This window comes from Scardinius erythrophthalmus, assembly GCF_964197995.2.
Source record: "Scardinius erythrophthalmus genome assembly, chromosome: 1".
Classification (NCBI taxonomy): Eukaryota; Metazoa; Chordata; class Actinopteri; order Cypriniformes; family Leuciscidae; genus Scardinius; species Scardinius erythrophthalmus.
Window position 1 is genome coordinate 4397106 of NC_138221.1, and position 144179 is coordinate 4541284.

The 144179-nt window shown below is 39.6% G+C and overlaps 4 protein-coding genes across 4 annotated transcripts in view; all 4 read right to left on the reverse strand.

The window, feature by feature from the left end:
* LOC308689889 (alpha-2-macroglobulin-like protein 1) overlaps positions 1-5553 on the reverse strand; it is a 9757-nt gene extending 4204 nt beyond the window's left edge. The window contains exons 1-16 of the mRNA XM_081363978.1: positions 5372-5553; positions 4647-4827; positions 4413-4569; positions 4243-4295; positions 4100-4120; positions 3838-4003; positions 3678-3762; positions 3490-3604; positions 3296-3416; positions 3080-3189; positions 2838-3005; positions 2521-2742; positions 2230-2442; positions 2001-2150; positions 1620-1769; positions 1456-1531 (exon numbers count right to left, since the gene is read on the reverse strand). Coding sequence (XP_081220104.1) covers positions 1456-1531; positions 1620-1769; positions 2001-2150; positions 2230-2442; positions 2521-2742; positions 2838-3005; positions 3080-3189; positions 3296-3416; positions 3490-3604; positions 3678-3762; positions 3838-4003; positions 4100-4120; positions 4243-4295; positions 4413-4569; positions 4647-4827; positions 5372-5451 — 2068 coding nt within the window. The 5' untranslated portion in view covers positions 5452-5553. The remainder of the gene's footprint in view (positions 1-1455; positions 1532-1619; positions 1770-2000; positions 2151-2229; positions 2443-2520; positions 2743-2837; positions 3006-3079; positions 3190-3295; positions 3417-3489; positions 3605-3677; positions 3763-3837; positions 4004-4099; positions 4121-4242; positions 4296-4412; positions 4570-4646; positions 4828-5371) is intronic.
* Positions 5554-15269: 9716 nt separating this feature from the next.
* On the reverse strand, positions 15270-38538 carry LOC308703174 (uncharacterized protein). Its single transcript, XM_081386496.1, has 3 exons — positions 38433-38538; positions 18147-18364; positions 15270-16774 (listed from the first exon to the last, which is right to left on the reverse strand). The coding sequence occupies exons 2-3, from the start codon at positions 18202-18204 to the stop codon at positions 15345-15347; spliced, it is 1488 nt and encodes a 495-aa protein (XP_081242622.1). The 5' UTR covers positions 18205-18364; positions 38433-38538; the 3' UTR covers positions 15270-15344.
* Positions 38539-51333: 12795 nt separating this feature from the next.
* Positions 51334-85808, reverse strand: LOC308701799 (uncharacterized protein). Its single transcript, XM_081384239.1, has 3 exons — positions 85467-85808; positions 55496-57335; positions 51334-53612 (listed from the first exon to the last, which is right to left on the reverse strand). Exons 2-3 carry the CDS (start codon positions 57328-57330, stop codon positions 53465-53467), a joined length of 1983 nt encoding a protein of 660 aa, XP_081240365.1. The 5' UTR covers positions 57331-57335; positions 85467-85808; the 3' UTR covers positions 51334-53464.
* Positions 85809-91246: 5438 nt separating this feature from the next.
* LOC308690380 (uncharacterized protein) lies at positions 91247-108877 on the reverse strand. Its single transcript, XM_081364781.1, has 4 exons — positions 108779-108877; positions 107375-107691; positions 93537-94428; positions 91247-92060 (listed from the first exon to the last, which is right to left on the reverse strand). The coding sequence occupies exons 2-4, from the start codon at positions 107430-107432 to the stop codon at positions 92030-92032; spliced, it is 981 nt and encodes a 326-aa protein (XP_081220907.1). The 5' UTR covers positions 107433-107691; positions 108779-108877; the 3' UTR covers positions 91247-92029.
* Positions 108878-144179: the final 35302 nt, after the last annotated feature.

The window sequence follows — 144179 nt, forward strand, 5'->3', positions numbered from 1 at the left end:
ACATTTTATATACACTTCTCAAATATACTTAGTTACATGTGTACTTGACTTATACTGAGAGAAAAGTATATTTGGCCTGTAGGCTACTTGTACTCAATCTTTTGATCGAGATTTACAAAAGTATAATTAAGCATCCTAGTTGTTTTAACTCTTGATCAAGTAGCCCATTAAATATAATTTTACATAGTTTTTCATTTACAGTCTTATGAAACTTGCATTGTTAGAAAATATTAATATAAAACATATATTTCTAATGCTGCGTATCTGATTTGTGTAGGCTAGTCCACTGGTAGTGTATAGGAATGAACTTCTTTACTCTTTCCCACCATTGACTGAATTCCAGTTGTCCATGTTTTCACTGTTATATGGTAGGGGGCACTATGACACATCTAGTACAGAATCTCCGGATCAAAACATAGAAGCTGAAACGAGTGATAGAAGATTGCTCACGCAAATGTAAGATAATGATCAAACATTAAACGGCGTGTAAATCAAAACTGCTTAATATTACCAAATGAAATGAAGCATAACCCATGAAAAGAAAGCAACTGAAGCTTTTGGGGTGTTGGACTCCAACTGTGTTTTGATCATCGTTCTGAACCTGATCAAGGCACAGTCTTTGGCAAAAATAAGATTCAACCGTTTAAAATGTTCCCTTTATGAAACTTACTGTAGCATATGGATTAGATTCATGATTCTTTCTGCAAACAATGAACACATTTCTAAAGACTCCTAAAGCTTCAACCTCCTGACTCAGATGCAAATCAGGGCCTAACGCCAGAAAGTCTGTGCCAGATTGCCCCGACACTTTTTATGGGCCCGCTGAGGGTCTCCAGAACAACAGACCTGTCCCCACGAGTCACTTAGGGAAAGCTTCAGAGAGATCATTATCGAGTCCTCCCCCCTTCTCTCTCAGCAAGCTAGGTGCTCCAAAAAACTTGCAGTATACAACTACTAAACTAGTAGCTTAGCACCGAAAGAGCAAAAATATAAAATTAGTAAACTACAAGTATGATGTTAAATTCACTTAAATAACTAGTATAAAACTACTAAACTAGTTTACCGAGTATACTTCAAAGTGTACTTTCATAAACTAAAAAATGGTTACATGTATTAAATTCGTAAACTACTAGTATACCCATAAATTCACTTGCAGTACAAATGAGAAACGCAATTGTGAACTATATGTACTAGTAGTAAACTTGTAAGTGTACTATTTTAATACCGCTTGGGACTAAATTGGCCCACTTTTAGAATATAAAAGTGTTTAAGTGTAAGAGTAGTAAACTAAGTGCACAAATTGACAGTATATGTACTACATAACGTATACTTAAATACACTTGGACATCACTCAAGTATACTTTTTCATAAGGTAATCCTCACATAACTGAATGCAAGTTCACCAAGTCATGCAGAATTTTTCACTGAAAGAACAGCCTCTCTGCATAGACCTACCATCTGGGAATCTGCGATACAGCGGGCACGGAGGGGCTTGTACAGCGAGATTTGTTGCGATCTTCATTCCCAGGCTCTGTCAGAGAGACAAGTCAAGACACAAGACAGATTTAAAGTCAATGACTCAGTTTGTGACCATGTAGTCACAAAATACAGTTTTCTACCTTGAAGGTTGTGTACACTTGATTTGTAGGAGAAGTGTAGGCAGGATCTATGTCAAAAGCTAGACGTGGTCGAAAACCTAGACACTCTGGTTCATCCTGAACGCTGTTTGGGTAACCTGATAGTGATCGCACCGGGAGCAAGTCAAACACCTGAAACCATGAAAAAAAGGTCACTTTTGAAAAAATGTTGAACAAAATTCATTACTGTTTGGAATGTTATGTCACAGAGTACATAAATGTATGTTAAGATGTACACTAAAACTGCTATAATCATAACAGAATAGGTTTGTTCAATTTCTCTCAGCATTACTCAAATTCTAAAGCTGAGCCTGAATGTCAGTAAAAGCCAACAAGAATTTTAAATCAACTGCACAAGGATACCATTTTCGCACTCAGACGTCTTCCTGGCTCCAAGATCCAGATGCTCTGATCTACAGCACTGATGCCACACAGAGATCCTGCTTGAGCAGAGACAGTCAGAACATTTCCCTCAGCAGGAACGGCCGTAGCAGGAGAGAACTGTAGAGACACCTGGAACAAGGACCAACACGCTTTAGGACACGTCATCATACCCCACTTAAAGCCAAAAAAGTGCTAATGCACATCATACTTTGTTTCGGAGACACATTTCGGTTTCAAACGACGCACTACCAACAACAAGATTCTCACTGGGCAGAACGCAGTAGACCAGAATCTGCACTACTGGAGCCATATCGACACTGACAGACAGCTGGAAAGACACAGAGCCGCTCGTGACTGTATTAGAAGCCCTCGCTTTGACCGTCTGAAATCCATGGAGGACGATCAATCCTCTGGACAAGACCTGACAAACACAAAACAAGTGGGTGCATAAACAGTCGAGAGCAATGATTATAAAAAAAACAACCTGATATCCACTCACCATATAGATGATGTCAACGCTGTAGTCACCAGTCTCTCCAAAAGAATACTTCACGGTCACTGGAAACGCAGCACCACATTTGAGTGGCTGCTCAAGCTTCACTATAGTCAGTTCACTAGATGGGTTGTTAGGAGAATCAGGTTGGAGAAGCCGAACAACCCTTGTATCTGTAGTGAAGTATGGCGATTTGTAACCATTGTCAACCGCTGGAGTAGCACTTGCCTGGGGAACAACAAATGGAATTGGTTTCTTGCGAGAGAAATTGAGATCTACAGAGATCGGAGTCTACACTTCACAAAACACAGAGCAAATCGTACCACCAGATTCAGAGCGGCTTTAGGAAGACTAGCAGCGCTGAGGGAGAATGAGGCCAGTCCTTTCTGGTTTGTGGTCAGATTCAGCAGCAGTTTGTTGGGCCAGCTGTTATCCAGGAGATAAACCGCTTTGTTTGCGATTGGAGTTCCATCAAAACGAGACACTGAGATCTTTTGGGAATGATCAAGGTTAGGAAAGGGAACCAATGTGAAGGCTTCTGCAACAAGGAGTTAATTATACTTGCCTTCCCATTAATCATTGATCCAGGTTCAAAATATTCTGGGATGTCCAAAAATATAACTCTGCCGACTTCAAATGTAATGGACACTGTTGCAGATTTTGACATGACTACATCTGGGGGGTGGAGAGATACAATATAAAAAAATAAAAAATAAAAAAAAGAGAACTGCAAACAAACTTTAAAGCAAGTACCATTGGTTCAGATCAGCCAAAAGCTCACCTGTTCCCACCTCAGTGACATTCACATTTACAAGAAAAGTATCTTGCATATTATTTTCAAATTCAGTGTTGAAAAACACTGATGTATCAATGCTAAGGGAGGCACAGCCTGTGGCATTCATCTGGTAACAGAACAAAGAGTCACATTAAAGTCAAGCACAAGAAAAACCCTCCACTGTAAGGCAGGAGTCAAACCTTTGCAGTTTTAGTCAGGCAACGACGGGTCACATCAGGAACCACAACGAATGGAAAAGGATCACGGCACACTTCCACCAAGGCTAGACCGGTTACAGGTTGGCCATATGTGTATCTGGGAAACATCACAAGGGACAAAATTAAGAACTGACCAACTCCAAGACAAGATATCTGTACGTTTCACTCACTTGGCACAAGCCTCGACTTTCAGTCCCACATCTGCAACGCTGTACGTCTGTGGTGCGTTTACAGTCACGTCAAACTTGGGCAAAACTAAACCAGAAATAAAAACGCTGTAAGACCTCAGATCTGTCACTGAACTGTTGCACATCATTCACAATAACTTACCATATTTTTTCACTTCAAAAACATGGGAGATCATTTGGTCGCCAATAAAAGCCTTTAGTGTGTACATCCCCATCTGAGCCTCTGGGTTTAACTTGTGAGAAAGCTGCAATATCCACTCCGTTGAGGAAACGTTTGTCCACTGACCAATGCGGTTATTATTATTGTCCTATTAAAACAATGAACAGCTTATAAAACGGCAAACAAAGTGTACAGAAAGTGGCAGTGGCTCCATTCAAAGACTCGGACCAGAACAAATTCTCACCTCCACAACCACCAGATTGTACTGAAAGACAAAGACAGGAATATTAAGCATTTAAAATAGACACTATTGCAGCAATCATTGAAGAGAACTGCAAAACTGTGCACGTACAATAAATTAGCAATTTGTTCATGGCCAGACCTTACCATCTGATCAAGTGGCACAAATTTGGCATCCATGGTGACAACTCTGAAATTCACTGCAAAGACAGATAAACTCATATTATTTGCATAATGCACTTGTAGACAATCAGAACTTGTAGCGTACTGGACTATCTACACCTCTAATATTAAACCAAGGGACAATCACAGCTCACCTGTTTGTCCTGGATTGTAGATGGGTTTGTCTGTCTGGATGAAGGTCAAAGGCAGGTAACGTCTGAACATGACTTTTCTCTCTTCAGTCGCTTTGAAGACCTTCCCTTGAACATCTACCTTCAGCATCTGCACAGATTCTCCATCTACTTGAGGAGCCTGTGGGAGAAGCTCAGTTAACTCAAAAAAAAAAAAAAAAAAAAAAAAAAAAAAAAAAAAGTCTCATGACAACAGACCTGGAAACTAAAGCATTGATGAAATGGCTTTGAAGAAACTTGCTGCACAAGTCGAGTTATCCTTTTGTCATCAAGCAGAGAAACTGTCATTGTGAGACTCTCTTGGGGTTTCAGAAGACTTAAACACAATTTGGCATCAGATCCAGTTTCAATCACTGCAGGGAAAGTCACCATGAATAACCTGTATAAACATCATGAAGTTTAGGTTCAGAGACCAAAGGGAATCAGGTCAAAACATTTACATGTTGGTTGAACATCCACAGAAAGTGGCTGCCACAGGGTTGCCAGGTCTGTGCATCAAAAATAAGCCAAAGTGGTTCTCCATCAGAGAGTGGGTTGAAGTACCAAACGTTAAAAAAACAAAAAAAACAAAAACAAAAAAAAAACACACACACGGGAAACCCTCTGATTTAACAACAATGTGCCATGGTCCCAAAATAAGAGCACAATACAGCCATTTTTGTACAGCAATATATTTGAGGAACACTAACTCCAACAGCACACAAACTCCATTCAACAGGGACTTATATAAAAAAAACAAGTGTTAATGAATAGTTTGGTTGGTCCCATTCATCATTTGAACACTATATGGGAACGAGTACAACATGATTAATGAACCTAAACATTTAATGCTTTGGTGCTTCATTTTGCCATCTTTACAACTGCATCATTCAGCATAGATTAGACATTAGGCCACTTTTCACTTCAAAGCCCATAGTACTTACGGCCTTTTCTGTCCATCAACAGCAAAGAGGAAAAGGGCTAAAATGAGCCCTTTCCAAACACATATCTCCCTCACAGCCATGAAGAGCAATCATCCAAGTCTAGACAGAAATCAAGAGTCTCTTTAAAAAAACCCTGCAGCACTTCTGTTAAGATCCACACTGCGCTACAACTTAACCCTAAATCAGCTGCACTGTTGCCAGCGTTATTTATGATTCATAACAGCTTGATTTAGCTCTCACAGGCAATCTGGACATCTTTAGGGCGGAGCCACAGTAATTAATCACAGGGTTGCCAACTCTAGGCTTGTTTGAAATTGGCAAATTCTGCACAGCTAAGATTTTTGATAGCACTGTGTGGAAAAATGTAGTCATATGCTTTTCAAAAAAAAACCCAAGTGGTTTTATTTATTTTAAAGCTTAAGCTTGAGTAAGCAAACTGTACTTTTTATGTAATAAATAGAACCTTATTGTAAAGTGTTACTGATTAGTTAAACACCGATTCAGACATCTCCTGAGTTGGAAAGATTAGTTGTTTTAACCATTCATTAAAATGAATCGGTTCAAAGGAGTCATTAGTTCGCGAATTGAACATGTCATGCGCGATGCGTGAGTTTACATTAGACTCACACGGTAGCCAGGCGTCTCATCCAATGGTGAGCTCAGTTGACGCTGTGTGCTTCAAGATTCTGACGCAAGTGCTAAGATTCCGATTGGCCAAGAGAAAAAGTGCTAAGATTCCGATTGGCCCAGAGAAATGTCAATTATAAGAATTATCCAATAATGTTTTGCGATACATGAGTAACATCAGAGAATGTCTAATAAGGCGAGAAGTTTCACTCTCAGTACACTTCCGGCTTCTGAACTGGTTGCAGTTCCTCTCTGATTGTGAGGTGCAATGAGCAGAAACTGCTCTTTGTAAATAATTGGAATCTTTTCCGTGCTGATGGCTTACACCCAAGCAGATTCGGAGCAGATCTTCTGTCGGATAACATCTCCAAAATGTTAAATACCTTTTGACTACTAACCAAAAGTCCAAATCATAGTCTCTGCTGCACCAATTTAACTGATATAAATACTAGTGTAGAATATTGCATAGAAACCGTGTCTATTCCTCGTTTAGTGAGATCAAATAATAAATCCACTGCAGGATCTAGGAAAAATCTAATTGTTATTAAAACAGAAAATGTTGCTATTAGTAAACAAAAACAATTTCTAAAGCTAGGTCTTCTAAACATTAGATCACTCACACCTAAGGCAGTTATTGTAAATGAAATAGTCACAGATAATAGCTTCGATGTACTTTGCCTTACTGAAACCTGGCTTAAACCAAATGATTATTTCGGTCTAAATGAGTCTGCTCCTCCTGGATACTCCTATAAGCATGAGCCCCGTCTGTACTAAATGTTACGCTCTTAGATGTTAGAAAAACATCCCTATTATCTCTAGCCTTGGCTACCGTATATAGACCGCCTGGGCCTTACGCTGATTTCCTACAAGAGTTTGCAGATTTTCTCTCAGACCTATTAGTCAATGTCGATAAAGCATTAATTGTTGGAGATTTTAACATACAAGTAGATAATCCAAATGATGCGTTAGGGGCTGCGTTTACAGATTTATTAAATTCATTTGGGATCAAGCAAAACGTCACCGGACCAACTCATCGTCTTAATCATACACTCGATTTAATTATATCACATGGAACCAATCCAACCGATATAGATATTATACCGCAAAGTGATGAAGTCACTGACCATTACATGGTAACTTGCATATTGCGTACTGCTGTAATATGTCATGCGGCGCCGCGTTATCAACCAGGCAGAACAAAGCTTCCATCCACCATAGATAATTTCTCGAATTGCTTATCTGATTTGTCTCAGCTGCTGCCTGAACCCAAACAAACAGATGAACAAGAAGAACTAACTAGCACTATGAGCACCATTCTCTCTAGAACATTGGATGTTGTTGCACCTATTAGATTAAAAAAGGTCAGAGAGAAAATTAAAGCACCGTGGTACAACAATACTACGCATGTTCTAATGAGAGAAACCCGTAATTTAGAGCGTAAATGGAAACAAACTAATTTAGAGGTCTTTAGAATCGCGTGGAAAGACAGTATGTCACGTTATAAAAAGGCCCTAAAAGCGGCCAGGGCTGAGCACCTCCGCAAACTAATAGAAAATAACCAAAATAATCCAAGGTTTTTATTTAACACCGTGGCTAGACTAACAAATAAACAGACGTCACCCGAACAAAATATCCCGTTACAGTTTAGTAGTAATGATTTCATGAACTTCTTCACTGAGAAAATCGAAAACATCAGAACCACAATTGTAAATGTTCAATCTTCAATCGCGCCTTATAATTTAGCCTCAATTATCACCCCTCAAGAACAATTACAGTGCTTTAGAACTATAGAACAAAAAGAGTTAAATAAACTTATCACTTCATCTAAAACAACAACATGTTTACTAGATTCTATACCAACTAAACTATTGAAAGAAGTGTTACCTATAGTGGAGGAGCCTCTCCTCAATATTATTAACTCATCTTTATCTTTAGGTTATGTTCCAAGAACATTTAAACTGGCAGTTATAAAACCTCTCATTAAGAAACCACAATTAGATCCACATAATCTAGCAAATTATAGACCCATTTCAAATCTACCTTTTATGTCTAAAATACTAGAAAAAGTTGTGTCCGCTCAACTAGGCTCTTTCTTGCAAGAAAATGACATCTATGAAAAGTTTCAGTCTGGTTTCAGGCCGCACCATAGCACTGAAACTGCGCTCGTTAAAATCACAAATGATTTACTTTTAGCTTCTGACCAAGGCTGTATCTCAATATTAGTTTTACTTGATCTTAGTGCTGCGTTTGATACTATAGATCATACAATACTCTTAGATCGACTACAAAATTATACTGGTGTTCAAGGACAAGCATTAAGCTGGTTTAGATCGTATTTATCTGACCGCTACCATTTTGTTTATTTAAATGGAGAAAAATCGATCATAACTCCAGTAAACTATGGAGTGCCGCAGGGATCTGTGTTAGGCCCTCTGTTATTCTCAATATATATGCTGCCACTTGGAAATATTATAAGGAAACATGGAATTAGTTTCCATTGTTATGCTGATGACACTCAAATCTATATTTCATCACGGCCAGATGAAAACGCTAAATTATCCAAATTGACAGAGTGTGTTAAAGATATAAAAGATTGGATGACGCGTAATTTTCTTTTATTAAATTCAGACAAGACAGAGGTACTAATCATCGGTTCAAAAAACCGCACACAAAACCTCTCACAATATAACTTTAACATAGCAGGATGTCCTGTTACTTCATCCTCTACAGTAAAAGACCTGGGTGTTATATTAGACTGCAACCTGTCTTTTGAAAATCATATTTCATATGTTACAAGAACAGCCTTTTTCCACCTTAGAAACATTGCTAAGCTACGTAATATGCTATCAGTTTCTGATGCAGAAAAGTTAGTTCATGCATTCATGACCTCGAGACTAGATTACTGTAATGCTTTGTTGGCCGGTTGTCCTGCGTCCTCATTAAACAAGCTACAGTTAGTCCAAAATGCCGCCGCAAGAGTTCTAACTAGATCAAGAAAATATGATCATATAACACCAATTTTATCATCCCTACCTTGGTTACCTATAAAGTTCCGTATTAATTACAAGGTATTGCTACTGACTTATAAAGCCCTAAACGGCTTAGCTCCAGTCTATTTAACCGATCTTCTATCACCCTATAATCCATCGCGCTCTTTAAGATCACTAAATTCGAGGCTTTTGGTCATACCTAGGATATCCAGATCCACCAAAGGAGGGAGAGCATTTTCACATTTAGCTCCAAAACTCTGGAATAGCCTTCCTGATACTGTTCGTTGCTCAGACTCGCTCTCCCAGTTTAAAACTAGATTAAAGACGCATCTCTTCAGCCAGGCATTCATATAATTCTTTTAATCTGACAGGTAAATCTGACCTCTAGTTCATAAACGCCAGAGGAGAACTGGACCCCGACTGAGCCTGGGTTCTCCCAAGGTTTTTTTTTTTTCTCCATTAGGTCACCTGATGGAGTTTTTTGGTTCCTTGCCACTGTTGCCTTTGGCTTGCTCAGTTGGGGATATTTGGGGATATTTAATTTAATTAATCAATCAACGATACTATTGATCAGCATTACCAAACGTGGACGTTCCACTAGAAACAAACATTGATGTATTGTTTTAATTTATTACTGTGAAGCTGCTTTGATACAATCTATGTTGTGAAAAGCGCTATATAAATAAACTTGACTTGACTTGACTTGACTTGACTATGCATGCAAAAGCATGGGAAGCGATTCCGGGCGTGTCAGAATGGGTGCTGAATACTGTTAAGCAGGGCTATTCACTACGGTTCGCTCGCCGGCCCCCGTGCTTTCGAGCACGGACCGAGACGAGAGTGAATCTGGAAGTTGCACACCTACTTCGAGCAGAAATAGCAAAGCTGCTGTGCAAGGGGGCGATAGAACCGGTACATCCTTCTCTGAGCAAGTCAGGCTTTTACAGTCGTTACTTCCTCGTACCCAAGAAGGATGGAGCTCTCAGACCTATCTTAGATCTGAGATATTTGAACAAAGCTCTCATGAGACGGCCATTCAAAATGCTCACAACCAGACAAATCCTCGCGCAAATTCACCCGAGGGACTGGTTTAGATTCAGATTATACTCCGTCACAGGCCATTCTCGAGATTCGCCTTCGACGGTCAGGTATTTCAATACACCGTCCTGCCATTCGGCCTGTCTTTAGCACCCCGTACATTCACAAAGTGCATGGACGCGGCCCTCCCTCCCCTGAGAAGTCAGGGTACCAAATCTTGGACTATTTGGACGATTGGCTGATTTTGGCACAGTCAGAGAGAGAACTCAAATCTTACAGAACAGTGCTTCTCAGCCATCTGGAAAGCCTGGGTCTCACGGTCAACTGGACCAAGAGCTCACTGGAGCTCCAAGAGCTCACAAAAGAGTCAACCTCTTTTCTGGGAATAGAGCTGGACTCTGTGGTTATGACGGCCTGCTTGTCGACACAGCGCACGCGTTGTGTTCGGCACCTGGCGGCGTCTTTCCAGCGTTGTTCCTCTGAAAAGATTTCAGAGAATGCTGGGCTATATGGCGACAGCTGCAGCAGTGCTCGGGCTGGGTCTACTGCGTACTGTCTATGAACGAGTGCCTCACCGAGCCTGGGCTGCCGGCGGCTCGCGAATCAGAGTGACTCAGAACTGCATTTCAGCTCTGCAGCCCTGGATAGCAGCTGAATGGTACCAGTTGGGAGTGACAATGGGAGTTGTCTCGTACCAAAGGCTGATCTCGACGGACGCCTCTAACCTCGGTTGGGGCACTCTTTTCGAGGGCAGACCGGCTTATGGCCTCTGGTCAGACCGGGAGAAAAGCCTTCACATAAACTGTCTAGAGATGATAGTGGTCGAGAATGCCCTGAAGCACTTCCTCCCACACCTGCGGGGCCACCACGTACTGGTTCGCACGGACAACATGTCCGTGGTGTCCTACGTTAATCACCAGGGCGGTGTCAGATCCAGGAACCTCTGCAAACTGACAGAACGCCTTCTCGTGTGGGCCCATCACTCGTTGCGCTCGCTGAGAGCCTCGCATATACCGGGCCACAGGAAAGTCGGCCCAGACAGACTGTCCAGGGACAACATTCCCCCGGGAAAATGGTCCACAAGAGGATCAGGGAAACGCGCCACTCAGTGCTCCTCATAGCCCCGTGATGGGAGAACCAAACCTGGTTCCCAGAGCTGGTGAGGCTGTTGCACGTAGCCCCATGGCCGATCCCGGTGAGGAGAGATCTTCTCTCTCAAGCCGGTGGATCAATTTGGCATCACCATCCAGAGCGCTGGTCTCTGCATGCGTGGATAATCAACGGATACCCGTTGCTTTGCCAAAAGGGGTCGTGAACACGATCACACAGTCTAGAGCTCCTTCTACAAGAAGACTCTACGCGTCTAAATGGTCAGTGTTCTCCAAATGGTGCGCTACAAAGAGCCTGGATCCACGCACGTGTGGGGTTTCGTGGGTGCTTTCCTTTCTTCAAGAGCTGTTGGACAAGGGCAGGTCCCCTTCCACGCTCAAAGTTTATTTTGCGGCTATTACAGCGTTCGCTGACCCGACGCGCAGCCGTGCGATAGGAAGGAACGAGCTCATCATCCGCTTCCTTAGAGGAGCCAGGAGGATGAATACCCCGCGGCCCCCTTTTTGGGATCTTATTTGGTTTCTATTTGGGATCTTTCTTTGGTCCTGGAGGCCCTAACAATCAAACAGCCATTCTTTTTTAAATCTCCACATTCTTGTGCAAGGTTGCTCAGAATGATGGGCCCTGATAAGCTCCTAATAGGGCCATTAGGGAGGGTCTTTGTCTTTCTAAGGTGCGAAAACATACATAGTAATGAGGTGATCACTCCTCTCCGCATAAAGCTTTTTGACACAAAACACGTCGTAACATTTTTAAATCAATATATTGTCTTATCTGAATGAGCAGTCAGGGTGATTTTCACATAGTTTTAGAGCAAACATTCTAGGCTACGTGATACAATTTTCAAAAGTCTTGTGAAGAAATAATCAGTAGGGGTTTCATGACCTTATTTCAGTGACAATTTTTTTTTGTATTTTCACAAACCACGCATAAACGTCATTATCTCAAAACTACAAACTTTTACACACATGCTGCTGATATATTATTGTAGCAGAGTTTGTGCTGAATACAGTGTAATCAGACTTAAGCCATGAAAATGTCACAAGTAACAGAAATAAGCACAAATGTCAGAGCATGTCAGAACACCTCCAGGGCCCAGAAAACACCTCAGACCCCAGAGGGTTAAATACGATCTGGAGTTTGAGCCTTCTGACACCCCAAAGCGAAACGCGCACGTGACTGGAGAGACAGTGAGGCTTTGTTTGTCATCGATCACGTGACTCTAGTAAACCAATACACACCCCGATACGGGGCTTCACTAGAAATTGTTTCGCTTGTGTGATACGCGCATCAGTGTCATATGTAACATCACTACTGTCACTCTGTTAACTGATTTCTTTGTTTGCCAGACATGAGCCATGTGGGAAGATTGTTTGTCTGAACTGTTTTAAAGCCTGTTCAGTTTAAGTGATTATAAGTGTATTATTAGTATAAGTGATTAGTAAATTTATATTTCCTTTGTTGATTTGTAGAATTGTTCAACTTGTGTTAGTTGACCATTGTCATTATTTTTTTGTTATTCCTTTCTATAGCACACATACAATGCATTGAACCAAAGTCAAACTTCATGATAAAATAAAATAAAACCATTGTTGTTGCAACAAACCTTGCCTTCTCCTTTCGTCATTCATCACTCCATATCATCTGACGTCTTCTGACCGAGACTCTGTTTGCTCACCAAACCCTCACTCCACCTGAACCATTCCCATTACCCTACAGTTTCTTCAGTCTGTATGGAGGAGTGGGCCAAAATCCCGTCTGCAGTGTGTGCAAATCTGGTCAAGAACTACAGGAAACGTATGATCTCTATAATTGCAAACAAAGGTTTCTGTCCCAAATATTAAGTTCTGCTTTTCTGATGTATCAAATACTTATGTCATGCAACTCACAATTGAAGAGTACCTATGATAAAAATTACAGACTTCTACATGCTTTGTAACCTGCAAAATTGGCAGTGTACCAAATACTTGTTCTCCCCACTGTATATAGAAAATAAATATTTGTGTGTGCAGTAAAGTGGCTAAAAAGATGAAATCTGTATCGGCAGGTCAAACTCAATGAAAACTTGGAATCGGCCTAGAAAATTGTAATCAGTGCATCTCTATAATCTTTCTGATTGGCTGGTATCAAACATTATCACATAATCTGGGGCCTGTTTCAGAAAGGAGGTTCAACCAACTCTGAGTTAAAACCTGAACTCTGAGTTGACTTACCCTGAGATGGGAAACTGCATGTTTCTCACCAGTACGAACATTATTACTGTAATTTTACAGTATTAGAACATTAATACTGTAATTTAATTAAAGGGATTACTCTGAATTCTTCTGTAATTTAAAGTAAAATCTGATGTAATTGCATTAGACTATAGAACAATTCTGTAGCCTATATTTAACATACATTTTTAGAAGGTATATTTTTAATGTAACCTTCTCCCTCTACACACTTCACGTCAATTCAAGAATAATTCATGCAATTGTATATTGTTTATTTGAAAGCATTAAAAGTGCAGTTTCTTGTCTCTCCTTGTATTGTTCAAGTGGTCGAGGTTGACATGGGATTTAGTAAATAGTAATAAGTAGACCAATGCTTTCTAAAGATAGCCATTATTACATTAATCTAATTACACTGTTGAAGATGTCATTTGTAGTTAGTAATACAAGTAACTTACCCAACTGTTATAATATCAGAGGTGAAACTGGAAGAACAGTGTGTTATTCAACCTAATTTTAATTTTCATGTAGGGGCAATCCTGCTGGCATTAAAAGAACATGGCAGCAGCTGAAAATTAAATATAAAAACATAATTCAATCAAGTAAGGCTTGAGCATATCATGGGTGTAGGTTACCTGACTTTACATTTGACATAACTAAATAGCATCTAGTGCAGCAGCATTTCCGGCTGAGGGAATTCCTGGAGGGACTTCAGAGCCAGTCACTCCCGAAGATCCAAGGGCCTCATAAAATGTAAGAGGTTTACATAGGTGTTCTTTTTTTATATAGGCTATTTTTGATATTTTAATTTATTTTACTTTGGGTTGGGTTTTTTGTTGGTCCCAACAGATTCTGGTGGTAATATCTGTCTTTTGGAGCCTCCTGTCCCAACAGAACCCCAGGCAGTTGTAAGTAACCTACTCAATACACCAGAAATTATGACAAATAGTGTTATAAAGTGTACTCAACCAAATGCTCATCTTCACATGACAATGAGGATAAAGAGTTTCTGCTGCCACAGAGAGGCCTATCTGTAGGCCTCTAAAGAAGTAATGTTAATATTATGTGTCTACACATCAAACAATCTACACATTCAGATTTCTTCACATTTTTATGTGGAGTAGCCTATCTAAGTTTAAATCTAAGTATAACCCCCTCCCCCTCCTAATGTTAGAACTACATTATGCAACTCTAATCTACTACTGTATTTTCAGTTGCCAGTTAAGGAGTTATATAGACTTCATCTTATTTAAAAAAAAAAAATAGAAAAAACAGCAGTAAAAATAGCAATATTTCATTTATTAATAAAAGATTAATTTTATTAATAAAAATGTACTGAAAGAATGAATGAGGTGTTCTAACACCGCTTCCTCTTTAAAAAAGGGGAGGAGACCGAAAGAAACTCTGGGTTTACCGAATAAAACCTGCTCCTGACCAGGTTAGGTTCACAGAGTAAGTTACCATGGTAACTGACTCTGAGTATGTGTTACCTCTCTTTCAGAAACGGGCTTGACTTACTCTGCTTTCTCAGGTTTGACATACCTCCCATTCTGAAACAGAAAACTCAGAGTTTCCCTCATTTCAGGGTTAACATACTTCTTTCTGAAACAGGCCCCAGATGTTCACCTAGATGTTTTAGTTATTTCTACATTTGCCGTATAGTATTGTCGATGGGTTCAATAACACATCCTGCAAAAGGGGGGCCTTGGCCAGAACCTAGTGGTATTTGGGGGGCCTTGTCATTTGGAAAGTTTGGGAACCCTTGCTTTAAGATATTTTAACCGCGCTTATTTCCGTCATTGGTATAAGTTGTAGTGGGTGTCATAGACAAGAAATTTACAGTTTTCGACCATCTTGCTGACAACGTTTCTTTAGTCATTCGGCAGTCTTGCGGCTGAACCCCTGCAGAAAATCCAACTATAAACAACTACAAAATGGATTTTAATGGTGACTGAATGCGGTTCAAATAAGCTGTTGTCACACAGAGTTGGTAAAGGATCACTTGTAAGGTTTTTCTCCAGTGTGGATCCTCTCATGTCTTTTCAGATGTGCTGACAGACTGAATCTCTTGTCACAGTGTGAACACTTGTAAGGTTTTTCTCCAGTGTGAATTCTCTGGTGCCGTTTTAAACAGTCCGCTGTAGTAAAAGTCTTCTCACACTCAAAGCACATGTACTCTCTCACACCAGTGTGAGTTTTCTCATGTCTATGTAAATTGTGCAGCAGTGAAAAACTCTTTCCACACACAGAACATGAATGTGGCTTCTCCTTCGTATGAACTGCCTGGTGTTTCTTCAGATTTGATGCACAAAGAAATGTTTGGCCACATTGATTACATGTGAACGGCTTCTCTCCGGTGTGGATCCTCATGTGTTCTTTAAGGTGTGATGATCGACTGAAACTCTTCCCGCACTTATCACATGAGAACGGCTTCTCTCCAGTGTGGATCTTCATGTGAACATCAAGAGAATGTTTGTATGCGAAATTGTTTCCACATTGATGGCATACATGCGGCTTCTCTCCAGTGTGAACTCTCATGTGTAGCTTCAGGTGACTTTTAAAAGTAAAACTCTTTCCACACTGATCACATGTGTGCGGCTTCTCTCCAGTGTGGATCATCTCATGTGTTTTCAGATTTGTTGAGTGACTGAATCTCTTGTCACAGTGTGAACACTTGTAAGGTTTTTCTCCAGTGTGAATTCTCTGGTGCTGTTTTAAATTGTACGCTGTAGTAAAAGTCTTCTCACACTCAAAGCACATGTACTCTCTCACTCCAGTGTGAGTTTTCTCATGTCCATGTAAATATTTCAGCAGTGAAAAACTCTTTCCACACACACAACATGAATGCGGCTTCTCCTTCGTATGAACTGCCAGGTGTGTCTTCAGGGCTGATGCACAGAGAAATGTTTTGCTACATTGATCACATGTGAACGTCTTATCTCCGGTGTGGATCCTCATGTGAACAATAAGGGATGATGATTGACTGAAACTCTTCCCGCACTGATCACATGAGAACGGCTTCTCTCCAGTGTGGATCCTCATGTGTCGATTACGATTTGTTATGTGTGTGAAATGCTTTCCACATTGATCACATGAGAATGGCTTCTCTTTAGTGTGGATCCTCATGTGAATCTCAAGACTTTGTTTGCTTGAGAAACTGTTTCCACACTGAGTGCAGGTGAAAGATTTCTTGGCTCTTCTTTTCTTTAAAAATGTCTTTTTAGTCTTTGAGGGACTTTGAGGTTGGACATGATGTTCCTCCTCCACTTCACTCAGTTCTTCACTCTCCTCCTTCACTTCTCTCAGTTCTTCACTCTCCTCCTTCACTTCACTCAGTTCTTCTCTCTCCTCCTTCACTTCACTCAGTTCTTCACTCTCCTCCTTCACTTCACTCAGTTCTTCTCTCTCCTCCTTCACTTCCATCAGGTCTGACATGAAAGAAACAAATATTACATTTAATTTTCAGTACATCAAAATAATTCAAAGAGAGAAATATAAAGTGAATGGACATGAAAGTGAGCCCTGATGTAATAGTAGAAAGTAGACAACTGTTATAAATGATTGTGATAATTTGATGCCTTTTTATAAATGTAATTATTATGATAAAATTATCATTAAATTGATTATATGTCCTTGAAACTTTCCATGAATGAGGTCAATTTATCTTCCAATTATAATTTTTAAAACATTATAGGCACGAATCCCATGTTTCTTTAGCAAGAACTATTAAATGTATTTGATCAATGACAATTATCTAACATGATATTAACATTAAAATATACAAAACTGCCATGTTTTGACACCAACTTTGAGATTGATATTTATTTTACTAAAAACCTTTTAATTATTAATGGCCGTTCACACTAGACTTTTCCTTAATAGACTTCCATTCATGCGCATGTGAAAGTGGGACACCAGAAACACAAGCTCAAGTGAATTACCCTGTGAGAAATAACAGAAGCGTTTAGCATTCAAGTGGAGTGGATTGTTTATTGTTTAAATTTGGAATGATTATTATTTGTTATACGTTATATATATATATATATATGTTTGTAAAAAAGCTGCCGCAGAATGTGACGTCATTTCATGGCCGTTGCAGTGTCTGTAGAAATATCACATGCTCAAAGTGTAGAGTGGCCGCGGCTTTAACTATTTTTAAATTAACATTTTTTTATTATCTTTATCTGTGTCCTACATGTTTCTCTCAACCCTGTTACTCCTGACATGATTGTCCTCCTTTTAAAAACAGAGCATTTCTTAAAACTGTGACACCCAGGAAGTGAAATCATCTAGGCTCTTTCTACTGCATGATGGGAAGACAAGAAAATAATCTCAATCCATTGTCTCAGTTTTTACACAAACTGTAGCACTGATTGTATTCATCAACACTGTTATCAAAGTTACTGTAAGAAGAATCTCTATAACTATGAATAACTTGTATGATATTTGACAAATACAACTTTATCAGTAACTTGGTGTTTACTGACTATTCTTAAAAAAATGATAATTTTGTAAACTGTTGAAAATGACTAAAATTCTGGTAACGTTGTTGCAAATTGGAAACCAGATATAAAATAAATATAAAATAAAACAGTTAAAATAGTATTTAGCCTGATCTGATGTTGACAATCAATATAAAAATGTCTAAAATCTCCCTTTACTGTCCATTTGTTGAAGAAAACCCAGAACATTCTGTACCATTTCATAGTTTAACTGTTTATCTAAATGTGATGAAGTGCTTGAATGTTTCTAACATGAATGTTCTTCAGCATCATGAATGAATGAAGAATAAACACCAACCTCTTTGTTCTTCAGGATCTTCAGTGTGTTTCATTCTGCAGGGTTCTGGATCACTCATGTTCTCACTGTCCTCTTTAATAAACTCAGTCTTTGCAGATTTCAGCTCTTCCTGATGCTCTGATGCCCGTCTTCACTTGTAGCTGATAGGAATTTACAGCATTTATTGCTGAATTACTGTGGGAGGAGCTTCACTGATGATGTGATTGCAGTGGGAGGAGCTTCACCGATGATGTGCAGGAGTGGAAAAAAAGATATTTTGTGGAAAAAAAAAGATATTCTTATTAAATAACATTTGAAAAACCTGTATAAACGAAACACCAAATAACAATATTACCTATGCAAATTATTAACAATATACCGAATTAAAATACATAAATAGCCAAAGCTAAAGGCTAACATTTCTGTTCCCTTTTTCCGAGGGAACTCGCGCTGCATCGATGACGCTTTGGGAAAACCCCACGTGATTACGTCTGAAGCACATATGTCAACTAATCCAATGGAAATAATGAACGTCACGGACGGGTGACGTCATGACCAGGAAAGGATAAGCAGCACATCCGGTGCAACCGGCGCTATCTTTTGTGCCTCAGCAAAGCACTCTGTGTCAAAACTGTCTATTATATTTATTGTTTGTCTGTCACATCATTATCTAAAGTATGGCAAAACAGTTATTCAAGTCATGTGCTTCTCCTTGCCCTCGTTTTCTTACGGGTGGGGATACACACGATTTTTGTGTAATCTGTTTGGGAGTGGAGCATGCTATGTCAGCCTTTGAGGGAGCTGACTGTCAGTATTGTGAGCAGCTACGGCCCCGCATGCTCCGATCCCGCCTGTCATTATTTGATGAAAGTGGCCAGGCTCGCAAACCTCAGGGTGCAGGACCTGCTGCTGCAGAGGCAGCACGGAGATTGCATACCTGGGGTTCGCAAATGGATCTCTCGGCGGGGTTGGAGACCAGGTGCATACATATTCAGACATAAGGGGACTGAGAGAACATGGTTATGGGTTGATGCCCCGGGCTGAGCAGAAGCTCGTGAGCTATCTGTCTCCTGGTTAACCCTCTGGGGACCAAAAACGCGCCCGCGCGTTTTGCTCGTTTTTTTTTTTTAGCAATGAAAATAAACACAAAATGCTCTGTTAATTTTGATCTTTCATTTTTGTGTAATACATCAATCGATCCTGTTCAGTTTCTATTTTTTTTTTCTGTATACTCACAATAAAAATAAAGTGTTTTGCTTTTTGACAAATAAAGAAAAATTAAGATGATGCGATTTCTGCCTTCTCTCTGTCAGTAAACTCCCGTTTGAAACGCGTTCGAAAATGATCTATAACTCCGCGAAAATTCAGTCAAACAGGCAAACAGACCCATGGGCATAAAGCTTGAGATCCCATCTTTTAATTGAAGTAATTTATATAAAAAACAAATATTCTTAGTTTCTGTAATCTGTATACAAAGAGAGCGACTCCAGTCGAGCTCATTACGAGATGATTCACAGTAATTTGACCACTCCCCGGAGAGCGCGTGCTATTCAAACGCAAATTCTGAGAACCATTTCAGTCTGTGAAACGCCCACATCAGCTGTAAACAAAGCGCGTCGCGAGTGAGACATTATAGCCTTTATGGAGAAAAGTTTCCACAGTGCTGATGAGGAGAAATATCTCCTGATATGAGGAGCAGATCGCGCTGAGGAGTGAGGTAGGCTGTTTTCTTTTCTCAAGTGTGGAAAAACGTTATGGAATAACGTTAGTGTAGGCCTATGTAAACCGCAAAAAGATGAATCGCATTTCTATAATATGACTCGCCTTTCTGTGAGATGAATGAAGGGTACATATTTGTAAAGAGTGTTTAGCCTAAATATGAATCGCGTGTCTGTGTGTGAAAGAATAAACTGCTTTGCCATAGCCTACTGAGATGAGTAAAAATCGACTGGAATATGTTCAAATAAAATGTATTTGTATAAGCAACGTAAATTAACATTTATATGCCCTGATATTTCAATAAAACAACGTTAGTCAGGCGTTAGTCACACTATTTTTGTCAAAAATAAAGTCATAGACTAAGATGTTAGATGTTCCAATGTTGGCTATATTCAAACTAATGAATACATATGATAAAATGTAGGCCTATAATCTTTTTTTCTTTCTTTTTTTTTTTACAAAGAAAGAGTACACTTGAAATATTGTTGAAATTGTAATTATTGTTGTAATTGTAACATTTTTAATAAAATAGCAAAACATATTTACAAGATAGATGTAAGCGAAATGGTCAATATAAGTATTCTTCTAAATACATTGTCCTTGCATTGTGGCTCAGTCAGTGTCACACCTGAATGAATGGCTAATTATGCAGAGTCATTATGCAGAGTGGGTGGGACATCCCAGGTGTAAACTACTCCTTCACGCGCCCCTCGCATATTGGCTTTCCAAGCTAAACCTGTTTTACACCATTTAAATCAATGTATTCTTTTTTGTGAAAGATAAAGCAAGACTATTTTCACATAATTTTGAAGCCAGTACTCAAAGGAACAACATCAATTAAACAAAAGTCTTGTGGACACATATTTAATATGTGTTTTGTGGTCTTAATTCAGCCACTTTCATTTTTATTTTTTCCAATAACCACGCATAAACATTATTCTCTTAAAAATACAAACATCTACATACACGTTGCCCGCATATTTTGGTAGCCCTGTTTGTGCTATATAGAGTGATTTTACACCTTTGCCATTAACATGTTTGTAAATAACTGAAAAAAGCAAAAATTTCAAGGCATGTCAGAACATCTCAAGGGCTCCAAAAACACCTTGGTCCCCAGAGGGTTAAGCATCGTCCCTGAAGGCTCCCATGCTGCCCACTAAACCTTTAAAAACTACATCTAATTTACTGGGCAAAGCTTATACTGCAGCAGGTCAAGCCGGAGCCTGTCTTCACACTATGGCAGTGCTTCAGGCTTATCAGGCAGACCTGTTGGGGGATCTGGATAATAGTGAGGGAGTGGGTCCGACGAAATTCGAGAACTTTTTTTTCGGCTAAGAGCCGACACTCTTAGCCGAAGTCTTCTAAGCCAAAGCCGGATTTGAGGACCGTTCTTATGGCTAAGAAGGCTTCGGCTCAGAAGCGGTCCTGACGCCACGTGCTTTAGCCCCAACCGGGGTGGAGCGGTGTTCACCTCAGTATACGGTGCCCGTTCTATTTCGGGGACCTCAGGGGACTGTTCTGCCAACCCCGCCACCCTTGATGCCTCGGGGAGCAGCAGTCTCCAGCTTTTGGCTCAGGATCAACTCGACGCTGCATCAGACTCGCTCCCTCTGAGGGGGGTTCAAAAACAGTCAGTTCGATTGTTTCCTGCCAGTATGCTTCAGCTGTGCATACTCATATTCACCGAAATGCCTGTTACAGTAACACCAAAGCCCAGTCTCGAGAGACTGGTACCCTTAGTAGATTTTCTGACAGAATGGAAGTATCTGCTGAATAGATCTCCTTGGTTCCTGCTGATAATAGGGAATGGTTACAGAATCCAGTTTGGTTCTCCTCCACCTTGGTACAACGGGGTGCTACCCACGTTAGTACATCCCGAGCAGGCTCTGGTAATGGAGCAAGAAGTAGAGTCTCTATTAACAAATGGAGCAATAGAGCAGATGTACTCGCCCAATAGAGAATCAGGGTTTTACAGCAGCTACTTCATTGTTACGAAAAAGGCATCCCATTTTAGATCTTTGTCTGTTGAATCGCGCAGTCGAGAAACTCAAGTTCAAGAGGCTCACACTCAAATCAGATCTGAGGACTGGTTTGTCAAGATAGATCTAAAAGATGCTTACGTCCATGTCTCCATCCTCCTTCGACACAGGAAGTTCCTGAGGTTTTCTTTCGGGGGGAAAGAATACCAATACCGGTTGCTTTCGTTCAGAAGAGTGTGCTTTCTCCACTACAGAGAACCATTTTCCTTGGTGTGGTATGGGATTCAGTCATGATGCGAGCCACACTATTGCCTGTTCGTGTTGCTACTATCCTCACAGCCACAAAAGAGTTGAAGCTAGGCCAGTCACGCACTGTGAAACAGTTTGAGAGACTGTTGGGCCTACTGTACATGAGACCCTTGCAGTGGTGGCTCAGGACCAGAGGGTTCTCCCTGAGGGGAAACCCACTTCGTACGATCAAGATCACGTGGCACATGATGGCAGTCTTCAATGCTTTGAGACATTTCCTCCCAGACCTGAGAGGCCATCATGTGCTTGTCCGTTCAGACAACACATTGGTTGTCTCTTACATAAATCGTCAGGGGTGGCGGTCTGCATTTGCGTCCACTCTGCAAACTGGTGCACCAGATCCTCCTGAGGTCCTTAGGGAAAATACTCTCTCTAAGGGCAGTGTATCGGGGGCAAAATATAGGAGCAGACACCCTGTCGAGGCAGGGGCTGAGGCCAGAGGACTGGAGACTCCACCCCAAGGTGGTGGAGCAAATACGGGAATTTTACGACCATGCAGAAGTGGATTTGTTTCCGTCTCAATACACAACGCTCTGTCAACTATGGTTTTCCCTCACTCACCTGAGGGGGCATAACTCATAGCGATTGGTCTCTCAACTGAGGTTGTTGAGACCATCCTAAGCTCCAGAGCTCCAGCTACGAGGAAATTATATGCACTAAAGTGGAGAGTTTTTACTTCCTGGTGCCACCAGCATCAGCGGGATCCAGTTTACTGTTCTGTAAACACAGTACTTGAGTTTCTGCAAGATCGCTTTGCATCAGGTTTATGTCCTTCCACCTTAAAGGTCTACGTGGCGGCCATTGCGGCTTTCCACGCCCCGGAGGGTGGCACATTTTTGGGTCAAGACCCCCTGGTCATACGTTTCCTTCGTGGCACCTTGAGGTTGAGGCCAGCAACTCGCACTAGGGTGCTGGCTTGGGACCTGGCAATAGTTTTGGAAGGCCTGTCAGGGGACTCCATTCAAGCCCCTAGATTCACTCTCAGAAAAATTTCTGACTTTCAAGACCATCTTTCTTCTTGCTATTTCGTCCCTCAAAAGAGTCGGAGACCTTCAGACCTTCAGGCCCTTTCGGTTTCTCCCACCTGCCTTGAGTTTGCACCCAGGATTGTCAAGGCATTCTTATACCCTAAGCAGGGATACGTCCCTAAGGTGCTGACCAATATTCCGAGGCCTATTGTGCTGCAGGCTTTCTGTCCTCCTCAGTTTGCTTCTTCGGACCAGGAAAAACTGAATCTCTTGTGTCCAGTGTGAGCACTGGATACTTATGTCCACAGGGCTGGCCCATGGAGAAAATCAGATCAGTTGTTTGTCTGCTTTGGATCACCTAAGAAGGGTCTTCCAGCCTCCAAGCAGACAATCAGCAAGTGGATAGTTGAGGCTATCTCTCTTGCCTATGAGTCCTCTGGCCAGCCGTGCCCTTTGGTGGTCAGAGCTCATTCTACTAGGAGTATGGCGGCTTCTAAAGCCTTGTTATCAGGGGTTTCCCTTCAAGAGGTTTGTGATACGGTGGGTTGGTTCTCGCCGCTCACATTTGTGAGATTTTATAGCGTTGACCTGGACGCTGCCCCAGGGTCTCTGGTGCTTCTTACATAGATTGCCAACAGTTTTACATACAGGCAATTGTAAATTTGGCATATTGGGTATTCTTGTTCCCAAAGCGTCATTGACGCAGCGCGAGTTCCCTCGAAAGGGAACATCTCAGGTTACGACTGTAACCCTATTTCCCTGAGAAGGGAACGAGACGCTGCATCGCCCTGCCCTACTTCCTGCATCCCTATGATCGACTTTGCTTCGGCTCTCGAAACTAGCGCCGGTTGCACAGGATGTGCTTTTATCCTTTCCTGTTCATGATGTCACCCGCCTGTGAAGTTCGTTCTTTCCAATGAACTAGTTGACATACGTGCTTCAGTCGTAATTACGCAGGGGCGTTCCAAAAGCATCAACGCAGCGTCTCGTTCCCTTCTTAGGGAACTAGGGTTACAGTCGTAACCTGAGACATTTTCTTTGTAACAAAATACTGTTGAAAAACAAACAGAACCAAACTACAATGTGGAGATGATTCGAGCATTGGGGTGGGAATCTCTAGGCACCTCACAATTCGATTACGATTTAGAGGGCTACAATGCGATGATAAAACGGTTATCGATGCATCTTTTTTTTCCACTGTGTGACTTCTTGGTACTTTTAAAGCAAAGTATAATGATCCATAATGAATTTACTTCCAATATATTTTATTAATTAAACAAATGGAAGTGATTTGGTAATAAATATAGCGATAGAGTTTGTTTTTCTTTTTCCGAGTTGGGTGGAAGCTTTTAAGGTTGTCCTGGTTTCCACCTCAGCACTGTTTGATCTGACGTGTGGCCGAATTTGAATGCTTCCAATTAGATCTCGCTGCGATGTTATTAATTCTGCAGTGAATTCAAACGCTTTCTCACTGGATCTCCCAGCGCTGTGTAATAACAGTGTCGTGTGATTGAGAGCGGCCCATGAATAAACCTGTTTTGAGCTCAACTCAATCGAATAGCGCAAAAAAAAAAGATTAGTGCAGTTTCGTTTCACTTTCGTTTTGTCTGATGTTTCTCGTATGTAACAGAAGATTGTAATGCAGAGGGTGCCAGTCTGATTCCACATCTCAAGCGCAGGCATAACGCTTGCCACAAATAACCGGCAAAAGTAATGATTATGCATGAGACATTTTAATTGTTTATTAATAAACTAGTGATTTCTGTCAGTGTCGGCAGCAAACAAAGTTGGTGATGCTGACTCGCCATCCTCGCAGTACTTAGTGCACGCACCTATAGAGAAATGCACACTTCATACGAATTAGCCTACATAAGCAGAGAGTAGCCCAGTTCTTTTCGTTTTGAACTGTTTTGTTTAAAAGTTTAAAAAGCTGTTTAAAAGCTTTCTATATACATTTCTCAGGTCTGTGAGGCAAGTATAGCCTATACCAGTGGTTCTCAACTCCAGTCCTCGGGACCCGTTGCTCTGCACATTTTGTATGTCTCTCTTATCTGACACACTCAGTTCAGTTCATGGAGTCTCTCTTAACGAGCTGATTATCTGATTCAGGTGTGTTAAATAAGGGAGACATACAAAATGTGCAGAGCAGCGGGTCCCGAGGACTGGAGTTGAGAACCACTGGCCTATACGCTGAGTTTCTGTTCATTTACGAGGCGAGCTCCAGTTCACGCACCGGCGCCTCCGTGTCCTGATTATATTGTCTGCTATATTCTTCTTATTTATTAAACCCAGGCAATTGGTTGATGAAACATTTATTAAATTAAGATACAATTTATAAAAAAACGAAATTCACTTTAACGAAATGCTTTCTACAAATCAAAACTTAAGTGGTCAAAATCATGTCTGACCCACTCCATATGTCTCCCAATATATTGGGCATCTTATGATCCTATCTTACTCATCTTATACGGTTTCCGTTTTCATATAATCAACATGGATGAAATAAAAAAAATAACATTATGTTATTTAAACAAATATGAAATGTATGTTTAAGTTTTGTAGTAATACCCAGCGATCTTCAAATATTATTTTTGCTTAAAATTCCCCTCCCTAATATGTATTTCAATGCTTTACGGGCTTTAGTGTGTTGTTTCTTTGACAAAATTGCTTTAAAAAAAGCAAGTCAATAACGAAATGGACGTTTGAGCCTCGTTTATTATTATTATTATTATTTTTTTTTTTCAAAAACACCCCCTAACCGCCGCCGGTATTGGTCAATTTCCACCGTGGTGGTAAAAAACTGCCACTTTACAGCCCTAGATAGCACTGGATCTAGATGGGAAGAATAACTCTGAGTGTTGGAAGGGGTGTGTCGCGATTTTGCCTTCTCACACCGCGACACAGGTTCGTGGATCTTAGTGTTGCGATTTCAGTTTCATGTCGCATATCGCCACAGCCCTAATCAACACTCATTCAACAAGCCATTCAGAATCACCAGCAGATCAACTCACTTATAAGCGTGCGTCTGCGTGATGCTCAACCACAAAACATGTAGCGAGCGTGCCGGAGTTATTTTTGGGACCATTTTACACCTTTTTCATGACTATAAGTTTGTGTGTGCATTCGCAGCCTTTTGTTCTGTGCAAATGTGAGTTGTAATATTGTGTTTATTTTGTGTAGGCCTATCTATATCTGATTTATCTCATAAAGCAGTGTTTCCCAAACTTCTAACAGGCATGTACCCCCTGAGACATTATAGATCTTCCGGAGTACCCCCAACACCACCAATTGTTAACAATTTTTTTATTAATATTTATTTTTATCAATTTTGTCGAGAATAGTGAATAGAGTCATAAACATATGATACAAATCTAATCAAAAGTCAACATACGATACAAATAGGGCTGTGGCGGTGGCAGTTTTTTACCACCGCGGTAGTAATGGACCCAAATACCGGCGGTGTTGCGGTGGTCGGGGGGTTGTTTTGAAATAAATAAAAAAACAAAACAAAGAAACAACACAATAAAGCCTGTAAAGCATTGAAATAAATATCAGTAAATACTGGTAACTTGCATAATATAATAAAGTTGAATCTATTTCAAAATAAATAAATAAATAAAAACTTTCGTTAAATTTTCCACACAAAGACGCGTGATACAGCCTACCGCTCTGCATCAATCTATTTTCTGATATCTTCATGTTTTCTACTTGTAAAAGGTATGAAGAGCGAATTCTATCTTCCACAAGGGCATTTAGCCACTGATATGGCATTTTAGGCTATGTTTGCGCGCTGCCAGAGAAAGCCAAACTAAAATCACCCGCACGTGTGAAACGCGCTTTACAAATGAACTTGACGCGCCTTACCAATTATCATATGTCTAATAACAAGCACAAACTGTGTTAAAAAGAATTTGACATACAAGTAAAAATGTAGGCTATCTGTCCTAACACAGTAAAGAATACGAAAATAATCGACCTAAAAGCGAACAAAGGAAGAAACGTTTATAATCCCCTTTGGAAATGGGTGAGACGCGAGTGAAGATATGGGAAAAGAAACAAGAGATTCCATGCATGGGATGAGTCATGATTTTTGAATATTCGATTAGTTTATTTAATTATAGAATATCTAATGTTCTAATGTCTGTTGTGCGATCATTCTTTAAAATAAAATCTCCATGTTCTGGTGCTGATGCGGTGGTGACGAGTTCATGTAACCAGAGGGTGACGCTGCCAATAACGCACATAACAGCTGTCACAAAGAGCCGGCAAAAGTAATGAATGTGTCAAATATAGCAATGAGACATTTGAATAGTTTATTAATAAAGTGTTTGTTTTTTTGTGTCAGTGTTAGTTGTTGACGATGCTGACTCGTCATATTCGCAGTGAACGCGCCTATAGAGAGAAATGCGGATTACACGCATATGCTAGTCGGTTTATTTTCGTTTTGAATTGTTTTGTTTAAAAGTAGACGGTTCAAGCTCTCTATAAGAAATAACTAATGGAATATTTTTAAATTCGATAATAATCGGATGACCAGATTGCAAACCAGAATTCAAATCCGAAAAAGCTTAAGTTTATTGGCTCACGCACAACTCTCTCATTCGTCATGAATTCAAACTTTTCCATGGCTGCGATTTAACATTTAATTGCTAACCTATTATTTATTTTGTAAACAAAGCTTTGTGTGTCATAATATTAATGTAAAACAGCATTCTTTTTTTTTTTGGCAAACCACCATCAGTACTACTCAGCCACCGCGGTGGCGCTTTACAACCGCGTACCGCGGTGGTGCGGTTGTCAAGATTACCGGCAATTTGCGTACCCCCTGAAATCAGTCCACGTACCCCTGGGGGTACGCGTACCCCAGTTTGACAACCGTGGTCATAAAGGATGCATTTGGTTAAGAATTAATGTAGTAAAGTGTACGGTGATCCTTTTTAGTTTCAGTGTGCGCAGCTCAAACGGCAATGCACGACTAATAATGACTATTGGACTGTCATATTATTCACTTAGGTTCACTTGTGCATTCGCTTCATTTTGTGCAGATATAATTTGCAATATTATGTTTATTTGGTATATCTGATTAATCTCATATAGGATGCGTTTCTTTGAGCGTGAACTCTCCACTTTAGGACCGTCATATTACATTACATGAGAACACTATTTATTAAATCGTTGTGAATTCTTTGGGTTTAGTTGCCATTTTCAGCATGTTGTTCCAGGAAGAGGACGTCCACAACAGTCACATATTCTGACAAGCACGCATCTGAGGCGTTGGTGACACTTTTCATTAGTCATTATATTTGATTATTAAATAATGAATTTAATTAAATGATCAACCTCATCGAAACATTTTACAATCCTACTAGCCCTTTATTTAGATTAAAAACCCTCTCATTCATTTGGTGAGGAAGCGTTTTGTGTATTTGCTAAGGCTGAACGATTAATTGCATTTGCGATAATATCACGATATGACGAAATGCGAGTTTTTAACCACAAAGCTGCGATTACAGTCTGGTCACGTGGCACGCGAGAGTAAACCAGTCTGTATTACAGATGAAGCATCAACTTGGCACGCTACGCATATAGGCCTGGCTACAGGAAATAACAGTTTATGTTTAATTTATGTGATATTGTGATAATTTATGTGATATTATGTGATATATTATGCTCACACGTGAGCTGCCTAAATTTAAACAGCACATTACATGCCCCACCAGAGACAATAATATTTTGGACCATTGCTACACCACAACAAAGGATGCATATCGCTCCGTCGCCAGAGCAGCTCTAGGACTTTCCGATCACTGCCTGGTTCATCTTCTACCAACTTACAGGCAAAAACTTAAAACTGCTAAGCCAGTAATAAGGACTGTAAAGAGATGGACCAATGACACAGAGCAGGTCTTACAAGCCTGTTTTGAATGCACTGACTGGAGTGTTTTTGAAGCTGCTGCCAGCGATCTGGACGAGCTCACAGAGACTGTAACATCATACATCAGTTTCTGTGAGGATTTATGCATCCCTACCAGGACTTACTTATCATTCAACAATGATAAACCATGGTTCACACCAAAACTCAGACAGCTTCGTCAGGTCAAAGAAGATGCCTACAGGAGTGGGGATAGGATCTTGTTTAATCAGGCCAGGAACACATTGACAAAGGAGATTGAAGTGGCTAAGAAGAGCTATGCCAAAAAGCTGGAAAACCAGTTTTCCTCCAACGACCCTGCATCAGTGTGGAAAGGCCTGAAAGACATTACCAACTACAAGACACCATCCCCCAGCACCGACAGCAACAAGCATCTTGCGAACGAGCTGAATGTCTTTTACTGTAGATTTGAGACCCCCGATCAGACACCCCACACCCGCCCTGACCATCTCTCTACACAGCCATCAACACCTCCAGTCATCCCCCTCCCCTCCCCCCCTGCACTTCAGATCAGTGAGGATAATGTGCGTCAGATCTTCAGGAAACAGAAGAGAAGGAAAGCACCAGGCCCAGACGGTGTTTCACCAGCCTGTCTGAAAACCTGCGCTGACCAGCTGGCCTCTATCTTCTCTCTGATCTTCAACAGATCACTGGAGCAGTGCAAAGTCCCTTTCTGCTTTAAACGCTCCACCATCATCCCAATCCCGAAGAAACCAAAGATCACAGGACTCAATGACTACAGACCTGTTGCCTTAACATCTGTGGCCATGAAGTCATTCGAAAGACTGGTGTTAGCATATCTGAAGGACATCACTGGACCCTTGCTGGACCCCCTGCAGTTTGCCTACAGAGCAAACCGGTCTGTGGATGATGCGGTCAGTATGGGACTGCATTACACCCTGCAACATCTGGACAAACCAGGGACCTATGCAAGGATTCTGTTCGTGGACTTTAGTTCTGCCTTCAACACCATCGTCCCATCACTGCTCCAGACCAGACTTACCCAGCTCTCTGTCCCTAGCTCCGTCTGTCAATGGATCACCAGCTTTCTGACAGACAGACAACAGCTAGTCAGAATGGGCAAAATCACGTCTGACAGCCGCATCATCAGCACCGGTGCTCCACAGGGATGTGTTCTCTCACCACTGCTCTTCTCCCTGTACACAAATGACTGCACCTCTAAAGACCCCTCTGTCAAGCTCCTGAAGTTTGCGGACGACACTACTGTTATCGGACTCATCCGGAACGGCGAGGAGTCTGCGTACAGACAGGAGGTGGAGCAGCTGGCTCTTTGGTGCAGTTATAACAACCTGGAGCTGAACACGCTCAAAACAGTGGAGATTATCGTGGACTTCAGGAGAAACCCCCCTGCACTCCCTTCACTCACCATCATGGACAGCACTGTGACTGCAGTAGAGTCATTCAGGTTCCTGGGCACCACCATCTCTCAGGATCTGAAGTGGGACACTCACATAGACTCTATTGTTAAGAAAGGCCAACAGAGACTGTACTTCCTGCGTCAGCTGAGGAAATTCAACCTGCCACAGGAGCTGCTCGTACAGTTCTACTCAGCTGTCATCCAGTCCATCCTCTGCACTTCCATCACCGTCTGGTTCGGCTCTGCTACCATAACCGACCTCCGTAGACTACAGCGGATAGTTCGGACTGCTGAGAGAATCACTGGCACTACCCTTCCCACACTCAAAGAACTGTACTCATCCAGAGTGAGTAAAAGGGCTCGCAAAATCACTCTGGACCCGTCACACCCAGCACACTTTCTGTTTGAACTGTTACCGTCTGGTCGACGCTACAGAGCACCGAGCACAAAAACAACCAGACACAGGAAAAGTTTCTTTCCCCAGGCCATCTACCTCATGAACACTTAAATGTTCCCCTACTGTGGAACAAACATGTGCAATACTTCCCTCAGACATTTCATTATAGCACCTTATAACTTTACTTTATATATATTCATAATTTATAATCTTTTATTTTAATTTTTTTATTTATACCTATGTTACTTGTCACTTGTCTTGTCACTTTATATTGTATGTGTACTGGAAGCTACTGTCACCAAGACAAATTCCTTGTATGCGCAAGCATACTTGGCAATAAAGCTCTTTCTGATTCTGATTCTGATTCTGATTGTGTTATAGATTCTCTCCAACGATTCTGTATCGATTAAGATCATTTCAGATTTATGTCTGAGCTTAGTTTTAAACACAGATACGTGATGTTACTTTTGTAGTGCGCGGTCTCGCCCGCCGGTATTTTACTTACAAATGCTCTAAGAAGGCATCATATGTCTTGGAATGCAGTTGACTTATATATTAAAAATATGAAAATCACCGACAGAAGCTGCTTTCAATTTCAAATACTTGCGCGTGCTTTGCGAAGAGCGTTTGAGCATGCGGCTGTGAGTGACTCCGTCTACGTGGTTAAATGTACTTGCATCTCAAAATGCTTTTATGACGCAAAATTAATGAGACACAGTCAGTTATATCTTAAGTTATTAAACAGACAGGACAAACCACATCTTATAATTGCAAAAGAGATGAAAACATTGAAATAGCCTACTCTTAAATCCTGAAAGCACTCTGTTTATTGCTTCTAATATTTTTTTCCCCTCTTTGTTTTTTGTTTTGAACCTATATTTGTTAAAGGGGTCGTGACATGTGATTTTTTATTTTATTATTATGGTCCCCTAGGTGCATTTATAGTATTACTATAGTTTTTATAACAAAAAACTTTTAAAATGTATTGATTTATGACCTTTTCCCAACCTGTTTCTCAACCTCTGATTCAAACAGTCTGTTTTGGGTGTGTTTCCCCTTTAAGAGTTCAGTGTTAACGCCCACTCTTATGATTGGCACACGTCAGTGCCCAAGTATCAATTATCAACCCCCCCAGCCAGAACATTTGCGGATTTAGCGTAACTGTTTAGTAGAGGCTGATGCTCGAGAAGCGATGGCTTTTGCAATGATAAAACCTTATATGTTTGAGCCGGAATCAGACGAGGAATCAGAGGAAAATGAACCATCACCACAACAACGAAGACTGGATCAGCCCGTGTCCACATGGAAAGTGAAACTGTTTTGAATTAATAAAATTGTGACCCAAGACACTTGAAAACGGATTATTGTTGCATAATTATCCTATATAGCTTACTTTGCTAACAGTTTAACATTATATATCTAATTTCGATGAAATTATATATTTCATATTTGCCACATTTGTGATCGTGGACCACAAAACCAGTCTTATGGGTATTTTTTTTTAATTGAGATTTATACATAATCTGAAAGCTGAATACATAATCTTTCCATTGATGTTTGGTTTGTTAGAATAGGATAATATTTGGCTGAGATACAACTATTTGAAAATCTGGAATCTGAGGGTAGAGAAAAATCGAAATATTGAGAAAATCGCCTTTAAAGTTGTTCATTTCTATTGGCGATTGTACTGTAAATATATAAAACATTTATTTTTGTGAATGGATAAAGTGGTAAATTTACAAAATATCTTCATGGAACATGATTTTTACTTACTATCCTAATGATTTTTGGCATAAAAGAAAAATCTATAATTTTGACCCATAGGCTACAATGTTTTGTTGGCTATTGCCACAAATATACCCGTGCAACATAAGACTGGTTTTGTGATCCAGGGTCACATTTGAAGATGCAGCATTGGTAAGTCAACATTTTTAATTTTCTATCACATGTAGGCCTACTAGAAATGCAACATATTTTCAAGATTCTATTATACAAATGTGTTTATATTAACCAGTGATAAAAAGTAATATCGTAAATACCCTTAAAATGACTATTCAGTCTTGTGCTGAAAAAAAGGTGTCATATCAAATACATTTATGTTTGCTTTAAACATTCACAGGTGCACTTGTGGCAATTGTGGTGCAATGCCCACTGAGCAAGAACATAAATGCTGCATGGAGACTCCTGAAGTATGTGCACATAATAAAAGACAAATAATAAGAGTTATGTTTATCTGCATGTTTGAGTATTACATGTCATACATGTTGTACTACAATTGTAAACTCAATAGCCTTGTCAATAGGTTGTCAGAAGAATTAACCAGGCACCAGTACCACCTACCTGTATGATTCATCACCCGGGACTTGAACCTGTTTGCCTAAATTTGTATTCTTTACAGAATGCAAATAACATTTACAGGGCAGACTACGGTCCGTTAAGACTCACACCAGTAAGAAAACCGACATACACAATTGTTTTATGTTAATATGGATTACAAATTTTTATTTTAACCAAATGTATATTCAAATAACAATAGTTTTGACATATATATATATATATACACACATGTTTAGCAATGGCCTCCTCAAATGAAGGTCTGTCATACTGTGTGCATAGACTGTCAGGCACTGTAATTTTATGCAGCTCCTCCATGTAGGGAAAAGGATCTGGCAGAACCTTTTCGAAAAGCAGTGTCATCAGTTCGTAGACGTAGCCTGGAATTTTTTTTTTGACAATACTGTAAATTAAGGTCTATACACTGTCTGTATTGTATTTTTTTTTTTTTTTTTTTGTAAATTACTAATTAAAACATCTATTCAAACTTACAGTACGTTGGGTTTGATGTCACTGGTTTTGTGGTGTAAAATCCTTTTTTAGCCTTGGGGAACAAAAGTCTGTACATTGGCTTTCCAGATGATGTAGTAGCCTTTGGACGGTTTGCATTTTCATTGAAATGCATGCCAGCCAAATACAACCTAAAACAGAAAAAAAAAAAAAAATGTAGTTACAAAAAAGTCGGAGTGACAAAGTGTTATTATTTATTCAAGAAAATATTAAATAATAAGACATGACAAAGCATTCGAAATTTTATAACTGCTTTTAAAATTATTTTATAGCTTATGCTAGGCTTCCTCTATTACATACAATTATGAAATAATAGTACTTTATGGTTCATTAAATGTCAAGAAGATGATTCTATACAACTTTACATTGCATACCTGCACAGCATTCCAATAAAAGGAAATACCACACTTTTGGGGGCAAAGCGTAAAATAACACTGTGAAAGGCCTCCAAGGATGAGGTCTGGAAGTGAGGGCTGAGCTTTGCTACATCTTTGAGGACTCTGTTGTTAGTCAGCACCTTTTCGACTCTGTAAACTGGTTTTGAACCTGGAATAGTAGTATGTATTAATTTGTGTGTACGATAATGAAAACAGTATTAGCACTGTGGGACACAGATGAACAACAGTCAGCCACTTTGATCGGTAATAATATGAAATATTATGCACTCGCCAGGTTTGAAGTGTTTACTGCTGCCCTTTGACACTCGATCTGAATGTTCACATTGTGGGAATAATGGATCATCATGGATGTGAACATCCTGAATGTGATTGATGAGGGACTTCCACTTGGCTACCTTCTCCGGTCCTGAATTAGAGGATGCTGCAGTCCAATAGAGATGGTTCCTTATGCTGTGCTGCCACTTTTTCACTATTGAACAGTCCTTGTCTCTGGCAATTTGCTCTAACTTCTTTGACAACCCTAATCAATTGTAATACCAAAAAGAAATATAGTTTATGTAATTTAAAAAAAACTACCTATTTATTAGCATGAGATGTTTTTATTTTCAGAATCTGTAATAAGTACAGTTATAACCACAAGACAACAAAATTCAAACGTACCTTTCTCCAAATGCCAGACATCATAGTACTGTGTGACGTTTCGTTCTTTCAGAAACTTTTGAATCTGGGGATGTCGGTCTGTCACAATGCAGTCTAGCCTTACACCACATTCCTCCAGCCATTCCAGGCTTCGCTTTAAGCCTTCTTTCTCCATGTGGTAGCTACCACCGACCTCATTACTCTGTGAAAAAATAGTTATCAGGACAGTGAAAGTCAGTTATTTAAAGGGTTAGTTCACCCAAAAATTAAAATTCTGTCAGTAATTACTCACCCTCATGTTGTTCCAACCGCGTAAGACCTTCGTTCATCTTCGGAACACATATTAAGATATTTTTGATGAAATCTGAGCCATGTTTCACTCCTCCATAGGCTTCCAGTGTGACCGAAACTTGCTGGCCCAGAAAAGTTATTAAAGAGATCGTTAATATAGTCCAAGTGACTCCAGTGGCTCAATCTTAAGTATATCAAGCGACGAGAATACTTTCTGTGCGCAAAAACAAATAAAAATAACGACTTTATTCCACTTTTCATTTCCTTCTCTCTGGGCCTCTAGTTGGTTCGCGTAGTCTTTTTGCGCACAATGCGTAGCGCGTCTGTGTTACACGTCACCACGTAGGCTCACTATTGGCCGACGCCGGTCATGTGTGTGTTGCGTGATGACGTGCAACACAGACGCGCAGCGCAAAAACACTACGAGGCCCAGAGAGAAGGAAATGAAAAGTGGAATAAAGTCGTTATTTTTGTTTGTTTTTGCGCACAAAAAGTATTCTCGTCGCATGATAAACTTAATGTAGTGCCACTGTAGTTACTTGGACTATTTTAACGATGTTTTAATAACTATTCTGGGCCGGTGAGTTTCGGTCACACTGGAAGCCTATGGAGGAGTCAAAATTCTGTCAGATTTCATCAAAAATATCTTAATTTGTGTTCCGAAGATGAACGAAAGACTTACATGGTTGGAACAACATGAGGGTGAGTAATTACTGACAGAATTTTCATCTTTGGGTGAACTAACCCTTTAATTCCTTTAAAACAATAATCATATGAAGCTCCTGAGAAGTACAGGGCAGCAGACAGCTGGAGGTTACCAACAGGGGTACTGCCAACACAGGGTTGGCTCTTCCACTGTCTGAAGTACTCACAATGTGGGCAAAGTTGATCAATGGCCGAAAAAGTCCCATTGCTACGAGGCCGAATATTGCAGGCTCTTGAACATACTGGACAGGTCTCAAACAGTTCAAGTAGACAGTTTTCAAACACAATATATTTGGTGTCTTCATGAGAGGCTTTGGATGTGTACATGCTATCACAAGAAAAAATTAATAACAAAATTAATGTAATTTGTGTGTGTGTTTTTTTTTTTCAACATAATCAATTTTATGAGTCAATAAAACATACAGTTCACATAAATCTATGCTAAACTTAACATGATTAAGACAAAAACTTACGAATGCTTTGATGGTTCAGTCACACTGGTGACAGACTGAGCAGGGTCATATGTAGTGTCACAGACTTCTTCAAAAGACACACTTTCTTCAACCTCCAATTCAAAGCGACGCCTTTTGGCAGGCCTTTCATCTTTTAAAGGAGTTGAAGTAAAAGGCTGTGAAGTAGTCCAGGGTATGGCGACATCACCACTTGAAAGATTTGAGGACGGCTCTGTTTGTGTTTCTATAACGTTAGAAAATACAATGTGAAGTTTTATTATATCAATTGTAATTGCATTTTTATAAAAATATGGATGGAAAAATATGGACAATAAAGCTTTTAAGCTTCTTAAAAATGGAATTAGGATGACACAAGTTAGGATTTTATAAATAATACCTTTGCTACGATACTTGGGTCTCATGGTTCGAAACGACAGCTGTGTGCCCACAGATGTAACGTTATGAGTGGGTTGGTCAGTTTGACAGCCAACATCTTTTGTAATGGGGCCTGAACATGACGGTCTCTGAAAACAATATGCAAGTAAACTAAGTAAAAACACTGTGATTATTCGTAATGAATGAAATTGCCTTTTAAAAAGTAGTTTAAAGTTTTAAATACATTACTTACAGTTTGCGTCGTCGTTGCAGTTGAGCCCAGAATAGTCGGCACGGCCTTATCTTTGAGCAACAGTTTTCTGGCAAAGCCAGCATCATATTGGGATTTGTTTTCAAAACAGTCATCCTTAAAATGTATAGAACAAACGCTTAAATTAACACTCGAGTGACTGGGACGTCCGCAAAAAATAAAGTCCATCCATTTTTCCCTGACGTCTGGATCTTTCGGCAGCGAATTCAAAGATGTTGTTTGTCCACAGCCAGGAACAGCACATCTGCGTGGCATTGTAATTTTCCTGTACACAGACCCACTCGCTGCACGTCGCCTGAACACACTTGAGACACGCGGCGCGACAACGACACGATCTGCGTTGTTGTCTTTACGCTGGAAGCGTAGTTGTCTACGCTGGAGGCGGTCATATGCAAACGACTGCTACGTCACTTCGTACCGTGACGTCACTTCATACCATGGATCCAGAACGAGCTGTATTTAGAGCTTGATTAAATAAATGGTTCGTTTATAATGGAGAGGACGTCTTAAGCTATGAAACTTGCAGGACGTTTTAATGGTACAAAGACCTGTTATATACCAAAAGATCAAGGCAAATTTGGTTTCTCATGTCACAACCCCTTTAAAATTATTAACATGTAATTGTATTAATTTAGTTTTTTAATGTGTAATTATTATAAGTAGGCCTACTTATAATTATGTAATTACATATTTTAAGTTTTATTAATAAGATCAATAAAAGAACAAAATGTAATCGGCTCATGAGGTGCCTAAAGATTCCCTTCCCTATTTTACAATGATTTATTGCTTGTTTTGGTTGAATAATAGAAAAGATAAAGAGCTTTAAAAAAAATCTCATATTAAATCGCAATCGCTATATTGGTAAAACTAAATCGCAATTAGATTATTTTCCAAAATTGTTCAGCCCTAGTATTTGCACAACCTGTCATGCTATTGGCCATATGCCACTGCAGCAGACTCATATTGCTAACGATTAATCAATTAATTGATCGTTAATTTAAACGACGATCGATCAATGGGAATTTGTGAAAATTGACATCCCTAAATGATCTTCATCTTCATCAACCACTACAGATAAATAATCTAAAATCTAATCTTATCTAATCTTAAAATTTAGTTTGATATTATTATTCAGTAATCACTATAAGTTAGATCATTATAATAACATTTTATATGTGCAGAAACTGAAAATTATTATAAAACTTTTGAAAATAAAGAGCACCACAGAGCAGTATTGTTCCAAGAGTAAAACGCTATTCTTATAAGTAGGCTATGCTATTGGTTTAATGTCTCACGCGGCTCATTATAGGCTGTAAAGTATGTAAAAGTAAAGTAAAATAATGTAAAGCATTTAGTAGATCTGTTCCAGTATGACACTTGAGATCGATATGCATTCATTCCCTTCACAGATCTTAATCTTTGACTTTTGACTTGAGACAATCACACAAACGAACACAAACTCGCTCAGGTCTGAATGAACTCAACATATTCTCCTCATGCTCGCTGCTGCTGCACTAAATGTTTATTTCAGAAGGAAGACGCCAGAAAAGACGCACAAGTATCGCTGTGATCGATGAAAACAATACAGAACCTGTCGCTTAATCAAACTGTATAAAGTGTGTGTGATGGTTGAGTAAATATGAGAAATACCGTGAACTGCTCTCCTCGCCTCACAAGACTGGACGCTGAAAAACACAATGAAGGATGAGACGGCGCGAGCCTGCAGCTACAGTCCCGCACGCGATATTTTTTTCCCAGGATGGTAGGGGAAGACTCATTAATATTCATTAGGGAAGTCATCACTGATTGGTCTGATGACCTACCCCTAACCCCGCCCCTAAACCTACTACTTTATAGCTCATCGATACACAAACATATGAATAGTCCATTTAATATTTGTAAAGATAGTTTGTAACAAAATTTGAACCGTATGTTTTTTCGCCTTTTTCCCCCGAAAATATTTTGATAGCTAAGGTTAGCCTTTAACCTTGGATTTTTTGTAGACAATTAAGCCATTGTAAAAATTTGATTAAAATTGGTTGACATTAAAGTAGACCAATTAAATACATTAAGTGTGTTTATATCAAAGAATGTCATCATTAATTATTTAATCAGATTTACCATTTGACCTTTTTTTATTACCGGACCTTTTCTCCTGAAACTATACATTGAATTAATTAATGCCGGAGTAATTATTTTACTTTATATAATTTTTGTAGACTACTTAAATCAGTTCTCATGAAACGTAAGTATTAAAATGAATCAATATTAATTTAACTGTGATATGAAGTTGTTGCCAGCCATTTACAACTCATACAATTGCCTAATAATCAAATTTACTATGCCTTCATGTATTAACCAGTCTATGTGAGATGCAGGCATTATCCTGGCAGGAGGCTGAGGAGGTGTTCCTCCGTGGCCCTACTTATCACCCTAGGTATGCTTGTAATTTGCAAAAAAAAATATATATATATATATATTTTTTTGCTATATTTTGACAATGGCATTCATCTTTTATTTGAGTGAAGTCGAGGAATTTGACAGAGTGATTGCAAAAAGAATGAAAAAAGCAACATTCGCCTACCAGAAAGTAATTATTTTACCTTATGCATTTACATTACATTTTACAATTATTCATTTAGCAGACGCTTTTATCCAAAGTGACTTATAAATTAGTTTTTTTTTTTTATGCAATTGAAGACAAAAGTAAAGTCACTAACACAATTCTGTTTACAGCAAGATGATGTTTAGGTGATTGTTAAATAAAGTACAGAATTGTTTATTATTGGTGTTTTGTCTATTCTTATTTGGGTTTTGCTTTGCATTCAAAATATAAAAAAAAAAACAGGTTTTGTAATGTTAGCATGGTATAATGTTAATTAGACCATTATAGGTTGAACTGAAAGAAAAACTGGAATTTTAATTAAAAAAAAAACATTGTAGCAATATAATATCACATAATATTTTTCAGAAGATAGTTCAATCTGTAATTGTATCCCTTCCATCAGTAATTTTCTTTCAATTACACCCACGCTCAAAAAATAACTACTGGGTAATTTGTTAGTCAGAGAACAGAATGAGTTTTTTTGACACATGCATTAAGCAGGGAACGCAAATATTTATTTGGATAACTTTGAATAAAACGAGACCGTAATATTGCGTCCTATTGTTTTCAATGGCATTTGGATATGGGTGTTATACGATCTTCTGAACAGCAGGAGGCGCTGTCTCGAAAAACGAGGGGTCTGAGAATGCAGGACTCTGGGTGCGGGACTGTAGCTGCAGAGTCTGCAGGTGGCCTCCAACGCAGGAGCGAACGGGACACCCCCGCGGCCAATCAGGGCCAGGCAGATTCAGCTTTAATAGTAGCCTTCAATTATTAGTATTTTAGAACTGAAGTGACTCCAGTTACTCCAGTTGATTATGGGGTTAGAATTTTTGCATTATTCCAGATAAATAGATTAATACTCACAAATAAATGTAAAGAGATTAACCAAAATGTATCAAATTCACAAATAAATAGATTAAGATCCGCAAATAAATGTAAGGAGATTCACAGAAAAATATCAAATTCACAAAAATGAGATTTGCAAATAAAAAAATATTTACAAATGTTTTATTATTGTATAAACACAACTCTGGCTGGCATTTATTTGTGAACCACGTTCTGCGCATTTGTGAATCCCCTCACGCATTTGTGGATTTTGAAAGGCTATATATATAGGCTGTCGGTTGTTAATTTATCATAGTTAGCTCTCATGATAGACAGGTTATGTCATTTTTCAGGATTATTACTTAATACTTAATACTTAATTAATACTTATTTTAATTTCAGCTTTTTTAATTTGATCCTCTAGTTTTTGTAATTCCTTATTATGTTGTTTGTATAACTAGTAATGTCTCCTCTTACGTACACTTCCCATCTAATACTTGCCGTAGTTTCATTCGTATTTAGATAAAAAATTTTATCAATAAAATTCTCCACAAATTCAATAAACGCTGGGTCTTGTAACAAAGTTTGCAACCTCCATCTGGAACAATGCTGAAATCTACCCAAATGTATCTCCATAGATACTTACTGACAGAAAGTTATAAGGCTTACCTATAGGCCTACTTTTAAATTTGCTTACATTATATTTTAATAGTTAAGTTATAGTATAGCAGTGGTCTCCAACCTGGTGCCAACATTATTACACAGAGCTGCACGATCCACTGAGAAGCATTTAAATTACTCGACGTGAGTTTCATGATGACCCACATGTTTGTGGTCCACAGCGCAACCCAGACAATTACGAGGCAGCTCTTGGACACCTACAAGCAGAAGGCATCAGAGACGTCAAAGGAATTAAGGTAAATTCTGTTTTCAATAACTTGGAATCCTTTCATGTATGTCAGCCGGGTCTTCCACCTTGCTTGGGCCATGACTTATTTGAGGGTATCGTATCCTATGATGTTGCACTCTTCTTGAAGTATTTCATAAAAACAAAGAAATGGTTTACATACTCAATTTTAAATCGGCGAATCAAACAATTCAAATATAAAGGATCTGATGCCCTCACTAAGCCATGCAGTGTCAACCCCGTTGCATGCAAACTCTCTGGTCAGGCTGTGCCTGGAAAATTTGAATTTTTTGAGGTTGTTGCCTGTGCTGATTGGTGATAAGGTGCAAGATCCAGATGATGATGTGTGGCAGTTAACGCTACAGCTTAAAGATGTTGTGGATTTGGTCTGTGCTCAGAAGATTTCCGTGCCACAGGTAGCTTATCTTGAAATCACAACCCAAGACTATTTGGATTCAAGAAAGGGCTTGTTTCCTGAGAATCACCTAAGGCCAAAACATCATTACTTGCGGCATTATCCCGCACTAATTCTACAATTTGGCCCACTTATCAGACTATGGACAATGCGGTTTGAAAGCAAGCATGCCTATTTCAAAAGGTGCGCAAGGCATTTGAAAAACATGTCTTAGTTTATCTGAAAGACATCAAATGTTTCAGGCATATCTATCGGCTGGACTAGGATGCAGTCAGTTGTTACATGTGAAAAACAGTTGTTCTTTTGTCCCCAGCCTTTACAGTGATGCAATTAGGCATGCTGTTACTGATTTTGGCTTTTCTGAAAATGACACATGTGTCTCCACAGACATCCAGTGTAAGGGCACATCATATAAGAAGGGAGATTTCCTCATTACAAAAAATGATGAGTCCATGGAGTTTGGAGAGCTTGTTGTCATTTTAATCCAACATAATGCAACTGTTTATTTTGTGTTGGACATGCACACATCTGAGTATCACAATGAATATCACATGTACTCTGTAACAAAACTGACTGCACAGTTGCTGTACCTTAACATCACTAATTTGGTAGATTTTTATCCCTTAAAGTCGTACATCATCAATGAGCACTGTGTCATTCCATTAAAGCATAGTATATTGTCACAGTGAACTTCCACACACACTGTACTGTAGATAAAATGTCTATCTACAGCAGGGGTCGACAAATAACTATGGCCGCGGGCCAATATTTTTTTTAGCCAGTAGGTGGCGGGCCAGCTACACGTAGCTACACAAATTAAACCGCTTAAAATAGGCTACACTCTGTATTCACCGCTTTATGTTCCGCAAAATTTAGATCTCACTTCCAGAATCTCGCATTAAAATGTCTCTAACGGAAAGAGAGAGATTAAGTAGCCTATAACAATTATAAATGCTATACAAATATTGTGTTCGTGTCAATATAAATATTAGGCTATTTTAACATTGTACTGTCAGCAGAGAAAAAATGTCACAGAAAAAAAATAATGAAATATAAATAACAAATAAATAACAAATCACTCAAGCAACATAAATAAAAACCATATTGCCCTACTGACAAATGAAGAAGGCTATTTTCTGCCAAACTATTTCAAACATCCTTGCAAAAAAAAAAAGAATGTTGTTGACTGACAATGGTTTCAGTACCAAACAGCTCCTCAGATCTAGGTGTAGCTTACAGGTGGTCTGAATGAAGTGCGGATGCGCTGTCAAAACATGTCGGGAGTGGGCTATTGTCAGTCAGACGACCGCCCGCTGACCGCTACTTATAGCCTACTTTAAAATAGAGTCCTGCACGGGTTCGGGTAGCCGACGGGTAACCCGCAAATTTTGCTCAAACGGGTGAAAAATATCCAACTGTGTCGGATACGGATGCGGGTCAGGTCGGACACGGGTCTAAACACGGGTTTAAAACAATCACATTCAAACGTAAAAATATATGCATATTTTTAGAAACACATCTACAAAAATATGCCTGTATTTTAAGTTGATAAAATAATTTAAAATCCACATCAGTTTATTTGTGCCCACGCGCCACGCCTTCCCAGGATCTATAACGTTACCTACTTTCAGTTTTAAAAATTCCTCATAACCGCGCGCGCGATCTGCTTGCACTGCAGTCGTCGAGATGGATGCTGAGGAGTTGAAGAAAAGAATAGCTAGTGGAGATTGTAAAGTTGTCGACAATAGTCGTCAAAAATCAAGTCAAGTGTGTGGAAGAAATTTGGAGTTATCTGAAGAAAACAATATTGTGAAAGGCTTTGCTGCATTTTCGTGTTGGATAGCCGCAAATGTGGAACTTCATCGCAGGAAGCACGCAGATAACCGTGGTAAGTTAACAAAGCAGTTCTATCGAACAGTATTTTTCAAATTTAACACTGTTAAGTACTATGTGTGGTGTACAGCGGCGCGTGTTTGAACCCAAAATATATTATTCAGAAGTAAACTGTCAGAATGTTTATTTTTAAACCACAACCAAAAAAACAATATTGTCAGATGTAGGCACGCGGCCACGGCTTTTCTCAAGTATTGGAAGAGTTTTGTGCAGCAGCATAGTGCAAATATTTTTTATCAGGTAATACACATTATTTATCAGTGTGATATACCCGAATAATTGATCTGTTTAAAATGATTGGTATATCTGCTAGGTGTTAAATTAAAATTCAACATTAAAATTCGTCTAAACCTGTTATTTTTTTCTATTTTTGATCTGAACGCACAATCAGAAAATCGGAAAACGAGTCGTTATTCGTTTTTTAATTTTAGTTCAGGAAAAAAATAATGGAAAAACAAGTTGTTTTTATTTATTTTTATTTTTGGTTTAAAACAAACAAACAAAAAAAAAACGATTGAACGAATGATATGCCGTAAACCTATTTGAACCTAACCTAACCTATTTTATAACCTATTTGTAAACCGTTATTGTAAAATAAAAATAGGCTGATTAAAAAAAAAAAAAAAAAAAAAAAAAAAAACGGACTTCCAAAATAATCCGGCGGGCCAAAAAATATTGCAAGTTTTGGCCCGCGGGCCGCCTATTGCCGACCCCTGATCTACAGCATGCTATCAGACACACTGCGTCAACAGTAAGCCATGACTTGTTATAGGTATAATGGCAGGTACTTATGTGTATAGTTTATAGGTGAACATGTATATAGTTAATATGCTTGCTAGAAATGTGAGCTAAATGTATGATTGTTTTTTTTTTCTTTTCCCTATCATGCAGAAATGCCTTTTCTACACGATTCCATCCGTGAGGTCCTGCCTGACCTATCTGATGTGGCAAAAGACATGTTAGTGGAAACACTGTTAGCACAGGGGGTAGAGACATTCTCTGACTTGCAGTATCTAACAGAGGCAGATTTATTGTCAGTGCTAAGACCCATTCAAGCACGGAAAGCTGTGGCTGCATGGAAGGTAAAATGTAAGTATGATGCAGCCAGCCATAAAAGGAAATAACATTGATCTGAAATGTGTATGTCCCTAATAATCTTTTGTGTATTTGTGTGTATTTTAAAGGCCAGGATACTACCCAGGATAGCAACAGTTCATTCCGCATCCAGGAAGGTGCTTCATCTCTTCCCTCAGTCTCACCAGGACCTTCTTCATCCTCTCGGTCTCTCTCACCAATATCAACCTCTTCCAGTGCCTCTCGCAGCCCAGATGTTGACTGGGCAGATACTTTTGACATTCCATGGAAGAAGTTTCCAGAAGAATTGATCCAGTCCTTAGAGAGAGGGAAGCATCCAAGTCCACAGAAGAGGAGGGAGATGGTGAGGATTGTGGTACGCGAAATGATGCAGAAGTCATCAGACATAAGTAAAAGGCACTGCACTATTGTGGCCAAAAAACTAGTGGCTACATATCCCAAATCACTGCAGGATGTAATTGAAGGGGACATAATTGGGTCAGGGTACCATTCCCTCGTAAACCAGCTCCAAAATAGAATTGAAAATGCAAAACGCTCCACAATACCAAAAAGCAGAAAAAGAAAACTGCATGTAGAGTCTGACACGGATGAAATGCCTGCTGAAAAAAGAGCTCCAATCCAGGAGACCTATGGTTGCATCAAATGGGAAATGAAGTTCATGCCCCTTGGGGAGACTGCAGAGAGCTAACAGCAGAGCAGAGACGAACTGAAAAGCCTGTCTAAACAAAATGCCCCAAACCAGGATGTGGTTAAACAGCTCACCAGGTCAACATTCCAGTGTGTTATATGCTGGTTACTGTAAAATGTTACTCAGTAAAAGCAATTACTGTTTTGTTGTATATTTTACGGAATTGTTCTGGTAACCCCAGCTGCCAGTTTTTTTCCGTAAAAACTACGGGATTTTTTTTTTTACAGTGTGTGATTTAAGCTTGTTAAAAGACGGATGAAACAACGCTGATATTCTCAACATATTGATGCAAAAACAGACGAAACATTGTTCCAAGAACAAACCAGTTAGAAGACATTTCACACCACAAACTTTTTGGCAGAAATGTGCCTGTATATATTCATATTAAAAATGCTGTTATATTAATATAGTCATGTATAAATGTAATGCAGTAATGTTTTTGTTTAGAAGTTACGGCAGTTTATTTATTTATTTTTTGCATTTATATTTATACTAAATGTTTGGGCTACTGTTTTCGAAAAAACATACAATAGGTTTATAGAAAATCAACAACCAAATTTTTTTTTTACAAACGCTTGTAAGTCTGACCCAGAATATCAAGATATTTTATTATTTTGCATATAATGGTGAAAAGTAAAAAAGCACCACCATGTTATATGTATAACAAATAATTAAGTATAACAAACAAAAATCCCTTCTAGATTATTTTAACCCGTGAGGTAGCCCTCACACACAAAAAGGTTGTAGACCCCTGGTATAGTTTGTGTAATTTGGGGTTTCTGTAGCCAGTGACACTTCATCATTTGTATTTTATGGCATTGTACTTTTTATTTTTTTTATTTGAAGCATCATTGGTTTTGAGATGTTACTTGCTGTGAATAGGACAATAGGACAATGCTTGTCTGATAGGCTACAGTATTGTGGCATAGTATCGGAACATCCTGGCTAGTGTCTGTCGCACACGGCTAGAGGCGAATGGCCGGATGATGAGCCTATTTGGGAGAAAGTCCAGGGCTGATTTTCAACCCCAAGTCCGTCCCTGCATATGTGTTTGGCATCGAATGTATTACTTTGTATTACGTGGCACAATCGTAATTAATTTGTGCATTGTGTTTTGTTTTATGTAGAACTGATTTACTCTCTATGCATTGGATCCCTTATTTCCACGTTTTGTTTCCTCATTGTGCAGACCGCCCAGCCAAAACTGTCTGACTAGTCAAAGTTCAGAGGTGATATTAAATAGTCATTAAAATACAATAAAATAATCAGTGTTGGGTGTAATGCAATACTAACTTAATTAATTACTTTTTGTTCTAAAAGTAAAATAAGGAATTACTCTTAAAAAATTGGTACAGTAATCCTATTACACTGTTGAAGATGCAATTAGTAGCTTTTTAGTAGAATAAAGTATAAGTTATGAGAATACAGTCTTCTGTAGAAGTATTTTTATTTCAGTGTTTTTCTTTTGTAAGGAAATGCGCTAGTCGAACATGGATCTAAACAAAAATAGTAGTTTTCTACTTTTATCTGGGGTTTCAACAAAAGGAAATTCTACAGGTGCTAATCTACCAACATGCCTTTACTATTTGTCTGAATCTGCGTGGCCCTGATTGGCTGCGGGGGTGTCCCGTACGCGCATGGCGTGTGCTTTGGAGGCCGATGACGTCACCGCTCGCTCGCCCCGTCTCTTCCGTCTAGAGGTCTGCACTCCCGCGGGACCCGACGCAAAACAGTGTGGTGCGGGACAAATTTTGAAAGGTCATTGCGGGAGCGGGCGGGATGATGAAGGTGCATTTGCGGGTTGATACGCCGCACTCCCGCAAATTAAATATGGGTGTAAAGTAAAATATATAAATGATTAAAGTAGCATCCATAATTTGTAGTAGTGAGGGAGATTCAGTTTGGCAGCAATAAAAACGTTTTAAGCAGCCTAAACTTGTGGATGTTGTCGTTTGGGGTAGGGCGGAGCCTAATCTCACGCACACTTGTTTAGAGACAATTCCTTTCCGCTGCTCCGTGTTCGAATTCGAAAGCTTCAAGTTGAAAATAGACAGCATGGACGAGGAACAGAGCACCTCTAGTGCTTCAGATATAGGCCTAAGCGCTTCAGATGTAAGCACTTCTCTAAAGAAAGGGCACATTTACTACTACTACTACTACAAAAAAAAAAATCAAAAAAATCATGAAACCTCAAATCAGACATTCGGCAGTCTTTTTCGGTTGTGCGTGATGGAGAGGGGATCATTTAAATGCAAAAGAAGAAAAGAGGGGGATGCCTATGCTCACCAAGTTTTTCCACTGATATTTTTGGCTGCTCTTGACCGATTCAACCAGTCTTTTGTCCTTTTGTGCAGCCAGAGAAAAGTCCTTACATGACGAGTCACAGTTCACAGATATTTAAGTGTTCATTGTTCATTGTGATTAGATGATGACAGGTGTCGGTGATCATTCTCAAGTGTCGTGATCAGCACTGCTGCTCTTGTATCAGTCAGTGGTTAGATCAGCGTATAGTCAAAAAACGGGACAAGGGACGTCCCGGCTAATTCGGGACAGTTGGCAACCTTAGTATAAAGACAGTAGAGCTGCACGATTAATCTTTAAAGGATCTCGATTCAAACACCCACGCGATTTTATTCCTAAATGACACCGGAACATTCGAATCTGGTTGTGCTGTCGTTGAGAGAGCAGTTGTCAATACAAATGAAACGTCCAGAAAAAAAAAGGCTTTTAACTACAGTTATTGGCCGTGTGTGGTGTGTGCTTGCTGGTATGTATCGGCGACGACACAGCCGATTTAAAAGGGTTAATAATGATGTCACGGGGTGACGATTAAGTGGAACTGCCACGCTCTATACTTGTTTCCAGGGGGAGCAAGTTCGATGTAACACCGGAACGGGTCCGGGTCTTCCGGTGTAAACAGTCTGACGGAGCTCGCTGATTAGGAAACCGAGTGACAGCTGGGCGATGAGCAGAGATTGAGCCACGAGGGGGATTATAAAAGGATCCGGTTGATGGGCAGAAAGGTAGTCCTTTTGAAAAGTTCTTTTGTTGAGTTTGGCAGCGAAGTCTAAGTTTTGTGCTGGAGTTTTGGGGTAAGAAGACTTTTGGGCGGACGCAGACTGGAGGAAATCTGTTGTTGTCGATTCACTGATTACATCGGGCAGTACACGAGAGGGCAGAACGATAAAGAACGGAGAGGACTGTGAGTAAAGAAGGAAGAGCTGGAACGCAGTGATATGATTGAACTGTGCGAATTCAACGAACAGACAAGTGTTATCTGCCAGTCCTATTAGGAGGTTATGCCTGTAGCGCTCGCCACCTGCTAGTATGTGGTGAAACTGCCCCGGCGTCCGGTGAGTTCTATTCTGAAACTTTTCAATGCCAGTTGTGTTTCCATAGTCAACCGTCTACACAGCTTGGATGTACAGTTTGCCAGTGGGGCGGAGAGAGTCGGCTGGGACCACGACAGGAGACCCTATTCACTGTGAGTTGATGTGAGTTGCAGTGCCTAATGTGAAGTGAACACGTGTGATCATTTGAAGTGACTGAATTGTGCACTGGTGTGGAAACTGAAGTTTATGTCTGCCTGTTCTCCAGTCGTCTACTCGTGGGTTCTGAAGGCCAAACTGAAATTAACTAACTGTTGTGTGTTGAGCATACGCTGTGCAGGAATGCAGCTCGAACTCATCTGAGTGGAAGAGGATTTATGAGAGATCTATGAATGCTGTTGACGATTGAAACCTGTATTCACTTCTGTGGTTCTGTGAACATAGAGAAACTGCCCTCTATCATCGAATACTGCCATCACTGCTCTGTGGTAAGAAGATCCAGTTGCTGATTGTTAAATCTTCTATTCACCATGATTGTTCTGTGAACATAGAGAAACTGCCCTCTGCTATTGAATGCTGTTGTCGCTGTCCTGTGGAGAGAAGGCTCAGCGGTTGATGATTGAAATCTGCATCCACTTCTGTGGTTCTGTGAACATAGAGAGACTGCCCTCTGTCATCGAATATTGCCATCGCTGCTCTGTGGTAAGAAGATTCAGTTGCTGAATGTCAAGTCTTCTATCCACCATGATTGTTCTGTGAACATAGAGAAATTGTTCCTCTGCCATCGAATGCTGTTGCTGCTGTCCTGTGGAGAGAAGACACAGCTGATGCCGATTGAAATCTGTATTCACCTCTGTGGTTCTGTGAACATAAAGAAACTGCCCTCTACTATTGAATACTGCCATCGCTGCTCTGGGGTAAGAAGATTCTGTTGTTGAATGCCAAGCTTTCTATTTGCCATGATCGTTCTGTGAACACAGAGAAACCACCCCCCTGCTATCGAATACTGCCATCGCTGCTCTGAGGATTGCCCTGTTAGTGGAAGTGGCCAACACCGTTCTGTGGGGAAGAGAGCGACTGTTGTTGCGACTCGACGGTTGTGGAGGGGGAGCTGCCCCCAGCTAGTGAGTGTGTCCCGTGGAGGGAACGTGAGTTCCTCGGTGGTCATCTGCGACGAAGTGCTGGAGCGCGGCTGACGCTTCCCCTGCCCGATCCTCCCCTCTATCCCAAAGAGAGGCGACACTCAAATAATTAATGCTGTCCTGTGATACGAGTAATCCCCTTCCTTTGCTGTCAATTTCACGTGCACGTGCTCCAGTACTGACCTCCAGCCGAAGAGGAGTTGCTGTGCAAACCCCTGCCAGTGTCCTGAGCCATTACTTGCCTCCAGCTGAAGAGGAGTTGTTGTGCAAATCCCTGCTAGAGCCTGAGCCATTACTTACCTCCAGCCGAGGAGGAGTTGCTGTACAAATCCCTGCCAGTGCTTGAGCCATTACTTACCTCCAGCCGAAGAGGAGTTGCTGTGCAAACCCCTGCCAGTGTCCGAGCCATTACTTACCCCCAGCCGAAGAGGAGTTGCTGTGCGAAACCCCTACCAGTACCCGCCCCATTACTTACGTCCGGCTGAAGAGGAACCACTGTGCGAAACCCCATCAGTGCTTGCTCCATCGTTTACCTCTGGTCGAGAGGAACTGTTGGGTGAACTACCCACGCGACTGGCTGGATTTAAGTGGAGATTGGACTTGTTTTTAACTAAATAAAATATGTTTTTGATCCATATCTTGTCTGGTCTGTCGTGTCTCTGGGTACCTCCTCGAGGTGGTACGTTGTGAAGGGGAGGGAAGTCCACCCCGACCTGTGACAATAACATCAAATGCATTAATACGATGATAATTCACTACATTCAAATGCTGATATTTGTTTTGTTAAATGAATCACTGTATGTAAATGGAAGAATCGGTATTAGTTTGCTGCAGCAGGTGCACAACAAATGTTCATACGACATGGAAATACTGTATTACGACGTTTCATACTGCTGGTGGGAGGGGCCACGTCTCGTGCTTTGCGGCTCATGTGCGTCAACGGTAGATGAAAGAAATTGACTAGGTATACTGTTCACAACAACAAAACATCTATAAACATCAATATAATCACACACACACAAAAACAAGGATTACACGCCGCTTCTCTGCATTCCAGCTGCTCTCTTTCTGCCGGTTGTGTAAAGCTGTGCTGAGATAGAGACCGAAATCATTTCAGTTTGTTTTATAAAAACTGTGTTTTAAAGTTCATAGTGATTGTTCTGACTCCATGAAGCCTCATGGTGTGAATGAACTTCAAACTGACTAGAACAAACTCTTTGAAATGTATATATGATACTGGATATAAAACTGTTAATAATGTAGACAGACAGCAATCTCATTCAATGTCAGTCATGTGTGCAGTGAAATATCATTTATTAGTGTAGTGAGATAAGGGAGTGTCAACGTTTCCGTTTCCGTACGTAATCTACATTGTTAAAAGCGCTATATAAATGAAGATAACTTGACTTGACTTGATTTATGGTCATAAATATTATTAATATTGAGTTTTTGGTCACATCCTTCCTATATTACGGGGCACCAGCCAAGGAATTTCACCTTGGCAATAAAGAGCAATCATGGAAGAATGTTGAAAGAATGAGAATTATATAAATTAAAGGAAGTTCATCATCTGATCAATCTGAAGGATTTAGTGAGATTCTGGCGAGCTTGTAGAATCTCTGATTATCAACACAAGAATGACACAGTTTGCAATAATATGAATTTATTAACAAAGAGATATACAAGAGTAAAATATCACACTTACTAAATACTACAAAGGAAAATGACTAAACTACTTAGAAAATGTAATCAATAATCAAACAGATACTACAAACAATTACACAAATGGATGTGTACAACTAATGTTAGGTAGGTGAGCAATGGATTGGATGAAGAAATTGAAGTCAATTGTGGTCTTTCTAGATGCTGGTATGAAATAGTATATAAGCATTTACTATGAATACAGATAATGTGTCTTATGTATCTATCTGTATATGCAGACACTAGATACAGTCTCTACTGTTTGAGCTTGTTGCTATATTAGATTGTTTTTTTGTAGAGCGTTGGCGCTTGCAACGCCAAGGTCATGGGTTTGATTTCCCATGTATGTAAATGTAAATGTGTGCCTTGAAATCCAATGTATGGATAAAAGCATCTGCCAAATGCGTAAATGTAAATGTAGCAACAACCTAATGCCCCGGCCTTTGGGAAGAGGTTTGGTTAGCTTATATTTATTTTCCACGTGGTCGGGTGATCAGTCCGGCAATGGGCTACGTCTTCCACTGGTGTCTTTCCATTCGCAGTGGGGGTAAACTGGATTCCTTTCCACCAGTTGCAGAGCCGCACTGAGTGCTGGAGGTTCGCTGCTGGTCCTTGTGTAATCCGGAAAACTGTAGGTCAGGCGGTGGTCGATCTGCAGGATCCTTTGCAGGCTAGAGGTTACAAAGCCAAGAGTCGTGCAGCTCAGGTGTTGAATTCTGAAGTCCTCAACAGAAGCGGTTGAGCTGCTTGAAGGTCCATGCCGGTGAAGGTTTACTTGCAAGAGTATTCTTGGTTGTGCTGTTGTTCCTTCCCTCTTTAGGTCAGAAACTCTACTACTGTAGTGGTGTGATTGGGTCGTTGCATTCCAAGTGTTCCAATCCCAAAATACACAGTTAAATGAACAAGTGTCTTTAGAACCTGGGAAATTTTCTTTCCAAACCTTTCTCAAAGTTCTTGGGACAGCATTCTGAACTTGTAGAGTCCAAACTTGATGTAAATTGGTTGAGGTATCACCCAGATGTCCATTTCTGTGTTAGTTGGTGAGATTACATTGGCTGTTATTCCAGGTGCAGTTTCCACTGTGAGCACACAGTTCCCTGGATGAATAAGGAGATATGTAGGACATGTTCTTTACAGTTTCCTGTCCCTTTTTGTGGTTCTAAAGATTTGTCTTTTTCTCAGGGTTCTTTGTTCCTACCATGTTCTAGCCAGTTTGGGGGCCCTGGGCAGTCCATGGTCGTTCACACCTCAAGAATGGAGTTGAGCTGAAAACCCATGAACAATGGGCAACCGGTGATTAGATTAGCGATCAACGGCAGTCCTGATTACCGTAGTCCTTTAGTTGTCTTTGAGAGTCCTATCACATCCTTCTGTCTTCTTAAATCACAGTAAGACAAAGAGACTCCTGTTGTGAAGTATGGACCTCTGGTGCCATCATGTCTGCTGTTCACTACATTAGGCATTTAAAAGCTCTATTGACAAAGTTAAAACATGGAAAGCTCAAAAAGCAAACTATTTCATGGCTTTCAGAACTAAAATTTATCCTGATTCAAGCAGAATGAGCATAAAATAAAATGATTGATAAAATGAGTAATGAGTTTAATCGATCATTACTTAAAGCAAATGCAAAAATTAAGTAAAAGTGAAAGCGAATGAGACAGATCTCTCTCTTTAATGACTTCTAAGAGCCAAATCATCTCAAGAGAACAAAAGTGTCCAGTTTCAGAGCTACTGTACATACAATTTTATGTTGTATTTGCATGGAAGAGTAGAAGTGGAAGATAAACTAGAAGTTCTGATGAAAAACAATGAAGAACGAGTTAAAAATTAATATCAGATTAATTTCTCTCTCAAAAGTGTTATGTCCTTTTCTGGTGGTCTTTCAGTTCATCTGCTGTAGTAACAGACTTCCAGCACTGAAACACACACTGCCGTGTCTTTTCTGCTGTAATATTACGAATGAATCTTCTTCTTTGTGTGGATTGTCATGTTGGTATTTCTTCAGGACAAATGCCCAATGAAACTTTACCGCACTGATCACAGTTAAATGGTCTTTCTTCAGAATGAGAAGATGTGATTTCAGAGAGAAATCCTGAGCCGTTTCTTCCCAGTGTGAACTCTCATGTGAATCTTCAGACTTGATTTACATGTGAAGGATTTTTTACACTGAGGGCAGGAGACAGATTTATTGGCTTCTGTTTTCCTTTCTTGTTCACGTCCATCACGTCTAAAAGAAACATTAAATCATGTGAGATTTCAAATGAGAGACAACATGAAATGAAAAGTGAAGCTCAACTTTGCTGCCTTTTTGCTGCCTGCAAAAAGGCAGCAAAACAAACAAACCAACCAGGGCTGAAACAACTAATTGTACGTACATCGCACGACTGATCTTACATTGATAAATGAGGCAATCTTCATTTACACTGAACACAATTATAAACGCAACACTTTTGTTTTTGCCACACATTTTTCATGAGCTGAACTCAAAGATCTAAGACTTTTTCTATACACAAACGGCATATTTCTCAAATATTGTTCACAAATCTGTGTTAGTGAGCACTTCTCCTTTGCTGAGATAATCCATCCACCTCACGGGTGTGACATATCAAGATGCTGATTAAACGGCATTATTATTGCACAGGTGTGCCTTAGGCTGGCCAAAATAAAAGGCCACTCAAAAATGTGCAGTTTTATCACACAGCACAATGCCACGGATGTCGCAAGTTTTGTGGGAGCGTGCAATTGGCATGCTGACTGGAGGAATGTCCACCAGAGCTGTTGACCGTGAATTGAATATTCATTTCTCTACCGTAAGCCGTCTCCAAAGGCATTTCAGAGAATTTGGTAGTACATCCAACCGGCCTCACAACCACAGACCATGTGTAACATTGTTTTTACTGTACAGGGCAGATGGCGTACAGCGTGTATGGCGTCATGTGGGTGAGCAGTTTGCTGATGTCAATGTTGTGTGGATCGAGTGGCCCATGGTGGCGATGGGGTTATGGTATGCGTAGGGGTATGTTATGGACAACGAACACAGGTGCCTTTATTGATGCACAGAGATACTGTGACAAGATCCTGGGGCCCATTGTTGTGCCATTCATCCACGACCATCAACTCATGTTGCAGCGTGATAATGCACAGCCCCATTCTGCAAGGATCTGTACACAATTCCTGGAAGCTGAAAACATCCCAGTTCTTGCATGGCCAGCATACTCACCGGACATGTCACCCATTGAGCATGTTTGGGATGCTCTGGATCGGCGTATATGACAGCGTGTTCCAGGTCCTGCCAATATCCAGAAACTTCACACAGCCATTGAAGAGGAGCGGACCAACATTCCACAGGCCACAATCAACAACCTGATCAACTCTATGCGAAGGAGATGTGTTGCACTTTGAGAGGCAAATGGTGCTTACAGATACTGACTGGTTTTCAGACCCCCCGGACTAAAACTGCACATTTTAGAGTGGCCTTTTAAAACGTAAGTCTTTGATCTTTTTTGATAGATCTTTCAGCTCATGAAAAATGGGGGCAAAAACAAAAAGTGTAATTTTGTTCAGTGTAAATCTCATGCCTGGTGTTCTCATAATGATAACACAATATCAGACCAGATGTGAGATTTAAACATAGCCACTGCTCACGTCCATATTGATAAATAAATGCCAATTTAAACCGTGAGCCCAATTTTCTGTAGTACGCTTGTTTTGTAAATGAGGGCCACTGTGTGAAAACATCTACCAAACGTTTCAATTTATAGTAGTAAATACAATTTCCATGGACTAAATGCACATGAAAAATAAAGCCTAACCCTTAAAGTAACACTATGGAACTTTTCCCCTGCGGTCGCCCTACAGGTTGGAAGCGGTATTGTCTCATTAGAACCTCAGAAACGCGACCCGATCTGGCAATCTTAGATGCGTGGTTATAGCAGATAAAGGACCACAAAGCAGAGGCATAAGTGCCTTACACCCTATTACGACTTGATGAACCACTGAAACGATTTTGGAAACCTTTAATGGTGAAACTGCTGCAGGAAAAGCACACAAGCCAAACTAACTTCAAGATTCCAGGTTTTGTTTCTCAGCACATAAAGATAAACTACTCACCGTGATCTCACACTGTGTTGATGTGGTTTCTCCATTGCATGGATATTCATGTGTCGCTTCAGGTGAGTTTTAATAGAGAAACTATTTCCGCACTGATCACACGTGTGCAAATTCTCTCTGCTATGGATCCTCTCATGTGTTTTCAGATTTGATGAGTGACTGAATCTCTTGTCACAGTGTGAACACTTGTGAGGTTTTTCTCCAGTGTGGATCCTCTCATGTGTTTTCAGAGATGATGACAGACTGAATCTCTTGTCACAGTGTGAACACTTGTAAGGTTTTTCTCCAGTGTGGTTCATCTCATGTGTTTTCAGATTTGCTGACAGACTGAATCTCTTGTCACAGTGTGAACACTTGTAAGGTTTTTCTCCAGTGTGGATCCTCTCATGTGTCTTCAGAGATGATGACACACTGAATCTCTTGTCACAGTGTGAACACTTGTAAGGTTTTTCTCCAGTGTGAATCCTCTCATGTTTTTTTAGATGTGCTGACCGACTGAATCTCTTGTCACAGTGTGAACACATGTAAGGTTTTTCTCCAGTGTGGATCATCTCATGTGTTTTCAGATGTGCTGACCGACTGAATCTCTTGTCACAGTGTGAACACTTGTAAGGTTTTTCTCCAGTGTGGATCATCTCATGTTTTTTTAGATGTGCTGACCGATTGAATCTCTTGTCACAGTGTGAACACTTGTAAGGTTTTTCTCCAGTGTGGATCATCTCATGTGATCTCAGATTTGATGATCGACTGAATCTCTTGTCACAGTGTAAACACTTGTAAGGTTTTTCTCCAGTGTGGATCATCTCATGTTTTTTTAGATGTGCTGACCGACTGAATCTCTTGTCACAGTGTAAACACTTGTAAGGTTTTTCTCCAGTGTGGATCATCTCATGTGATCTCAGATTTGATGATCGACTGAATCTCTTGTCACAGTGTGAACACATGTAAGGTTTTTCTCCAGTGTGAATTCTCTGGTGCAGTTTTAAACAGTTCGCTGTAGTGAATGTCTTCTCACACTCAAAGCACATGTACTCTCTCACACCAGTGTGTATTTTCTCATGTTTATGTAAAGTGTCCCACCGTGAAAAACTCTTTCCACACACAGAACATGAATACGGCTTCTCCTTCGTATGAACTGTCAGGTGTGTCTTCAGGTCTGATGCATGACGAAAAGTGTTGCCGCATTGATCACATGAGAACGGCTTCTCTCCGGTGTGGATCCTCATGTGAACATCAAGACTATGTTTTCGTGGGAAACTCTTTCCGCATTGATCACATGTGAACGGCTTTTCTCCTGTGTGGATTTTTATGTGTTCTTTAAGGTATGAAGATCGAATGAAACTCTTCCCGCATTGATCACATGTGAACGTCTTCTCTCCGGTGTGGATCATCATGTGAACATTAAGGTGTGATGATTGACTAAAACTATTCCCACATTGATTGCATACATGTGGCTTCTCTCCTGTATGAACTCTCATGTGTTGCTTAAGGTTTGATGATTGACTAAAACTATTCCCACATTGATTGCATACATGTGGCTTCTCTCCTGTATGAACTCTCATGTGAATCTTAAGATATGTTTTGTCTGAGAATCTCTTTTCACACTGTTCACACATGAACGGCTTCTCTCCGGTGTGGATCCTCATGTGAATCTCAAGACGTATTTTGGTTGTGAAACTCTTCCCACACTGAGTGCAGGTGAAAGATTTCTTGGCTTGTCTTTTCTTTAAACATTTATTTTTAGTCTTTGAGCGACTATAAGGTTTTTCTCCAGGTTTGACATGATGTTCCTCCTTCACTTCACTCAGTTCTTCACTCTCCTCGATCTCTTCCATCGGGTCTAATATCAAAGAGAAAAAAATATTTCATTTTCAGTACATCAAAACAATTCCAAGAGATGTATGTGAGTATATAAGTGAAAGGACAAAACAGTGAACCATGATGTACCAAAGTAAACAACTTCTATAAATATTACAATCATTTTTATGCCTTTTTATAAATTATACGTCCCTGAAAATGTACATGAATGAGGTACATTGATCTTCAATTATTATTTTTAAAACATTATATACAAATACCATATTTCAGTAGTGAGATATATTAAATATATTTGGCCGACAATTATCTAATGTAATATTAATACATTAAAAAAATATACAACAGTGTAATAATTTTGACACCAATATTTAGATTGATATTTAATTCATTAAACTGAAAACGTAATTATGGGCCGGTTACAATAAACGTTTCCTTCCACTGACGTACATTCAAACGCATGTGAATGTGGGACACCGGAAACACAAGATCAAGTGAATTTCGCTGTGAAAAAAAAACTAATTTTTGCTGTAAAGTGCAGTAGATTGTATATTTTTGGAATAATTATTTTTTGTCATATATGTTTTTAATAAAAGACACCGCAGAGTGTGACCTAATTTCACGACCGTTGCAGTGTGTGCAACATGCTCAAAGTGTAGACTGACCGCGGCTTTTACTGGTTTTAAACTAACAGTTCTCTTACGAGAGGTTCTCTTGTACTGCGTAATAGCTTACGCTAGGGGAAAACTCCTTTTCCACGAGATATTGAAGCCAAAAAATTTATCCTTAATTTTGTATTAAATGTAAAACGCGTTGCAGCAGCATACAGAAATGGGCGAGACGGCTCGCGTGCCCTTTGGTAACTGCAGCAGCCAATCGAGAGAGCCCTCTCATGACATCAGACCAATGAGGGCGCTTCGCGCCCACTGCATCATGTCCCGCCGAATTGGCGGGCCCTTGGGCATAAATATAGGCTCGAAAGGCTGGTTTAGCTGATTTTTCATCTCTTCAAGCGAAGCTCACGCATCGCTGGATCCCGAGAGAAAGAAGCCGCGCCATCTAATAAGCCTTCTGCAGGACGAGCCTTTGCACCTGAAGCCGCTGGTCGACAACTCGCCGCCTTCAGTCGCCGTTCCTGCTAACGCTTTCCGGCGTTATATCCTTTTCTCTGCTACTGTGTTTTGTGCAGTGTTGGGGAAGCTACTCTGAAACTGTAGTTTGACAAGCTACAAGCTACTTGTAAGTTAAAGTAGTTAAACTACAGTCAAGCTGCTCTTTTGGAAAAGTAGTTAGCTACACTACAAGTTACTATCAAAAAGTAGCTAGCTACATTGAAACTACTTTTGATTTTTTTGAACAACGTATATTATAAATAACTGAATAAGTGTCTGAGGAATGTTTTAAGTAAAATATTTAGTGTTTAAAACAAAATTGTACATTTATTAGTAAAATTAGTAAATTGCTTGGAAGGGAGACCCACCGTCGACAGCAAAAATGTAATAAAAAAAAATGTAATTAAATATAATGCATTTTTTATCATAATAACAAATGTGTTTAATGATATATGTAAAAAATATAATAAATATGTAATATAGTAGGCCTACACATAATTAGCAAAATAACGTTACTCTCTCTCTAGCTCTTTTTTCCAGCCAAAATAACGTGCTATATAGCATATCATGGTCATTAAATGGCTTTCCTGAGGTAAATGTTATGTGACATAATTGTTCTCCAGCAGTAATATTCACCTTTGAGCGGTTGAAAAACAACAAAAGTAGGAAACTGTTGCAGTCGCCGGCTGGATCTCTTCAGTTAGTCAGTGGAAGCCGCTCGAGTTCTGCCACCCGGAAGTATCTCGGTGATGCGTGATTAAACAACAGGTGGCGGTAATGGCAAAAAATTAGTTTGTAATCTAACAAGAAGAAGAATATCCTTGCATCGCGCTGATTCGCGCAGGCTCGACAAAACGCAATGTAGCTTTTGCTCGCGCTACACCGCTACTTGCTGCAAAAAGTAGTTAGCTACTGGAAAAGCTACACTGTTTAAAAAGCAACTGAGCTACTGCCAAGCTACTGAAAAATGTAGTTAAGTTAGTAGCGTCGCTACTTGTAGTTAACTACTCCCCAACACTGGTTTTGTGTGTGTATGTTCGCCACAGCGACACACACTCTCATTGCACTATAAGAGCCGGGCTTTTTCAAGACACCCCTTTTCCTGGTGAGGATCACACAGCTCTCGCGCTAATGCCTATGGTGACTCTGAGGACTCGCCTGGCATCCTTTCTCCGAGACTTCATCTCCGCCCACCGCGGTACTGCGCCGTAAAAAGCGCTGTGCTTTGTACAACCCGCATTGTACAACCCGCTCGCCTGCACCCAAACACCGTTTCTATGGTTCGTGTGCGTCGCTGGCGAAAGGAGAAAAGAGTGTTTTTAGTCCCGCAGAGGCCGGACCAACCTCCATTTCTCACACATTTCTCATTCCCCTCTGAAGTTCAGGCGACTGGAAATGTCAATATTGCAGTAAACGAGCCTGTTGTAATACACGCACGTCTGCAAACAAACGCTGGCACAAGGCATGTTGACGCTCTCCTATATGCGCACGCTAACTGAGAGTTTATGTGTTCCCCCCTGTGGCTCAGTGGCGGAATCTTAGGCTTTCGCATGAGAGACCCGTGTTCGAATCCCGGGTCTGCCAGCAGATAAAATTATGCTGTCAATGCTTTCGTTCTGTCAGTTCCCTTAAAAGGCGACTGCAAATGTGCATTTTGCAGCCAACGAGCGCGTTGTACAAACCGATCGCATGCACCCAAACACCGTTTCTATGGCAACTCAAAGTCTTCCTAGCCAGTCTAAGAAAACGATGGTGTTCAAGCCCCGCTGCGGCCGGACTTTCACCAATACTTCTCGCTTGTTCAGTTCCGGTTAATGCGACTGTTCCAGTGTATTTTGCAGTAAACAAGTCGGTAACACAGCCCGCTTGCCTGCACACAAACGCTGTTGTCATGGCGACCTAGATAAACGACGTTTCAGAATGCTCGCAACCAAGAAAATCCTCTCGCAAATTCGCCAAGGGGACTGGTTTATGTCAATAGATCTGAAAGACGCTTATTTCCAAATACAAATAGCGTCACGTCACAGGCAATTTTTGAAATTCGTCTCAGTCAATTGGGCGAAGAGTTCACTGTCTCTCAGTCAGACGATATCTTTTCTGGGTAGAGAGCTGGACTCGCTGTCTATGACAGCACACCTGTCGCCACAGCGCAGACTGAGTATTCAGCACATGACGAAAAATTTTCGCCATGGCGCTTTAGTCCCGCTCAAAAAGTTTCAAAAGATACTTGGTCTCATGGCTTCAGAATCTCCAGTGCTTCAGATGATGCTATTCTAGCCCCTCTTCCCGGATTCTCTGTGAGTCCCTCATGATTATGCACTATATGAGCCCCGGGCACCTGCCCTGGGGACGTTAGTGTTGAATCTCAGCATGCACAGCGTTTTACACTGTGTTCCCCTGGAGTAAGCTGTTACGCAGTACGAGAGAACCTCTCGTAAGAGAACATACTCGTTTACTAACGTAACCTCGGTTCTCTCTAGTGAGAGAACGAGTACTGCATAACTTGCCGTGCATGTATCACGCTCTGGTTCGCTTCGCCGATGAAAAACCAGCTAAACCAGCCTTTTGAGCCTATATTTATAGCCCAAGGGCCCGCCAATTCGGCGGGACATGACGCAGTGGGCGCGAAGCGCCCTTATTGGTCTGACATCATGAGAGGGCTCTCTCGATAGGCTGCTGCAGTTGCCGCAGGGCAGCCAATGGGCACGCGAGCCGTCTCGCCCATGTCTGCATGCTGCTGCAACGCGTTTTACATTAATACAAAATTAAGGATAATTTTTTGGCTTCAATATCTTGTGGAAAAGGAGTTCTCCCCTAGCTAAAGCTATTAAGCAGTACTCGTTCCCTCTCTAGAGAGAACCGAGGTTACGTTAGTAACAGAGTACGTTTTAAAAAAAATTGTTGTGGTTTTAGGCATTACAGGGATTTTCAAAACACATAAATAGGAAAGAACAAACGGAGGAAACACATCACAAGTCAAACATGCAAGCAAAACATGAAACTTCCATCTGAATCCCTTATTTGTTTTCCTTGGAAGTCTGTTCATATGCATATAAAAAAATAATAATAATAATAATAATGAATTAGTTATAGAATAGCAGCCACCCCAAAATTACCTCTACTCCTTCCAAGCTACATTTTGAATTCCCAAGGACAGCATGTGTTCCGCATCTACACCCAAGTATTTTAGAAAGAGGCCCTAGGTCCTGTAGAATTTAAAGGGTTTGCCTCTTAGTGCAGTGGAAAAGGCTTCATTAGGAATAAAGCCCTTAACAATATTTATCCACTGAACCACTGATGGGGTTATTTCAGTTATCCATTGAAACAAAATACTTTTGCGGGCACAAAATAATAATATTTGCAAGAGATGATCACCCTTAAAACCATGAGGGAGATCCTCTGTAAGTCCCAGTAAACAGATCTTAGGCCCTAATTATAAAGAACAGGAAAAGATTTTACCCACTTTTAGACAAAACCCCGCCCAGAAATACTGAACCTAAAAACATCCCCAGAAGTAGTGCATAAGGGTTCCCTCTGCGATCTTGCATTTATTGCATAGGCTGGATAAATTGGGGTTCATTTTGTGTCAAAACACAAAACAGAACCGAAGTGATATGTAATCTGTGCAGTATTTTAAACTGCATTTCCCAGGATAATGTTACTTGTAATGTAACATTACTTGTAATGTTACAAGTAATGTTACACATACCATTCCCCCGTCCGCTTTGTTTATTTCTACCCCAAGATTAGTTTCCCATAGTCTCCTAACTTTATCTGAATTATCTTTGTTCGAACTTGAGAGAATATTATAAAAAACGGCTAAGTATTGATCGAGAAGATGAGTTTATTAAGCTGTTCTTCTATTGTAGACAGACCAAGGCTGCCTGGATGGTCCTTTAGCTTTTTTTATACAAAGCTATGTATTTGGTTATATGTAAAAAGTGCTTCCTATCAATATTATACTTTAAAACAATCTGATCAAAGGTCATCAACTTATTGTTTTCCTTATTGTATTGTTATTGGTTTAATTTGTCGTACCTATCTCGCAATCCAATATATTATGAAGGGAAGCTTTAGGTGAAAAAATATAATCTATTCTACTGCTGGATTTGTGTACTCCAGAAAATAAAGTATATTCCCTCTGCCCAGGGTGTAAAGCCTGCCATGTATCTATTAAACCGATTTCTTGACACATCTCATCCAGGGTCGCAAGTAGGGCTGTGACGGTGGCAGTTTTTTACCACCGCAGTAGTAATGGACCCAAATACCGGCGGTGTTGCGGTGGTTGGGGGGGGGGGGTTGTTTTGAAATGAAAGAAACAACACACTAAAATGCCTGTAAAGCATTGAAATAAATATCAGTAAATACTGGTAACTTACATAATATAATAAAGTATAAAGTATAAATAAACTTTTGTTTAATATTTCCACACAAAGGCGCGTGATAGCCTACCGCTCTGCGCTTTGAGAGGGATGTGGGACACGAGCAGGAAAGAGACCATCGATCTCTTTTCTGATATCTTCATGTTTTCTACTTGTAAAAGGTATGAAGAGCGAATTTTATCTTCTACAAGGGCAAGGCATTTAGGCTGTTTGCGCGCTGCCAGAGAAAGCCAAACTAAAATCACCCGCGCGTTTGAAACGCGCTTTACAAAATGAACTTGACGCGCCTTACCAATTATCATATGTCTAACAAGCACAAACTGTGTTAAAAAGAATTTGACGTACAAGTAAAAATGTAGGCTATCTGTCCTACAGTGTTTTTTCTACTTTACCACAGTCAAGTCAAGTCAAGTCAACTTTATTTATATAGCGCCTTTCACAATACAGATTGTATCAAAGCAGCTTCACAGTATTAAATAAAATAGTACATCAGTGTTTGTTTCTGGTGTAAAACATCCACGTTTGGTAATGCAGATCAATAGCACTGTTGAATCGATTAATCAATTTAAGTATCCCCAACTGAGCAAGCCAAAGGCAACAGTGGCAAGGAACCGAAAAACTCCATCAGGTGACCTAATGGAGAAAAAAAAAAACCTTGGGAGAACCCAGGCTCAGTCGGGGGCCAGTTCTCCTCTGGCGTTTATGAAGTAGAGACCGGATTTAACTGTAAGATTAAAATATTATATGAATGCCTGGCTGAAGAGATGCGTCTTTAATCTAGTTTTAAACTGGGAGAGGGAATCTGAGCAACGAACAGTATCAGGAAGGCTATTCCAGAGTTTTGGAGCTAAATGTGAAAATGATCTCCCTCCTTTGGTGGATCTGGATATCCTAGGTATGACCAAAAGCCTCGAATTTAGTGATCTTAAAGAGCGCGATGGATTATAGGGCGATAGAAGATCCGTTAAATAAACTTGAGCCAGTAGCAATACCTTGTAATTAATACGGAACTTTATAGGTAACCAATGTAGTGATGATAAAATTGGTGTTATATGGTCAAACTTTCTTGATCTAGTAAGAACTCTAGCGGCGGCATTTTGGACTAACTGTAGCTTGTTTATTGAGGATGCAGGACAACCAGCTAATAAAGCATTACAGTAATCTAGTCTCGAGGTCATAAATGCATGAACTAACTTTTCTGCATCAGAAACTGATAGCATGTTACATAACTTAGCAATATTTCTAAGGTGAAAAAAGGCTGTTTTTGTAACATATGAAATATGATTTTCAAAAGACAAGTTACAATCTAATATAACACCCAGGTCTTTTACTGTAGAGGATAAAGTAACAGGACACCCTACTATGTTAAAGTTGTATTGTGAAAGGTTTTGCGGGTGGTTTTTTGAACCAATAAGTATTACCTCTGTCTTATCTGGATTTAATAAAAGAAAATTGTTCGTCATCCAATCTTTTATATCTTTAACACACTCTGTCAATTTGGATAATTTAGCGTTTTCATCCGATCGTGATGAAATATATAGTTGAGTGTCATCAGCATAACAATGGAAACTAATTCCATGTTTCCTTATAATATTTCCAAGTGGCAGCATATATATTGAGAATAATAGAGGGCCTAACACAGATCCTTGCGGCACTCCATAGTTTACTGGAGTTATGAACGATTTTTCTCCGTTTAAATAGACAAAATGGTAGCAGTCAGATAGGTATGATCTGAACCAGCTTAATGCTTGTCCTTGAACACCGGTATAGTTTTGTAGTCGATCTAAGAGTATTGTGTGATCTATAGTATCGAACGCAGCACTAAGATCAAGTAAAACTAGTATTGAGATACAGCCTTGGTCAGAAGCTAAGAGTAAATAATTTGTGATTTTAACAAGCGCAGTTTCAGTGCTATGATGCGGCCTGAACCCAGACTGAAACTTTTCATAGGTGTCATTTTCTTGCAAGAAAGAGCCCAGTTGGGCAGACACAACTTTTTCTAATATTTTGGACATAAAAGGAAGATTTAAGAATGGGTCTATAATTTGCTAGGTTATTTGGGTCTAATTGTGGTTTCTTAATGAGAGGTTTTATAACTGCCAATTTAAATGTTCTTGGAACATGACCTAAAGATAAAGACGAGTTAATAATATTGAGGAGAGGCTCTTCCACTATAGGTAACACTTCTTTCAATAGTTTAGTTGGTATGGGATCTAATAAACATGTTGTTGTTTTAGAGGAAATGATAAGTTTATTACTCTAAGTTTATAACTCTTTTTGTTCTATAGTTGTAAAGCACTGTAATTGTTCTTGCGGGGTGATAATCGAGGCTGAATTATAAGGCGCGATTGAAGATTGAACGTTTACAAATGTGGATCTGATGTTTTCTATTTTCTCAGTGAAAAAATTAATGAAATCATTACTACTAAACTGTAACGGAATATTTTGTTCAGGTGACGCTTGTTTATTTGTTAGTCTAGCCACGGTGTTAAATAAGAACCTAGGATTGTTTTGGTTATTAGGGCCCAAGCCCTGAAAGGGCGAAGGCCCTATTGTTTTCGTAAGGATTATTAGGGCCCAAGCCCTGAAAGGGCGAAGGCCCTATTGTTTTCGTAAGGATTTTTTTTTTTTCTTCATTATTTTTTTTTTTGCCTTTTTGCCACTTTTGGGGCCCTTAACATGCTCAAAAACTCTTGAAATTTTGCACACACGTCAGAACCTGCGGCCATCAGGGCCGGGCTGAAGCAGGTACCGGGGCGTGGCAGGGGGGATCGACAGCGCCCCCTGGAATGGGGTCCGAAAACTTGGTCCATAAATCAAACACGCTTGCATGTAATAATATGAAACTCAGTACACATATAGATCTCATCGGGCCGAACAACTTTCGTGCTCTAAGTTTTACAAAAGCCCAACAGGAAGTCGGTTATTATACGTTGTTTGGAAAACGCATACAATGGAATGTGAAATACTCCTCCTAGGGATTTCATCCGATCGCCACCAAACTCGGTGAGAATAAAGTCAAGACATTGAGGATCAATTCTTGCGAACAGATTTTTGATATCTCGAACGGTTTGGCCGTGGCGAGGAAACGAATTTATGGCGAATAATGGGACACAGGAAGTGTGTTATAACTTCTGCAGACTGATCTTGATGAAACTTCAGCAGTGTATTCGGTGTAAGAGGCCGATCACATGGATGTGACTATTGTGAGTCAAAGTTATAGCGCCACCAACTGGCAGCAGGAAGTGTGTCACTTTCAAAATGCTTTGAAGTCACCCTCTTACTTTTACCCGATTTGCTTCAAACTTTATGTGTATAATGTAAACACACGGCAGATGTAGACCTGTGAAAGGATTATTGATATCTTAGATACTGTTGCCGTGGCAACGCATCAAATTTCAATATTCTTTTCGGATGCGTTTGAGACTCTTAGCATGCTTGAAATTGGATGAAACTCGACAGACACATAACACTTATTAGCCAGTAGACATGTGAAAAGTTTCAGAAACGGGCGTGGCAGGGGGGCTCAACAGCGCCCTCTTGAACAGGGTCTGAAAACTTGGTCCATATGTCAAACACGCTTGCATGAATTAATATGAAACTCGGTACACATATAGATATCATCGGGCCGAACAACTTTCCCTCTGTCAAGTTTCACGCCAGCCCAACAGGAAGTCGGCTATTATGGGTTGTTTGGAAAACGCTTGCTGTGGAATGTGATGTACTCCTCCTAGAGAATTCATTCAATCACCTCCAAACTCAGTCAGCATGAAGTCAAGACATTGAGAATGCTAAATTGCGGACGGATTTTTGATATCTCGAACGGTTTGGCCGTGGCGAGGAAACAAATTTATGGCGAGAAAAGAGAGGAGACGAAGTGTTATAACTTCTGCATACATTAACTGATCTTGATGAAACTTTAGCAGTATGTTCGTGGTAAGAGGCCGATCAGATGGATGTAACTATTGTGAGTCAAAGTTATAGCGCCACCAACTGGCAGCAGGAAGTATGTCACTTTCAACATGCGTTTGACAAAAGTGGGTGGGTTAGTTTTACCAACAGTTACAAAAATCAGTATATATATTGGTCTCACCGAGCCGGACAACTTTCTAATTTACAGTTATTAGCTCAGAGCAAAAGGAAGTCAGATATTTTGGTTTGAATGTGGATTTTTTGGATATTTCAGAGTTTTTAGCTACTCTTCCTAACTGGTGTATTTTATTCACACCAAACTTTTTCAAAATGATAAAGATACATTAAAGATGCTAAATTGTGAACGGATCTTAAACATCTCAAACGGTTTTGCTATAGTGAGGGACTAAAGTAAAGTAACACTTAAACCCTCATCTTCTAAAAATGTAATTAAACACCATTTATTTCTATATAAAAGTATAAAAATATCAACTAAACCCATTTTATTCTTTTTTTTTCAATTTAATAAATATTTATAAGTTTAAAAATAGTAATTGTACTATTTAGGCCCATAAAAGTCAAGTCATACATAGGGCTATACTGCCCTCTTGTGTTCAAAATCAGGTAGGCCTATTGTATCTACATAAAAATATAATAGGTTTGTGACGGTGAGAATATTTTACCACCGGTTAATCGACGTGTGACACCGCTGGGGGCTTTTGAATCGCCAACTTAAAAACGAAAGTAAAATATGTTCATCCACACTGACATTGATAGTGGCTGAGCGGGCGTTTCAAATGAATTCCTATGGAAGTAGGAATTACCTGAAAAACGTTCACTCTGTTCTGCTCGTTCCTCGCCGTGGATGCGCACCATTATGAATGCCCGTGCAGCCATGAGCATTTTAGTTTAATTTTAAAATTAGCGCCTTTCGGGGGTTGATTGCTTGAAATTATTTTACAAAAGCACAATGTTGTGTTTTATTGCAACTGTACACAAATATAAGTTAACACTTTGCAGTTTGAATGTCGTCCTGTATAATGACGGAGTATGTTTTTATGTGTCCACTGTTCAATTGCGCCCACACCACACACACACACCCACCCACACACACATATCTTTGTGGGGACTCTCCATAGATTTAATGATTTTTATACTGTACAAACTGTATATTTTATCTCCTTACACTAACCCTACCCCTAAACCTACCCATCACTGAAAACTTTCTGCATTTTTACATTTCCAAAAAAAACTCATTCTGTATGATTTATAAGCTTGTTTACCCATGGGGACCTCTATTTAGTCCCCATGAGTCTGTGTGCATTCAGGTTGAAGTCCCCACCGGGATAGAAAAACATGAACACACATACACACATACACACACACACACACAAACACACATTCCAGCATTGCAATCTTGACATCGCAGCCTGTTCATTATAGCCTTCAGATAGCAGGCAGACGTCGATTCAACGTTGATTCTTAGTTGTAAAGGTTAGTATCAATCATCAATCAAATTTCAACGTTGGATCAATCTTTAATATTTATTACGTTGAAAATAAAACATTGATTCAATGTTGAAATGCGGTTGAATGGCGTGTCTGACGTTGATTCAACGTTAATTCGATGAGCAAAGTGATGTTGTTTCAATGTCAGGAGAGACGTCGTTTCCATGTTGGTTCAATGTCAGTTTGCTATCTGGGTTAACCCTCTGGGGTCTGAGCTGTTTTTGGGGCCCTTGAGATGTTCTGACATGCCCTGACATTTGTGCTTTTTTCAGTTGCTTATAAACATATTAATGGCAAAGGTGTAAATTCACTCTATAAAGCACAAACAGGGCTACCATAATATGTGAGCCACGTGTATGTACATGTTTTCATTTTTGAGAGAATAATGTTTATGCATGGTTATTGAAAAAACTAAAAACTAAAATTTCTGAAATAAGGCCACAAAACACATAGTAAATATGTTTCAATAAGACTTTTGAATAATGGATGTCCTCGCCTAGTGTTTTTTCTTCAAAATTATGTGAAAATAGTCTTGCTTTATCGTTCACATAAAACCATACATTGATTTAAATTGATGTAAAACAGGTTTTGCTTGGAAAGCCAATATGCGAGGAGGCGTGAACGAGGAGTGGTTTACAACAATGTCCCACCCACTCTGCATAATGACTGCATAATTAGCCATTCATTCAGGTGTGACACTGACTGAGCCACAATGCAAGGACAATTTAGAAGAAGACTATTGACCATTTAAGATTTTGCTTACATCTATCTTGTAAATATGTTTTGCCATTTTATTAAAAAGGTTACAATTACAACAATATTACAATTTCAACAATATTTCAAGTGTACTCTTTCTTTGTAAAAAAAAAAAATGATTATAGGCCTACATTTTATCTATGTATTCATTACTTTCATATTTCGCCTGGCTGTAACGTTGTTTTCATGAAATATTAGGGCATATTGTTAATTTGCAGTTTAATACGTTGCTTATACAAATAGCCTACATTTTATTTCAACATATTTCAGTCGATTTTTACTCATCTCAGTATAGCAATACAGCTTGCTGAAACATCATCATTCATTCACACACGCGATTTAAATTTAAACTGTCTTTGCCAGCTGTGGTAAACAGCGCGCATCTCTGCCGTTCATTCATTCATAAACAGAAACCCACGTGAAGAAATTCACGTGATAAGGAAAAAACTTACTAGTATTCCTCAGCTCGCTCCTCGATATACCCGCACTTCTGGGGGACATTTTCCATTATTATTCCTCACAGCTGCAAGACGGTGTAAACAAGTAATGATCTGAATAAACTTGTGTTTTTTCTCGAGCTGATATGGGGGCGTTCACAGGATTGCACGGATTGCCTCAGCCATTTGCGTTTGAATAGCGCGCGCTCTCCGTGGGCGGAGTCACATTACATCTGAATCAGATGTAATTAGCTCGACTGGAATCGCTCTCTTTTAATACAGATTTTACAAGATGAGAATATTTGTTTTTTATATAAATTACTTCATTAAAAAGAAGAGAATTCAAGCTTCATGCCTGTGTGACTGTATGCCTGTTTGACTGAGTATTCGCTGAGTTATTGTTCATTTTCGGACGCGTTTCAGAATGGTCTACACTGGCAGAGAGAAGGCAGAACTCGCTTCGTGTTTATTTTTCTTTATTTGGCAAAAAGCACAGCACTTTGTTTTTATTGTGAGTATACACAAAAATAATACACATTTAACAGAATCGATTGATGTATGAAACTTGCTTTGTAAAATCAAAGTCAAAAGAGTATTTCGGGTCTCAATTCAACTCATAAGGAAAAAAGCGAGCAGATCACGCCGGCGTGATCTCCGACCTCTGAGGGTTAATAAAATAAAATAATAAAATAGTTAACCTAACATATAAAAATTACACTGCTCTAAATAGTCAGTAGTACAATTCGTACATTCACAGTAAGCACCGCTCCACTGTGATGTTTCAAGCACATTTTTGCGCGTGTGAAGAGGATGATTTTTTCTGTCGATATTGGAACACGAGTGAAGAACAAAGCCTATAATAAAGAATAGTTTAGCATCCAAATACATCGCAAATGCTGAAACATTTTAATTCTAATGAGAGGGTTACGTGAGCCCAACAGTGCTTACTTTCGTTTTAATTTTTACATTAAATTTAAAAGATTTGTTGTGGGATATTTTGAGTGTATCATAAAATCAGAATAAGGTAATAAGGTTTCTGTCTTATATATATATATATATATATATATAGCTGCGAGCAGCGATGAAGGGCCAAAGCCGGTGGCACCGCCACCCCGGTGCCTTTAGGTAACTAAAGGCACCAGGGTGGCGGTGCCACCGGCTTGGGCCCGTATATTTTTCTATTAGTTTGCGGAGGTGCTCAGCCCTGGCCGCTTTTAGGGCCTTTTTATAGCGTGACGTACTGTCTTTCCAAGCGATTCTAAAAACCTCTAAATTAGTTTGTTTCCATTTACGCTCTAAATTACGGGTTTCTCTCTTTAGAACACGAGTAGTATTGTTGTGCCATGGTGCTTTAATTTTCTCTCTGACCTTTTTTAGTCTCATAGGTGCAACAATATCCAATTTTCCAGAGAGAATGGTGCTCATAGTGCTGGTTAGTTCGTCTAGTTCATCTGTTTGTTTAGGTTTAGGCAGCAGCTGAGAAAGATCCGATAAGCAATTTGAAAAATTATCTATGGTGGATGGAAGGATTGTTCTGCCTAATCGATAACGCGGCGCAGCATGATATATTACCGGGATACGTAATATGCAAGTTACCATGTAATGGTCAGTTACATCATCACTTTGCGGAATGATATCTATATCGGTTGGATCGGTTCCATGTGATATAATTAAATCGAGTGTATGATTAAAACGATGAGTTGGTCCGGTAACGTTTTGCTTAACCCCAAAGGAGTTTAATAAGTCTATAAACGCAGCCCCTAACGTATCATTTTGATTATCTACGTGTATGTTAAAATCTCCAACAATTAATATTTTATCGACATTGACCAATAGATCTGAGAGAAAATTTGCAAATTCTTTTAGGAAATCAGCGTAAGGCCCTGGTGGTCTATATACGGTAGCCAAGGCTAAAGATAATAGGGATGTTTTTCTATCATCTAAGAGCGTAACATTTAGTACAAGTACTTCAAATGAAATAAACTTATAACCCGTTTTATGAGTAACATTGAGAATATCTCTATAGATAGTTGCAATACCGCCGCCACGACCAATCAGACGGGGCTCGTGCTTATAGGAGTATCCTGATGGAGTGGACTCATTTAGACCGAAATAATCATTTGGTTTAAGCCAGGTTTCAGTAAGACAAAGTACATCGAAGCTATTATCTTTGACTATTTCATTAACAATAACTGCCTTAGGTGTGAGTGATCTAATGTTTAGAAGACCTAGCTTTAAAAATTGTTTTTGTTTACTAATAGCAACATTTTCTGTTTTAATAACAATTAGATTTTTCCTAGATCCTGCAGTAGATTTATTATTTGATCGCACTAAACGAGGAATAGACACAGTTTCTATGCAATGTTCTACACTAGTATTTATATCAGTTAATTTGGTGCAGCAGAAACTATGATTTGGACTTTTGGTTACTAGTCAAAAGGTATTTAACATTTTGGAGATGTTATCTGACAGAAGATCCGATCCGAATCTGTTTGGGTGTAAGCCATCAGCACGGTAAAGCCTAGGACGCTCCCAAAACAGATTCCAATTATTTACAAAGAGCAGTTTCTGCTCATTGCACCATGACATTAACCATTCATTTAGCGCGAATTAGTACCGTATCGATCAGATTCCTGAAGTCTTTCTACAGAACTTCCGTCTGGCGCAGCCTGATGTCGTTCACTCCCACGTGCAATACCAAAGTTCCGACGCGCTCGTTATAGTTCAGAATCTCGGGAACGCGAGAAAAGTAAAGAATACGAAAATAATCGACCTAAAATCGAACAAAGGAAGAAACGTTTATAACGCGTCTTTGGGTGAGATGCGATATGGGAAAAGAAAAAATACATTCCATGCAGGGTTGAGTCACGATTTTTGAATATTCGATTAGTTGATTTAATTATAGAATATCTAATGTTCTAATGCCTGTTGTGCGATCATTCTCTAAAATAAAATCTCCATGTTCTGGTGCTGATGCAGTGGTGACGCTGCCAATAACGCACATAACAGCTGTCACAAAGAACCGGAAAAAGTAATGATTATGAACGTGTTAAATATAGCAAGGAGACATTTGAATTGTTTATTAATAAAGTTTTTTTTGTGTGCGTGTGTTTGTGTGTGTGTGTCAGTGTCGGGCTGCAAAGATGAAGTTGACGATGCTCACTCTTCGCAGTGAACACGCCTAGAGAGAAATGCACACTTCATACGGAATACATAAGCATATGCTAGTCGGTTTATTTTCGTTTTGAATTGTTTTGTTTAAAAGTAGATAATTCAAGCTTTCTATAAGGAATAACTAATGGAATATTTTTAAATTCGCTAATAATCGGGTGACCAGATCGCAAACAACAATTCAAAGCCGACAAAGCTTAAGTTTATGGGCTCACGTAGGCTACAACTCTCTCATTCGTCATGAATTCAAACTTTTCCATGGCTGCGATATAACATTTAATTGCTAACCTATTATTTATTTTGTAAACAAAGCTTTGTGTGTCATAATATTAATGTAAAACATGCATTCATATACAAATTTTTTTTTAGACGAACCACCGCCGGAACTACTCAGCCACCGTGGTGGCGCTTTACAACCGCGGAGATGCGGTTGTCAAGTTTACCGGCACAGCCCTAGGCGCAAGCCCTGCTAGATCGCTTGACCTTTGACGAGACAGATTTATCGAAATCAGGTGAAAGAACACAATTAAAATCACCAGCAATAATGCTGTGCTCGCATTGTAATTCTACAAATTTACAAAAGATTTGTGTAATAAAATCATTAGATTGAATGGGGGGTACGTATACATTCATTAAAGGAATAGTTTCTCCACTCAACTCCCCATTAAGCAGCACATATCGACCTGCAGTATCAGCCTGAACACTTACAATTGAGAGAGGAAGATGTTTGTGAATAAGAATAGCCACACCCCTGCTTTTAATGGTAAAGGATGAGTAAAACGCTTGCCCCACACAGTCACGCTTTAACTTGGTGTGTTCATTTGCCAGTTTTCCTTGTGTATAAAGTACCTTTAAATTAGCCAGTATTATGGTGAAAAGCCAAGAACATAACGCAATCTGATGAAGGTTAAAGGAGGCTGAATTGAGAAAAAAATGAAAATCAATAAATGGATAGGTAAAGACAAAAAACTAAATCAAATTACCCTGAATGCCAAAAAAACAAAACACCCCCCCCCCCCCCCCCCCCGAACTATTTACACTCTTCAAGACTTAAACAATTATGTCCATCAAAAGGTGGAGCCTGGCGCCGGTCGGTTTCATATACGAGATCCACAGGTACACAGACCCATGCTCTACAGAAACTTTACAGGACCGGTAAAAACAACAGATGGTCTAGACAAGTGTTAAAAGATACACAAGTAACATACAGGTTGTGTAGTCAGAGATGTTCAAAAGAACCGCAACTGCGGTGAGCCCCAACGTAACCGTTAACCCTTTAAAGTTATACAAAACATATTTAGTCAGCCTTTGTAGCCTACAATAAAATAAAAATAAATCCTTGACACCGCCCCCATCGCCAGTATGAAAGTCTTGTAGAACAAGAAATAATCACCTTGCTGTCCACGTAATATCAATTGAGACGATTTGAAATATAAAGCAATAAAGAACACAAATAATCAACCCCAACCACCTGTCACAAAAGTGGACGCTTCAAAGGGTCTGTAAATATCCATACCTTGTTTCCACAGACAGTCAAACTTGCTTAGGAGCAAAACTTTTAGATCCCATTTGAAAATGTTGATGCGGTTTTAAAGTCATTCAACCGCATCGGGACGGGATGCGTCAGGCCGGTGGACAGGAGTAGGGGCAGGCAGTTTAGACAGGAAATCCTCCACTTCACCCGGTTGTTTAAAAAACTTAGCTCCATCATACTGCACTCTAAGGACCGCCGGGTAAATCATCCCGATTGTAGCAGGAAGGGTTATAACCCCTCCTACTTGTTATGATTTGGCCAATGGCCTGGCATCTGGTGCGTATAAGAGCATGGGTTACCGGTGCCTTAGTGTGCGTCACTATCCGGGGCCGTGACGTTACCCAGGTGCCCTGCTGCGTTTTGTTGGAGTGCAGTGTCAGGTGTTGCTCGTAAAAAGATCGCTGAAGCTGCTTATTCACTGTCAGTGCTGTTTGCCAGTCTGTGTGCTTTCTGGAGAGTTTAGTATGGACATTTGAGACAGGTAAGGGAGGCATTTGTATGCGACTGTGTCTTGTAAATGAAGTTTTGCTCTGGCTGAGCGGGTAATCTGACTAATCTCTGTTTAACGTAGTGTAAGACCTATCTGCGCTTTCTGCCAACGAGTTTGTCGGAGACATTTGACTCCATCTACCGCATAGTTTGGGGATAGTAATCCCGGGACCGCATGTTTTGTGAGTATACTGCTCGAGCGTGAAGCCAAGGGAGAGGGAATCGCGGTGTAACACCTTTTTGTTTTGTTTTTAGGCACGCGATAAGGACAGTAGCGGCGTCCTGCATGAGAATTATCTGCCCGTTGCTTCATCATAAACTGCCGTTTGCTCTGCTCCTCATCGGCTGCTGTTCTGTTTTATCTGTTCTGTTTTTTTACCTGTTTTTGTGTTTTGTTTTGTGTTCCGATTCGAGTGAACTGACTCGAGTGACTCGTCTCGAGCGAATCGTCTTGAGAGAACTGTGTCGAGTGAATCGTCTTGAGAGAACTGTCTCGAGTGAATCGTCTTGAGAGAACTGTCTCGAGTGAATCGTCTTGAGTCTCGAGGGGACTGTTCCAGTGAACTGTTTTCAGTAAATTCTGTTCTCAGTGATATGTTTTGAGTTTTTCCTGTTTATTTCTTTAATTGATTTATCTTTTTGAATTTGTATGTTTATTTTGGTTTGATTATTGTATTAGTGAATTATCATTTTGTTCTTTTTGCATATCACTGTTTGATGTCTTTTTCTTTTGTTTGTTGGCAGGGCCTGGGCACCCGGGGGCAGACGAGTGACCATTTAGGTGGTGACGTCCTCACTGCACTCTAAGGACCGTCGGGTAAATCATCCCAAAGCCCACTCCCTTCTCGCGGAGACGTTTTTTAACTGCACTGAATGCCTGTCTTTTCTTGATGATTGCAGCTGAAAAATCCTCGTAGATGGATATGGTATGTTGCTTGTACAGCAGCTTTCCAGCAGACCAAGCAGCCTGTAGGATTTAGACTTTATCCTGATAGTTGTGGAGCTTTACTATTGTGGCGCGGGGTCTCTCTCCTGAGATAGGTTGGTGCATAGAAATCCAATGCGCGCATTCTATTTTAATCTGGCCATGCTTAACGTCGATATTCAGCAAATTGGGCAGCCATGATTTGAGAAACAGAACGGGGTTGGTGCCTTCCTCGCCCTCGGGTAGGCCGATTATTCGGATGTTGCATCTCCTGCTTCTGTTTTCCAAGTCATCTATTTTGTCAAGAGCTGCTTCAAGGGACGCCTTCATCTTGACCAGATCTGCGTTGTCTCTGGCAACGGTGTCTTCCATAGTTGATATGCGTGCTTCAGCTCCAGCGACGCAATCTTCAACCTCAGTAACATGCGCCGTCACCACGGAGAGCTTCTCCATCAATGGAGAACATTTTGTTTTCGAGTGCTATGTCCACTCCTGCGAGTACTTCCGAAGTGATACGCTTAGCTAGCGCGTCCATTTTGCCAACGTTTAGTGATACGTCCACCATTTCAGGTGTATGCGCGGGAGTCGGTATTTTCGATTGTTTTCGTCTTCTGAGCGTATAATTTAGATTCAATCTTTTCTCTGACATACCTTGCATCAGCAACGCCCAGAATTCCACCAACTGAGGAAGGCTTATAAGGCTGAAAAGGTTACAATTAAAGGGCTTCACAGCAGCTCAGCAGAAACACAACTACTCCACCATCTTGCGTCAGGTGACTCAACTAACAGTTTTTATTAGCATTATCTGTGTCCAACATTTTTCACTCAACCCTGTTAACTTCTGGACTGATTTTCCTCTAAACAATTTATTAATTGTGACACCCAGGAAGTGACATCATCTGGGAAAGTGTTGCCAGATTGGGCCGTTTTGGACAAACATTCAAGGCGGTAATCCAGCACCCGAAAAGCGTACCTTCTATGCTGGCATCCATTGCTAACCAAGCCTTCACCTGCTGTTAGCATTCCATCGACTCCCATTCATTTTGGCGTCACTTTGACAGCGAATAACTTTACATCTGAGGTGTTTAAAGACTCCATTTGTCCATTGTTTATTTCTAAAGAAACATGACAATGTATAAAAGGCTCCATTACCTTGTATCTTACGTTATGGCCCTGTAGAAGCAGTTTTTGTAAAAGTAGGCTAACGATTGCGTCATAACCACTCGACTCTCTGTCGCACAGTAGAGAGATTACCGTATGGACACGAGGAGAATCTTGCAGGCAATCGGATGGGACGTGGAGGCAAGAATTACAAAATAATAAATCAGAATACTTGCTCTTAGCTCCTACTCAGCAAGATCCGGAAGGGAATGATTCAGATTTCTCTTGGCACAGCTAATAGAAGACAGCTCACGTCACATCTACATCAAGCTTAGTTTGAGGCTGCACAGTACACTCAACCATCAGGAAGTCAGTGCTTCTAATTTAGGGATGGGGCGATTACCGGTTTCACTATAAACCACGATAAAATGTACTGACGGTTAGTAATATCGTTTAAAATGTAATTATCATTAAAACCGTGTTTGATTATCGCAATTTTAATAACTCACTATTAATCCTGTTCAGCCAGCAAAAATGTCTGATGCAGGCGCAGCGCGCAATGATGGGTTTTTTTTTATTCAAGAAGAATGGCGTAAGTCAGTGACCGTGCTCGGGAGATTTTTCAGCCTTTTAAGAGAACCAATTCTGAGGTGTGGTCATATTTTGGCTTTAACAAAAGTCCTGAGGGAAACTTAATTGAGGATGGTCACCCTGTCTGCAGAACATGCACAAGAAAAAGTCGCTGCAATAGAAACACTTCAAAACTGCTGAGTCGTCTTGTGTGACCATTACCCACTGTTGTATAGCAAACGCAAGGCAAGTTAACTTTGACCTCAGTACCAAAACTATGTCTGGGAACTGGGTTGTTTTAAGTTGAACTATTATATAACTCACTTGAAATAAACGTGAAGCTTCCACAAAGAAAAGTTGGCAGCAAGTGGCTTTGAGCCAAAGATGAACGAACAAGTTCAAACAAGACTATTAAGAGTGACATTTAATGGATAATAATGTATATTCATTATACACTTATTACACCGATTTTTTTTTCTTTTTCTACCACATAATTACGGGGACATTGAATTGAGATTAATGTTTTAAATCTTAACTTACCAGTTTATAAATCCATGTACAGCGTACAAAACAATCGTCCAGACAAGATGAGCACAACAATATTATCAAACTTTTAAACAATAAATCAACTCTGATTTAATTTTCAATACAATTAAAAATGGAAATGCTAGACGGCAAGTTGTATTTGAATGAAACGAGAGAGCGCGTCCGTTGTGATACATGGATGTGCACAGTGTTATAATGCGTTGCTATTGGCGACGGTCATTATAGGCTAAGGACGGAAATGCCACAGAATAGAATCTTTCTTTAAAAATCTTTCTTCAAATATAAAACTTGTTGAAATGTCTTCAGTGTGAGCATCAACTCTTTTTGAACACTTTCATCTCGTTTTAACAAAACCGTGATAATATTGATAATCACAATAACTTTGGTCACTATAATTGTGATATAAAATTTTCATACCGTCCCATCCCTATTCTAATTGACTTCACTTTTCTCCGTTGAAGTCTATGGGGTTGATGTGTCCATTTCTTTTACCGTCTATGCAAAAATTTGGCGGGTGGACAAAATTTGGTCAGTTCGGCAGTTTTTATGTTATAGTCTAATTGTTTAATAAACACAACTCTAGCGTGCATGTATTCCATAAAATCAATCAGTAAACATGACACTGTACTGGACTCAATGAATTCACATTCAATCCGGTCAATTTTACCATTGAGCTAAAATTTGCCCAATTGAAGTCAACAGGGTGCAAATTTTAAAAAGAGGATAACACGGTGTAGAAACTACTGTACACTTGTTTTGGGACTGTAGCTATACCAAAATGTTTTGGAAGAACTTTTGCAGGTATATTATTGATTTTGTGTACCCTCATTTTTCCTTATTTTGGAAACATGTTATATTGGATTTATTAATATGGAGAAGAACGTTGAGAAATAATTTTACTTTATAAATCTTTTACTTCTCCTAACAAAATTTCATATTCATAAATGTAAATTTTCCAATCATAAGCCATTATTCAAAGTTTTTCTCAACGAATTCCATCAATACCTTCAAACACTTTCTGTTTCAGAGAAGAACAAAGCAAGGAAAACATTGTCTTGTTGTACTCTCTTTAAAATCCCCCTTTAAATTTTGTCACATTGTACTTTCCTAACATGCTCTAATTGATTGTATCTCCTTATTTATTTGCTTATCTTATCTTTTCTTGTATTATTATCATTATTATTATTGTAATTTTTGTCTGTTTCTCTTATTTATTTTTTATCTTCTTATTTTTTATTATTCTTCTCTCCTCTGGTGTATGTTTCGTTTCGTGTTTTCATATTGAGAATTCATTATTTGTTGACTTTTGTTTCTATATATCTAATAAAAAAAAAGAAAAAAAAAAAGGATAACACGGTGTAGGCAACACTGATTTTTGTCGCTGTTCTCCGTATAGACAGCACTCCAAATGTACAAAAAATGAGCTCAATGTTAAAATTGACCGGAGTTCTCCTTTAAACTATTTAAAAAAAAAAAAATGTTTTACTGTAATGGCGTGAAACTGAAAATACAATTACATAAACTAATAAGTTATATACGTAACCGGTACAGAAAGTGTACTGTTAAATGTATGTATTGTTTATTATAATTCACACAAAATGTTTTATTTTCAAATGCTTGATATACCTGCCTGAAAAATGTGTGATTTCCCCTTTAATTGATGTGATGTCATGATCCATCTTAATTTCCTGTTTTGTCTCCTCTTCTTCCCTTTTTGCAAGGTTAATGCACTGGAGAGAGGGCAAGGTTTGGGCTCCTGATAATCTTTTTTAATCTTAATTTTAATTGTTGCTTCTATGTCTATATTTTCACTCTAATTTACAGTATGTATATAATATTATGTTACCTATCTGTGTGGTTATTTTTGTCATTTCATCCTGTTTAAGGTATATTTTTGCATGTGGGCCTAAATGTGGAAATGAGAGCACATGTGATTAAATGTACATTACATTTGTTTTATAGAGAGATCGTTAAGGGCGATTCACTCAGAGGCTGCTTTTATTTGTTTTAAATAACAGATCAAATCCAGTGAAACTGCCGCCTGTTGTCCCGTGTCTGTCTCCACAACGCTACACAACGCAGACAAGTTTTCTAACTGGTGTCGCTGGCCGCGCATCACGCAGGGCATTGCGAGCCACCGGTTACATATACACATATACATGTAAACACAATTGCTTTAACAAGAAATAACTTTATCAAGAACAATATCACGTGCAAACATAAAAAAGCATGCTGTACCAAACAATATCAAACATCAATTATCAATATACAAAAATACATTCAACTGTGGAAAAAGAATGGCCCCATAAACAACTCCAAACTAAGATGTCCTTGAATTAATAAGCCAACAACATGTGCAACCTCATGGTGTCTCTGACTCACAGGCTGATTCAGTCTGAATATAATGACATCACTGTCACATTGCCCAATCTTCCTGCTATACCCTAAAACTGGCAGGGCCAGGACACTCCTGCCTGGCATCTTTAAGATACCACACTCTAATAAGGATTTAGCTTGGGGACATTAAAAAGATCAATTCTGAGATAGGTTTGTAGTAAATCTTTGGCAGACCTTCTTTGACGATTTTCACTTCAGCTTTTCATATCTTCCCATCTTTGCTTGGAACAGCTTTCACTATTACACCCATTAGCCGTTTGTTCCTTCTAACTTTTTTTTCTTTAAGAAGGACGACATACCCCTCTTTGATGTTGGGTTCGTTGCGTGGCCATTTCTGACGACATTGAAGAGTACACAGACACTCCTTACGCCATTGAAGTCATGCCCTACTGGTCTGAGACAACATCCCATCCAAAATGTGACGTGCTACCCCAATCATACGCTTTGGGATTAAAGATCCAAGTGCATCTCTAGACTTGTAAGAACTTTTGCACACCATCCTCCTCAGGAGAACTTATCCCCATTTCTTTATATACGCCAATGAAATTGGTTCTGCAATCTGAACGTAGTTGCTTGGCTGTACCACGCAATGAAAATAAGCGTCTCAATGCATTAATGAAGTTTGAAGAACTAATTTCCTCTACCACTTCTATATGGACTGCCCTTATACATAAGTAAACAATACTGTCCATCTCTTACTGTTTACATGACCTCCACGTGTACACCTTGCTGACACTTCCCATGGACCAAACATGTCCAGTCCAACATAAGAGAAAGGAGGGTCTACATGAAGTCATGCTGGCAGAGCACACATTTTTTTCACATCAACCAGCACAATCTCCATCTTCTGGTGAATGAGCGAAACAGCAAGCAATATGGGTAAGGTGAGCTACAGCCTTGACTACAAACTTCCCTCTGATAAAACGCTCCCATCGATTTGAGCTCAGGCAATTCTCAGACACACATGGACACCTAAGGTGTTTTCATTGTATTTAGGGAGCTGCAAATAGCTAAGTTTGAGGCTATCCATATGCAAACGGCAGCTGTTACGAACATAGGTCAAAGGATTAAATAATGCCGACGTTGTTCCGTGATTCCGTGATATTTGTGGGAGTTTTATTCAGGGACCACCTGGCTGAGGTTTGGACGTGTGCTCATAAAAGAAGCGACGCGGTGGCAACACGCATGCGATGCAGCACGCTCGTTTGTCCAGAGGGGTATTGCACAAAAGCAAGATAAGGGATTAAGCTGGGATTTTCCAGTTATCCTGGCTGAATTTAGCCCTGACTCGGTTGCATGAAGGGAGGCTAAATTAATCTACATTAAGTTACTATGGAGATTTACACTTTGCAGCTAGCCTGCTCCGGAGCAGGCTAACAACCAGGCTAAGATTAATCCTAGTGATTTATCGGCTAGTTCCTCCCTAAATCCTACTAGATATTAATGTGTTTTAGTCACTTCATGGTCCTGCATTAAAATACTAGATATACTGTCATTCATCCAAGTATGCGTACTGTTATTTTAGTTATTATTGAAAACTGCTGTTCATTTCAATGTCAGAGGTTTGATGAATATTATTCGAGATTTAAAGCATTTATTGTCATACACCCAGTGAGGAAAGCAGATTTTCCTGAGCAATTATTACTTTACTGTCCACAATGAATGCCAACACAGTGCAAAAGAACTATACAATACAATATGAGAAATAGAATATAGACTGTATATCTATATGCAAGTATAGAGTAGAAATGTACTGTTGAATGAGAAAAAATATCAATATATAATATTTTATTGCAGTTGATGAGATACAGTGCTATGCATAAGTTTAGACACCCATGCTAAAAAGAGGAATAAAAAAATCATCTTTTGGAAATTGAACTTAATGCCTTAATTAAAAAAATTAGGAAAAATCCAACCTTTAAGGACACCAATTTTCTTTGTGAATGAATAATGTATCGTAAATAAAAAAAAATTCTTCCTTAAAATACAGGGTTTATAAGTCTGGACACCCCTATGTTAAATTCCCATAGAGGCAGGCAGATTTTTATTTTTAAAGGCCATTACTTCATGGATCCACCTATACTATGCATAAAGTTCCCTTGGCCTTTGGAATTAAAATAGCCCCACATCATCACATAGCCTTCACCATACCTAGAGATTGGCATGGTTTTATTCCAGTTAGCCTAATAGCTAGTTTGATTTGCATTGAGAGATGATCTTATGGAAAGTACCCCATGCCAATCTCTAGGTATGGTGAAGGCTATGTGATGATGTGGGGCTATTAGATGGATAAAAATAGAGCAAATTATCTGATTATAGATCAAATCAATTATAAACAAAACCTACATACAAATTGATAAGAGTAAAAAGATTATTGACATAAAAGAAACTAAATAGATCAAATAGATGCACATAGTGGGTAGGTGTTTGCAATTATTCTACATGTTAAATGCATGTCCACTGGTCACATTTAAGGCAAAGTATACAATTATTTTTGAAAATGACAAGTAGGGCCTAACTCCTTGAATTGTAATTATGAGGGTTTCAGTGGAGCACTGGTTATTTGGACTACTTATGCATTCAATCGGTCCGCTATTGTTTGTCAAGCATTCTCTCTTTGCTTTATTACAGCAGCTGTGTTGACTTTTTTACATAGTATATGTTTCACTTCTTCATACGTTTCCATAAGAAGCTGTTGCTCATTAGGCGAAAGTATGCCGCACGGGTTTTGTCCATTTTTGCATCGGTGATTCTGTGATCGATTTCGTGATCTTTTTAAGAATGCCGTGAACGCGCATTTATCCAAACTATATACACCCGGCTTGACATATCCGCGCGTTCTCATCCTGGCTCAGCAAACGTGCAACGGATTAAGCCAGGATGCACTGATTAAACTAGGTCAAGCCGCGACTGTTCTGTTATCCTGGCTTTCTTAATTCTACTTTTGTGCAATACCCCTCAGGCGCTCCTATTTTCAGAATGCCGCAAGCGCACGCAGGTCATGTGACAAAAAACAACGGACCTTTCCATGACAACATCAAAAGCTCGGCCGAACAGCTGGTCATAGCTGGACAGGGCGGGTTTTTATTTCTCATCTCCATAAATATATGTAGTCGTAAAGGGCTAGAAATAAATTAATCCTTACTTCCTCGTCATCATGGAGAGCGCAGTTCATGGTTGCATAGCAACGACAGACGCCAGTATGTGAACAGTCCCTAATTCATAATAAACTGAGAATCTATTTGGTTTAAAATCGTTTTTGTTTTGTTTAAAATGGAGGAAAAGCCATTTTCTTAGGAAAGCCATTTGCTCTACAAGAGATTAAGTTAAGTGCACAAAAATTTAGGCCTAAGCATTAAATGACTAGGTTGTAAATAGTTGGTTACTTTTAAAATTAAGTATTGTACAGTTTGCACTTTATTATGCTGCTTGCTTGTTGCTACTGTGTGCAATAGTGTAATTATTTTATTTATGCTTAAATATTTATTTTTGGTATTTGAATTATGCTTAAATATTTGTTTTCAGTATTTTCAGCACTGAACTTTTTTTTTTACTTGTTCTACCTCATGTTTTCAATATTTGTCAAATATTGTTTTTTTAAGTTAAATAAATGTTCCTTTTTTAAATTGAGACTTGTAACATTTGTTATCATCGTGTCATTTTTATGATGTAAATTGAGTGAGCAAAAGCAGTATCGGCTCCAAATATCGCCCAAGAAAATCGGCAGCCCTTATCGGTCATTTTTGTACAAGCTAATATGATTCTTTAGGGTCTAAATTAAAAGTTTGTTATATACTTTAATTAAAAATTGTCATTAGTATTGTAAGAAAACACTTATTTTACCTGGTCAAAAACAGCTCAACACACCGTTTCAGTGCATGTGTCTTTAAATGATAATGAGCTTTGCTCACCCCGCCCCTCTGTTCTGTGCGTACACCGCTTGTAACACAATAACCATAACGCGTTGTTCATTATAAACGTGGGATTATGAATTATATTGTGAACGTCATACATAGAAAACATGCCGTAATGTACCCTGAGTGTAAACAGCCGCATTCATCGTGAAGCGTGCTAGCGATTTGCAAAGATTAAAAGATAATATTAATATTAATATAAAGGTTAATAAAACGTTACACACACTTCTTCTTCTGGAGGTGCAGCAGGAACACGAATAGTTTGTACGCATCCTTTTTTCAGGAGCAGCTTCTTAGCAAAACCAGCTTTATACTGACCTCGTTTGTAAAGCAGTCTGGTGTGTGAAATGACTCGCGCAAACATGAAAGCATTGACGTTGATCGTGGGGAATATTCCCTTCGAAAACAAACTCAGCCACTCCGTCTTCAGCGGTTCGGATTTAGGAACATCAAAATGTTATTATACCCAAGAACAGAACACCACAATCGCTTAGACGCCATTCTGCTCATAGACAGTGCTCCAGCGTATTAACAATGATTGACAGCTCCCTCATGAGCGAGGGTGGGTCGGTGTTGAAACGCTGCTGTCAATCAACAATCGTGGGAGGGGCGTCGATGTTGTGACGTCACAAAATCGAACGGCTTGATTTGAGATGGGGGATAACATATAAGAAGATTAAAAAAAAAAAAAAAAAAAACACTGGATGGATTTATATCATTTTATGATGGTTGTGTACAGGCACTGCCAACACACATTTCAGTACAATCAACTTGTAAAAAAGCATGTACCATTATATGACCCCTTTAAGAGAATAGCTGGCCTGGGGAAGTTTAGCTTCAGTGCCACTCACCATAGACCCCCTCCCCCCATCATACATTATCAGTGCCACTCATACACAACACACACACACACACACACACACACACACACACACACACACACACACTATACAAACTGTATTTGTTTTTGGTTTGGTTAATCATTTGGTAAAAAATGGGCAGAAATTCTGTTGAATCTTTTTCTGCTTCGGATTTTAATTAATTGCTCAAGTAAGTCCTTTATATTTGTCACCTCATTCTTTGTAACTATAGCATCTGTGCCAACCAACCCCCACTGGACACAACATGAATTTAATGATGAATAAAACATTTTTAGGAATCATTTGTGAACATTAAATGCATCTGTTGTTTAGCTGAGATCTCAACCTTTCAGTTGTTACTGGTTCGACTATTTTAACATATAGCATGACTGAGAAAAATGACAGAGATTGAAATGTGTGCCAACCAGCCCCGCTCTCCCCTAACTGATGATGTTAGTCAAACAAATATCGCATCTTAGACTGTTCTTCAATCACACTGAAACTTAAAACTAAAACAAATTATATTAAGAGTGCAAACATACCTTAGAGAAGAGTAGTAAGTGGCGAAATGAGCAAAACACACCGGAAGTCCTGCTCTCTCACTCACTCCTGCATGGACAAACACACGCGCGATTGAAGAGAGAGGCGTATCACGATTAAACGCGCCAGTTTCAACGAGAGAGATCGCTAATTACACGGATACTCGTCATGAAGTATTTATCAACAAAGTTTTAACACGATTTACACGGTGATAATGTTGCAAAGAGACCGTCAATAGCACATGTGTATGAGAGAGAAAGATACTGTGCTTCCCGTCTGCTTCCACAGTTGAGACTAAGCGCGAGTGCTTAAGGGGAAGAGAGAGCACTTCCTATCCTAACGGCAGTTTCACACCGCAAGCTTGCAACATTAGCCTCGCGAGAGTATTTACAAAAGACACCTAGCAATTTGTTTTTAGAAGTTGGTCATTTATAAACTTGATAGTCTTGAAAATTTGTTGAGATGGGGATGTGTAGCCTACAACATTCAATAAAAAAGCTCCGGTCTTGTCATTTCACCTTTATGGAACAAACATATGGGAATATATTGCAATGTATTACATAATACATTTCCATATATGGGAAACTAGTGCTTATATTTTTCAATATAGCCTACTGCAATATATGCATTTACCATGCATGGCTATATGGGTGTTTCTTCAACTAGGGTTTTTTTTTAGCCTTGTGAAGAAACGTCTTCAAAAGTCATAACAGTCTCATAAGTTTAAATAATTTGTCTAGTTTTAAGGTCTGTAAGAGGACAAACTTAGATTACGAGAGAAATTGTTAATATTTACATTTTTTTTCCCGACCTGCAATGAACAAATGTCATTTCACCACATTTCAATATACAGCTGTTATTTAAAAATAGAATAACTTTTGCCACTCAAGAATTGTCTAAGATCATTTTTGTAACTAGTTTTATCAGTTTTTCCACAATGTACAATAATTATACATTTGTCATTAGATAAATTAACTGCTCTTAGGACCAAATGATGAACTGTACACCTGTCACACTCTGAAATTTAATATTGGTTTGGGTAAGAGGCTAAGAGCTTATTAGAAAATAAATAACTCGAATTTCTATATAGAGCATGATCTATGCTCTTGATACATTTTGTCTATCTTTTGGATTCATTTTTAATGTGTGATGAGAACTTTTAAAATATTTATAAAAAAATGTGTGTGGTGAAGACACAGAGAAACAGAAAAGATAAGAAACAGTAGAGATATTTATTAGAGTACTTAATACTTAAACTCATCACACTCATTAAACTAAATTCACAAAGTCATTAAACATAACCACACCTGTTTTTAGTGTAGTGCTGAGTTTGATGTAAACTGATTTGTCTCACAGATGAACGGTTACAGTGCATACTGTAAGGGGGGTACAGTTATCAGACCCAGGACCAGATATGATGAAAGAAGACCAGGAGTCGTGAAGTTCAATCAAATAAGTACAAATTTACTGAAGAATAGTTTGCAGTTAAATTGGTAGAGTCAGCGTCAAAGTCTCACGAGGAGGTCGCAAGCTAACTCTACCTTACACAAAATCTTACACCAATTATACCATTTCCAAGGACATTCATTACATATTTGTTACTTCTGATTGACTAAGAGAACATAAAGTCTAAACAATTCTACACTTATAGATAGACAGTAGGGTACATTGACGTTAATCAAGATAATTGTCGTCCGAGTCCCTGAAGGTTCGATGTTGACCTCGGAGTTCGTCGAGAAGGGTCCCGAGATCTGCTGCTACATATCACGAGACCTGCACAAAATATGCAACGCATACACAGAAGCACGAAGAGCATAACAGTTCTAACAAGGTTGTAGAGAGCTTGAGCTTATTGTTATCAGGACAGACTGCCCAAAACAAACACCTTCTCTCCTCAGAAAGAAGTACAGATAATATTCACTTTATTCGCTAGAGCAGGGGTCGGGAACCTTTTTTGACCAAAGAGCCATTTTTTCATTTTTGGATAAAGCATTTTTCCAAAAGAGCCACAGTAAAAAAATAAAAAAATAAATATATATATTATTATTAAAGACGTGTTTTTTCCCCAATAAATTCAAAAGTAGTAATTATTAGGTCCATAGACAACTAAAAACAAACAAATATTCAGCAAACAATAAATAAGTTGCAATATGGAATTAATTGTGCAGGGCTTTCACTGAGGTTGAGTAGTGATGAGCATAAATCCTCTTTTGTGTGCGTGTGTGTGAGAGAGAGAGTGAATGCACACAGTACTTACATCTACTGTGTTTACGTGAATACTCGACTTGGCATTTTGAAATATTTCTGTTTATTTGGCCGTTTAGGCGCGCAACCGAAGACAAAGGCTACTATGCTTGTCCGTGTTGCGCTCGGAGCGCGCGCACAGCATCCTGTCAGTAGAATTCAGTTCTCTTTCGCGACTTATCACGCTTTTAATATTTATTTTCTATATAAAGCACATCCTGTTCTTTTCTTTCTCATTCATTCATGTTTTGTTATTAATAACTTTAAACAGAATCGTCAACTGAAATCTGCGCGGATTATCAAAAATAGACACATTTATAGGACATAGCCTGAGGCAAAAGTGAAAGTACCAGCGGCCAGCGGGTGAAATGTCTCTTTGCGCAGCAAAGCACCCGTTTCAATAAAATGATATATTAAAGTTTATATAGCCTACTTTTACATTTTCGCTGCTGTTCTAAAATAGTTTTCGCCAGCTTGAATCCAGTGCAGGAGCTGTAGGTTACCACAGAAACGTAAGTGGTTAGTTGATTGCTGTGGTGACTCGTGACACTCGCGAACAGCACTGAACACGCACTTTTGCCGGTAGCCTACAACTTTAATATTATTATTATCATAAACTTTTCATTAACTTAGTAGGCTGTAGTAGGCTGTACTACAACAAGGGAATTGTAATTGGTTGCTTTTTCTGCAGAGAGCCGATCTCTGTTGATATGTCTTAATTGTTTCATCGATGGTTTGTTGGTAAAGGGTGAGAGACCTCGCGAGCCACATGATTTTTGCCAAAGAGCCAGATGTGGCTCGCGAGCCATAGGTTCCCGACCACTGCGCTAGAGAAATACACATCAAAAGAAATACAATTCTGTGAAATAGATCATATAAGTCATGTAGAAGTTGACCCCTGTAACCTCAACTTGGTCAACAGAAAACAGACACAGAGCCATCTGATGGGCCTTCAGGCTTGCCCTCTTCTATTAGTTATTAGCTGTTTTCCCAATACAAAGGACCTGTTCTCAAGGACCTCGTCTAGGGCAATAGTCACAGACACCATAATGCACTTAAAAATATATGAGCAGAAATGCTGACAACAAAATAGGATTAAAACCATATATGAATCACTCGTGAGTATAGTTAATGATTATAAAACTTGATTAGTATTTGTTATAGGAATAATGTAAAATACAAAAGGATATATATTGATATAGTGAAGAGGCAAGGGAATTCTGACCCCAACCCTTCAATACTGTAAATAACTGACACAACTGATGGCAAGGCAAAAATGTAAGCAATAAATAATGCAACAAAATTTTACCATTGTGAGCAATTATGAGGCTATATAATTGTGAGAGTTTGAATATATGCACGTTTGAATATATATGTGCGCAGGAGTGTAGTCCTTCACAAATCAACCCTCAACAAACTACTTGTTAGGCCTTAAAAAAATATATAATTTAGACATTTTTGTTGCGTCTGCATAGCCACGTGAACCGGAATGATCCCGACAACGTTTTATCTGTATAGAGGTAAAGGGAAGGAGGCCTTCACAGGAGAGAGACTAGTTGACACTTCAGGACTGCAGGACAAAGAGACTAATATTAGCGTAGACGCCATCCTTTCTATGATGTAGTGAGTGAGTACATCAGGATTTATGGGAAGTGTTCCCGGTTCCGGCTGATCTAATCTATGCAGCCTAACATTGAATTATAGAAGTCTATAATGTGTTATGCTTATGCTAGGTCAAAGACAGAGGTGGGTAGAGTACCCAAAAACTGTACTCAAGTAAAAGTACAAGTACTTATAGAAATATTTACTCAAAGTAAAAGTAAAAGTAATAATCTTAATAGTTACTTGAGTAAGAGTAAAAAAGTATCCAATGAAAAAAAACTACTCAAGTAGCGAGTAACTTACTTCGGATCATATAGGCCTAATATATATATATGAAGACTTCAGATGCAAAAGCCTCTGAGTGCCATCTGAAACTTTCTTCTAAAACAAGCATTTTTATGAAGCTCGTATATATAAGTTCAGTAATTTCACTTTAATGACAATTAATAGGTACTTTTCAAGTACTTTAAGTGAAATAACTGAACATAAACATACAAGCTTGATAAAAATGCTCTTTTAGAAGAAAATTTCAGATGGTACTTATAGGCTTTTGCATCTGAAGTCGTCATATATATAAAATAATATTATTTAGATTTTTTTTTATTTAAATGACTATTGTTTTCATAAGTAGATTGGCGGTTGCATAGTTATAATTTTCTCCCTGATATTATCAATCTTGTTAGTAAAGAAGTTCATAAAGTCATTACTGCTGTGCTGCTTGGAAACATCTGGGGTTAAAGATTTATTTTTCGTTAGTTTAGCCACTGTTAACTAGGTAAAAGAGGCTCTATGTGATGGGATTTATCTGACCTTGGTGACGCGAGGCCGCTAGCAGACGGTCTGTCTGCTTCCTGACCTGAGCCCCAGATTGTCATGTTTGAGCTCTAAAACTATGTGCCATATTACTAGAGAGAAGAGCAGCACCATCCCAGGAGGAATGAATACCATCTCTTTTCAACAGGTCAGGTCTGCCCCAAAAACATTTCCAATTGTCTATGAAATCTATATTATTTTGCGGACAACACCGCGACAGCCAGCCATTGAGTGAGGAAAATCTACTATCTCATCACTCCGGCGAACAGGAAGGGGTCCAGAGCAAATTACATTTACATTTATGCATTTGGCAGACGCTTTTATCCAAAGCGACTTACATTGCATTATCCTATACATTTATACATAGGTATGTGCAATCCCCTGGGATCGAACCCACAACCTTGCGTTGTTAACGCAATGCTCTTACCACTGAGCTACAGGAAAGCGCGAAATAAATTACAGTGCCTGATATCGTACTTGCAAGTTCACACACCTCTTTAATGTTAATTTTTGTGATCTCCGACTGGCGGAGTCTAACATCATTAGTGCCGACGTGAATACTAATCTTAGAGAATTTACGATTAGCATTAGCCAGCACTTTTCAATTTGCTTTGATGTCAGGCGCTCTGGCTCCCGGTAAACATGTGGCTGTGGTGGCTGGTGTCTCTATTTTCATGTTCCGTGTGATCGAATCACCAATTATCAGGGCACAATCAACAGGATTCTTAGTGAGTGTTTCACTGAGAGGGGAGAATCTGTTTGATGTTGTAATCGGAACGGAAGAGCGGTGTTTTGTCCCACGACTACAGCGTCTCACCATCACCCAGTTGCCCTGCTGCACGGGCTCTGTAGCCGGAACCAAACAATGTACAGAGTTCACTAAGCTAGTCACATCCAAATTAATATCTAAAGCCCTCGCACTCTTACAATTAACCTCGATTAAAGTTTGGATGCGTGTCTCTAGGCTCGAGAACGCAAACCCTGAAATAGGATCAAGCTGCAAGCCCTGAAAAATGCTGAAAAAAGTTATCTGCACAAACCTCAAAAACACAAACTCGCGAAAACGCAGACGGTGTGCACATACACATCACGTGTTTAGTCCATAGGTTTTTTTTTTTTTTTTATCCACTTTAAAGGAGAACTCCGGTCAATTTTAACATTGAGCTCATTTTTTTGTACATTTGGAGTGCTGTCAACACAGAGAACAACGACAAAAATCGGACCGAGTTCACGCGCGTGATCATAGGTAACTAAACCTATGCGCGTGAACTCGGCAATCGACTACTTTGGACTTCAACCGGAAAACAGGATGTAAACAGGTATTTGCGCTGGCTTAAATAACATCATTTTTATACATATCTTTCACATCTACTGCAGTCAGATTCACTCGTGTTCACTCTGAAGGAATCACTCACATGACCTGTGCACTTGTAATGACACATCAAGGATGTCAAGAGGCTAAAAGCAGGTTTAAAACTTGCCCCATTGAAGTCAACATTGGTGCAAATTTTAAAAATAGAATAACTCGGTGTAGGCAACACCGATTTTTGTCGTGGTTCTCTGTATTGACAGCACTCCAAATGTACAAAAAAATGAGCTCAATGTTAAAATTGACCGGAGTTCTCCTTTAAGTGTGTAGTCCAGGAGACAAGAATATAATAAACTTTACCATTTCAGCTACAATCTCCACTTTACTGAGTTCATTATCGCATAGTACAGGTGTGTCGAGAGACAAGCTGTTCTCTCATCATCATCTCCATCTCCAGATTCAGATATGGATCCAGTAGATCTGGAAAATCTACTTCAGCTTCTTGTTTCTTCTCAACTTCAAGCCTCTTTTCTCCCAGTATAGTGTTATCAGATGAGCTTTTCCCAGAGCCGGTTCTGCCCATCAGAAGAACCCAGATCATCTGGACTGGAGCCGATCACAGACATCTCTGAAAAAGACAGAAAATACGGAGTATGAATATGTAAAATAAGGCAGACTTGACTGTATTGTATTCTCCGGGTTAAGAGAAAAACGACAGCAGAAATGAACTCAAATGCCACTGAATATCATCAGTACATTATATATTCATCAGCTCAGCAGGGGCGGCTGGCCAATAGAGGGCGCTAGAGCGTTATTTATTTATTTAGCATTATTTATTTTATAAAGATATTTGTAAAGGTAAAAAATGCACTGGAACTATATCGATTTAAGGGGGCAAATATTGTCCCTTACTGAAAAAGGAGTGACTGCAGAAAGTAATACAGAGGTCAACGTTAGGTTAAAGATACAAACAAAGAGGGATTCAAACAAACAACATATAATAAGGTAGAATTTACAGACTGTGAGCTGAAGAGAAATATTCAGAGAAGGGATGAACTAAAAACATGCTGACATGCACGAAAACCAGCCATGTATTGGGCATTTCTTGGTTAGCCATCATGTGGTCCCATCATGCCATCTTCATCCTCCTCCTCCACCACCTCTTCATCTTCCTCCCTGTACTCTCATATGTCCTGACTACAGCTACACACATCCTCAAACTGCTGAGGTGTTGTGGCTGCAGTCTGGACAACAGAAGATGGAGGCTGAGGCCTGGGAGGGTTGTTTGGAGGACTAGGAGATGGCAGATGAAACTGATCCTCTAAATATGAATGAAGGACCTGACTCAGGCTCAGGTTGAGTTACCCCTACTCCTCCATGGATGCATATACCACCACAAATGCCACCTGAAGCCCTTGTGCTAAGTACTGGCCTATTCTTCCTCTGCTGTGAGAAGGGGGGACTCATTGGGCCCAGTACCTGTTTTATTAAATGCTGTCCTCTGCAGTGCTATTTTCCTTTTAGCAAGTCCTGCCACTTCTTCCTGACCTCCTTCCCTTGTCCTTCAATGCCCCTAGTTGAATCAGTTTTGTAGCAATATCCTCCCAGATTTTTTGTTTTAGTATATTTGTATGACTGCCCTTAAAAATGTTAAAAAATATATGTTTCTATAGCTCCACCTCCTCTAAAATGAGATTAATCTCCTCTTTTTGACAAATTTTGTTTCTTTGTTTTTTTTTTTTTGGTTCAGCCATTTTGCTGTAGGTTTGTGCTTTTATAGATTATTGGCCTCGTAAAAAATGCACATCAGATGAAAACAATGAGGCTAAACATTTCATAATACAAGCATGTGCTCCAATTACCAGCCATTCTGCAAGGTGACATTTCCACACTTGACAAACGGACAGCGACTCTCGCCAAAATCAAACACTAAGGAGGCTCGAAACAACATGAAACTGTGCTTGAAGTATCACCAGGGGCTCTACACATGAACTCGAGCATTGACAACATTGTTTGTGTGCACAAAGTTTGCTAAAAAGAAAGGTTTTGTATGACTTACACAGAAGAGACTTTGTTTCTCAGCACATGAAAATAAACTGCTTACCGTGATCTCAGACTGTGCTTAAGTGGTTTCTCCACTGCATGGATCTTCATGTGTAGATTCAGGTGAGTTTTAAAAGAGAAACTCGTCCCGCACTGATCACATGTGTGCGGCTTCTCTCTGCTGTGGATCCTCTCATGTAATCTCAGATTTGTTGAGTGACTGAATCTCTTGTCACAGTGTGAACACTTGTAAGGTTTCTCTCCAGTGTGGATCCTCTGGTGCTGTTTTAAACCGTACGCTTTAGTGAAAGTCTTCTCACACTCAAAGCACATGTACTCTCTTACACCAGTGTGAGTTTTCTCATGTCCATGTAAATATTGCAGCCGTGAAAAACTCTTTCCACACACAGAACATGAATGCGGCTTCTCCTTCGTATGAACCGTCAGGTGTTTCTTCAGGTTTGATGCACTAAGAAATGTTTTGCCACATTGATCACATGAGAACGGCTTCTCTCCGGTGTGGATCATCATGTGAACATTAAGGGATGATAAATGACTGAAACTCTTTCCACATTTATCACATGTGAACGGCTTTTCTCCGGTGTGGATTCTCATGTGTTGATTACGATGTGTTATGTGTGTAAAACTCTTTCCACATTGATCACATGAGAACGGCTTCTCTCCAGTGTGGATCCTCATGTGAATCTCAAGACTTTGTTTGGTTGTGAGACTCTTTCCACACTGAGTGCAGGTGAAAGATTTCTTGGCTCTTCTTTTCTTTAAAAATGTATTTTTAGTCTTTGAGCGACTCAAAGGTTTTTCTCCAGGTTGGACATGATGTTCCTCCTTCACTTCACTCAGTTCTTCACTCTCCTCCTTCACTTCACTCAGTTCTTCACTCTCCTCCTTCACTTCACTCAGTTCTTCACTCTCCTCCTTCACTTCCATCAGGTCTGACAGGAAAGAAAAATTACTACATTTAATTTTCAGTACATCAAAATAACTCAAAGAGAGAAATATAAAGTGAAAGGACACGAAAGTGAGCCCTGATGTAATAGTAGAAAGTAGACAACTGTTATAAAATATGATAATTTGATGCCTTTTTATAAATTGATTATATGTCCTTGAAACTTTCCATGAATGAGGAAAATGTATCTTCCAATTATTATTTTTAAAACATTATAGGCACGAATCTCATGTTTCTTTAGCAAGAACTATTGAATATATTTGATCAATGACACAATTATCTAACATGATATTAACATTAAAATATACAATACTGCCATATTTTGACACCAACGTTGAGCAGGGGCAGTTCTAGAGGCGGGGCCACAGAAATCTGATTGGCCCCTGATTGGCCCCCGTTAGGGGTGGGGGAAAAAATCGATTCTTAGATGCATCGCGATGCGGACGTGGACGATTCTGAATCGATTCACAAATGTCAAAAATAGATTTTCTAAAAAATATATATATATATTTTTCCTAATAACGCAATATTGACGGAACGCAAAAGGCAGTTGTGCAGCGCGCGGACAGTCTGTGGCGTGCACAACAGAGACACATGATGGCTGAGCGCCAAATTCGAACGGCACCCTCTCGGTTAAAAGCTAACGTATGGAAAATTGGCAATTTCATTGTTATCTATTTAGTATTTTTTGTATGAAAGCTGCTTTCTGTATCGTTTAGTTTTCACATCAATATGCTGTAAACCGATCTGTTATACGTACGTTATACTGCCCTGCAATATGTGCAATGCCAGTCACAAAAAGTTACATTTTGACTGTGCTCTCTGCAGATGTTCATTCACTCTTTCTGTATAAGCTGTTTTTGATTGTGGTATACAGCAAACATTTCAAGTCATAACTCTTTATTATTTAGTTGTGAATAAGAGCGGCTTTGTATGTTACTAATTATTCAGAATATGCGTAAAGGCCATTGCACACTGAGTCCGAAATTTTCGTATGCGTTTTTTCGTGTTCGTCAGCCTTGAAATTTGTCACGCACAGAAACCTTGCACACCGAGTCCGATGCGTATTTATTAAACCTTTGCGGAAAAAAACGCAAAAAATACAAAATGGATTCGTCAAGCAGTGAGGATGATTTTGTTTAGTGGTCGACCGATATGGGATTTTTAATGGCCGATGCCGATATTGAGAAAGCAATCTGGCCGATTGGCCGATATGAGGCCGATACAATACATGTGAATACAGTAAATGAGAGACATAAAGAATATTGGTGAAACTAAATGAACATTTATTGTACATACTATTTATGCAAAATTCTTTTTGCAATAAATAATATTTACTAAGAAGTTAAAATGTAAACAAAAAGGTAAGGTAACACTTCAATAAATAAAGTTTTAGTGCAGCTTCTTGTCTGCTTTAATATTTAGTAATTTTTTCAGTCAAATAATTATAATTATTATCGTGCTGCTTACTGCAGGTTACAAATAACATTTATCATTAATGAACCAATCGAAACAATATTCATAAATTAATGACAAAATAGTATGTGAAATTACATACATTTTATGTACAATACATAGTTAAATATAAATCTCACATAGTTTATTTACACTTTACTTTAAACAGGTTGTTTTACTTCAAGTATATTTAAATAATAATGATTTATGTGTTTAGTTCCCTTTCGAAAGGGAACTCTACACTACGTCAGAATGACGCTATGGGGAACGCCTCAGGCGTGACAGGTGTCTGAAATCAATATCAAATCACGGCAATCACATTGACCGGCGACAGCCCGTGAATCATTAACGTGAATGATTAACATGCGACCTGCAAGTATAAAAGGGCGCCTTGCAAACATGACAAACATCTTTTCGTCTTCAGGGACTGTTTTGTCTGGTCTTAATGTCAAGCATTAACGGCAATTAGAAAATGAAGCGCACACTTAAGGCAAGTCCTAAGGTAAAGAATTTCATTATATGTGTTGACCCGTGCCCAAGGTTTTTGTTGCCGGGTGACACACATGAAATGTGCATTTTCTGTCTGAGTGAAGAGCACGCACGGGACGCTCTCGAGGGAGCGTCCTGTGCAAATAATAAAAAAAATAAATAAATAAAAAAAATCCCTCTCAGATGCGTCATCGACTGACGAGAGCGTGTTGCAGGTGGATGACGGAGACGTTTCTCCTACTGGTACTGCAGCGAGTGCTCTTCAGGACGGGCAAGAAATGGCTGATGAGGATGAATTAGATCCAGAGCCTCGTCAGCCATCCTGCCCCGTGTATGCTGAGCTGGTGGTTGATATGGGGCGTGCCGCCGACAAACTTCAGTTGCCATGGCGGCGCGCTCAGGGAGAGATCGCTCGCGGCAGGCTTGACGATCGATTTCTCCCTGAACATATGGCACCAGCTCAGGTGAGCCTTCCTTTCCTTCCTGATCTCCATACTGAGATCGAGAGGGCTTGGAAGAACCCATACTCTGCTCGTATTCACTGACATCAGCGGGGTGATTTCGTTGATGTTGAGTGGATCAGGAAGCATGGGTATGTGTCGATACCGCCGATTGACGAGACGTTCACAAAATATATCGTGTCTGGGCGGGTGTCGACACTTAAAGCTCCAACCCTGCCATCCAAACCGCTTAAAGTATCAGCTCGTTTGAATGGCAGAGCATACACGGCAGCAGGTCAGGCCGGCGCTGCTCCCCATACCATGGCGGTGCTGCAACCTTACCAGGCTGACCTGCTGTGGGATCTCGACCAGGGGGCGGGGCTGTCCCCTGAGGCGGTTGCTGAGCTGCATCGAACCACAATTTTGTCTCTCCGGGCCTGCTGCCGCGATCGGCTGATCGATGGCAGCGATGGTGGCCACGGAGAGGAATCTGTGACTTAACATGGCTGATATCGGGGAGAAAGAGAAATCCTTTTCTCCTCAATTCACCAGTTTCACCTTCTAAACTTTTTGGCACCTCCGTGGATGCGGTGGTTGGGAAGTTTAGAGAGGCGAAGGCACGCTCAGCTGCTTTTGACATGTATACCGCTGAGATCCGGGTCCAAGCCCAGGCAGACGGGAGGCCCTGGTCCCTCTCGGTCCGAGGACCGTAGACAGGACCAGAGGTCCAGTGTCGCCTCTCGTGCGCCCCCTCAATGGAGGAGTAGGACACAGAGAAGGCGAGCCTCCCGCAAGAAGAGGGATCTAAGGGAGGTCATCCAGCGCAAGCGCACACAGCGTGAGTAAGGGTTGATCTCCCTGGAGGGCCATTTTCTACCAGCCCTCTCTCTCTTCCTGACTCCCCAGGCGTTCTTGCTACATCAGGCCTGGGGCTGGGCCCATGATAGAACTATGTTCTGTTGGCCCGCCTTGGCTTGATTAGTGTGAGCGCCTCTTTTAGGCATGTAAAAGTGGTGGACCCCAGGTTTTTGTGAATCTCTGGTGGAGTCTTCACTCCGCATGCCGCAGGTGAGCTGATTGGTCTTTTAAGAATATCTGTGTGTACAAATAACACTGACATTTATTTCTCTACAGACCTCGTTCCCTGTATAGACCTAGGGAGTCGTACTGGCAAGGAGGAATAAGGTAAAGTAAGTTTTGGACTTCAGGGCCCTGAAGCCTCCCCTCAGTTGGTGGCTGGAACGAATTAGGGAGAAGCTCAAAGAAGATTTGGCTTCCGTGCTGAGTGTGTGATGGCCTTCCGGTCATAACATTTTTTATGCGTGGTGGGCCGCCGCTCATTTCTGTTTAGCCTCAGGGCTATTAGCCACCCAGGGGTAGAGTAGTTGGTCTTCCTAAAAAAAAAAAAAAAAGTTTTTTTGTTTAGGTTTAGACTGACGCTGGCGCTTCAGATAGATCTCATGTCTTACCTATCGGTTTGTGACATTGATATCCTGAGTACTTCGCTCCCCTGAGCTCTGTAAGGTGTCAGTAGGTTGAGTGTTTCACAGCCTCTCAATCAAGTTGGCTTTGGCTCCTCTGAGCCCTCAGGTAGATCTATGCTTATGGGTCGGCCCTAACCCGGGCGCCTCTGTAGCTGGCCTAGGCTATGTTTGGGATGTTGGAGGCGTTCTGCTAAGTATAGCTGGCGCATTCATTATGTGTTAGGCTTCCTCCCCTAGATTTCAGCCTCCTCCCTTAAATGGGAGTTGTTGGCCAAGGCCCGCCCCTTTCACTGCATTCAGGGGTGATAGAGTAATGCAGGGTGGTAGTTGAGGTATGATCCTTCAGGCAGGGTTAGGCTGTCTTTCGCTCTGCGATGTGATAGTTTGCCAGACCCTGCCGAACAGAGCTACTTGGATTAGGCCTCTAGAGCTGGCTCCACTCAGCCCGTTGAGCTGAACCACTCGAACGAGGGGTGAAGGTTGGTTGGCTTACAAGCAAGCCCCGCTTCCCCAGGCTGGGCACAGGACAAATCCCTGTTACCCTTTGGAGCCACTTGCAGGCCCACTCCCTGTCTAACATTTCAGGGGCATATGGTGTTACTCCCCCATTAAACGCGGGTTAGTTTTGAGTAATCCATTCTCAGCTCTGTATTATCTACCTCACACCACGATGGCTCCGGTTGAGCAGGGAGTTCTAACTACATTTCATTCCGGTATTTGAACTCCGCTCCCTTGAAGCCAGGGCATTGCCATGAGCTGACGCCCATGCATTTAGTAGGTAGGCCCTTGAAATGGGGCCTCCACTAGGCAGAGTGGCGTATGTTGTACTCCCCTGATATGAGGGTATTGCTTTTTGCTGAGTACACTGCCTTTGGCAATGTGATTAGGTACCAGGATGCTGTAAGCGCTGTAGTAACAGTTTTTCTGCCTTGAAGGCTGCACAGTTAGGTAGTAGGCCCCAGCAGGCCTCCTTGACCGGGTAGCCCCTAAGATAGGGCTCCTAGGCCAGCTCACCTTCGTTGGTTGGCCCTGGTAGTTCGGGCAGAAGACTCACTACCGAGTAGTAGGTCTTAACAGGCCTCCTCGGAGGTGGGTCATAACATTGTGGAGCATACACTAGGTCAAAACTTTAGGAAAGTTTTTTATTAGTATGGTTCCAGCAGTGTTCATTAAAGTAGCAGAAAGACTCGCTATCAGCTAGTAGGCTCGACCGGGCCTCCCTGTTAGGCGAGTCCCCAGCAGCAGTACACATCCAGCTGATTAGACCGTTTCAGGAAGTAGGCCTCTTCAGGCCTCCCTGAAGATGGGCTCCCACATTTTTTGTGGGGATCAGGTAGTAGGCTTTACTAGGCCTCCCTGAGGGCTGAATCCCTCATACTGTGGTACTAAGTGGCCCTGAGGTTGAACTATCAGGTAGTAGGCCTCATAAGGCCTCCCTGAAGGCAAAGCCCCATAGACAGTCAACTGGACTGCCAGTCTGGCCCACTGTCAGCTGTGGTTTTCAGGTAGTAGGCCTCTCCAGGCCTCCCTGAAAGTAAGCTCATTCATGTCATGGTTCTCTGGTAGTAGGCCTCACCAGGCTTCCCTGGAGTTGAGTTCCATCATACTTTGAGTTTCCACTTAATGTGGTTTTTCTTGAGCTCCCACGTTCTGTTGTTATCAGATAGTAGGCTTCACCAGGCCTCTCTGAAGGAGAGCTCCCACATACTGTTGTTGTCAGGTAGTAGGCCTCTCCAGGCCTCTCTGAAAGTGAGCTTCCACGTTCTGTGGTTATCAGATAGTAGGCTCCATCAGGCCTCTCTGAAGGTGAGCTCCCACATACTGTGGTTGTCAGGTAGTAGGCCTCTCCAGGCCTCTCTGAAAGTGAGCTTCCACGTTCTGTGGTTATCAGATAGTAGGCTCCATCAGGCCTCTCTGAAGGTGAGCTCCCACATACTGTGGTTGTCAGGTAGTAGGCCTCTCCAGGCCTCTCTGAAAGTGAGCTTCCACGTTCTGTGGTTATCAGATAGTAGGCTTCACCAGGCCTCTCTGAAGTAGAGCTCCCACATACTGTGGTTGTCAGGTAGTAGGCCTCTCCAGGCCTCTCTGAAAGTGAGCTTCCACGTTCTGTGGTTATCAGATAGCAGGCTTCACCAGGCCTCTCTGAAGTAGAGCTCCCACATACTGTGGTTGTCAGGTAGTAGGCCTCTCCAGGCCTCTCTGTAAGTGAACTCCCATGCACTGTGGTTATCAGGTAGTAGGCCTCACTAGGCCTCCCTTAAATTGAGCTCCCACGTTTTGTGGTTGTCATGTAGCAGGCCTCTCTAGGCCTCTTTGTAAGTGAACTCCCATGCACTGTGGTTATCAGGTAGTAGGCCTCACTAGGCCTCCCTGAAGTCGACCTCCCACATACTGTGGTTGTCATGTAGTAGGCCTTACCAGGCCTCCCTGGAGGGTTAGCTCCCACTTACTGTGCGTTTCCACTTAGCATGGTCTTTAAGGTAGTAGGCCTCTTCAGGCCTCCCTGAAAGTGAGCTCTCACGTTTTATGGTTATCAGATAGTAGGCTTCACCAGGCCTCTCTGAAAGTGAGCTCCCACATACTGTGGTTGTCAGGTAGTAAGGCCTCTCCAGGTCTCCCTGAGAGTAGTTTCACAGTGGTGCTGGGTTTTTGTAAGCTAGTGGCCGCTTACTTTCAGTTTAGCCGACCTTATCAGGCAGCTAGCGAAGGTGAGCTTGCGCCCTGGCTCGACTCAAGTTTTTATCCTCTGCTACGGGTTCCCTTCTGGAACTTTATCCTGCTACAGCCTGGTTGCCTACCAGGTAGATCTATGCTCCCCTCACTGAGGGTCAGTATGAGTATGTGGTCTCCTGAGTCTAGTCAGTCGGTCGTAGGCCTCTCATGAGGCCTCCCAGTTAGATCAGTCCTTAGGCCCTCACAGGCCTCCTTAGTGTTTTGAAACACAAACACTGGGTTGATCCGTGGATCGAGTAGAGAAACTCCCCTCGCTGGCAAGGGTTGTAAAGCACTATGCTGAGTCATACTCTCCAGGATATCCCGTCTCTGAGATCCGGTCCGAGTGGTTTACTGCCTGCTTCGCAGTCCCTCGGGTTGGATGCCTTCCTAAAGGCAAGTGTCCAGAGGCTCTGTCTTCGGACAGACAGGAAGTGGCCAGACTGTAGTGTCTTATATGGTGACACCAGGTCAGGCCTGCCTGGTGGCATTTCAGGTGGCACGTTCCCCTGAATAGTGACTGGCTGGGGTTCCCTCAGGTTCCCTAGCCACATTCCCTAGAAGGGACCCCTTCTAAGAAGTTGAAGTTGTGGTCCTAGGCCCTTGAGCAGGCCCAGGTAGACCTTTCACTAAACTATGTTTAAGGAGGTTTTCTGTGGTGTCATTTAGCTTGGGCTATGACCGTAGGGAGTGCTGTCACTGACAGCTCAGTGTGACCTGGGGGTGAGTGGTACTAGCGTTCATTTGAATTGCCAGTTCTGACAGTTTTCACTGCCTTTTGGCATGCACTCCCCTTAGCATGGTGGCGTTGGTATATCGTTCCCCATAGCGTCATTCTGACGTAGTGTAGAGTTCCCTTTCGAAAGGGAACGTCTCAGGTTACGACTGTAACCTATGTTCCCTGAGAACAGGGAACGAGACACTACGTCTTCCATGCCTCGGGGCCTGCCTGCAACAGTCCCTTCAGACGATAGGATGTTTGTCATGTTTGCAAGGCGCCCTTTTATACTTGCAGGTCGCATGTTAATCATTCACGTTAATGATTCACGGGCTGTCGCCGGTCAATGTGATTGCCGTGATTTGATATTGATTTCAGACACCTGTCACCAGGGACGGATTGACAATCTGTGCGTTCTGGAAAAGTCCAGAACGGCCGTCCAACCGAGGGCCGTCGGCACAAAAAAAAAAAAAAAAAAAAAAAAAAAAGTCTAATAAAGCAATATGAACAGCCAACAGCAGGGGCACTAATACGATCACTTATACTACGTGTAAAAAACAACAACTGAGGAAGAAGAGTCGGCCTAGGCTATAGCTTACTGTCTATGGCAGGGTTCACCAATCTCGGTCCTGGAGGGCCGCTGTCCTGCAGAGTTTAGCTCCAACCAGCTCCAACACACCTGTTTGAAAGTTTCCTAGTGAGACCTTGATTAGCTGGTTCAGGTGTGTTTAATTGGGGTTGGAGCTAAACTCTGCAGGACAGCGGCCCTCCAGGACCGAGATTGGTGAACCCTGGTCTTTGGGCTATAGCCACTGACAGAAAGTTAGTTTTATAAGGCTGCACTTTTAAATTTGCTTACATTATATTTGAATAGCAGTGGTCTCCAACGTGGTGCCTGTGAGTTGCCCGCTAAACACATTCTATAAATAGCCCCAACTTGCCGTCGGGGTTCCAGACTTCGAATAAATGGTATAATTTTGCGACCTTTTCAACTAAACGTTTCAATTTGAACTTTTGCCTCTACAAAATTACCCAACTCTCTTTGATTGTACGCTGTCATTTGCGTTGCGTATGATGATCGCTTAAATCACATGAATGTGAATAATGGCAAACGCTTAAAAAGCGGAACAAAACTTGTTTGATCAGAGCAGCGCATTAGTAGCTCGGCCCAAACAACAGCGATCGCGGACAAAGCAGCTGTGCGGGCTGATCTCGATCACGCGAACATACACAGTGATGCGCGATCCACTGAGAAGCATTTAAATTCAGCGCAGAATTCTCTATCTCTATTATAAACCCTCAGATGACTATGTGATTTAAGCTTGTAAAAAGCCAGATGAAACAGCGCTGATATTCTCAACATATTGACGCAAAAAAAAAAAAAAAAAAAAAAAAAAAAAACTGGCGAAACATTGTTCCGAGGAGAACAAACCAGTTAGAAGACATTCACACCACAACTGAATTAACTTTAGTAAAACAAACTTTTTTGGCAGAAATGTGCCTGTATTCATATTAAAAATGCTGTTATATTAATATAGTCATGTATAAATGTATTAAATGTAATGCAGTAATGTTTTTGTTTAGAAGTTATGGCAGTTTATTTATTTATTTTGTTTTTTCATTTATATTTATAAATGTTTGGTCTACTGTTTTTGATAACACATACAATAGGTTTATAGAAAATCAACAAAAAAATCAATTATATTTTCATAATTTTTCAGGATTTTTTTTTTAACGCTTTTAAGTCTGAACTAGAATATCAAGATATTTTATTATTTCCCATATGATGGTGAAAAGTAAAAACGCTTCACCATGTTATGTATAATAAATATTGGAGTATGACAAATAAAAATTCCTTCTAGATTATTTTATCCCTTGAGGTATAGCCCTCGCACACAAAAAGGGTTAGAGACCCCTGGTATATAGTAACTATATGTTTTATAATTACAAGTTTGTGTAATTTGGGGTTACAGCCAGTGACATTTCATTATTTGTATTTTATGGCATTGTAGGCTACATTTTTTTGTTTTTATTTGAAGGCTGAGGCTTCATTAATAAACACAACCCCAATTATCATCATTGGTTTTGAGATGTTACTTGCTGTGAATACCTTGTCTGATAGGCTACAGTATTGTGGCATAGTATCAGGACATCCTGGCTAGTGTCTGTCGCACACGGCTAGAGGCGAATGGCCGGATGATGGGCCTATTTGGGAGAAAGTCCAGGGCTGTTTTTTAGCCCCAGTCCGTCCCTGCCTGTCACGCCTGAGGCGTTCCCCATAGCGTCATTCTGACGTAGTGTCTCGTTCCCTGTTCTCAGGGAACATAAGTTACAGTCGTAACCTGAGACGTTTTGCTTGTGTGTTTCTTTAAAAAGTTGCAAGCCGTCACATGTATTTGCATGACATACATGAACATATGAAAATGTATACTACACACGATATTACGCCAATCATGGATAAATAAATACAGTAGATAGTGAATAACATTTTCAAGGATTTTTCAAACGTAATATTATTACATAGTGTTCTCCTCTCATCCACCTCACGCGACCAACTGCACGCGAGTGACGCGACCCAGCTTTTCCGTGCACGCGAGTCCGTTGGAAAACAGCGTCTAGTTTAAATGTAACCCGAGAACAACGCGCGTATCTGAGGAACAGCCAGTCACAGGATTTTTGATTGTTTGTGAGGTAAAATGTTTTCAGTTTTGTTTGAATTCGTTTATATCACATCTGTGACCCCACTGGAGCAACCGCTGGGCTGCGGATCTGACATATCACGGTACTGTTTGAATAGACTCTGCTGCATGCCGGAGTGTTTTTGTGTGTAACACAATGTAGCGTCAGGTTAGAAAGCGAATGCGAATGGTCATTTACTGTGTCTGTCAGATGTCTGCTTCACTTCTGAGTGGCTTGTCTTACGGTGCTGGGTGGAGCAGAGCGAGTGTATTCAGTTCATTCACGCTCGCTCTGTTCGCGTCAGTGGAAAAAAGCGCTAATGCACAGTCACAAACTGTTTTGAAATATATCGGCCAAACGGAAATATTTATCGGCCGATGCCGATATCTAAAAAAATTCAAATATCGGCCGATATATCGGCCTCGGCGATATATCGGTCGACCACTAATTTTGTTGCCCTCTTTCTTCTTAAAAAGAGAAAAATAAAAAGAGGAAATATTGGGTCCATCCAATCTTGAGATTGCGCCGAGAGGAAGGAGAGTTTCCTCCTTATCAAGGAGTTGCGAAATTATCCCGAGCGATTCAAAATTTACCTCAGAATGTCAGTGGAACAGTTTGATGCTTTGCTAGCGATACTGGAGCCACATATTATAAAGACGACCACCAATTTGCGTGAACCAATCGATCCTGAACAGAGACTGGCAGTATGTCTAGGTATGGACCCTTTTTACAGTCCATGGTAAATTTCGATCTGATTGAAAGGGAAGGTGGCTCTGAATTGTCTAAACCTCTCAAAATACTGGCTGTGGATGCGAAAAACGCAGAAAATCGAACCCGATCCGATTTTTTTTATTACGGATGAAAGTTTCGTAGACAGTGTGCGAGCGTGATTGACATAACGTGAGGTCGATTTTTTTTTTAACGTGCGAAAATTTCGGATGCGAATTTCGGACTCAGTGTGCAATGGCCTTAAGTCCACAAGCATTATGTTTGTATGAGAGCTGCTGGCACATCGTTCTATATTTTTTAATGAAAACTGTTTGTGAATTTGCTACAGCAAAATGTTTTTTTGTCTGAAGGATTATATTGCTCATTGGAAATAACAAGAGGATGTTGGTTAGAAATCTATTATTAAATGCTAGAGATTCAGAATATGCTGAAGTTTGTATTAATTTACTGCAAGTTTGCTGCTAGTACAGGCACACATTTATTTTCCTGTTGGCTCTTTGCAATGTTGGGACAAATGCTGGCAAATGTAACCTTACAGTTGACTTGCCAAATCACTTCCATTTGTTTTATTAATAAAATTAATATAGGAAGTATTGGAAGTAAGTTCATTATGGGTCATCATAAATACTTTGCTTTAAAAGTACCAAGTAATAAAAAAAAATAAAAAAAATCGTTAATAATCGATAATCGTTACCCTCTGAATCATAATCGAATCGAAACGTGAGGTGTCTAGAGATTCCCAGCCATCAATCGTCGACGAGAAGAGCAACCGGAAAATTCTTCACAACAATCACAGATGCAATTCCACCCCCAAACAATTAACAATAATTTACTCTTTATAAGCGCCGACATGATTATATTATGATAATTTGATGTCTTTTTACAAAATGATTATATGTCCTTCAAAAGAAAATATAGGCCTGCACGATTTTGGGAATATATAATTTTTCTGGTTAAAATTGCTTTTTAAAATTCACAGAATACACACACACACACACATACGCAAATGTTTCCAACAATATATAATATAATGAACACTAGGGGTGTAAATCGGACAGTTCATCACGATACGATACGATATCGATTCTCTCAGTCAGCGATACGATATTTTCCGATACTTCAAAAAATTCCACGATACGATTCGATTCGATTCAGGGCTATATCGATCGATTAATCGATATTTAGATATTTTGTTCACACAACCAGTTACGTTTTTATTAACTCACAAATGCAATCAAAATATATAACATGAACGTTTAATTAAACTCTTTGAAAATTGCACACTCTCTCCCAATTGGGACATTTATAACAGAAGTGGTCATTTGCAAGTACTCCGTTATTGTTCATTTTCATAAATCATGTTTTTTATTATTATTGTGCATCCAAGTAATATTAATCAAACTGCAGCAGGGTTGTTTTGATTAATAATAATAATAATAATAAATTAAAAAATACAGGTAAATTACAAAATTCAAGTTAATTGAAAATATGCTTTAATATGATAAAAAAAAAATTTAGCAGATACATTCACATTTCATCTTTCTGAGTCAAACAAAATCAAGTAATTGCTCTGATAAATAATACAACACTCGGTTAATCTTCATAATGTTGTGATAATAATCTCCTCAGCTGACATAGACGCCTAACAAACTTTGTTGTTGTGATAACGTACACGCAGCACAGAGAGCTTTTCCCTCACCACTAAACGAGCTGCTTTAGTAAGGTCCGTGAAAATGTTTCAGGTTTTATTTTCCTTTTACGCCCTGAAGAAGATATCATGAGTTCATTGAAATTATCCATCCTCGATCACTTTTAGTCAGCTTTGACGAAACTCCTCTTAGCCAGCGCGTCTTTTCAAAGTGACATCTGACCTGAATACTGATAAAAATATATTGATTATCATGTGATACTTCAAATGTTTCCATTCGTTATTATGATATGAAATGAGATAATAGTAAAAACATGAAGCCTAATGTTTGGTGCGTTTTGCTTTTCAAACGCGATCGCGATACATTCATATTATATTATACATCTACGTTTGAGCAGATATCCACAAACACAGTAACAGTAAACACGGGTCTAAATATTATAATATTCACCATATATCTAGCAACAGTTCAACTGCAATGTGAAATTTATGCAACAATAACATAACGATGAAGTGCTTGAATGTTTCTAACATGAATGTTCTTCAGCATCATGAATGAATGAAGAATAAACACCAACCTCTTTGTTCTTCAGGATCTTCAGTGTGTTTCATTCTGCAGGGTTCTGGATCACTCATGTTCTCTCTGTCCTCTTTAATAAACTCAGTCTTTGCAGATTTCAGCTCTTCCTGATGATCTGATGCTCGTCTTCACTTGTAGCTGATGGGAATTTACAGTATTTATAGGGGAATTACAGTGGGAGGAGCTTCACTGATGATGTAAATTTAGTGGGAGGAGCTTCAATGGTGATTAATCACAGTGGGAGGAGCTTCAATGATGATGTGACTGCAGTAGGAGGAGCTTCTCTGATGATGAATTACAGTGGGAGGAGCTGATCTGCCAAAATCAAAAATATAAATCACTGAGTTTTCTTTCATTGCTTTCATTGCAATTAATTAATTATTTTTAATTATTTTTATTGCTAATCTTAACATTATTCTGCTTCTTCATTAAAATACAGGTATCTAGAAATATAGAAAATAATATAAATAATTTTAATTATTTTAAAATATAAATAATGGTAAAAAAAAAAAACAGTTAAAACCATAAAAACAGAAATAAACGTACATATAGTAGCCAACAAATCCCCTCAGTCTGCTGACACCAATGAAATGAGTTTTAAGTGTCAATTTACAGGAGATCTGAAGACATCAGCATAATAAATGAGGTGAAAACAGGAACTATTGTCATGAAATAAAGAGTGTTTTCAGCAGATCTGTTAATATTGATGAGCCTCAGACTATCAACACTCATTCAACAAGCCATTCAGGATCATCAGCAGATCATCTCACTTTATTCTGAGTGTTTGCTGTTAGAAACACATTATTTGAGTCAGGATACATGATAAAAGCCTGTAAAACTACTCTACTGAAAGAAAGTATAGTAATTTCTCACAATATGACATGGATAAAACATCAATAACACAAAAACAATCACTAATGACATTCATCTTCATCAACCACTACAGAGAAATAATTACAGAAGCATAATATGTCCACATTAACCCTCTAGGCGCCACGGTCGAGTAAAAAGCACTATTGTTCCTAAAGTAAAACGCTATTCATATATTAGTATTGCTTTAATGTCTCACGTGGCTCATCTTAGGCTCAATGTAAAGCATTTAGCAGTCTCTGTTCCAGTATGACACTTGAGATCGATTCACATTAATTCCCTTCACAGATCTTAAACTTTGACTTTTGACTTGACAATCACACAAACGAACACAACATCGCTCAGGTCTGAATGAACTCAACATATTCTCCTCATGCTCGCTGCTGCTGCACTAAATGTTTATTTCAGAAGGAAGACGCCAGAAAAGACGCACAAGTATCGCTGCGATCGATGAAAACAACACAGAAATGAGCCTGTCGCTTAATCAAACTGTATAAAGTGTGTGTGATGGTTGTGTAAATATGAGAAATACCGTGAACTGCTCTCCTCTCCTCAGAAGACTCGACACTGAAACTCTCAATGAGGGGGGGGGGAAGGGAAGAGACGGTGTTACAATATATTCGGTTCCTGAAATATTTGGTTCCAATGGGTGGAGCTATCATGAATTTTCACGAGACCATAGCGTGGGCGGGGCGACAAATACAAGCGTGTGGAACAGAAATTATTATCGTGAGAGCCTCAGTCAGAACGCGTTTTGTTTTATGGATTATTTATTTCAAACAGGTAATAAAGTTGAACGAAGTTAAGCTTAAACTACTCGTATATATTTTATAAATAATGAATCGTTTTGTAGCATGTGTTTCAGTACTCTGAGTTTACCTGAACTATTACAGACCTGGGGCCTCATTTATAAAACTGTGCGTAGGAACCTTACTAAAAGTGTATGTGTGCCCGAAAGGCAAAAATGGCGTACGCAAAAAAATATTCAGACTTATAAAACCGTGCGTACGCCAGAACCTGCAATCTTAGAAGAAAAGGTTCTATATAGAACCTTAAAAGGTTCTATCAGGCGCTACGTATTTGGAACCCCTAAAAGGTTCTATATAGAACCCTTTTTAAGGGTTCAATCAAAAGAACCCTTTAGGGTTCTTTGTAACCAGGAAAAAGGTTCTATATGGAACCTTTTAGGGGTTCATTCATTATCATTTGTTTTGTCCTTTCCGGATTAAATATTTCATATTATTGACAAACATCAAGACACTAAAATGTAAAAATGTAATTCACATAAAAAAGTCACCCATGAATACTAAAAAAAAGCACACCCAAAGTGCATAGAACTAGTCATTTATTTATAATAACAAAAATAATCACTATTACTGATAGAATGCTACTGTAATTTCAAGTATTCAAGGCTTTAAATGTACAAATCAACATTAAAACATCAACCATTTAAAAATATCTCATAAATAATGAAAATAGACTTTCACCTACATCTACATATTACAAAATAAGTCCATAAAATGTACAAAATTACATTAATCTATCACTAATAAATAATGCAAATATACAGATTCACCTAAATTCCCATCAGTGTTATAACAACATCAAGTCCCTCAAAACTACAAATCCATATTAATATAAATCACAATGGAAATATACAGATATAGAATTACTTCAAATCTACAAATTCATAATATCACTCATAAAGAATCTGAATACATAGATTAAAATTCAGATCAGTATTTCAGAACATCAAGTACTTCAAATCTACAAATTTACATTAATATCACTCATAAAGAATTGTAATTACAGATTCAAATTCACATCAGCATTTCAGAATAACATCAATCGCCTCATATTTACAAATTTACATTAGCACTATTCATGACATATCAAAGTATTATGATAATTGATTATACATTTTGAGCACTGGGACAGTCAGTATTTTTTGGCTGCTGGAGAGTTTAAACAGGTAGTGCTCAACAAAATTCATCGTGTGAGTGATGTGCTTGGGGTATTCCACACTGAATACGAAATAAGTAGGAAAGAGGCACTCCATTGGCTCCATCACATCCATTTCTGCGCTCACAATGTTGACACCCTCCATATTGATGCTGGCTCTTTTTGTATGGAGGGGGTTTGACGCTTCATGAAAAACTATAGTCGGAGTTGGCTTTACTGATTTCTGCAAGTTGGAAAAACATATACATTATTTGTGAAATAACTTAGAATACAGTAGTCACAAAAGTTAAAATTCCATCAAAAATGATCATTTAGTCAACCCCATTTTGCCCAAAATTTGCTTGACTTTTCTGTGGTGAAAAACAAAAGGCAGAATGATAGCCTTAGTCATGTTTAACTCCCTTTGCATACTTTCTTCCTAACAATTAAGGATGTGACTGACCATTTTTTTACCACAGTGGTAAGGGCCAATTCAGAATATAAATATTCTGAGTTGGCTTGGTTGCACACACAACTCACAAACAATCATGAGCACAGAAACTTCTTTTCAAGATCAATGCAATATTCATTAATAAAATAGCTTGGATAGCAAGCATACTGTGTTTTGTGTGCATGTATGTCATTGAAAAGCAGCACATTAAACTTTAATTGTAATTAAACTGACTGGAACTACCTGTGAATCAAATTAGTTTAATGTACACCTTTTAGCCGATCAGAATCAAATATTCAGACAAAAGGAAAAAAAGAACATACTTTTTGTGTTTGTGTCAATTTGCTGAAGTAAACTGTTCAGCACATCCCTCTGACTTCCATGTCTAGCCACATTTAAGATGTTTGGGGCCAGAACTTGAAGAGCAGTCTCTAGATTAAGATGAAGGTCCTTCCCAAACCGCATCTTCACTTCATGCAGCAACTACCAAAAAAAGAAAGAAAGAAAGAAAAAAGAAAGAAAAATTCATTAAAGCATAAAAATGTTTTAATAATAATAAACAATAAAATGTTTTTATTCATACAAAAAAATTGAAAATGCAGTGGAAATACTAAACTCAAAGGAAACAACACTAAAAAGAAATACTCACAAGTTGTGGAACCCGAAGAAATGGGAACATGTCCATGACCTCTCGTGTTGATTTTGTCATTAAATCGACTCTTTTAAAAAGATTGCATCTCATTCGATTTTTTATGTTGGTGTTGTCGGGTTGTATTTTACGTAGTTCAGCATTTATCACAGTAATGTGCTCCTGAAAACTTCATTGATCTTCTCCAATATTTTCCAGGTTTAATATAATCTGAAAAAAGTAGCAAATAACAAAATTCCTATTGTATATAGGAATTTGTATATATATTACTGGCCAATAACCAAGCAATTTTAAGACATTTTAGTGAAGAAAGATAAAACAGACAAACCTCCTGACTGGGTGGAAACCGGATTATCAGTATACAGGAGTACTGGAAAGTTTGCAGTCTTGCTTCTTTTTGTTTGCTGAAATGAGCAAAAGACAGTTCATATAAGGAAAAATATTTAGAAGTGAGTAAAGGATGCCAGAATTTTCATTTTAAAGTGAACTATCCCTTTAAGCTGTGTGTGCTTTAGAAACAGCTGTACCCTGGCCTGCTTCCAGTTCCTTACACTTGACTTGAACATAAAATAATCATTCATAAAATTTGAAAAGGTGGAAGTGAAAATGATAAACTTTACTTGAAGAAGCAGCACTAACCTTATCGTTTAGATAGCTGATTATAATTTTAGGGGGGCTGAGACGAAAAATATGGGGGTTGAAGCCCACCTAAAAAAAGGGTCTAGAACCGTCCCTAAGCTGAACGCACAAGCGCTCGTTCTGTTCTGTCTGTACACAGCAAAAATCAGAGTGTTCAATGTACTCTATAGGAGTTCACTGAACACTGGTTTCAGTGTATATATAGGTCCAAGAGTTCGGTGTTCAGTGAACACTGTAAAAAGTGTAAAATATATACTCTCAAAATAGAGTTAAATTTGAACACCTGGAGAGTTAAAATGAACTCTTATAACTAGCACTTTTTGACACTGTTTCAGTGCTTTAACACTTGCAGTGTAAACCTAGAACCTTTGCAGAGCTCATTATTTAACACTTGGAGAGTACAAATGTACTCTGAAGCTGGTACTTTTTTATTTACATTGTTTCAATAGTTTCCGACACCTGCAGTGTAAACCTAGAACCATCAGTGAATGAAAAATACTCCAAGTCAGTGCTTTTTATGTCTGTTTTATTTAACAGTTCATGGATGTACAAAAACCTCAAACTCATACAAACACATGTACAGGAACAACATATTGATAATCTCTATCAAAACCATAAGTAGTTTGCAGATCAAATGGCTTAAAGAAGTGCAACTTATCAACTTTAAGCATGGAAACATTATGATCATTTCCCTGTGTCACATGAAAGGAATGAAAATGCTCTGCAAAACAAAGTGTCTGAAAGTCCTCTGTTACAAGAAAATATTCTCGATTAAATGCAATGATGTCTTTTATCTGACTAAATACAGGCAAATCGTCCTCTTTGTCCGTGCAAACTAAAAGGCCTGGACGATACTCAGTTCCAAAACAAGTGATCCAAGAAGTCAGATCAACTTCACAGTCTAAGTCAACCTGCAGTTCTTCTGCAATCATCTCACCATGTGGCAATTCAATGAGCTGAACAGTTTTTACTGGCCCACAGTCAATACTTTTAAATGGCATTGATTCCCAATGGTATGCTATAGCCATCTGATGTTTTTGGGCCAATGACTTTGTTATATTTTTGAAATTTTTGATTGTGTTCTTGAAAAACCTATGTTTGGCTTCGAATCTCATTGACCAAACATGTAGAATTGGACCTATTTTTCGAATTACTCTGGGATAATGAATCATGAAGTGATGTTTAGGGATCATTCTGCGATGTGGGTAAAGCTCTTTGAAAAGTTGGTGATGGTCAACAATGAGATGCTTCAGACATACTGTCATTCCATCAGTAACAACTGGAGAAAATATAATGTTCATAATTTGCAACAGAAGCAACAAGAGTCTATAGTGGGCATTTCCTTCTCGTAAAACATCTCCAAATATCAAGGGCATATTCCGGATTAAGCAAAAAGTTTGAATGGCATTGAGACCAATTCCGTTTCCAGTCTGCTCCAAGTTTATTCTGGTTGGACGATTTTTTCGTTCAACAAAGCCATAATTGTATGAGTAGATTCGGTTACAAACATCTGTCTTGGATATGATTTTGTTGTCTGAGAGGTAAGCAAACAGCAACTTCAACTCAAATTGCCCCACTCCTTCCAATATGTCATGCATAATGTCTACAGCATAATTTTCAGAAACATGAAAGTACTGTAGATCATTGAATAAACATTGTCGCTTAACTCCAGATGTGGATGGCAGTGTAGGATCTACCATGAGGTCATTGCAATGCTGATCATGCAGTGCTTTATTACGCAAAGTTATTCTTGGATCATCATCCCTGAAAACCGTTTGTGAGGTCTGTTTGTCCACTAGACAAAAACGACAGAAATTGTTTGCACTGAATGACTCAACATACCCGAGTAATGTGTGCAATCCCAAATTGTCTCCAGTTACTTGTGCAATTGTTCCGTAAACTGGTTCATCAGAGAAAGGAACTTCAATTCCTGTACACTCAAGGACTTTTAGATAACGTACGAGGGGCTGTAAGATTAAATCAAATCCATACTTCTTCACATCCTCAGTATGAAAAAGGGCTAAAAGATGAATATTCATAAGAGCGGAGTTAATCTTTGGAGATAGGTTTCGTAAAACAAAGTATATACTTCCAACCTTATGGATACCATGCTTGGATCCGAGAGGATTTGCCATTTCAAAATCATCGTAGAATATCTGTATTTGGAGAGAGTTTGGTTTTTCAGAGAAGAGGGGGTGATCTCTAAAATAGTTACCATCACAGAAGTCTTTGTAAAACCCAGTTTTCTCACAAGGCTGCACAAAATGATCACAGATCTCTTGGTTGGTGAATATGAACTTCAAAGTTTGCAATAGAGGAATGTAAACAAATTTGTCTGTTATGGGAACTTGATCATATGTGCCAGTAGTTCGATTCCTTCTAGTGTCATACCTCACTCCTAGGGCTACCTCAACAGGTTCTACAATACCCCATTTCTCACTGAAATGTTTTTTCCTTTTTGCCTCAGTGTTCAGTTTGCTAAATGGATTTTCAAGGTTGTCAAAATAATCGTCAAACTTTGTTCTGATCTCCTCATCATTAGAGAGTAATTTTACAACATCATCTTTAACATTTGAATGCAATTCCTCTACAAGTTCCTCCATATTTTCAACAACAGTCGTTATGACATTAGTAGCCACACCACAGCTTTGGAGATTTGCAATAAGGGATGCACACATTTCTTGGGTATGTTGCCTGGTCTCATTACAGCTTTGAGAATTCTCTGGTTGCTCTGGAATTAAATTAACATCATCAGATACGTCAACTATTACGGGTTCATTCTCAACTATGACGGGATCGTTCTCAACTATGACGGGATCGTTCTCAAATTGATCTAGACTTTTAGCGCTATGTTTGTTATGGAGATGTTTTCTAAAGCCTGAAAAAGTCCAAAATCTCTGGTGGCATCCAGTCTGGTCACACATCAACTGAAACTTCTTACCAGGATAAAAGGCATGGAAAACTTTGAGATGACGGATCAACATTTGAACGGTAACAAAACTAGACTTGCAAACAAAGCATCTGAACATCATAACTCTTTAGTTGAGGAGCTTAGCTCTTAGGTCCTTGACTCTGGGAGTTTCGTGAGAATGACCTACATCAATGTTGTAGATGGTGGTCTGCACAAATGTGTACATGCCATTTAAGGCCTGGTCATAGGAGATGCCGAAAACATAATGTGCTTTGAAAAGTTCATCAAAGGCTGACAGGGAAGACTTGCCCTTGCAGGGAAGGAGATCACCATCCAATGCAATGTAGAACTCGTGGATGTGCTTTCTTGTCGTCCCAACTGCCAGGATGTAGGGCTGCCTCCGCTGGTTTGGACCAGAGTGCTCCTGAAGGCTGCGACATGACTGTAAGATAACAATAAACTGAAATGAATCTACACTGAACATCACATTTTGATGGATAAGTCACACTCTGATAGAAACCTGTCTGTGACTTCCTAAAGTCACACTCTGATAGAACGAGCACAAGACTACAGTCAAAAGAGGTGAACCCCACTCTCTATTCACTATGCACTTCAAGGAGGCAAAACATAAATTATCAGACTTAAAATTCTGTGGAGGTGGCATTGAAAAGAAACAGATTAATAATCTGGGGGGTTACACAATTGCCTTTTGACAATGGCTATTGCCACTGGAGATCAGGACACTGACCTTATGAAATTTGACTACATGGTCCACAGCTTCCCGGGTACTGATCTTTACAGCTCCCTTCTTTCCACTTGGAGGTGGTGGCAGTAGGTAGACCAGCAGTAGCAGTGAGGCCATGTCACTATCCCAACCTGAGAAGGCAGAAGCACCTGCTTTAAGCATGATATACACCTGACCAAAACCTTTGATACTACATCAATATTAAAACTCAAAACTCTTTTCAATAACAATACTAGTTATGCAACTAACAATTTTTTTGATAATCGATTAACCTGTCAATTATTAATCAATTGGTTGGATTAAAAGGCCAATTTATCGAGGAAATGTTACTCTGCACAATGCTCCCCTTCAAACATTGTGCCAATTGAAGCCTATGAAAACGGTAGTAAATTAATCTACGTGGGCGTCAGTCAAGGGTTATTGCGCATCCATTCCGACCGCCGTTTGATTGATGTACAGACTTGCGCTCATTCAGTGAAGTTTACGAAGACTCAATTACTGAAAGGACTTTGTGTAAAATGCTGAGGAAAACGCATTTCGAAAGACATTAAACATCACAAACATTTGTCGCAGCATCTGACAAGACAGGCCACGTTAATACAATTGCAAGTCGGTTTGAAGAACTTAATATAAAACATTCTCATGTTTTGTATTGTGCAATTTTCTCGCAGCAGCTAACTCTGCGACCTCTGCTCTGTTTTTCAGATGCGTTTTATGCATAGAAATGCGTTTTACACCATTGTGAAGTGACATAATGAATTGATAATGAAATTGTTTCTTGATTATTTTTGATTATCGATTAGTTGTTGCAGCCCTAAAAAATATATTATTTGTCTACACAACTATTTGTCATGGTAAATAAATTAAGTCGACATTTGAAATATACACACCAGATTCAGTTAAATTATTTACCTGGGACCTCGTCATCCTCATCAGTGTTCTCCTCTGCAGACTGGATGAGATGGTCAAGCAGGGGTGTCTTGCTGATGTCCTTGGCTTGCTCTATTACTTTGGCCTTCAGGAAATCCCATTTCTCAAGGAGTTTTGATGAAGTCTCAGCTCCAAACAACAGGTCAAAGTCTTGCGCCACCTAAAGGGGAGGAAGCAAGCATATGTGTATTTGATGATGGTGGTATAGTGGTAGGTGACCGTTTTCATCTTTGAACAGCTGTTCTTGACATTGCAAAAACATAATAAATGTGCTTACCAAAAAAAAAAAAAAAAAAACTTACAAGGCCTTTTGTGTCAAGAAACCTTGGGAACACAGTAAGCACTGTGCTGCATTGCTCAGGATCATGGATCAACTTTTGCCTGTGCTGGAAGGTTTCTCTCATTTTCATGAAGATCTGTTCGTTGTCTGTGCTGTGTTTCAGTAGAGATATGGCCTCACGACACTGGTCTCCCTCCAACTGCTGCACTTTAGTCACTTCTCTCTCTAAGTTTGGTCCGCTGCTGCCTGTAGTTTGAGAGCTCCTTCTCCTACCCCCATTGGTACCGCCATTGCTGAGTTCTCGCTGTGTGTTTTTAATCTTCCAGGCAATGTAGCCCTCATTGCTGTCTATGTCAAAAAAGTGTTCCTAAAGACAGTATCAACAAAGATGGAAATGTATAAAAAAAATAGTTTCAGCATGAATCAATAGAGATCTTTAGAAAAGAAGTGTTAGACTTCTAAAATGCACTAGAACATTATTCATTTGTTTATTAAGATTAACCTTACTTTTAAATATGTACTCACATAGCCTTTTTTGGAGTAGGGATCTTTTAGAGAGGGGAACAGTGTTACTATCCCCAATGCATACTGTGCTCTTTTATCCATAGGGGGAGCACGTCTGTGGAATAAATGTTGTGTTTTAAAACCAACACACCGGAAAACCTATGATCTGCGCAAGGCCACAGCTCATTGGCCACGGTTGTTATTTAATGATAATCACCTATTTGATTACAACTACCAAATCTGCAATTGAATACTATGAACATACACTTTAAAAAATCATGCACCATAAAGTATTTTACTTACCCATACTTTTCAAACATTTCAGCAACAACAATGCTGACAAGATCACGGCGTGCTCGGTCCTTCATCTCTCCTGTCATTGCATATTTTGCAAGGATTTTCTCCCCTCCAGGCTTTTGTTCCAGAATTCTTTTGACAAGCTGGACAACAGGGGAAAATGTTATGGTAACAGTAACAGGTAAATGTAATGTTTACAACATAAAGAGAAATGTTCTGAAAAAACATCACCTCTTTAGCTTGTGAAGAACTGTCATCAGTATGTAGACTTTTTGGGGACATCACAAAGGCGTCATCAATGCGCTGTCTTTTTGGGGACATCAGAGAAGCATCACTGTCCGATGAGGGTGATGATAGTGACAAGGTGTCTGTGCACGAGGACTGGATGGGAGAGTCTGAAAAGGGCAAAAAGATCATTATTTAAAAAAAAATATTTCAGTCAATGTTTCCACAGGTTTAAGTGAGGAGAGGTTAAAAAAAGGCATGGTGAGACTGCTTCCAGAAAACTGTTTTCTTTGCCATCTATAAATTACACGAGTTTTGGTAGTTAATGTGGCCAGACTTTAAGGAGTTTAGGCCATGATACATTAACTACTAGATATTATTATTGTTATTTGGGGTTATTTGGGGATATTAATTTAATTAATCAATCAACGATACTATTGATCAGCATTACCAAACGTGGACGTTCCACTAGAAACAAACATTGATGTATTGTTTTAATTTAATACTGTGAAGCTGCTTTGTTACAACCTATGTTGTGAAAAGCACTATATAAATAAACTTGACTTGACTTGACTAGATGGCAAGACAAGACTTTTTTGAGAAGTACTCGGGTCAACAGTCTTACCGGCTAATCCATTTTATCTCACAAAGCACAAATCGGACATTGGTGAGAAGCTACTGTTTTGGTTTTGAGATAGCAAATAAATTACAATGTTAACACATTGGTATTTTTACCCTGCAATGTACATTGTAATTGTACAACCATTTACCAGAAACTGAAAGAACATTAACAATGGTCCACAGGATGTCTGCTTTTTCCTCCAAGATGTCGCTGAAGACCTCTTCATCAACCTCTGTTCCACTGTCATCCAGCACATACATGTTTGTCTCAGGGGGTATGCTGAACTTCTCTTTAGCTTTGAATACAGAAAAAACAGAAGTTGTTGTGTTAGGGTTAGAAAGTGGGAGAACAATAATGTTCTTTCGCACAATTTCTATCTTAATGGGCAAAGCTACGGTAGACTAGCATGGTGCTAAGAATAACATTCCATATAAACGTAGATCTAAACCAGTGGTTGCGTAAGACTTTCACATTGTCCTTTATTTTGATGGATATGGTCGTTAAAATTGCATCATAATCTATTACTCTATTTTAATTTTCATTAAATTTTCGTTTTAATTCACATTTTCATTTTTAATCATGAACTTACAGGATATAGGAGCATATAGGCTAGATTATGCATTTTTTAATAGCCTATATGAAGAGTCACTTTTCATAGTCAGGGTTTGTACAGATTTTAAAGTTTAATTTAAGCACTTCAAGCATTTTTAAGGTCCCTAAATCCATTTTTCAAGCAGCAACAAAATTAAAGAATATAAATAGTATAAACTCCGCCCCTTTAGAAAACTACAAGCTAGAATATTAGAATCTTCAATATAAACACAACTTATATTAAATCACTCTTTGGATACTTTTTAAAAATGTGGTTATATTTTTGTATATTTGTTGTCAACTGTAGGTTAGGTTGAGTTTTTTGTAGATGGTTGGAATAATAATAATGATAATGAGTATACAATACATGAATATCTTCCTTAAATACCTTAAAATATTATTTTAATAAATAAACATTGTTTTAAAAAGGACACGTGAAAAAGAGTGTTTAAGTGTTATCAATAGACTATTTAACTGAATCTAAACATATTCAGCCAACACTGATTTGTTTTATTTATTCTTGTCAGTGGCAGCTCTATTAGTCTGTATTTACACAGTAAGACATGATGCACAGATCTATATTGTCATATCAGATTTTTTTGTCACGTCCGTTGCTATGGTTACTACTATCACGGAACGATTATTTACAGAACTCACTCTGGTAAAAGCGGTGGTCACTCCGAAAGTTTAGTCCTCTAACTTAAGCATCATAAAAAAAACTGAACTTTAGACTGGCTACAATGCTGCAGACGTTAAAATTTAAACTTTTTTTGCTTTTGTGAATAGAAACCAGAGTGCTCACACAAACGTGCACGACGGAAAGAACATCCCCCCTCCCCTCCCCTCCCTACATTACAGTATATATTGATTCGATATTAATTAATTTAATAATGTTTTTAAAGAATTATTCAGTCAAATTCATTTGTCTCCGATTACCTTTGGAATGGCTGGTGAAGGCTTATTCTCCCATAGCGCTGACATCAGTGTGTCATGCCTTTCAGTCTGTTGATCGTCGACGCAATCAGTTTTTATTTATCATCTTCTAGGCAGTTATCGACAAAATTACAGCAAGAAACATTTCTTAATGTCGATGTTTGCGCGCCAGGCGAATACACGAGGCGCCAAATAACGTTAGCTAACATGGAATTACAGGAGACTGATTCGTAACAGAGGCTGCCTCGCGATATATATATATATATATATATATATATATATATATATATATATATATATATATATATATATATATATATATAAATAAAAAACGATTGCCAGTCGGTTTTATTTATATTTTTAGTTACATCTGACGTCTTGAATAAATAAATTAAAATCAAGCATTTTCCAAACTTTAGAGACTTTGTAGGAACCCTGATTCGACCTTCAGATGTTTCCGTCACTGCTAAAAAAATTTTTAACGTAACGTTAGTCGGAAAATATTCGGTTAACACGACCTCTGATCTAGCAAAGAGAAGAATGTAGCTACTTACCCTCCCTGAGAAATGCTGGATATGATGCTCCATTGAGTTTGATGTACTTCTTCTTTCCTTGGTACTGTACTTTGAAAAAACATTGCTGTAGTTTTCCTCACATATTACTACAACATAAAAATACAACTGATTTATTGATCACGCACAATACCAAATGTAGTGCAAATAAAGTCAGACTCACTCAATCATTTCAGACAGGAATCTGTAACGTTAGCTTTCCAGGCTAACGTTAGCTAACGTTAACGTTAGTCAATTTAGCCTGCACAAGGCGCGAGATTGGGAGCGGCAGCTAACGTTAACAATTGCTGCATTTTCATTTTGAAATTTCATTTAATGGTCAACGATCAACGTTAACGTTACACTAAAAACAGTTTTACCAGATTTAACATTCGAAATTACTTTAGCTACCATTGATATAAGTTAGCTAGTTAAACTAAATTACAAAACGGCACACCTCTTCTACTTCTACATTAGCGTTTTTAGTGTTTTAGTTATGAGAATTAAAACAAGACGACAAACAGGAATAATATTCGGCATGATTCACTTGGTGGTTTCTTACCTACGGTCCCGCAGAATCAAAATGTCGACGACGTCTTCGGATGTCAGTTGGAAACTGGTGTCCACGAGGCTGCATCTTGATTCAACCAATGACAGCGTAGTCGATCTGATGACGTATCGAAACCTAAACTCATGTGCGGACGGGAAAGCAACAGATTGACTCTCAAAGAGTTCATCATCCCACTATTTACACTAAACAGCTCCAAATCAACACTGAACCAACACACTAACACTTGAGAGAGTTTATGGTGAAACCTAACAAGTGTACTTTAAGCCCAGTTTACTCCAAAGTGTATAAATTATACTCTGGTCATCAGAACTCTGGGATTTTAACACTCTGACATTTGCTGTGTAGGGCTGTTCTTAATGACCATTTGAGTGTGCGGTCAAAAACTAGCTTAGAGCACTATCTGCAGTTAAAAACTAAGCTTAGGATCAGAAAAAAACAAAATTTAACAGTTTGCAACAAGCACAACAAAACTTACCGATGTAAGGCAACTTGTGACACTGTCGCGGTTCAGGCTATTTGGTGTTTTAGTGTAAATCCGCTGTAGAAACATTGACAACTTCATTACTAATGGGTTTAAAGCTTATAACAAGTAAATTACTTAAAAAATCAATGTATTTCTCTGACTTACCACAACAATATTTCCGTCAGACCATCCATTTAAATCAGCAGACGGGGATCAGTCTCCTCTCGACCGTTGGAATTCAAAAACGCTGCGTGAATATGCTCGCGCAAATGCAAACAAATTGTTTACTTTGTAAAATTAATGAAAATAATGAGTTTATTACTTCTTTTTGTTTATGTTTGCTGTTCAACAGATAAAAAATTTAAATCCATAATGCAAAATTGGTTAGTCTATGGTTGCGGTACAATAATTTCACCTAAATGACAAAGAATGAAATGAAAAAGCAGCAAACAAGGCTAAGTAAGACAAGACGAAAGCCTATTCAGCTATAAATGGCTTAGAATGAGCCCTTATGTTTGTTTTTATACTGAGTAATTTCTTGTTATGGTGATAATGATGATGATGACGTTAAGGTCAATATAGGGGTGTGCGATATAGGCCTAGCTAACTCGTCTGCGATAATATCATATTTTTTTTGTTTTAACGCTTTAACATTATCAAGTATATTTCAAAAACTAAACAAATACAGAGTGCACGCATCTAGCAAGTCTAGTTATACTACTGCGCATGTGCATTTTGAGTGCGTTCTTTCACTGCATTATTCAGTGTATTCAATTGCATTTATGAATGCATGTGAATGATCACAAAATTCAAGATATGGGGGTTAGAAAATGTATATATTTATATAATTTTATGTAACTTAATCAATATCACACGAAGAGTGCCATTTCAGTTTTTCTTCTTCAAAAATCAGCATGATTAAAATGTGATATTAAGTTACTACGACAGTTTAATAAACAATCATTTAATTACAACTACAAAATGTTGCAGAATAATGTAGGCTAATATATAAATGAATAATAGCCTAAAGAACCTTTGTGCCAAAAGGGTTCTTTCTTGTCATTATAGAACCTTTTTAGCATAAAAGGTTCTTTGGAGTTGAGTAAAGAACCCTATGGTTCTATATAGAACCCCAATGAACCCTTTTTTCTAAGAGTGTGCGCAGAATTCACTTTATAAATCCCAGTCAGCGGAAGATTGTGCGCACATGCGTCTCCACCCGAAATAACCATATATGGAGCTTACAACGCCTAGTTTTACTATGCAGATCCTCATCTGCATATCATTTGCATATGATTATTCATCCACGTGATAATTTAAATGTTATCACGTGGATGAATAATCATATGCAAATGATATAAACGGTACAAGAAACATAACATTAATACAAATCAAGTAGTTGTCTATCCTTGCCTTGTTTTTGAATAGCCTACATAAATAAAATAGTGTAAAATACATTTCAGAGAAAGTTTTTCTCAATCTTTTCCACTTGCCGAATTGTATTTTTAATTGATTTATATTTTTAGTGGAAACAGATAGGCCTTGGGCATTATTTGCACAAAACTATTTTCTCAGACAATCTGGTATTATCATGATAAGCAATTATCTCTGTGGTTAAAACATTAAAGCACGCCACAGGAAAAGTGTTCAAAAACAATCGCATCCACAACTAATATTTCTAATGATTGAATTTAAAAAAATGTTGTAACTTCAGTAATGATTTCATGTTTAAGTGTTTAACTCCATTAATTTGAATGGCATATTTAATATAAATGTTTATATCAGAAGTATTTTATTTATTTAAACTGTTATTTGCGTCAGTTTCACTAAACGGCTCAACGCGCTCGCTGCCGCGGACATTTAAGAAGGAATGGATATTTGCTTCAAGTGACAGGCTTGGTGATTGAAATTGTATTTGTATAATCTTTCTGTATGTTTAATTTTCTTTAGATTTTCTGTATAAAAGTGACCAAAAATACATTTAACTCCAGCTCACCATCGGTGTCGCCAAAGTGCTGCATCTCCAAAACGTTCGTACGCATGGGTCAGAGTTTGCGTGCAGGTGCACAAATTTTCCCGTAAAGTTTTTCTTTATGAATCCCACCTTTTGCGCAGGAACTGGCGTACGCATGTTTTCAGCCCCGTTTTGTGCGTACGCAAGCTTTATAAATGAGGCCCCTGATCCTGTAGGAAGCGTTGCAAGACCTACAATAAATGTATATTTCTCCAAATTTTCCCAGATTAGTTGTTGCTTACATTTGATAGAACTGTTCATTTCTCATGAATGACTGAGATTAGGATTTTTAAAGGTGTGTGATTGCTGTTCAAATAAATATTTACAAATATATTCTTGTGTCTTTATTCTGTCTCCCAAAGTTGTCTGCATATTATTAAAATAGCCTTTAAATTATAGGCTGATAGCTCAAGACAACATACAAACTTGGAGTTGCATGAACTAACTCATCAGGTTTTACAGTGTATCAAAGGAGCGGATATCACAATAAACACAGATATTGTTTCCTGTGGTTTTTTTTTTAGATTGCGCAGGACTTCCAGGTGATGCATGGTGAGGCTGCACCTAAATTATTTGAGACCTGGCTACCTGAATATGCTGAAAAGGTCCTGCACTTGGCCAAGCAGGACAGTAAGGACTTTTGTCTATCTTTCTGTCTCTGTCTGTTTTAGGTTGGAACAAATATGGTGGAATACCTCCAGCAATCGAAGCCATTCCCCTCGGTAACTAAAATAAAATAAATAGGAAAATAAATATGTCCAAGTGTGTGTGTTTTTTATATCAATATTAATTCAATTTAATGCAATACAAATGTAAAAGTGCTTGAAGTGTGTAATATAATGTAAAACAATGTTTTAGTTTCTGAAATAAGGCATACTGGCATAGTAAAACCCAAGTTAGATTATTTTTGACCCAACTCCTGGGTTAAAAAGGGACCAACTGATTTCTGGGTTATTTCAACCCAGATATTGGGGTTGTTCTTTTGACCCAGAAGTTAGGTCAAAAATAATAACCAATTTTTCTGGGTTGAAATAACCCAGAAATTAGTTGGTTCCTTTTTTAACCCAGGAGTTGGATCAAAAATAACCCATTATGGGTTACTTTTGACCCAGGAGTTTTTAATGTGTTCTAAAGCTATTTTAAAGGCTTTACAGTTTTTTACAATCGCTATGACAATTTTTTCAATACTTTTAACAAATTTTCTAAACTCTTAACGCACCAACACACCTAAAACACACAATTGGCAAAACGGTTAATTTCATGCTCAAAATCACACATTGTAAACTAAACTCCAAAACTAATTTTCTAAATACAATAATACACTAACACAATACACAATGTCTAACAAAACACTGCAAACATGTTTCAAAATCAAATCATTATTCAAAACACTAACACATGTTCTCATCCAACAGGAACATTTAGTCAATCATAACACAATGACAAAAAAAACACTATCATCAGCTGAAATTACAGAAACTGCATTATTTTATGTGTCAGGTCTGCCCTTATACAACTGACAGTATATTGTATTGATCATAGATTGTGTTTTGCACTGCAGTTTTTTTTTTTTTTTTGGAAGTCTCTATATTTTTGTTTTGTTTGTTATGTAAATGCATGCATTTTGTTGTTGTTGTTTTTTTTGCAGCAGAAATTCAATACAACAAAATAAATGACCCTTCTTAGAGTAGCTTTATAGAATGTACAGTATGGTTTGTAAAAAAAAGATGACAGAGACAGAATTGCTGCAGTAACGGCTTTAGTTGCAACGGGACATTTCTGCAAGATAACAAAAATATACAATATGGCTGCCATTTACAGTATTACTGTATGTGAAAATACAAAATATGCAAACAGAAAAGGCCATCTTCTAATCTGCCCGGTCTTCTGCATTTGTCCACATGTTCTCATCCACATCACACCTGATATCTTCCCTGGCAAGGCATCTTGGGAAGAATCTTTACAGTAGAATCTTGGGAAGATTCTTGGGAAGAATCTACAGTAATATGCCTTATCCACCCCTGGCAGTGTTCAGCTGTGGTGTCTTGGTATGCAGCATCTTTTGCATATAGGAGGGACATTTGGTCCTGTGGACTATGGTCAAAAACCTTTCATCTCCAGGCTGAGAAAACTCCTCAATGGAGTTGAGGAAAGGGAAGTAAAGGGCAAGGAAAATGGACATCATCCTCTGATGGGCGTCAAACCTGGCTGTGACTAGACGGGAATGGTGGAATGCCACATTGTCCCATATTTGCATAACTTCAATCAGCTGTTTCTCACTAGCAATGGAATGATGTGAAAATACAAAATATATGAACAGAAAAAGCACCAGAAGAATAAAAAAAGAAAAAAGAAAAAAAAAGAGTCATCTTCTAATTATTTGCATAATTCAATCAGCTGTTTCTCAGTAAGAATAGAATAAAATACAGGGGATATATTTGTGTTTCAGTTCACAGTATAAGCAGCTGTTTACCTTGACTTTAGCCTGTAAGGTTAGGTTTAGAACATGGTGTTATCTGTTCTGACACACATTGTTTAAAGAATCGGTAAATTTGGCAGTAAAAATCCATTGTTTTGGTCTTGTTTGAGCTTGTGTGTAAAAGAAGTTCAAGCATTTTAAAATTGTGTTAATTGTATGCATTTTGTGTTAAAGCAACAAGAAATGTGTTAATAGTATAGCTTACACAGACGGATGTAGTGCTAACTGTGTTAAGAGTTTTGGAAAATTGTTAAAAGTATTGAAAAATCTGTCATAGCAATCGTAAAAAACTGTAAATACACCAGATTATCAAAAGAAAAGGTTTGTCATGTTAATTTATTAAAATCTCTGTCTGTTGATGTTGTGACATCTACCGAAACTGCAGATCCAAGTGTTTCAGAAACATCTGTAGAGGTGAATGATAATCTAGAGGAGATGAAAGTGAATCCCGTCTCCAGAACCTTCTCATTCACGGTTCCAAGCTGGTGGAATGATCTCCTCATCCGGAACGCAGAATCCCAGACAACATTCACAACACAGCTGGAAACTCGCCTCTTCCGTGAGCACTTAACCTCATAAAAACATGCAAATAAATTCCTTTTCCTTTAATCCTCTCTTATCAGGCTTATGCTACTCTGAACAATGCCTGAACGTTGTATTTTGAGCACTTCTTGCGTTGTTTTTGCCTCTTCACGATGACTCGCTTAATTTAGTCCTAATTTGTAAGTCACTTTGGATAAAGGCGTCTGCTAAATGACTAAATGTAAATGAGTTTCAGCGTCGAGTCTTCTGAGGAGAGAAGAGCAGTTTCCGGAATTTATCTATTTACTCAACCATCACACACACTTTATACAGTTTGATTAAGCGACAGGCTCATTTCTGTATTGTTTTCATCGATCACAGCGATACTTGTGCGTCTTTTCTGGCGTCTTCCTTCTGAAATAAACATTTAGTGCAGCAGCAGCGAGCATGAGGAGAATATGTTGAGTTCATTCAGACCTGAGCGATGTTGTGTTGGTTTGTGTGATTGTCTCGTCAACTCAAAAGTCAAAGTTTAAGATCTGTGAGGGAATTAATGTGAATCGATCTCAAGTGTCATACTGGAACAGAGACTGCTAAATGCTTTACATTGAGCCTAAGATGAGCCACGTGAGACATTAAAGCAATACTAATATGAATATCGTTTTACTCTTGGAACAATAGTGCTTGTGGTGCTCTTTATTTGTAAAAGTTGTATGATCATTTTCAGTTCCTGCACATATAAACTTTTATTATTTTAATGATCTAACTACTTAATAGTGATTAATGAGGTTATCATAGATCAAACTTAATGTGGACATATTATGCTTCTGTAATTATTTCTCTGTAGTGGTTGATGAAGATGAGTATCATAGTGATTGTTTTTGTGTTATTGATGTGTTATCCATGTCATATTGTGAGAAATTACAATACTTTCTTTCAGTAGAGTAGTTTTACAGGCTTTTATCATGTATCCTGACTCAAATAATGTGTTTCTAACAGCAAACACTCAGAATAAAGTGTGATGATCTGCTGATGATCCTGAATGGCTTGTTGAATGAGTGTTGATAGTCTGAGGCTCATCAATATTAACAGATCTGCTGAAAACACTCTTTATTTCATGACAATAGTTCCTGTTTTCACCTCATTTATTATGCTGATGTCTTCAGATCTCCTGTAAATTGACACTTAAAGCTCATTTCATTGGTGTCAGCAGACTGAGGGGATTTGTTGGCTACGATATGCATGTTTATTTCTGTTTACGATTTGTTATGTTTTTTACCATTATTTATATTTGGAAGAATTTAAAATTATTTATTTTCTTTTTTTCTAGATACCTGTATTTTAATGAAGAAGCAGAATAATGTTAGGATTAGCAATAAAAATAATAAAAATGGCAGATCAGCTCCTCCCACTGCCGTCACATCATCAGTGAAGCTCCTCCCACTGCCGTCACATCACCAGTGAAGCTCCGCCCACAGTAATTCAGCAATAAATGCTGTAAATTCCCATCAGCTGCAAGTGAAGACAAGCATCAGAGCATCAGGAAGAGCTGAAATCTGCAAAGACTGAGTTTATTAAAGAGGACAGAGAGAACATGAGTGATCCAGAACCCTGCAGAATGAAACACACTGAAGATCCTGAAGAACAAAGAGGTTGGTGTTTATTCTTCATTCATTCCCGATGCTGAAAAACATTCATGTTAGAGACATTCAAGCACTTCATCACATTTAGATAAACAGTTCAACTATGAAACGGTTACAGATTTTAAACAAATGGTCAGTAAAGGGAGGTTGGAGACATTGTTATATTGATTGTCAACATCAGATCAGGCTAAATACTGTTTAAACTATTTTATTTTACATTTATTTTATATCTGGTTCCTAATTTGCAACAACGTTACCTGAAGTTTAGTCATTTTCAACATAGTTTACAATTTTTAACCAAGTTAAGGATAAAGTTGCATTTGTCAAATATCATACAAGTTAGGCCTATCCGTAGTTATAGAGATTCTTCTTACATAACTTTGGTAACAGGGTTGATGAATACAGTCAATGCTACAGTTTGTGTAAAAACTGAGACAGTGGATTGAGAATAGGCTTGTTTGAGATGAGCAAAATCTGCACAGAATCGATCACCGGTGATCAGCGCGAGATGCATGCCGGTTAGAAATGTGTCCGAGTGCGGTCCGTCTTGCTCTGATGTCATGCTGACGTATGTCAAAAATCTCTCGCGACCGCAAGGTGCACGTGTCGGATTCTGCAGTTGCGCAGTTGCTCTCCACCGACTGCGTTGATCAAAAGCATGATGGGAAATGACTTGCTGACGACATGGCTTAATGCTCATTGGTTTAAACAACCGTGATGTATTGTTCTCTTTTACAGTTTTTCTGAATTGCTAAAACACTAAATACCATTTTCTGAACCAAATTCTCAATAGCCTAAACCAAGTTGTCAATTAAATCACTCTTTCTGTAAAACATTATACAAGTTCAGGCAGTTAAAACACTGTTTGCAAATCTCGTGCACCCTTTTTGCAAAACTCTAAACACATTCTCGCTCACTAAAACACATTTCACACTGTGATGCACGTGTGTTTCAAAACTCTAAACACAGACAGGCAAAAGTTAAACACAACTACAACACTCTTGTCATCGTTTACACACAACGACTCAAAATTGTTCACACTTATTTCTAATGATGTGACCAAACCAACTGTACATAATACAAGTCCGTTTAGAGTGCCAAAATTGACTCAAAATGTTGCACTGAATGTTGATACCTATATGGATTGAAAAGATATAAGAGAGAGAGGAGGAAGGAGGAGAGTGCGTGTAAGAGGTGGTGAACAAGGAGGAAGAGGAAGAGGATGAGGATGATGTGGAGAACACTGTCAAGGCTGGATCTGGCTTTAGGGTTTTTCTCTTTGCCTCCAGAGATGACAGTGTGTCTGTGATGTGGACAAACTCCTCCACCAGAACATGAAGACACGATGCTGAAGCAGAATACATGTACTATCTCTCTCACTGACCTTGATTCTGCAGTTGCACAACTCTTTTGAGTGACTGTAACATGCTTTTCATTTAGAGTTTTTTACTGTAACCTTTATGGCTTTTGCAGTTGGGTCACTGTATTTTTACAGTATGCAAGTGCTGAATGTCCAGACATTCAATACTATACAATATTCAGTACAATGCTATACTTGCAGTGCATACAGTAATTTATTCACCTTACTGTTAGTAGTCATTACTATACTTTTTTACGTAATTGCAAATTTTATTTACTTTGTTACAATATACTTTATTTCTGTAACTGCATGCTTTGGATTCTGTGTTCTCCATTTTTTGATGTACAGGGTGGGCCATTTATATGGATACACCGTAATACAGTTTTTGCCCGTTGCTTGAACACATTTTGAGAAACTTCGCTCATTGTGCCAAAACTCTACACACAAGTAAACATGACACAACACTGGGAAATATACCATTCACATCTGTGTCAAATTGAAACTCTACTATCAAAACCTAAACTCTGCTATCAAAACCTAACATTCATTTGTCAAAATGTAACTCTGATGACAAAATGACACATACTTGCATCATATGCATACACTTTCAGATCAGGGGGAACACACTAGTCTACTTTATATAAAACACTGCAGTCTTTGATTTTCACTGTTTATTCAGAAGGCATATTTTCAGGAGGCACATTTTCAAACAACCAAAAATTGTGCAAAAAAAAAATTGTCCACAATTGCCCTTTGGCCAATTACATTACGACCCCGTCGTCTTGTTTTGCTCAGGTCGAATTCAGCTTCATCAATGAAAATGAATTCATGAAGCTGTGCTGCTCCATCCATGGCCAAGAGTCTCTGTAACAAAAAAAAAAAAACATATTACTGTACTACAGTACACATACAGAACCCTCACCCCATCACACAGGTACCCGTGTAGCTCTCCGAATGGATCCATGTGGTACTGATATGGTACAGTACATATTCAGCTGCTACTGGATTTCACCAATACTGTATTGTAAATGTAAAGGACAGTTACACTTACCCGTACATTTTCAGCTCGAAGTCCTTTGACCCTGACACTGTTCCTCTCAAATGGGACCCTGCAGAGCTGCTTCATGGTGATGTTGTGTTTTCCCAAGATGCGTCTGATGGTGGTGATGCTCACATGGTTTATGTTGTTGAACACTTGCCTGTCTGCAAGTATTTTCTGTCGTAGCTGGTGGAGACGGATGGCATTGTCTGCCCTCACTAGGTCCACAACGGCAAGTTCCTGCTGTTGTGTGAACAGGCGTTGGCATCCTTCCCCAGAAGGTCTTCTAGTCATTCTAGAGAAATACAACCACAAATTGTCATCGGTTTGCTTCTTTTTCTTACAGTACTTTACTGTATATACTGTATCATCCACTGTACTGAAACATCTCAATATAAGTAATCATGGTATGTTTCACAAAAACTACCACTTTGGCTGCAAAAGGAGCATTAGCACCCTGCAATACCCTGTTGTTTTACATTATGTGGTAATGTGATATACTGTAGTACAGTGCTGTAAATACCATCTGAGTAGAGTAGAAGGTAGAGAGGTGAAGACATATCTGTTTTCTAGTCAGAATGTTCTTACAGATGCCACTGTGAAGCGGCTTAGATGTGGGTGGACTCTCTGCCCAGCCTCATAGTCAGGCCATGGTTGATGACATGGTCCACCAAAGTTGCTCTTATATCATCAGAAATAGGGGTGGGTGCATGGCCTCTTTGACCTTGAGCTTGTCCTCTTCGTCCTCCACGTCCTCCTCATCCTCCTCGTCCTCCACGTCCTCCTCATCCTCCTCGTCCTTCTCATCCTCCTCATCATCCTCGTCCTCCTCATCCTCCACATCTTCCTCTTCCTCTTCCTCTTCCTCTTGCTCTCCCTCCATCCATGCTTGCAAAGTTCTTGAAATGGCTAAACTGAGGGCTTTTTGTAGCTGGCTGATTGGTGTTCAGTTTTGCAAGTAAGTGTCTTCATGTGTGTATTTGAGTGGTTGCAATTACCCGATGTGTTTTGTATTTTGTATACATGTGTTTTCCAAATGGCACCCTGAGATTTCATTTTGGAACGAAGTGTCTTATGTATGAAATAGAGTGTAGTATGCAGGACCAAGTGTGTTGCATAAAGGAGTAAGTGTGTTGCAGAATTGCAACTAGAGTGCAAAGCAGCGCTTTTGTTTAAGGTATGGGTACATGTGTTTGAGGTATGGTAACAAAAGCTTCAAGTTGTGTTACTTTAGTCTAAGCATGGGTCTATAGTGTTCAAGCAACGGGCAAAAACTGTAACATGGGAATGGTTGGTGATATTAAAGTCCTGTTTGTGGCACATTAGTATATGTCATGGTCACCACCCATCTTGAGGAGTTTGCCCCCTCACATATACTAATGTGCCACAAACAGGACTTTAATATCACCAACCATTCCCATGTTATTACGGTGTATCCATATAAATGGCCCACCCTGTAGTGTCTAATGAATGATCTGTAGTGTTTATAATATTGACTCGTTGTGTGTATGATCTGAAAGCATTGTTTGATTTTGAGCACAGATAAAATGGTTTTGAGGCAATTGTTTGATTTTGCCAGAAGAGCCAGAGGTTCTCTGAATGTGGTGTGAAAATTTGGTTTTGTGTTTAAGGTTTTGAGAAAGTGAGTGATAGTTTCAAGAAGTGTGTTTTAGCAATTCAGAAAAACTGTAAAATGTTTGATTGTAAAACTCTGGTATCATGTTTTATGTGTATATGTTATGTGTGAATATTCCCAAACTATCTGACAGTGCGATCTCTTTGGGTTATGCAATTTAATTTTTATATATATAAAAAAAAATACCCCCCCCCCCCCCACACACACACACACACACACACACACACATGTCTGTATTACTGTAAAGAAAAAAAATATTGATAAACATGTATTTGGAATGGAATTAAATAACAAGTAGGCTACTTCGGGTGTCTTGTTCATTTTATTTATTTTCATATAAAAGCAACAGAACTTCAATTACATCCAGTTTATTAGCAACATGTGCACGAGCGTGAATCCCGCGATATCCATCTTTGATCTCACAGGTGTCAGATCCACGGCGAGAAGAGAGATCTGTCCGGCTTGCCTGCACTTTTTTTCACTCCTCCTCTCACTGCAGCCGCTCCTACTCTCGCATACATTTCAGGCGAGGCAAGGCGCATCTCAAACAAGCCTAACGGATTGATTATTTTCTTGTCTTCCCATCATGCAGTAGAAAGAGCCCAGATGATGTCACTTCCTGTGTGTCACAGTTTTAAGAAATACTGTGTTTTTAAAAGGAGGAGGTTGTGTAAAAATCAATATCGGTCGATCACTATTATTTATAGTTATAGAGATTCTTCTTATAGTAACTTTGGTAACAGGGTTGATGAATACAGTCAGTGCTACAGTTTGTGTAAAAACTGAGACAATGGATTGAGATTAGGCTTGTTTGAGATGCGCAGGCAAGCCGGACAGTAACTCTCTTCTCGCAGTGGATCTGACACCTGTGAGATCAAAGATGGATATCGCGGGATTCACGGGATTCACGCTCGTGCACAGTGTTGCTAATAAACTGGATGTAATTTAAGTTGTGTTGCTTTTATATGAAAATAAATATAATAGGGCTGTCAGTTAACGCGTTATTAACGGCGTTAACGCAAACCCATTTTAACGCGATTAATTTTTTTTATCGCGAGATTAACGGCCTTTTTGGCCTAGCAAACTTTGTAGTTTTTTTTCACATGCTTTTGCAACAGGACGCGGCATGCGCGGCGCTGCTCTATGAAACCCATTCATTTCAATGGCTTGCGCCGCGCGAGGACGTTTTATTGCTTCGTCGACCAAAGCGCAAGCGGATCTAGCTAGACCGGAAACAAAACAGCAGGCACGCGCACACACTTGTTTGGGCTTGCGAGCCGGCCAAATAGTAGGTTAACGTTACGTTTTGAGTGGATGACGAGCGCGAGACGCCGAAATGGATGCCAATAAGGTTCTGAATGGAAAGTTTACTTTTAAAAAGTTGCCAAATGGTTCCATTGACTAGACCAAAGTGATCTGTGTGTTTTGTCGTTGTGAACTGAGCTATCATCATCGCAGTACGTCCAGTCTGAAACACCACTTGATGATGGCCACACACACACACACACACACACACACACACACACACAAACACACACACACACAGCTGATGCGAATTCTCCAAACCCTCGTCAATATCAGGACCTCGTCAGGATTTCTTTCACCCTTTTATTGATGGACAGTGTTACATTGTGTGAAAGATTATTTGCTCCAAGTGAGAATGTTAGTGTGAAATTAGTCTCGCTTAGCCAGACCTTCAGACTGACGGCAGAAGGTCTGGAATCTATCGCAGCTTTTCTTGGCCAAGAGGACGTTTGACTGACATATAACGCAACCAATCACAGTTCGTTTTGTTCCGCGTCATGTTTAGGGGCGTGCCAATATAATGTCGATGTCCCTACCGGTGTGCATTTAATAAATTATTCATTCAAGAACGTTGTGCAAGTTTACTGCAACAATGGAGCCGCAAACTTCACATACTTTGAAAATCCAGCGTTTAGTTGATCCTGGTAAGCGCTCATTTGTCTCAGTTGTAAACACAACGGCTTTCTTCTTCCACGAGGGGTTTTGGCGTCATGGCATTTGTTTCCAGACGGACCGTTAGAGAACGCGACACACACATCTCGCGGACATCCTGTAGAATTCAACCAATCAGGTCGCGACTTCGAAACTCCTGAAGTGTTTCCAGAAAAGTGTGCCATATGCATCAGACGTTTAGCCAACGTTCCGTGGGCGTGACGTCTGAGGCTGAGACTAGTGTGAAATTGAACACAGTATTGCCAATGTTGTTTTCAATAATAAAAAAATCTGCACAAAGCAAGCCAATCCGCTTTTTTCATGTTGATAAGAGCATTAAAATGAGAAAAAAATAATGGGACAAAAATAAATCAAGAGACATTTAGAATAGATAAAAATGTGCGATTAATCGCGAGTTAACTATGACATTAATGTGATTAATCGCGATTAAATATTTTAATCGTTTGACAGCACTAAAATATAATGAACAAGACACCCAAAGCACTTGTTATTTAATCCCATTCCAAATACGTTTTTCAAGCATTTTTTTCTTTAATACAGACATGTGTTTGTGTATATTTTTTAATAAAAATTACATAATCACATAACCCATATAGAGATCGCACTGTCAGAGAGTTTGGGAATATTCACACATAATTTATACACATAAAACATGAGATCAGAGTTTTAAAATCAAACATTTTAAAAGAGAACAATACATCACGGTTGTTTAAACCAATGAGCATTAAGCCATGTCGTCAGCAAGTCATTTCCCATCATGCTTTTGATCAGCGCAGTCGGTGGAGAGCAACTGCGCAACTGCAGAATCCGACACGTGCGCCTTGCGGTCGCGAGAGTTTTTTGACATACGTCAGCATGACATCAGAGCAAGGCGGACCGCACTCGGACACATTTCTAACCGGCATGCATCTCGCGCTGATCACCGGTGATCGATTCTGCGCAGATTTTGCTCATCTCAAACAAGCCTATTATTTTCTTGTCTTCCCATCATGCAGTAGAAAGAGCCCAGATGATGTCACTTCCTGTGTGTCACAGTTTTAAGAAATGCTCTGTTTTTAAAAGGAGGAGGTTTCTTGTCAGTTGTAACAGGGTTGTGTAAAACATGGAGAACACAGGTAAAGCTAGTAAAAATAGTTAATTTAAAAAGTTATGGCCACTCTACACTTTGAACTTGTGAAGTTTCTACAGACACTGCAATGGTCGTGAAATGACGTCACTCTCGGTGGCAGCTTTTTTACAAACACAAGTTCAACATATAACAAATAATAATAATTCAAAAATAAACAATCCACTCCACTTGAATGCTAAACGCTTGTGTTATTTCTCACAGTGTAATTCACTTGAGCTTGTGTTTCTGGTGTCCCACTTTCGCATGAATGGAAGTCAGTGCAAGGAAAAGTCTAGTGTGAACGGCCATTAATAATTTAAATGTTTTAGTCAAATAAATATCAGTCTCAAAGTTGGTGTCAAAATATGGCAGTATTCTATATTTTAATGTTAATATCATGTTAGATAATGTTGTCTTTGATCAAATATATTTAATAGTTCTTGCTAAAGAAACATGGGATTCGTGCCTATAATCACTTTCATGACTTCTCACTACATATTTCTCTCTTTAAATTATATTGATGTAGGCTACTGAAAATAAATTAATAATTTCTCTTTCCTGTCAGACCTGATGGAAGAGAGCGAGGAGGGTGAAGAACTGAGAGAAGTGAAGGAGGAGAGTGAAGAACTGAGTGAAGTGAAGGAGGAGAGTGAAGAACTGAGGGAAGTGGAGGAGGAGAGTGAAGAACTGAGAGAAGTGAAGGAGGAGAGTGAAGAACTGAGTGAAGTGAAGGAGGAGAGAGAAGAACTGAGTGAAGTGAAGGAGGAGAGTGAAGAACTGAGGGAAGTGAAGGAGGAGAGTGAAGAACTGAGGGAAGTGGAGGAGGAGAGTGAAGAACTGAGAGAAGTGAAGGAGGAGAGTGAAGAACTGAGTGAAGTGAAGGAGGAGAGTGAAGAACTGAGGGAAGTGAAGGAGGAGAGTGAAGAACTGAGTGAAGTGAAGGAGGAGAGAGAAGAACTGAGTGAAGTGAAGGAGGAGAGTGAAGAACTGAGGGAAGTGAAGGAGGAGAGTGAAGAACTGAGGGAAGTGGAGGAGGAGAGTGAAGAACTGAGAGAAGTTAAGGAGGAGAGTGAAGAACTGAGGGAAGTGGAGGAGGAGAGTGAAGAACTGAGAGAAGTGAAGGAGGAGAGTGAAGAACTGAGTGAAGTGAAGGAGGAGAGAGAAGAACTGAGTGAAGTGAAGGAGGAGAGTGAAGAACTGAGGGAAGTGAAGGAGGAGAGTGAAGAACTGAGGGAAGTGGAGGAGGAGAGTGAAGAACTGAGAGAAGTGAAGGAGGAGAGTGAAGAACTGAGTGAAGTGACGGAGGAGAGTGAAGAACTGAGTGAAGTGACGGAGGAGAGTGAAGAACTGAGTGAAGTGACGGAGGAGAGTGAAGAACTGAGTGAAGTGAAGGAGGAGAGTGAAGAACTGAGTGAAGTGGAGGAGGAACATCATGTCAAACCTGGAGAAAAACCTCTGAGTCGCTCAAAGACTAAACATACATTTTTAAAGAAAAGAAGAGCCAAGAAATCTTTCACCTGCACTCAGTGTGGAAACAGTTTCACAAGCAAACAAAGTCTTGAGCGTCACATGAGAATCCACACCGGTGAGAAGCCGTTCTCATGTGATCAATGCGGGAAGAGTTTCACACAAAAATCAAATCTTGATGCACATAGGAGAGTTCACACTGGAGAGAAGCCGATCACATGTGATCAATGCGGCAAAACATTTCTCTGTGCATCAAACCTGAAGAGACACCTGAGAGTTCATATGAAGGAGAAGCCGCATTCATGTTCTGTGTGTGGAAAGAGTTTTTCATGGCTGCCAACTTTACATAGACATGAGAAAACACACACTGGTGTGAGAGAGTACATGTGCTTTGAGTGTGAGAAGACTTTTGGTACAGGAATAGAATTAAAACGGCACCAGATAATTCACAGTGGAGAAAAACCTTACAAGTGTTCACACTGCGACAAAAGATTCAGTCGATCAGGACATCTGAAAACACATGAGAGGATCCACACTGGAGAAAAACCTCACAAGTGTTCACACTGCGACAAGAGATTCAGTGACTCATCAAATATGAAAACACATGAGAGGATCCACACTGGAGAGAAGCTGCACACGTGTGATCAGTGCAGGACGAGTTTCTCTAATAAAAGTGACCTGAAGCAACACATGAAGATCCATGCAGTGGAGAAACCACATATGCAGTATTTAGTTTGATCAAACTCTTCAACTTTTCTCTGCTGTGATCATGAAATACTAAGTATGATGATAATCAACAGAAGAAGACAAACCAGCCCGAGACTCATGGTTATTAAAACCATCACCACACACCAGCTATAAGTGGAGATCAGTGTTGCCAGACTTACGATAATTCTGGTATTTGTACAATAATTTTGACCTCTGTTCGATTTACGATCAATAATGAAAAAAATCCCATAATGTACGATAATTTCAGAATTGTGTGACACTCCAAATGATGGTGGTTGTAATCATTGGGCTTCTATACTCATTGATCTAGCTGTGGATTCTGCGTCTACCGTGAGAAGAACCTGAACGTGGTGATACGCATGTCTTTCATCTCATCTCACGTTATTTCTTCTCGGCCAATCATCGTGGAGAATGACTTTCACATGAGCACAAGTTAATGTTCTTTTTGTATATTGTATACAAAGTTGTGTATCATTAACATGTCATCTCTGTATGTTTTGCAAGAAGAAGAAAAAAGCAAAAAAGTAAAGAGTTCTTTCTGCTTAGGTCAGTTTTTTTCCAAGCTGAGGTTGATATTTTAGCAAAAAAGTCAGTTTCATGTCATGTCAAAAAGTTGTTGGTCAATAAATCACTGTATTCTGTTACGTTTGACTTGTGTACGATAATTTTCTTCCAAAAACGATCATTTTGATCTTCTGGTACAATACCTGGAGATGAAGTGATCTGACTGTGACTAATTTACACAGAAGAGATTTTGTTGCTCAGCACGTGGCAATTATACAGAAGCGTATAGCATTCACATTCACAATCTACTCTGTTTTTCTGAATTAACGAGTTATTTATCTCAGAATAACGAGATAATTTTTCTTTTTTTTTTCTTTTTTTGCCTCCAAAATACTCTCCAGCCTTTGCTGAGGACTTGACAGAACTGTTATCAGCAATTACCTCAGAGTAATTTGCAGAGTTTGACTGATTTTAACATCCACATAGATAGTGCAGAAAACAATATGGCAAAAGAAATCAAAAGTGTTTTAAAAACTTTTGATCTGACTCAGCATGTACATGGACCCACACACAATCGTGGACACACTCTAGATTTACTTATCAGTAAGGGTCTAAACATTTCATCGATTGTTATTAAGGATGTAGCACTGTCTGATCATTTCTGTATTTTCTTTGATATATTGATCTCTCCTGCCACTGAAGCTAGATCTGTGTCTGTCAAGAAGAGATGCTTAAATGAGAACACTAGTGTACTATTTATGAAGGCTATATCCTTAACACCAAGCATATCTGCAGACTCTGTTGATTTTCTCCTTGATTCTTTTAACTCAAAAGTTAAAGGTATAATTGATGATATTGCTCCTGTGAAAGTCAGGAAGAAGAGTGGCAGACAAAAAGCACCTTGGAGAAACTCAACTGCAGTGCAAAATATGAAAAGACAATGCAGAAAAGCAGAGCGCATGTGGCGGAAGACTAAACTTGTAGTCCATTATAACATCTACAAAGACAGCCTTCATGCTTTCAATATGGAACTAGGCAAAGCTAGACAGACTTTCTTCTCAAATATTATAAACAGCAATTTAAACAACACACGCACTCTTTTTGCTACTGTAGAGAGACTGACAAACCCCCCAAGCCAGATTCCCAGTGAAATGCTCTCAGAGAACAAGTGCAGTGAGTTTGCTTCTTTCTTCTCTGAGAAAATCAATAATATCAGAAAGGTGATCAGCACATCCTTGAGTTGCACTGAGGTCAGACAGATCAAACCACCTGAGAAAGTAGTTACTATGTCTGATTTCAAAGAAATTGATGGCAAAATTTTGGAAGAAACTGTACAGCGCCTTAAAAAATCAACATGCGCTCTTGACACACTTCCCACATCATTTTTCAAAAGTGTGTTAACCCTTTAGGCGCCAGAGGTTTTTTCCTAAAACTTTCGATTTGGACATCTTAATTTCAAAAGGCTATATCTTAAAAGTGATAAAAGATAGAGACTTTCTGTAAATTAGAGAAATATTAAGGATGACCCAAAGTTTATGTAGGGATTACATTTTCCCATCTAATTTGCATATTATGACGTCATATGGTGGCGGCCATCTTGGATTATAGAGTTTTCATGGTTTTTGTTGGTTTATTTGTTTTTTTTTTTGTTGTTTTTTTTAGCTGACAAAGACGCACACATCACAAGGACATGAACACACAAAAAAGAACACATATTGCACACTACTAAATGGTCAGGGAAATAGATAGTAAATCAACAGTGTAATAAATGGCAGACAAAAACAATTGTTGCAGGGCTTTTGCTGTAGAGATAATGACTCCCTATTCATCCAGGTGACATTTCTTGTAGTGTTTCATGGTGTGGTCTTGCGATAAACTATGCATAATAGCCCCTCTGCCCCGTGTCACACCGCCTCTTCTCCTGCTACGAGCAGCAGCGCGCGCGGGCGCGGCCAGATCTGCCTCGCGCGCGCGCCGAATGTGCACAGCTCGGACTACTGTCATTGTCATTGCGACTCCCCACCCTGCCTCCACGTTGCCCCCTAACTGCCCTATGAATACTTCGACCTCGTCTAACATACCCAGTGGCATTAGACAAAGTCTCCACCACAATACTGTCGCCGCGATTGCGGAGAGGCACACGGTCACGGCTAGCGCGGCAAAAATCTCCCGCGGCCGCCTCGTTCCCCACAACACTAACACGCCTGCTAACTTCGCGATGAACACTCCGACCCCGGGAAACATTGTTCCCACCACTGACATTGGGCAAAGGACCATCTAACGTTATATTGGGCAAAGGATTCACCGTTTGTGCTTGGTGTAGGGCTATACTTTCACTTTCAGAAACACCGTCATTTTCTGAAGGCAGATAGCGTTATTCCCCTTCAGAATCAGGGTCCGCGAATAGAAGACACAACACTGCATTGCGGGTAAGCTTTATTGATGCCATTAGATAATAATAATAATAATAATAATCTAATGCAAATACTCACTGATGTTGACAATATTGCTCTGATAAAATGGCTCACTCGCACACTAGCTCCGCTTTTGTTCGCACTGATTCAATGCGCTCTAGCTCGAAGATTTTGTATAGAAGCATGACTTTTTTTTGAGTCGGGGATGAAGTATGACATGTCTGCCAACTAGTGGAGGGGAGGTTGAACGAAATTTGACACCCTATTTGACAAAATCGGCCGTTTTATTCAGTGCCGCATCTTGTCGAGTAAACTCGACTGTGGCGCCCAGAGGGTTAAACAGTTTAGAAGCAGATCTTCTAGAAGTGGTAAATGTCTCAGTTCTCTCTGGGAGTTTTCCAAACTCCCTGAAAACTGCAGTTGTCAAGCCCCTCCTGAAAAAGAGCAATCTGGATAAGACCATATTAAGCAACTATAGACCGATCTCAAATCTTCCTTTCATAGGCAAGATCATTGAAAAAGTTGTCTTCAATCAGCTGAACAAATTCTTAAGCTCGAATGGATCCTTTGACAATTTTCAATCTGGTTTCCGACCGCACCACAGCACAGAGACAGCGCTCATAAAGATAATAAACGATATTCGCTTAAATACTGATTCAGGCAAACTATCAGTGCTGGTGCTACTCGACCTCAGTGCTGCATTTGACACTGTCGATCATAACATACTTCTTGACAGGCTGGAAAACTGGGTGGGGCTTTCTGGGATAGTCCTAAAATGGTTCAGGTCATACTTAGATGGGAGAGGTTATTATGTGAGTATAGGAGACCATAAGTCTGAGTGGACATCCATGACATGCGGAGTCCCTCAAGGCTCAATTCTTGCGCCACTCCTGTTCAACCTGTATATGCTCCCAATGAGCCAAATAATGAGAAAGAAACAAATTGCTTACCACAGCTATGCAGACGACACACAGCTCTACTTAGCCCTATCACCTAACGATTACAGCCCCATTGACTCCCTGTGCCAATGCATTGATGAAGTCAAAAGTTGGATGTGTCAAAACTTTCTTCAGTTAAACATAGACAAAACTGAAGTCATTGCATTTGGAAACAAAGATGAAGTTCTCAAGGTGAATGCATACCTTCACTCTAGGGGTCAAACAACTAAAAATCAAGTCAGGAATCTTGGTGTGACACTAGAGTCAGACCTTAGTTTAAGTAGTCATGTCAAAGCAATAACTAAATCAGCATACTATCATCTGAAAAATATTGCAAGAATTAGATGCTTTGTTTCCAGACAAGACTTAGAGAAACTTGTGCATGCTTTCATCACCAGCAGGGTGGATTACTGTAACGGACTCCTCACTGGCCTTCCCAAAAAGACCATAAGACAGTTGCAGCTCATACAGAACGCTGCCGCCAGGATTCTGAGCAGAACTAGAAAATATGAACATATCACACCAGTCCTCAGGTCTTTACACTGGCTCCCAGTTAAATTTAGGATTGATTTTAAAGTATTATTACTGGTATATAAATCATTCAATGGCCTAGGACCTCAATACATTGCAGATATGCTCACTGAATATAAACCCAACAGATCACTCAGATCATTAGGATCATATCAGCTAGAAATACCAAGGGTTCACTCAAAGCATGGTGAATCTGCTTTTAGCTATTATGCCAGCCGCAGCTGGAACCAGCTTCCAGAGGAGATCAGATGTGCTCCTACTGTAGTCACATTCAAATCTAGACTCAAAACACATCTGTTTAGCTATGCATTTACTGAATGAGCACTGTGCCAATGTTCGTCCGACTGTTTGTACTGTACTGTATTTTATTTTTTTATTTTTCTTAACTGTTTTAATTATTCTTATTTCTTTTTATTATTTTAATTTCTTTTATGTAAAGCACTTTGAATTGCCATTGTGTATGAAATGTGCTATATAAATAAACTTGCCTTGCCTTGCCTTGCCTTTTTTCTTTTAAGCCCCCCCCGCTCAGCCGCCATGTGTTGGAGTTCACCCCGGTGAGTTCACCTTTCTGCGCCTTCGGGTCGGGGATAGGTCTCTCACTGTCATGTGCGCCTATGGGCCAAACGGCAGTGTAGAGTACCTGGCCTTGTTGGAGACTCTGGGAGGGGTGCTGGAAAGTGCTCCGCCTGGGGACCCTGTCATTCTACTGGGGGACTTCAATGCCCACGTGGGCAGCGACAGTGACACCTGGAGGGGCATGATTGGGGGGAACGGCCCCCCTGATCTGAACCCGTGTGGTGTTCTGTTATTGGACTTCTGTGCTAGTTACAGCTTGTCCATCACCCGGGCTGAAGTCACCGAGGGGGTGGATGAGATCTGCCCTGAGTACCTCAAGTCTCTGGATGTTGTGGGGCTGTCTTGGCTGAAACGCCTCTGCAGCATCGCCTGGCGGTCGGGGACAGTACCTTTGGACTGGCAGACCGGGGTGGTGGTCCCTCTTTTTAAGAAGGGGGACCGGAGGGTGTGCTCCAACTATTGGGGGATCACACTTCTCAGCCTCCCCGGGAAAGTCTATGCCAGGGTACTGAAGAGGAGAATCCGGCCGATAGTAGAACCTCGGATTCAGGAGGAACAGTGTGGTTTTCGTCCCGGTCGTTGAACACTGGACCAGCTCTATACCCTCTACAGGGTGCTGGAGGGTTCATGGGAGTTTGCCCAACCAATCCACATGTGCTTTGTGGATTTGGAGAAGGCATTCGACTGTGTCCCTCACGGCATCTTGTGGAGGGTGCTCTGGGAGTATGGGGTTCGAGGCCCTTTGCTAAGCGATATCCGATCCCTGTATGTCCGGAGCAGGAGCTTGGTACGCATTGCCGGCAGTAAGTCAGACTTGTTCCCGGAGCATGTTGGGCAGGGCTGTCCTTTGTCGCCGGTTCTGTTCATAATTTTTATGGACAGAATTTCTAGGCGCAGCCAGGGGCCGGAGGGTGTCAGGTTTGGGGACCACGCGATTTCATCTCTGCTCTTTGCAGATGATGTTGTCGTGCTGGCCCCATCAGACCAGGACCTTCACCATGCACTCGGACGGTTTGCAGCCGAGTGTGAAGCGGCTGGGATGAGAATCAGCACCTCCAAATCCGAGGCCATGGTTCTCAGTCGGAAAAGGGTGCTTTGCCCGATCCCGGATACAGGCGGTCGAAATGAGCTTTCGCCGCAGGGTGGCTGGGCGATCCCTTAGAGATAGGGTGAGAAGCTCGGTCACTCGGGAGGAGCTCAGAGTAGAGCCGCTACTCTAGGGGTCAGCTGAGGTGGCTCGGGCATCTTTTCCGGATGCCTCCTGGACACCTTCCCGGGAAGGTCTTCCGGGCCTGTAGGGACTATGTCTCCCGGCTGGCCTGGGAACGCCTTGGTGTCCCCCCGGAAGAGCTGGAGGAAGTGTCTAGGGAGAGGGAAGTCTGGGCATCCCTGCTTAGACTGCTGCCCCCGCGACCCGGCCCCGGATAAGCGGAAGCAGATAGATGGATGGATGGATGGATGGATGTTTTTCTGAATTAACGAGATCCCTCAAAATCCTGCGAGAAGCTCTCACCTGCACGAAGTAATGTCAGGCCACAGTTGCTGATGCTAATCAGCCTGACCCTCCAACAACAACAACAACAACAGTGCCAGGCCTACATGGGTTCAGTGCAGGTAAGATAGCTAAGTTATTATAGTTACATGTTAATGCCAAATGATGTCTGCTAACTGTTCGCTTGACGACATGTAA

Bases quoted from the DNA above. Each gene is read 5' to 3' on its own strand.
- LOC308703174 (XM_081386496.1), bottom strand. From the start codon at position 18,204: ATGAGTGATCCAGAACCCTGCAGAATGAAACACACTGAAGATCCTGAA. The intron at 16,775-18,146 runs GTTGGTGTTTAT...CTTTCATGTCAG, and splicing joins AGATCCTGAAGAACAAAGAG to ACCTGATGGAAGTGAAGGAG.
- LOC308701799 (XM_081384239.1), bottom strand. From the start codon at position 57,330: ATGGAAGAGATCGAGGAGAGTGAAGAACTGAGTGAAGTGAAGGAGGAA. The intron at 53,613-55,495 runs GTGAGTAGTTTA...TGTTTCTTTTAG, and splicing joins CAACACAGTGTGAGATCACG to ACGTGATGGACGTGAACAAG.
- LOC308690380 (XM_081364781.1), bottom strand. From the start codon at position 107,432: ATGAGTGATCCAGAACCCTGCAGAATGAAACACACTGAAGATCCTGAA. The intron at 94,429-107,374 runs GTTGGTGTTTAT...CTTTCCTGTCAG, and splicing joins AGATCCTGAAGAACAAAGAG to ACCTGATGGAAGTGAAGGAG. The intron at 92,061-93,536 runs GTAAGCAGTTTA...TGTCTTTTTCAG, and splicing joins AAGCACAGTCTGAGATCACG to AGATGTCTGTGATCGGCTCC.